Below are 121,044 nucleotides of genomic sequence, written 5' to 3' on the forward strand. Positions count from 1 at the left end.
GCATTTGGAAACATTATTGGACTATTGTTCAATATCTGTTCCCATAATAAGGAAAGCTGACCTTGATTCTACAACATTTGAGGAGAAAATATGATACCCTTTTAGATATCATTCTGCCTCTTCCTCATTTTTTCTTGATTTTCCTGCCTCTTTAAAAATTTTCTTTGTATTGAAAGTATATTCTTTACTCATACTATATATCATATATTTTCCACTTTCTCTAAATTCTCCTCCAAATTCTTCCCACCGCCCCTCCAATCTATATCTACTTTCTGTCTTTCATTAAAAAAATAACAGTTTTCTTAGAGAAAACAAACAAGAAACAAAATAAAATATAATAAGATGAAACAGAATGGATTCCCTGAGGAATAAACAAGAATCAGACCTACTTGTTCACATATACAAGACCCCATAAAAATAATAAATTAAAAGCTATACTTTTATTAATATTTTTTATTTTCTTTATTAATTTTTTTAGACCATTAGTATGTAGTTATGCCGTAGGCCTCTGGACTATCTAGTTCTTGGTTTTTGGTTCTTCCCACAAGCTTTGTGTCACCATCACCATAGCATATTTTGCAGGCAGGAGAGCAATTGTAGATGAAAGGTTTTGCATGTGAGTTGGGGTTTACATTTCTCTTGTGGCAGCCTACCGGGTACCTACTCACATCAAAAATACTAGAATGTAGAGGTGAAGGCTTTAGGTAGGTACCAGCTCAAACTCTTCATTTTTTTTTTCTTTCTTTCTTTCTTTCTTTCTTTCTTTCTTTCTTTCTTTCTTCCTTCCTTCCTTCCTTCCTTCCTTGCTTGCTTTCTCTTTCTTTCTTTCTTGGTGATATCTATCATTTTATTTTATTTATTTTATTTTTATTTTTCCATTCAAAAATGTATACTATACTTCCTCCCCTCCTCCCATTCCCCTCCTGTTCTACCACTCACCCTTCTCCCTCCAGAGGGCAGGGAACCCTGCCCTGTGGGAAGTCCAAGGCCCTCCCCCCTACATACAGGCCTAGGAAGCTGTGCATCCAAATAGATTAGGGTCCTCAAAAGCCAGTACATGCAGTAGAAGCAAGTCTCAGTGCCTTTATCAATGGCTTCTCAGTCAGCCCCCATTGTCAGCCACATTCAGAGTCCGGTTTGATCACATGCTCATTCAGTCCCGGTCCAGCTGGATTTGGTGAGCTCCCATTAGATCAGGCATGCTGTCTCAGTGGGTGAAGCCCCCCCCCCCCCGTGGTCCTGACTTCCTTGCTCGTCTTCTCCCTCCTGCTCTTCAACTGGACCTTGGGAGGGCAGTCCGTTGCTCTGATGAGGGTCTCTGTCTCTATCTCCATTCGTTGCTGGATGAAGATTCTGTGGTGATATTCGAGATAATCATCAGCGTGATAGTGGGGCAAGGACAGTTCAGGCACCCTCTTCTCTGCTGCCCAAGGACCTAGCTGGGGACATCCCCGTGGACACCTGGGATCCCCTCTAGAGCCAAGTCACTTGCCTACCCTAAAATGGCTCCCTAAATGGAGATGGAGGAAGGGCAGATATAGGAGCAGGGAAGAAAATATCTACATTAAGCAAACTCTCCATTTTCAATGTGTTGTGAAGGTATTATCTCCAGCAATGGGGCTTCACTGTCAGTATATGCAGAGCAACCAAATGTCCTGCCAACAGGTTGGATTGTTTGGGGATTTCCATGGAATCCTTTTGTCAATAACTCAATTTGATGCAACCCATTTGTAGTACTGGGAGCTTCATTTGGTGATGAGATGGCCAACTGGGACTCCATCTTTCCCGTTATTTGGAGATTAATTAGTATTACCTTCATAAACTTTAGGAAGTTTCCAATGCATTATGTTTCCATCTCACCCCTCATATGCCTATCACGTCTACCTGTCTTGTGTCTCATCCCCTCCACCCGCCCATTTCTCCTACTCCTTCCAACCACATCCTCACATCCCCATCCCTCTTGTTCCATCTCCACTCATAAAACATATTCTGTTTTCCCCTCCCAGGGAGATCCATGTATCCCATCTAGTCTCTTCCTCAATACTAACTCTACAATACCTATAGGTTGTAGTTTGGTTATCAATTATTTTATGACTAATATCCACATAGAAGCAGACTATATATTTACCTTTCTGGGTCTGGGGTACCTCACTCAGAATGATTTTATTCTAGATCCATATATTTGCCTAAAATTTTCACGATATCATTTCTTTTAGAGTTGAGTAATCCTTTATTTTGTAAATTTGCTATTGTGTAAATATTCTCTTTACCCATTCTTCTATTGAGGGCCATGTAGGTTGGATCTAATTTCTAGGTTATTACTCTATTATAAACAAAGTAGCAATGAACATGATGAGCAAGTGTTCTTTTTTATTTTTATTTTGCAAGTGTTCTTTTATAGAATGAAGCATTATTTGGTATATGCCCAAAAGTGGTATAGATGGATCACGAGGTAGATCAATACTCATCTTTCTGGAGAACTGCCACACTTATTTCCACAGTGATTGTACCTGTCTACACTCACACCATCACTGTAGAAAAAGTTCCTTTTGCTCCCCAGCCTCCCCATCATGAGATGTCACTTGTGTTTTTGATCATAGTCATCCTGACAAGGGTAGGATGGAATCTCAGAGTAGTTTTGATTTGCATTGCTCTGATGACTAAGGATGTTAAATATTTAAGTATTTCTCAGTCATTTGAGTTTCTTCTATTGAGAATTCTGTTTAGATCTGCATCCCATTTTTAAATTGGTTATTTAGGTTTTTATATATAAATTCTTGAAAAAATATATAGATGTTGAATAGTAGTATTAGATTAGAAATGTCCAATATTCTTTATATATAAGATTTATATATATATATGTATATACATGTGTGCATATGATATATATATATATATATATACATATATATATATATAGAGAGAGAGAGAGAGAATAGTATATATGCACACACACACACATATAGGATATTAGTCCTCTATCAGGTGTGAAATTCATGAAAATGTTTTCCCATTATGTAGGCTATACTTTGCCCTTATGACAGTTTCCTTTGCCTTACAGAGCTTTTCAGTTTCCTGGGACCCATTTATTAATTGTTGATCTTAGTTCCTATGTTATTGTTGTGCTGTTCAGAAAATCTCCTGTGCCAATTATTTCAAGACCGTTCCCCATTTTCTATTTTCAGGTTCATTGTACATGATTTTATGTTGATGTATTTGATCCTTTTGAACTTGAATTTTGTGCGGGGTGATAAGTATGATCTATTTGTATTCTTTGACAGGCAGACTAAAGTTTGACCAGCACTATTTGTTGAAGGCTCTAAATTTTTTCTAGCATCTATTTCTTTACAAAAAATGTCAGGTGTCCATAGGTATGTGGATTTCTGGATGGGTTTTAAATTTGAGCCCATTGATCAATGTGCTTGTTTTTATGCCAATATCATATTTTTCATTATTATAACTCTGTAATAAAACTAGTAGGAATGGTGATATATCCAGAAGTTCTATTATTGTTCAGGATTGTTAGTTCTCCTGGACTTTTTGTTTTTCCATATGAAACTGAGAATTGTCCTTTCAAGTTCTGTGAAGAATAGTGTTGGAATTTTGATAGGGATTGTATCAATTCTTTTGGTAGGACAGGGAACCTCCTTCAGCCAATGGCCTTTGAGAAGATAGTCCAGGTTGGGTGTGGCCTTGGTTACAAAAAAAGGTGCTGGTCTGCCTGCTCCCTCTTTTCACACCTGGATTCTGGATTCCATTCCTGTTCCCCGTTGTGATCTATGAGTTCCCTTTTAAATAAAAAACTCTTTATTATACCCTATTTGGAGCTAGTGTGGGATTACTTCATTTTGTGCATTCGCCTTCATCTGGCATATTCCACTTCTGGTACTGCCCAATGTGGTAACAAGTCCACAATTATCGGGACCCCCTTGGTTCCCACTCTGCTCATGGTTTGCCAGCCTGGGCATGTTTTCTTGTCTGCGACTACCTGCCACTGCCCAGGAAACTGAATTTCCCCATCATAGCCCACTGTTTAATTTAAACTACGAATTTCCATATTCTTACATCTGCCAGCTGCACACATCATGGCTCATGACTGATGGAAATTTTGGGTTTCTTCTCATTCTGGCCATCAAAAAACTCTCTTTGTGTATAGGATCGCTTTAATTGTCTTTAATAACTGCTCTTAATTTGTTAAACAATACATATTTGTCAGTATATAAGCAGACACCAACATGCCCACACTGTTCACTTCTGTCTGCCAAGCAGCTGCAACTGCAACACCTGCTGGTCAATAAATATTATTATGCCTACAACAATTCACTGAAATTTCCTAAAAGTGGTGAGTAGATTAATAAATTTGAAAGTTATATGATGACAGACAGTATTACTATTCATAAATTTAATAACCATTTTGCTTATACTATGGATGATATTCTGCAAGGCTTATGTGATTTTCCTTATACATTCATTTATTTGATTTTGGGAATTAGATTAGTTTTTCATATTATTTCCTTAACAAAACGGTTTGATAACAGAACCAAGAATGAGACACTTTTAGAAATGATACTGATTGCGGAGAGATCTGGTGCTTAATAAAAGGAATCCCACACTAGCTCAGAACTAAGGCATATACAGGTATTTATTAATAGATAAAACTTACAAATCAGGATTGTCTGCATGAACGATAAATAAAGATGAGATCCAAACAAACCAAACCAGCAAAAAAGGAGTCCAGGGGGAAGGCAGAGAGGAAGAGGGTTGGACATGCTTCTGCATCCAGGTAAATAGTCTATGAGGCCACGCCCCAGTAGGCGGGTTGTTGTTAGCTATACATCTTCCCAGAGCATGATACAGTCTTTACAGACTAATAATGAAAAGACAGCTGAAAAAATTAATACCATTGAAAAGAAAAACATTAATTATAGAAAAAATTCAATCCATGTTAAATGGTGCTGAGAAATAATCTCAAAGAATTCATACTGTTGAATTTAACTATCAAAATCTGTTAAAAAGTTTTGATAGGTTAACAGATATGGTATCCCTCCAGGAAAGCAATAAGTATGCCATCCAGATAATGTCCAAGAATGAGACATTATCTTTATTGGAAAAATTTCATACCTTGGAATCATATATGCAGACTAAAAACCAGAAGTTAAATGCATCAATGAGGACACTAGAACTTTTAACAGGACAGGAGATTCAGACTTTACAAAAGACAGTAGTAAAAAGATTTGAAACAATTGTGGAAATTATCAGAACAGATGAGCACGGAGAAAAGGTACAAGAACTGGATTTAGCCTCATCAGTATATGTCAAAGTCAGGGATGACTTGCTCAGGGTTCTAGGTATATACCCTGTAATTCCTCTGACAAGCCATCAAGTACTGAAAACCCTAAAGGATTCAAAGAATGTAAATGACAACCTATAGATATGAGTGATTTAAAGAAAATTAAACAAGCGAAAGTATCTTATGGCTGCATTCACCATTTGTTAGGGAAATGGTGAAAACATGGGCCTCAAGAAATAAGATAACTCCACATGATTGATTCTAATCAGTTTTAGTGGTTCTCAAATATGAACCAGAGCTGCTATGGAAGTGCTATTAGTGAGAAGAGATAAAAAATTTAGAACAACAGGGAAAAACAAAAGAATCTGAGGTTTCCCAAGATCAAATTCTTGGCAAGGGTTATTATGCAAATCCAAATGACCAGGTTTTATATGATGGACACATCTTGTCCCTATGCCACACAGCAGCCTTAAATGCTTAGTACAGGACTCAATGACCAGAAAAAAATTGAATCTTATACTATGGTTAAACAGGGCTAGAGAGAACTTTTAAATGACTTTTTACAGATATTAATTAAGGCTATATAAATAGAACTAACAGACCCAGAAGCTAGATGTGTATTTGTTGAATCTCTGGCTTTTAAAAATACCAACTTCTAATGCAAAAAGATACTTGGGCCTTTAAATGTTGGATCAACATCAATGGGTGAATGGATCCTGCATACAACAATGATGAGATATTAGACTATAATACTGGGGCTTAGGTATTAGGAGAAGCAATTTCCAATGGGATGAGAAGACACCAAAATACCAAATGTTTTAATTGTGGTAGAATAGGGTATTTGAAAAGTGATTGTAGGCAAGAAATTCCTAGAAATAATATCTCCTCTGGGATTGACAATAATAAAAGTTCTCAAACTTATGGACTATGTAAGATGTGTGGCAAAGGCTGACAATGGACCAATGAATATAGATCAACAAAAGAAGACCAAGGCAACCAGATACCATTGGGAAACTCTTTTTGGAACCTATCACATGCCCCCATGTCAAATGTGATCCAGTTCCCATTCACTGTGGAAAACATGACTCACTAGGAAAAATTTTAAAAATCCAGTGCCTACTGTTAAAAAAAACAAACAAACATATTCTTCTGGATGATGTAATAGACATGGAGAATGAATCAAAAGCTCCAGTTTGAAAAAGGAAGCATATATTATGGTGGACTTCTATAAATGATCAAAGCTAAGAGTACATACAAATAATGTAATTGGACACAGGTGTGAATGTGACTATCATTACTCAAGAATCTTGGCAGCCAAATTAGCCTCTTCAAGAGGCAGATGTTCAATTCCTAGGAATTAAAACCCTGTCTCAAGTGAAACAAAGCACAATATGGGTTGAATGCATAGGGCCAGAATGATAGAAAGGAAGGCTGTGGCTGTATGTAGCTAATATAGCAGTGAATTTATGGAATGATGAGATGCTGTAGCAATGGAACACCCAGATTAACATTCCTGCAGTCCAAAAACTCATGTTTCTGGATATTATAAGGTTCTATGAAAGAAGGTCAACAGTCATTCAGGCTATATAAGAACACAAAGTGACTAGCATATTTTCAGAGTTACTAACAGCCCTACCTTTAAAATGGTTAACTGAGAGACCAATGTAGATTAAACAATGGCCTTTAAGAGAAGAAAAAACTACAAGCTTTAGAACAACTGGCACAGGAGCAACTAAATACTCACCATATGGAAGAATTAATCAGTCCTTGGAATTCTCCTGTATTTGTTGTTGAAAAGAAATCTGTAAAGTGGAGAATGGTAACATATCCAAGAGCTGTCAATAAGGTAATTCAATTTATGTGCCTTCTACAATCTGGAATTCCTTTGCCTTCTCTATTACCTAAATGATGGCCTCTTATAGTTGTTGATTTAAAAAATTGTTCACTATAACTTTACAAGAAAAGAACAAAGAAAAATTTGCCTTCATAGTATCTACATATAATAATTCTCAGCCTACTAGAATATATCAGTGGACTGTCCTCTCATAGGGAATGCTCAATAACCCCACCCTGTGCCAATATTTTGTAAGTCAGTCAGTGAAATAATATGTAAACAATTTCCTAAATCTATAATTTACTATTACATGAATGACGTTTTTCTCTCTGAGTCAAACATACTCAATTATTCTGTCAATTATGTAGATTATAATACAGGTTTACAGAAAATTTGAATGCAAAAGGCACAAATTATGAGATACCAATTGTGGACTCTTACAGACTTTCAAATACTGTTAGGAGTCATTTCCAGTCTATGAATGGCTGTTGGGATAACATCTGATCTAATAAACAAAACCTTAGATGGTGACAAAGATTTAAATAATCCAAGGGAACTAACAGCTGAATCTGAGAAAGAATTAATTGTTAGAGAAATTGCAAGAGTCACCTGTGTATAGGGTGAATCCACATCTTAACTGCATTCTAGTCATATTGCCTTCCAGAAGTTCCCCTAAAGAAGTTTTAATTCAGAGGGAAAGTATTATCTTAGAATGGATCTCTTTACCACGTAAACCAAGTAAAAAGTTAAAAACTTATGTGGAAACGTTTTTGAATTAATTATAAAAAAACTGAGACTTTGTCAATTAGCAGGTGTAGATCCAGCTGAGATTACAGTGCCTTTTATGACTGATAAAATTAAAAAAAATTATGGGAAGATCATGAACCCTGGCAAGAGCTTGTGCTGATTTCTTAGGAAAGATTAATATCAATTATTCCAAAAATGATAGCATTATCCTTATAAAGGGAACTAACTGGATCCTTCCCCAAATTGTATGAGATGTACCAATAACATCAGCCTGAACATTTTATAATGATGCAAATAAATAAGGAAAGGCAGGTTACAAATTAGAAGATTTAAGTAAGATAGAACAAAGCCATTATAATTCTGTCCAAAAGGCAGAGTCATATGCTATTTTACAGTACTGAAAGATTTTAGAGAATCTCTCAAAATAGCTCCTGATATGCAATATGAAGAAAGTGTTGTCTTGCATATTGAAACTGCTGAATTTATACCAGATGATACAGAATTGACTTCATTATTTACTCAGGTTCAAGATATAGTCAGGGATAATCTTTGTCCCATATGCATAAAAGAAATCCAATTCCATCTGTGCCTGCCAGGTCTTCAGCAAAATATATTGCAGAAATTAATCAGTTATTGATTGAAAGTATACTGAATGTATCAGAATTTCATAAAAACCATCATGTTAACAGCAAAGGTTTAAAGAAAGAGTTTTCAATTACATGTAAACAAGCTAAGAATATTAAAAATAAATGTCTTACTTGCTCTTTTTATAACCAAATATGATTACCTGCATGGAGTAATCCAATGGGTACTCAAAGGAATAAAATCTGGCAGATGGATGTGTTCCTCTTTGTAGAATTTGGAAAATTTAATGTGTACATCACACCAATGACACTTATTCAGGTTTTCAATGGGCAACTACCTTGAACTCAGAAAAAGACTGATTCAGTAATCATATATTTATTAGAAATTATGGCCATTATTGGCATACCTGCACAAATAAAGATAGATAATGATACAGCATATGTCTCTAAGAAAATGAAACAGTTTTTTGCTTGCTATAATATAAAGCATATTACTGGTATACCAAACAATCCAGGCCAGTAAATTATAGAAAGATCAAATCCAACTATACAGGATATGTTAAACAAACAGAAAGGGGATGAAAAATACCCTCAGAAATAGATTGCTTTAGATTGTTTAATGCTTTATTAATCTTGAATTTTTTAATGCTAATGGAAAAGGAACAATGGCAGCAGAGAGATGTATAACAGAAAAATGTTCTGAATTAAATCAGCTGGTGTATTTCAAGGATGTGTTGACCTCAGAATGGAAACCAGAAGATGTGCTTCATTGGAAAAGAGATTTTGTTCTTATTTCCACAAGAGAAGAAAAGCTATGGATACCATCAAAATTAATAAAGATTCAATTTAAAAAGGATAAACCTGAGAAAGAGTATTGACAGCTCATGCACAGAGGTGACAACCATACTGATGGTATGAAAACCTCATAAGAGCAGGGGCAGGGTTCTGTTCTTGTCTTTGCAGGAAAATACTCATCTTCAAAAAGTCAAGAGACCCTGGATGTTTGGATGCCTAAAAAGGAAAGGATTACTATCCAGAAAGAATCAACAAGCAAAGAGAAATATAACTAATGTGTACAGGGAAAAATTTCATTCTTTGTAATATATATTTTTATCTATTAACCAATAGAATAATAAACTTACTTTAAAATCAAAACTGGCTTTGTAGTTAGGTTATACCTCTCTAAATACAAACATGTGGTTAAAAGAAAAATTTAGAGTTTCCATCTCATTTCAGGAACCATCTGGTATCGAACAGAAAGAAGAAATATCTTAGGAAAAATTTTACTTTTCTCTATATCTATTTTAATCTATATTGTACCTTTTATTAAATATATGTCTATGTGAATAATATTTAAGTCTTCCACAATAAAAAGAGATTTTCTGCAGCAATTTTGAAGTTTTCAAGGAGAAGATGGGGCCCACAATAATGACTCTACCTGGTGGATATGACATCATGATGCTGATAGTACTACTACAAGACTGGTTTTGGGTACCAGCTGCTCAAGATGGTTCCAACTTGGTTATTTGAAATGGTGCACCTTCTTACAAAATTCTGGCCAGAACTTTAATTAAGAATTTTAGAAAAGTCCAATTGAGTACTCAGAAACCAATTGCAATTTTATCAGACAGTAATCTGGAAAGTTAACCATCATTTTAGTTTTACAGGGTTCCATAGAAAGGATATCACAACCACGACAGCTGGAAGTAATTCTAGAAGACAACAGCCCTTTTCCAAACAAAGTTTGTCCTCAGGGTTTGTGAATTCAACTAGGGGTTGATTATAATTGGTATAGGGTTGGGGGTTTGGGTGGGAATTTTGTAGGCTCAGGGATCTCACTAAAGAAAACAAAGGAAATTGAGTGGGATAATAGGTAGATTAGTGTGAGCTTATTCACACTAATAGTAATAATGAGTAATAAAGTGAATACTTGTGAGTTATTATTTATAGGTAATTTACATTTGTATATATTCTTGTTTATTCATACAAATTCAAATTATATTTTTATATTGAATATGCTCCTATTTTTGTTTACAATATTTGTACACTTATGCAAAGTTATTTTGTCATATTGTATACATGCATGTTTCTACCTCTGTTTAAGACATTTTGTATATTGATACAATTTCAGAATGTATTTATCATATTGCATTGTAATATTCTGCCTCTGGCCAAAATACTTATACATTGTTTACATTTTGAGGTCATTGTCCTTATTTGCTACACAGTTGTTTAAACATTGTTTAATATTCTAAGATGAAGTCTTAGTCTTTTAGCTATACAGGTATTAAGTACTATAAGTCAATAACCATCCATGTTTGTCATAATTATATTTAGACTAATCAGGTGTTTTAGGTACATGGAGATTGCATTCTGCATAGATAGTAATTTTCAACCACTTCAATAAACTATAGAATATGGTATTGAAATATTTTAATTTCTAGATAACAAATAGAGACTCAAACCTGAAATTATGAAACCTTTTTCTAGAGTTAGTTAGTGCTCTATATAACCATTAATATCATCATAGAAAGTGTGTGTATATAAACTTCATAAATTTTGAGCAAATATTTATACCTTAAGAAAGAGTCAAAACATTTGGTCAAAATCAAAGCATTAAAAGATTAGTCACCTATGTATTTCCCAATGGCAAAGGGTACCTTATATGTTCCTTGTTGATCTGCATTCTTGGGTCCAATGTCACACTTTCTGCATATTCCAGAAGGTAAGAGCCTTCTGTTTGAGTTATTACTGGAATAAACATTGTTTGTAGGAATGGCCTGTCTACAATCCCCTTTTAACTGACCTTGTTTACCACAATTAAAATACCTAACATTTTATTTTTATTTCAAGTCTATGGAAATTACCTGTCCTATTATCATCCTGGTTATGACATTTACTATTGACTGTATGTTATCCATTTCTCTATGGGTACTGGTCTTGCCTTTAAATCTGGTATTATCCATTTTCATTTTGAATTAGCATTTTAAAAAATCAAAGATTCAATTAGTATTTGTGTAGCTTCTGAATTTGGTATCATTTTATTTACAGCTGAAGTCAATCTGTAAAAAGAACCCTTTGTACATCAGCATATTGTCCTTTCTGAGAAGTTTGTTTTGGGAATTCAATACCTCTAGCCATACTTCATTGTTCAATGGTCCTAGCTTCATCTTTCCACCAGGTCCTCTGTGACAATTGAGGATCAGGTTCCATTACTGCTATAATCAAGTATCTCCAGTCTTATGGGTAATTCTGCCACTAGTTAACCATTAATTTAACATATTCTTCACAAAAGGTGAATTCATACCACGACACTATCATTTCCTTAAATTTCCTCAAATCTAACATTTCCACAGGAATCCACTCAGCTCTTACACAGCCGTGGAGATATGTCATTTGGTAGTTGTTCCTGTAAGGTGACTGGATTAATTAAGGTTTGTTGTTTGGTAACTGTGAGATATTCCCCTCTAATTTTATAATATAAAAACCTTGATCCTTCTTTCAATTCCTCTTTCTTTGTCTGAATATCTCTTCAGGTTTGTAAATTATCAGTCAGAATATTTTATTTTCTCTAGCAACTTTTACTAAGGCTCGTATCTTGTCACTCATATCAATCAACACAGCATTCATATCAACTCTTTTAGGAACAAAACGATTACCAAATTAATGTTTATAATTGACATTGCATAAATACCAGTTAAGATCCTTATCTCCTCATTTAATTGTTTTATTTTTAAATCATTAATTGTGGAATAATACAGAGACCTTACTCTCTCCATTAGAATAGTGTTTTTCACTTGTTTTTTTTTGTTGTTGTTTTGTTTTTTGTTTTTCGAGACAGGGTTTCTCTGCAGCTTTAGAGCCTGTCCTGGAGCTAGCTCTTGTAGACCAGGCTGGTCTTGAACTCACAGAGATCCGCCTGCCTCTGCCTCCCGAGTGCTGGGATTAAAGGCGTGCGCCACCACCGCCCGGCCACTTTTTTTTAATATGGGAGAAATCTCTCCATTTAAAAAAACTAATTCCCTTCATTGAGAATTGCCAATTGTCTCAGCAAATCCACTGAGGATGGTGGTAAAGTGTGAAACTGACTGCCACTGTTAAGGACATCTGCACAGAGAATACAGGTGGTGCACAGCCTGGCTGATGACAACTGCAACTGCTAATCTATAGTGAGCTGAGAGTCTATGGCAGTGGCAACAACAGTAGAAGCATGAGTGGGTACCGTGGCAGCTACCTAGTGTGGCAGAAGCTTAAAGAAGAGGTCCAGAGAAAGCCCACAAACAATGAGAGAGAGAGAGAGAGAGAGAGAGAGAGAGAGAGAGAGAGAGAGAGAGAGAGAGAGAGAGAGAGAGAGAGAGAGAGAGATTCTGGCTGTCTGCAAAATGCACACAGGGGATTGTGCCAAAGGAACTGCCTGAAGGCAGAGCTGGACAGTGGTGAGGGGCTAACTGGCAGCATTTGGCATTTGGAGTCCAAGACCTGCTGGAGAAATCAATGGTGACACAGAACTTGTGGGTGTAGCCAACCAATATCTGGTTTAACAGGAGGGCCATACCACAAGAGGGAGCCCATGCTCTACACTACCTGGATGGCCAGGAACAAGAGACTGGATTTCCCAGAGACCTAGGGAAGAACCAAACACTGCTGTACCTCAGATTGGCCTGTCCAATCTGGTGCACTTCATAACAGAACTGAGGTTTCATATCTCTGGTTTTAGGTAAAAGTTAATATATATATATATAAAATGAGATGATCATATGGTTTCTTTCTTTCAGTTTATTTATATGGTGGATTAAAATGATAGATTTTTGTGTGTTGAACCATCTCCATATCTCTGGGATGAAACTGAATTGATCATGGTGGTGGATTATTTTGATGTGTTCTTGGGTTAGGTTTTCCTGTATTTTATGTTCATGAATGAGATTGGCCTGTAATTGTCTTTCTTGGTTGTGCCTTTGTCAAGATTTGGTATCAGTGTAACTGTAGCCTCATAAAGAGTTTGACAATTTTTTTTTCTGTTTCTATTATGTGGAACACTTTGAGGAGCATAGGTATTAACTCTTCTTTGAAGTTTTGGTAATATTCTGCACTGAAACCATCTGTCCCTGGGCAGCTTTCTTTCTTTCTTTCTTTCTTTCTTTCTTTCTTTCTTTCTTTCTTTCTTTCTTCCTTCCTTCCTTCCTTCCTTCCTTCCTTCCTTCCTTTCCTTCTTGTTGGGAGGCTTTTGACAACAGTTTCTATTTTCTTGCAGGTTATAGTTCTATTTCAATTGTTCACCTGGTCTTGATTTAATTTTGGTATGTGGTACCTATTCAGGAAATTGTTCACTTCTTTTAATTTTTAAAATTTTGTGGAGTATAGGTTTTTGACATATGACCTAGTAATTCTCTGGATTTCCTCAGTGTCTGTTGTTATGTCCCCCTTTTCATTTCTTATTTTGTTAATTTTTATATGGTTAATTTTAGAGTAGGTTCCATGTGGTGTTGAGAAGAAGGTATATTCCTTTTTGTTTGGATGAAATATTCTATAGATGTCTGTTAACTCCATTTGAGTAATGACGTCTGTTATTTCTCTGTTAAGTTTCTGTCTGGTTGACCTGGTTTGTCAGGTTTGATATTAAATATAACCTTTAGCAACATCTCTTTTACACTTCACCTGCTTATTTTTTGATGGTAGTTTGTGTTTTTTTCTTATTAGGGTTTTGTTGGTATGAGGTTATCTGTTGCCTGCATTCTTGTGGGGTTTTCCTTCTAGTAGTTTCTGTAGGGCTTTGTTTGAGGATATGCATTGTTTAAATCTGGTTTTGTAATGGAATATCCTGTTTTCTACATTGATGGTGATTAAAGCTTTGCTTAGTATAGTAGTCTGGGCTTGCATCATGGTCTATTATATCTGTAGCACATCTGTCCCAGACGTCAAAAGAAACAATGTGCACAGACATCATTGTGGTCAAGTTACTGGATATAATTGTTCATCAATGGCAAGTGGAGTGTTACTCTTCTGTTCTGAGGTAATCCTGTGCTTCTCAAAGCAAATACTCAATGTTGGCCATTTAGAAGTTTGGTTTATTAGAACATGGCTTCTCCCTGACTCCACCTACTCTATCTTTCTCTCTTCTCCTATCTGGCTATAATCTATTGAGCCATTGGCATAAAACAGCTTCTTTATTAACCAATGGCAATAAAACATATTTACAGTATACAGGAGGGAATTCCACATACCTCCCCATTTTTGTATGAATAAAAAGAAAAGTTTTAACTTTAATAGAATAAAATTACATATAACAAAACAGGTAAAAGGCAACATTTATATCTACTTTATCTTTTGTCACAACTAAGGAAAATTATGATTATAACTATCTATTCTTTGACTCTGTCAAAGACTCCAGAGGATATACATTCCCTAAGTGAACAGAAAGTGTATTGTAAATAACTTCCAAAACTCTAGAATTGACAGAGAGATCTTGCTACCTAGAAAGTTACCCAAAGATCTTCTGTACCATTGGGGCATCCACTCTTTAGCCCACAGACCCATAGTATCCATCACACTTTTCCAGGAAGCAGGAAATTTCAAAGAGAGTTCCACCTATATTGGCAGTTTTTCAGTCACTTTCATCTGTGTCCTGTGGAATGCCTGGCAGACTCTTTCATGAAGCAGAAACCCTGAAGAACCATCTCACCTTTAGGCAAGTTCAGCAGTCATTTTTCTGTGAGTCCTGCATGTCCAGCTCATACAGCACAATATCAAGCAATCCAGTCAGGAGCAGTTTCTTACTGAAATGGCTAACCAACTCCATAAGGAGCCTCTCTGATGCCCATCATCCTCTTAAAGTAGACTGGTGCTGCCAGGATCAGCTGTGTCTCATTGTCATGAAAAGTCTTAAGTTCTTAAAACATTTAAAAAGCCATATTCTGCTAGTCTTTGAAAGGTTTGAATAATACCTATCTAACTGAAATATATCTCTACATATCTAGAAAATATAAGCAACATGACTACAAGTTTTACTATTATACATGATTATTTATTAACATGTATTTCTTAATTATGGATTACATTTTTAAAGAGTTGCACAAATACAATAACTTAAAAAAGAGCAGAAATATACATATAACGAATTGACCTTAAATTTGTATCAATAAACAAAGATCTATACCAATACAAGGTATTCATCTTTATAGCATATCCTGTTTTAAATGCAAACAAACATTTATAAACAATATTTGGAAATTTGGGTATAGTTCTTTCCAAAATGGTTCCTGCTTTTGGTTGGGCAAAGTTTTTTGGGGGGCTCACAGTGACCTTTCGGGGTATCTTAGTCCATCAATACACATTAGTCTGGAAGAAATCCACAGGTTCTCATCTTCTGTGGAAATAAAAGCATAACCTCTTTTCCAAAGCAACATATTCTTAGACCCAAATTTTAAAGTCCATACACCATATCAGAGGTAGAAATGTATAATGCAATATGATAAATATATCCTAAAATTGTATCAATATATAAAATGTCTTAAACAGAGTTAAAACATGCATGAATACAATATGAATAAATAATTTTGCATAGGTGTACAAATATTTTATATAGAAATAAGAGTATATCCAATATAACAAATATAATTTGAATTTATATCAATATACAAGAATCTATACCAATGTAAATTGTCTAATAAATAATAGCTCACAAGTATTCACTCCATTACTCACTATTATCATTATTAGTGTGAGTAAGCTCACACAATATACCTATTATCTCATTCAATTTCCCTTTTTCCAGAGAGATCTCTTAGCCTACATAATTTTCACCACAACCCCATCCCTACACCAGTAATCATCGGCCCTTAAATGTTGTCTCCTAACTTTTTTTGGAGAAGGACCATTGCTGCTAAAATTACTCCCAGCTATTATGGAATCCTGTAAAGCTAAATAATGGTTAAGTTTCAAGATTACAGTTTGGCATAATTGCAGATCTTCTCTGAGTAGTCAATAGGGTTTTTCCAATGTTCTTATTTGGCGTTCTGGCCAGAAAGTTGTAAGAAGGTCCACCATTTCAGCTAAATGAGTTGGACCATCTTGAGCAACTGGTATTCAAAACTTGTCTTATAGTAGCACTATCAGCATCATGATGTAATATCAACCATGTGGGGTTATTGTTATGGGGCCCCATCTTCTTCCTGGAAACTTCACAGAGTACTGCAGGAAAATCTATTGTTCATTGTGAAAAACTTAAACATATTCATATAAACATATATTCAATGAAAGAGATGATATAGACAAAATTAATATAGAGAAATGTAAAATATTTCCTAAAATTTTTCTTCTTTCTGTCCCATACTAGATGGCTCCTGACTTGAGACAAAAACCCTGAATTTTCCTTTTAATAACATGCTTGGATTTAGAGAAGGATAGCCATTTTCTAACTCCAAAGTCAGCTTTAATTTTTAAGTGAGTTTATTACTCACTATATAAAATGAATTTTTACCCTCAGATAATCTGTCCCCATAAGTCATATTCCTTTTTGCTTGATGATCCTTTCTGGATAGTTATTTTTTCCTTTTTAGGCATCCATAAGTCCAGGGTCTCTTGACTTTTTGAAGATGAGTATTTTCCTGCAATGACAAGAACAGAACCCTGCCCCAACCTTTATGAGGTTTTCTTACCAACAGTGTGCTAGTCACCCCTCTGCATGAGCTGTCATTTCTCTTTCTCAAGAGGTTTATCATTTTCAAAAGGAATCTTTATTAATTTTGATGGTATCCATAGCTTTTCTTCTCCTGTGGAAGCAAGAGTAAAACCCCTTCCCCCACATCTCATGGTTTTTATTCTGAGGTCAACACATTCTTGAAATATACCAACTAATTTAATTCAGAAGTTTTTTTCTATTATTCAATGTGTTCCTGCTGCTGTTGTTCCTCTTTCATTAGCATTAAGAAAATTCAATGTTAATAAAGCCTCAGGCAATCTATTCCTTTAGGGTATTTTCTACCCCTTTCACTTTGTTTAAGATATCCTTGATAGTTTGGTTTGATCTTTCTGTAACTGTATGCCCTGTAGTTTTGTTTTGCATACCTGTAATATAGTTTATATTATAATAAGCGAAACATTGTTTCCTTTTCTTAGAGACATATGCTGGACCATTATCTGTCTTCACTTGTGCAGGTATACCCACGATGGCCATAACTTCTAGTAAATATGTGATTAATATATAAGCCTCTTATGAGCTCAAGACAGTTGCCCATTGAAAACTTGAAAAATTGTCAATGGTGTGGTGTACTTATTTTATTTCAACAAATTCTGTAAAGTGGAACACATCCGTCTGCCAGATTTCATTCCTTTGAGTACCCTTTGGGTTAATCCCTGAAGGTAGCAGTGTTTGGTTGTAGAATAAACAAGTAGGGCATCTCTTTATAATTGCCTTAACTCACTACCCTGTAATAGAAAACCTTTTCCTTTTTGTTCTTTTTTTGAGTAAAAACTTTCACCTCCTCCCATCCTCCCATTTTCCTCCCACTCCCCCTTCCCCTCCCCCTTGTTCTCCAGTCCTAAGAGAAGTCAGGGTGCCCTGCCCTGTGGAAAGTCCAAGACCCTCCTCCCTCCATCTAGGTCTAGAAAGGTGTGCATCCAAACAGATTAGGCTACCAAAAAGCCAGTACATGCAGTAGAATCCAAATCTGGTATCATTATCATTGGCTTCTCAGTCTGCCCTCATTGTCAGCCACATTCAGAGAGTCCGATTTGATCACATGCTCGTTCAGTCCCAGTCCAGCTGGCCTTGGTGAGCTCCCATTAGATCAGTCCCACCATCTCCGATGGTGGACGCACTCCTCGTGGGCCTGACTTCCTTGCTCATGTTCTCCCTCCTTCTGCTCTTCATCTGGGCCTTGGGAGCTCAGTTCAGTGCTCCATTGTGGGTCTCTGTCTCTATCTCCGTACCTCGCCAGATGAAGGTTCTTTATCAATGGCTTCTTAATCAGCCCCTCCCCCCATTTCAGCCACTTACAGAGAGTCCAGTTTGGTCGCATGCTCATTCAGTCCCCGTCATGGAGGGTGCCTGAATTGGCCTTGCCCTACTAACACACTGATTATCTCGAATATCACCATAGAATCTTCATCCAGCGATGGATGGAGATAGAGACAAAGTCCCTCATCAGAGCAACAGACTGAGCTCCCAAGGTCCAATTGAAGAGCAGAAGGAGGGATTAATTCAGAGACTTTTTTCACATAAGTTTTAAATTTTTTTACTTGGTTTATATGGTAAAAAGATCCGTTCTAAAATATTACCTTCTCTCTGCATTTAAGTTCCTGTAGGGGAAATTCTGGAAGGCATTATGACTAGAATGTAATCAAGATTTGGATCTACCCTATCAATATGAACCTCCTGTATTTTCTCTTTAAAAACAGTCAGTTCTTTCTCAGCTTCAGCTGTTAATTCCCTGAGACTATTTATTGTCACCATCTATGGTTTTGTTTAAATGAATTATTAGATCAGGTGCTATCCCAACATCTTGTCATAGACTGGAAATATCTCCTAACAATTTTTGAAAGTCATTAAGAGTCCGCATCAGTCTTTCCTAATTTGTGCCTTTTGTGTTCTAATTTTCTGTATATCTATTTAATAACAAGCAATTGACAGAATTTCCTCTCTGCATCTTTTCAGGAGCAAATTGTAATTTCCATTTAGACAAAACTTTCTTTACTTCTTCAAACATTTATTCTAAAATAATTGCATTTGAATGAGACAGCAAAATGTCATCCATATAATAGTAAATTATTTATTATGAAATTGTTTATGTATTATTTCAATGGCTAACTTACAAAGTATTGGCCCAAGGTAGGGTTATTGAGCATTGCTTATGGGACAATGGTCCAGTGATATCTCCTAGTAGGCTGATAACTATAAGTAGGCACTATGAAGGCAAATGTTTCTCTGTTCTTTTAAAAAACAATCTTTTAAATCAATAACTGTAAGAGGCCATAACTTAGGTAATAGAGAAGGCGAAGGATTTCCAGATTGTAGAGGTCCCATAAGTTCAATTACCTTGTTGATAGCTCTTAGATCTGCCACCATTCTCCATTTTACAGATTTCTTTTCAACAACAAATACAGGAGAATTCCAAGGGCTGCATGATTCTTCAATATGGTGAGCATCTAGTTGCTCATGTACCAGCTGTTCTAAAGCCTGTAGTTTTTCTTCTGTTAAAGGGCAGTGTTTAATCCATCTTGATTTCTCAGTTAACTATTTTAAAGGTAGGGCTGTTGGTAACTCTGAAAATGTTCTAATTGCTTTGTCTTCTTGTATAGCCTGAATGTCTGGTGACCTTTGTCACCAGAGAAGATTGTTGGATAAGCAGCTAAAACTCCGACTAAGTCATCCTTGACTTTGACTTGTCCTAGTAAGGCTAAATCCTGTTCTTGTACCTTTGCTCCCTGATCATTAGTTCCAATAATTACTTAAATTGTTTCAAATCATTTTTCCAATGTCTTTTGTAAAGTCTGAATCTCCAGTCCTGTGTGCTGCTCTAGTGCTCTCATTTGTTCATTTAGCTTTGGATCCTTTTTCTAGACATATGATTCCAATTTATGAAATTTGCCCCATAAATCCAATGTCTCATCCTTGGTCATTACTTGGATGGCATTCATATTGCCATCCTGGCAAGATACCTTATCTGTTAACCTATCATAACTTTTCAGCAATTTCTGATTGTTAAACTCAACAGTATGAATTCTTTCAGATAGTTTTTCAGTATCCTTTGACATGGACTGGATGTTTTCCACACTGGTTCTGTGCAGTGTACCAAACGGATTCTGCACACATTGTCACCTACTTAGACACTGATAAATATGCTTTGTTTAACAAAATAAGAGCAGTTGTTTTAGGACAATTAAAGTGATCCCATACACACAGAGAGTCTTTTTTGGCTTTCTGTCAGTCGCATACTATTTGCTCTGTGCGCTTCCCCCAGAGTAATGCCATGGGGATTGCAATGTTAAAAAAATAAAATGTGGGCTGCTGTGGGGAAAAGTTGGGGTCCTAGGCAGTGGCAGGTAGGCCACAGGTAGTTAAAAATGTGCCTAGGCTGATGTAAACTCAGCCCCATGTTGGCCAGCCAGATGAAGTGGAACATTTCAGATGGGAAGAATGCAGATCAAACAATCCCACACTTGCTCCGAGTAGGGTATAATAAGGATTTTTTTGTTTATTAAAAGGGAAACTCATGGATAAGAAGGAGGAAATGGACATAGGGTCTACAATCTAGGTGTGGCACATGGGAAGAAGAGTCTGAGTGGGCACTCCTGTGTGCTTTTTTTGTACCCAAAGGCCACACCTCATCTGGTCCAGTCTCCCAAAGGCCATTGGCTGAATGAGGTACCCCATAAAAAGGACTTTTACCTAGGAACGTCAGGAGAGGAAGGCAAGATTCAGCATTATTGTCATAATTTTATGCTAAAAGACTCAAACATTCTTAAAATAATTGAAAAGTATAAGTTCATCAAATTTTTGTTTCTTAGCAAATCAACATTCAAACCATAATCCAAATTTAGTAGATCTTAGAACTTTTTTACTGTAATTTGTTCATAACTATAATATTCATTACTTAGAAGGAGACTTTTTCTATATGTTGAAGTATTTGAGTCCATTTAGAAAAAAATCACAAAACTGTCTATCTCTGGACTCCTCCCACATAATATCTATGTAAGACCGGGCAGACAACATTCTGACCTCCAGAATTGTATTTGTATTTACTGAGGACCTATTTCTAGTTGAGGGTTGCTTAGGGGAGGGTAAAACACTTTAAAATATGGATGTGGCTACTTACTTGTTGATTCCTAGGTTCAAGTGGATGGCTTATATAGACATTACTGATTGGACTTAGTGTGTTATATATAAGAAAAAAGACATAAATTAGAAGAGTGACTTGTTAAGGTAGATAAAGAGGGGAGTTGTAGGGGGAAATAGTAGATAGATTTGCTCATATTTCATTGTACATATAAATAAGATTTTCAATAACAACAAAATATTAATAAATTATCATAGTAATATAATTATATTTGTATTAAAAGGAGACATGAATTTTATGTAATGATCCAGGAAAAATCTCTTATGTAAAATGGGTTATGTTTTACTTATAAATTAATTATACTGTATAAATATCATTACTGCCAATATTTAGTCCTTTCATGCAGAGTTAATGATTGCTTGAAAGAAAGTTAATTAATCTTACTGTCATGTGTCTGCTCAAGGCCCTGTTACTAGTCTAACTGCTTTAAAGTCCAGAAACTTTGACCTTTGACCATTTCTTTCAGATAAGGTCAGTGGCTGCCCCTGAACTGTTTGCATAAACAGTGTAATTTGTGTATACTTGCTGCTTACTTTCTATTGCAAAAGCAGAATTTAAGTGTGTCATTTCAAGCTCAAATAAAACTCTTAAAAATTATTTCGACAGCTTTTCTTGTTAAAAACAATACCCATATGTTTTAAAAATCAAATTTAAGGAGATGATAGTGTGTCCTGTGTGTCTTTCCTGGAGGAAATTTACGTAAGGATTTTCTTTCTCTTTCTCTTTTCTTTTCTATTTTTTTTAAAAAAATGTTTGAGATTACAAATACATTACTCAGTTTGTTTTACTCCCTTTGTATCAGTGTGTCTCAACCTAACGCCATGACTCTTACTACAGTTTATCATGTGTACTGACTGCAAACCATAAAATTATTTTTTCTACTTCATAACTGTAATTTTGCTACTATTATGAATTGTAATGTAACTATCTGCATTTTCTGATGGTCTTAGGTGACCCCTGTGAAAGGGTATTCAAACCCCAAAGGTGTCATGACCAACAGGTAAAGAATCACTGCTCTAAACTTTCCAATATGTCTCTCCCAATTCTCCTTTAAATTCATGGACCCTTTTTATTAATTTCTATTGTCACTGAGTAAACAGTTAGTGTATCTTTCCATGGGGAACACCAAGGTTCACTTTCCTAGCTTTTGTAAGGTACCTATAGATCTTTGGGTAGGGCTGAGGCCTCATGAGTTTTTCTCTATTCAGTTTAGAATGACTTTTGGTGTTATCCTTGTTCAGTCATGTTGGTAAAACCTTGTTGGTGTAGCTTTTGACATTGCTAGGAGATACAATCTCACAGTAAACTCCATAATCCTCTGACTTTTGAAGTCTTTCTCCCTCATCTTCTTCAATATTCCCTGAACCTTGGGTGCAAGTGTACTTTGAAGATATATCCATTGGGACTGGTATCCACAAATCTTAGTTTTGGGTGTAGTTTTCTATAGTGATATCTTTCTGTTTCTTTGAGAAGGGAATCAAAGACAGCAACACAAAGACAATATTTTTTTTATTAATATAATGTCCCTTTTGCTGAAGACAAATTATTCTTGTCATAACACATGGACAAATCAACCTACTGATACTGGAAAGTACTTTGCATGTTACCATAGGGAAAAGTAATCACCACTCTGAACCAGTGACAAACCAGTTATCTGACTGCAATATATATGGTTGCAACCATGGCTCAAATGTTATGGAAATAGCCAGTTACTTTTTCAAAATTGCATTTCAAGTCCACATTATGATATAGGGCCCATATTTGGCATTGTGAAAGTGGACAAGAACCTGCAAGTGCATAGGTCATAGGTTGTCAGAGAGAAAAAAAATCTGCTATTATTCTGGTAAATGAACATGGCAATAAAATGACTCCGAAAGTTATATTGCTGTACTCATAGATTAGTGTATCACTGAACCTTCATCAGAGAAGCTTATTCTTTCAATAGATGATAATTAACACAGAGACTGAGAACTGGACAACGCGCAGAAAGTAGGAGACATTGGAACACTCAGCACTAAATGGGATGTCTTTATAAACCCCTCCCCTCAAGGATTAGGTATCCATTTTAAGGATGAGGAAGAAAGATTATAACATCCACTGGTGACAGATGACTCCAAGAAAACAGTGTTTTCCTAAAATAACAGAGATTATGTACATGAAACTGGCAGTGACCATGAGAGCATGTACAAGGTCTATACAGGTTCAAAACCAGAAAAACTTCCAGCACTGAAAAGAGAAAGTAGAAAAACTTTCATCCCTAACCAAGAAGCTATTTGTAGTTGTTATCTCTTGGAAAAGAGAAAATCAGTTTTCTCCAATGGTGTGTCACTGTGTGCATAAACCACTCCAGGCCAGCAGACTCCATGCCCAGATATAGTAAATTAAACCAAAACAGATTCTAATTTTTTTTGTGTGTGTGTTCTTTCTTTTATTTGTGTTTGCTTTGGTTCTTTTCTCTTAATTTAGTTTAGTTAGCTTACTTGTTTTAATTTTTATTTTTTGACTTCTCTTTTCAGAAAGACACATACACAGAGAGACAGACAGAGAGAGAGGGGGGAGGGAGGGAGGGAGGGAGGGAGAGAGAGAGAGAGAGAGAGAGAGAGAGAGAGAGAGAGAGAGAGAATGAATGAAGTTGGGTGCGTAGATAGGTGGTTCTGGGAGGAGTTAAGGAGAGGAAATAATATTATTAAAATAAAATGTAGGAAAAATTTTAACTAAAATTCTCTTCTCGCTCCAGAAACTGGTAACTGTCCTTGTATCTTTGGGTAGCATGGAGCCTCCATAAATCTCTCCTGACCTCTGCACCTGGATACGAAAGGGCCAAATATTGTTCTGGTATTTTGCAATTGGTCACAGTTGCTGTGTTCAGGGGCATTAATCTTGTCATTCCCAGAGAACGAGGTCTAAAGTGTTTATTCACTTCAACCAGCAATATAGTAGCATTCTCTCTTCCCCATCTCCAAGTGAACATTTACTGTTATTTCTGTTATTCATGATGTTTTTCTGACTGGGATAAGAAGGAACCTTAAAGCAGTTTTATCTGCACTTCTCTGGCGCATAACAAAGTTGCGCATTTTAAAAATGTTTGTTAACCATTGTAGTTCTTCATTTGAGAACTTGCTGTTCAGTTCCATAAACCATTGAGCAGTTTATTTTCTTGGATTTTTTTTCTAGCCATATATTTAAGTACTACAGATTTTCTCCAATTCTAGGGGCTGTTGCTTTATTTTACAGCTTTGTTTGCTGTATGGAAGCCTTTTACTTTCGTGAGACTCCTTTTGTCAATTGCTGGTATTTTCCCTCAAACTAATAGAAGACCTCTTTGGAAAATTGTTCCTGTATCTCTAAGTTAAAATTTATTCCCTATTCTTTTTTCTAGTTGTTTCAAGTTATCATGGTCTACATTGGGTCTCTGCTCAATTTGGAATTGAGTTTTGCACAAGGTGAGAGGTAAGGATGTAGTTTCATTTTTATGAAGCTGAAATTCTGCTTTCTATGTAGCACTTATTGAAGAGGGTGTCTTTACTCCAATATATATTTTAGCATGTTTATCAAAGATAAGGTAATTGCAATTGCATGGAATTATATCTGGGGCCTCTATTCTATTTGTGTATTATCTGTCAGTATCATGGAATTTTTGTTAGTATGACTCTATAGCACAATTTTAAACCAAATCAGATATGTTGATATGCCTAACAATATTCTTTCTGTTCAAGATTGCTTTGTCTATTGTTGGTCACTTATACTACTATAAAGATTTGAAGATTGCTATGCTCTATGTCAATGAAGAAACATTCTGATATCTTAATTGGGATTGCATTTCATCTATTGGCCACTTTTGGTAAATAGGTATTTCATAATATTAATTTCTCCAATCCGTAGACATGGGTAGTCTTCCCATATTTGAGTGCCTCCATCAATTTTTTAGTATCTTAATGTTTTCATTGTAGAAACTTTTTACTTGGTTAGGTTTACTCTTAGGTGTCTGTATGAGCAAACATGCACACGCGCTCGTGCGCCTGTGCATGTGTGTTGTGAATGGGATTGCTTTCATGAATTGTTTTTCAATACGTTTGTCATTAGAAGATTATTGACTTTGAAAGTTATTTTATATTCTATCACTTTGCTCAAAGTATATCAGTTTTAAGGGTTTTCTTGGCACAACAAAATGAAATAATAAAATTTTCAGGTAAATGGATAGAACTGGAGAAAATTATATTAAATGGAAGTTACCCAGGGCACAAAAAATGTTTCATGCTCAGTATCTTAGGTGGGTCTACCTTTGTGGGTTAAAACCTAGAGTTCATGTGAAAATTAAAAAATTAGAAACGTCACTGTAAGCAGTATGTATTTAGGAAGGGAGAATGATAGAATATAGATGAAATTAGAGAGATCAAATACTTGGGACAGAAAGGTATGAGAATTTAGTACAGTAATGGGTAAGGGGAAATGAGAGACCAGGAGAAGAGTTGGCTAAAATAAACTATGCATGAAGAAGCTACTTGGGACTAACAAATCTTAAACACAAATATATAGTAACAGGATAGTGCGACAGATGTCACATAAAGAATGTAAGGATGATACTGGAAGTTAAATGTTTAGTTGAGAAAGTGAGGTGGCATCTGGATTACCTCACTCAATATTTACTGTATGTCAGATCCATTCTACTATGGGTGCTGAGGTTACCATTAAAGGCCATATTACTTTTTGCATTATGAATTAGCATTTTCAGAAATCAAATATTCAATTAACATTTGTCTAACTTTTGAATCTGATATTATTCTAATTACTATTGAAATCAATATTTGCAAAAGTTTGGTGAAGGCTTCTTTTGGGCCATATATAATTTTGTTAAATGGCTCAATCCTCCTTCCTGATTCTTGAAACTGTCCCAAGTATTCAAAGCTGAAGAACAGCAGCAGAATGGCCCACACCAAGGATTTGATCTTGGGAAATCTCATAACCTGTAACCCTAACTTGTTGTTTGATGGCCTAGCTTCATCTCTTCACCACATATTCCATTGTAACTGAGGAGCAGATCCCAATACTGCTGTAACTAAATCTTTCCAGTCTTTTGGAATAATTCTGCTTGGAGTGACCCATGAATTTAACATCTTCCTCACAAAAGGTGGATGCAAAACATATGAGACTATTGTTTCTTTAAATGTCTTCAAATCTAACATTTCTGTATGTTCCCAGTTAACATCTGCATAGCCTTGTGGATATCTTTCATCTATTGATGATTCTTGAATGGTAACTGGATAAATTAAGGTTGTTTTTTTAAAATAATCTTGGGCTGCTCCTCTGAAATTTCATAATGTAATTATGAGGTTGGTTCTCTAAATTCTTCCATCTGTGTCTAAATATATTTATTATCTGATTTAATAAATTGTTCTAAGGCTTGTAATTTATCAGTCAAAATGGTATCATTTTTCTGTAATCATTTGCAGGGTTTGCATATTATCAATAGTGGCCTTTTCTAAGACTTGTATCTTTTGAATCATGTTTTTCTAAGGTTTTCATATTATCATTATCCTTTTGTTCTCTTTATCAGTAAATATTCCTAAAGCTTTTATCTTATTGGTGAATATTGTATTGTGTTGGGGACCCTTCCCCAACCTCCTCGGTTATGGATGACCCTGGGTAATGCCGCAGAAATCAGGACACAGGGGATGCAGAGTAGGAGATACAACTGCATACTTTATTGCAAAGTCAGTGCTCTTTTATAATACTCAAGTCATGATTCAAACTAGGTTCCCATAATACATGAAAATAGTTTCATAGACTAGTCACTTGGTTGCAACTAATTTCAAGAGTTCTGTGCCCTAACTAATCTAAACAAAAAGCTCGGTGTTATGGGAAAAACTCTTGTTGTAATATAATATGTAAAAACACCTCATCAGAAGGTAAACCACAACGTAATCAGAGCCTTTGAACTACAGTGCACATCTGTGTTCTCAAGGACTGGCCACTGGCAAGGCACTCTACTGATGGGGGAGGTTTGCCTCCTCCCAACGTGGTTTGCCAAGCCTGTAAGTGAGAATGTTACCTCTAGTCACCCCTGCACAGAGTTTCTATGCAGTTCGAATTCGGTCCTCTACAGTATTGCTCTCCTTAGTAATTGTTTGCAAGGCCTCCGTATTATCAGTCAACGTCTTATATACTTATCAAACCAATTTTAATGATAAAATATGAAATACCAGCCCGATTTTCATTATGATTGACATTATATCAGTCCCAGCCAAGTTGTTTATCTCCTAATTTATTTTATTCACATCCCAACCATACTAGCAGTAAATTGAGTCATAATTGTTTGCATTGTGATATTTTCATTACTTAACATGGGAAAGGTTTTAAGACTGTCACCTACACAGCTTTCTTTTTTTAAAAAAAAATGTTTAATAGCCAAGTTTACTGCTTAACAGTTCCCAAGTATCTTACCAGTTCTCATCCTTGGAAGATGGGGTTATGTAGATGCATTGAAGGCGTTTGACCACCAGGGGGAGATGATTCTTGGAGGACCGGATTGTGTAAAGGTATTCAGATGTGTGGATCTTTGACCACCATGTGAAGCCAGCATGGCCCCAAGGTAGCTAAGGTTTAGCATGTTGGGCTAATGATCAAGGTGACTGGATCAGATGATGCCCCAGTGCCTGTGTAGAGTAGAACCCAAATTCTATTCCATAAGGCAGTGGGGGAGCAGCGGCACCCTGAGCAAATGTGCAAGGTAGCAGGAACAGATCCTGCTCCTGTGCATGTGCACACCAAGCAGAACCTGTATGGTGGCACAACTGAGGGTCTGGAGTCTACACCTGGGAAGGCAGAATACGTAAGGCAGGGAGGGTTACGCGCATTTGGTCCATAGAGTGGCTGTGTGGGAACGCAATGTGTAAGGGAATATTCATTCTCCACCAGACTGCAGAGCAGCCATGCTGGAAGGACAGACTCTAATTATTGGCCACGTTTGACATCAGACATTAAAGAATTCATTTTCCTGCTTATTAAAGTGTAAAATCTGTGTACAAATACTAAAGAGTAAATGGGGAGCCTGAACAGGGACTCAAGCAACAGCTTACACCTGCCGTCTCTTGTTTCTCCTCCAAAGCGTCCACCTTTTACTGGGTCATGTACATCCCCAATGAAAGAAAACTCTGTTTCTTGAACCAAAATGTTCTTCTCAGCTGGATAATGGGTGGGTGACAGAATTCCCATAACATAGTAGAAAATGATAGAAGCAAGGAAAATATTTACTTAGAACCCAAGAATACAGAGGAAAATAGAAGATAAAAAGAGGAGTAAAAAAACAATACCATAAGAAGTAAAATAGAAACAACAGTCATAAGTATTATTTCAATTATAGCCTAAAATAACTTCAAATATAAAATATATAAGCATAGCACTTAAGATGGATTACAGGATAGATTATAAAAAGACATGACTATCAATTGTTTTAAAGAGAAAATTAAATATATATAAAGATAAATATAAATAATGAATGAGGAAGAAAGAGACAAAGTTTAGATTTAAAATAAGATAAAGTAATGACTAGAAATGTGATAGTTAATCTTTTAAATCCAATAAAATATTTTAAATTATTTCTTTGTTAATTTCACACATGCATGCAATGTATTTTGATCATATTCATTCCTCATTTCTTCGCAGACCCCTCCCAGATCAACCCCACTCCTCTACTCCTCTCTAAACTCCAAGTCCTCTTATTTGTCTTTTCTTTATTTTTTCCTAAGTTAACAATTACTTTTTAAAAATACTTACATTTTTATTTTTGGATGTTCTTTGATGTTCTTACTATTTTTCCCTGTCATTGAAAATAGATTTTTTTTCTCATACAATATATCTGATTAGAGTTTTCTCTTCCTCTACTCCTCCCAGTTCCTTCTCTCCTCCATTCCCATCTGTATCCACCCCCTTTCTGTCTCTAATTAGAAAAAAGCAGGCTTCTAAAAGATAAAAAATAACAAAATAAAATATAAAACCAAACAAAACCCATCACATTGAAGTTGAACAAGGCAAACCCCAAGAGGAGGCACAAGAACCAGAGACCTACTTGTTCACATACTCAGGAGTCCCCAAAAATCAACCTGGAAGATGGATATATATATATGTAGAGGACCTGATGAAGTTGTCTGCTCCTTCAGTTTCTGTGAGATGGTATGAGCATTGCTCAGCGGATTTAGAGGGACTCTTTCTTCTCCATCCCTTCTGGCTCTTATATTCAGTCTCCACTTCCTCATGATTCCATGAGCTCAGAGAGGATGGATTTGATGGAGACATCCCATTTAGGGCTGTGTGTTCCAAGATCTCTTTCTCTCTGAGTATTGTCTAGGTACAGATCTCTGTATTTGTTCCCATCTGCTGTAGGAGGAAGTTCTTTTGATATTGGCTGAATTATGCAATGATCTATGAGTACAGCAGAATATCATTAGGAGTAATTTTATCACTACTTTTTACTTTTTAAACCCAGAGGTATTTGGTCTTATACTAAGTATCTGGGTTATCTGGTCTTTGTTTCGTGGTCACCCAAGCAGTGTTGGGTAGGAGTTCCATCTCATGGAGGTGGCCTTAAGTCAAATTAGATATTGGTTTGTTACCCCTACTGTGCTAGGTCAAAGATGCATCAATGATTTATTTATAAATTTAGATTTTGAGTCTGTAATGTATTATAATCAGTTCTCCCATCCATTTCCTTTGTCAAAATTAGTGTCATTTTCTTTTTCATTTTTTTTCTCTCATACAGTATATCCCAACCAAAACTTCTCTCCTCTCCTTCAAGATCCTGACTTCACCTATTCCTAATCCATTGCTCCTCTGTTTCCTTTCTGAAAAGAGCAGGCTTCCCAGTGATATCAATTGAACATCGCATAGCATGGTGCAATAAGACTAGTTATAAATCCTCATTTCAAAGCTGGATGGGACAACTCAGTAGGAGGAATAACCCCACTCCTACCATTAGGAGTCCAACAAAAACAACCATAGCCTGTATGAAGATAACCTAGTTCAGACTCTTGCACTTTGTGATTACTGATTCAGCCTCTGTTAGCCCCTATGAGCCCTGCTTTGTTGATTCCGTGGGTTATATTTTCCTGTTATTCCATACCCTCTGTCTCCTACAATCCTTCCTCCCTGTTTTCTGCCGAGTTCCCAACCTCTGCTTAATGTCTGCCTATGAATCTCTGTATCTACTCCCATAAGTTGCTGAGGAAGCCTCTCTGATGACATTTGGACCAGGCATAGCTCTATAAGTATAGCGAGATTTTAGAAATGGATTGATCAGTTTTTGTTGTTTTTTAGTTGTGTTTGGTTCAGTCCTATGTCTCTGAGCCATCCAGCTTCTGGACCCTGACCATTTAGGCAATGTTGGGCTTGGCATTCCTCTTGTTATTTGGGTCTAAGGTTTGACCAATCATTGATTGGCCATTCTCAAAAGGTCTCTGAACTTCCATTGCCCCAACATATCTTGCAGGAAAAATAAATTGTGAGTCATATTTTTTTGTGGCTGGGTTGATGTCCCAGTTCTTCTACTGGAAAACTTGTCTTGTTACACAAAATGGCCAGTAAAGATTTCATATATTGCATTGCTAGGAGTCATAGCTAGGTTCATCCTTGAAGATTCAAGGGAGTTTCTATTACACTATGCTTCTACCTCACCCCTGAAATGACCCACTTTTCCAGTCCTCTCTTTCAGTACTCTCTCTCCCCCCTCCCAATCACTTGACCACTTCTGTTCCCATCCCCACCCATTCCCAGTACAACGGAGAAAATATTTTATTTTCCTTTCATATTAGTTACTCATTACAAGATAGATGCGGCTGGGCGGAGCATTTATTTGCAATCCTATGAAGACAGAAGTAGTATCTTCTTTGTTTGAGGACAGAGAAGCATGAATTCTAAAGAGCAGATAGTGTGACTAAGTGATGGTCACTTTATTCCTGTACTGGGCTTTGGTACCTATGCACCTCAAGAGGTAATGGTAGTAGAAGGGGCTGAGGGTTCAACAAAAAAAGAGTGCTTGGCTTGGCTAAGTGGGATTGATATGGTATGTGCAGTCATTGAGTTCTGATATAATTCTGTGGGGCTAACCTGCTTCTTTGTTTTGCCTTGGTAGAACTATTCATTATGTGAGAACAAGGCAGAATACACTCAGCATTAGGACTGATACATGAGTTTTGCTGCAGAATTTGAGGGCAGTAGTTTGTCCTTCCATTTTCTTCTATCCTAATTAGGGAGATAGAATGAAATCAAGCCTTCAAGAGCACTGCATGAGGATCAATGGTACTGAGTTCTGAGCATGTTTTTTTTTATTTTAAATTTGTTTATTTAACATCCTGACTGCCATATCCTCTTTCTTCCCTCATTACATTCCCTTACAAAAACAACCCTCTGACCCACCCAGTTCACTCCTCCTCCATCTCTGTTCAGAAAAGAGTAAGATTCCCATGGCTATCAACAAATCATGGCATATCAAGTTGCAGTAAGACTAAGCACCTCTCCATGTCTTAAGACTGGGCAAGGGGACCCAATATGAGGAATAGGGTCCCAAATGACAGCCAAATAGTTAGAGACAGCCCCTGATTCGACTTTTAGGAGTCCCATAAGAAGACCAAGCTACAGAACTGTCACGTATATGCAGAGGGCCTAGGTCAGTCCCATGCAGCCCCCTGGTAGTTCACACAGTGTGAGCTCCTTTGTGACAAGGGCAGTTTATTCTGTGGGTTTTCTTGTGATGCCCTTGATCCCTTGTCTTTTACAATCTTTCTTCCCTTTCTTCAGCAGGATTCTCTCAGCTGGGCCTAATGTTTGGCAGTGGGTCTCTGCTTCTTCTCCTTACCAGTTGCAGAATGGAGCCTCTCTGATGACAATTAAAATTTTAAAAAGTGCTTGTTGGCCACTTCTGGTTCCTTTGTTGAGATGTGTGTTTATATATTTGTAGTTTAAAACTGTGCTGTTCTTGTTTATGTGCTGGATAGGTTTATGTCAACTTGACACCAGCTAAATTCATTTGAGAGAAGAGAACGTTAATTAGGAAAATGCCTCCATAAGATTTAACTTTAGAGAACTTTCTAAAGTAGTGATTGAGTGAGAGGGCCTAGCCTACTGTGGGTGGTGCCATCCTGGGTGGATAAGAAAGCAGGCTGAGCAAGTCAAAAGGAGCAAGCCAGCAAACAATAATCCTTCATGGCCTCTAAATTAGCTCCTGCCTCGAGACACCTTCCTAGCGTTTCTCCCTGACTTCCATGAGTGAGGAAGTGTGATCTGACAGTTAAAAGGTGAAAGAAACCTTTTCATCCACAAGTTGCTTTTGGTCATGGTGTTTTATCACAGAAATAGAAACTCTAACTAAGGCAATGAAATTGGGGAAAATATCTACTTTTTCCTGTTTTCCCCTCAATTTTACACAGCAATATACACTTTCTCAAATGTTTACTACATCAGTATTTCATTTTCTTCCTTTAATGCAGTTATAGATTTTCATAAAATTTAGCCAGTAAAACAAAAACTTGTTTTCCTTGAGCCACAATTCCCACACACAAAGAAATTGTAACTTAAATGAGGACATGCACCTGACTATTTTACTGTATGATGTCCTTTATTTCCTCGGCATGGATTTGTGCTTTTGAGTACACATCTTGATGATAGTTTTTAGTATTGTTATGCAAAGAAAATGCCTGTGTAAAAATAATGTATAACATACTTTTATCTCCTCAAATTTTTGTTGAGAAATTGAACCTTAGATGATCCCTGGGAATGTTGAAATCTTCCCATTTCATAACGGGAAAACTTTCCATGAACTGTCTATGTAAACAGTAGGACTCATGTGTGCATTCTTTCATCTGGGATGCACTAGGGGTGGTTTATCAAGCTACAAATTAACTGCCTAGTAATGGAGGCTAAATAGTTTCTATTTAAATGATTTTATTTTGTAAATTCAGTGTTAGAAATTTTGATGTATTCTTTTTCACTTCCCTGGGAGAAAACTCATAGAAGATTCTATAGTGTTTTTCCTTTATGTGGTTACTTGCCCTTTTTCTTGATAAATTTTATGGTGTCATAAACATAAGCATCCTTCTAGCACATATCAGTTCCTGAGGTGTCAGTAGGAACCCTAATGCCAAGTATATGTAATTGACTGGACAAATTGACTGGTTCCCAGGCTACCCTACTCTTGTGACTCAGTGGAAGAGGTCTAGACAGACTTGGTAGGATTCTTTACTACAAATGGACACCTCACTGAAGACATGTGGAAGCTTGATGCTGAAGATGTTTTGTTCTTGTGCCTTAAAAATACTAGGTCATATCTATCTCTAAATACTGCTTTCTGTTGATCTTATAGGTACCCAAAACTAAAGTTACAGAAGCCACCAAAATAGCTATAGATGCTGGTTTCCGGCATATTGATTCTGCTTCTATGTATCAAAATGAAGAAGAGGTAGGACTGGCTATCTGAAGCAAGATTGTAGAAGGCACTGTGAAGAGGGAAGATATATTTTACATACAAAGGTATTAATAAATGAATGAACTGTGATGTGCTGAAGTTATCATCATATGATTAAATAATAGTTGAATTTTAGTGAAATACCAAATTGGCCATTATTGCATAGAATGCTAAACATAGAGAAAGTTGTTAGCTTTAGATATCTCATCAATGTCTTCAAATTTGTCTGAGTCTGACAAATTTGTTCTGAGTCTCAGTCCACTAAAGTATGATTTAGAATGGATTGGAAAAATAGCTCTAGAATGGGTTGGAAAACTAGCTCTATTTTTTGGATTGCATGAGTGACTATAAAATGTCTCAGTGCCCTGAAAACTATATTTTAACAATAAAACTGTATTTTATTAATAAAATACAATATTATAAGAATACACTTTTGGTGTTAAAGAAGATGTGATTAATTACACAATATATGATATCATATTCTATAATCACATAGTAATCAAATATAGTATACATTATAAATTTTTATTATGTAAGTATATGTTATATATATATAATTCTATAATAAGTTACTTATCCTATAACTACAAAATAATTGGATTTTTGAGATATAAATACATAAATATATATAAATATATATAACTATATCTAAATAATAAATATATAAATAAATAGATATTTTTTATTCAGATATATAAATAGACATTAATTCTTCCACACTGAATTAATTGGTTAATCATATTATACTCTTACTTTCTTCAGTAAAGCTTTTGTTGTTATAAGTAGAACAGAAATCCTAAAAACAGCAAAAGTATATGAAAGAGCATCTATAAGTTGTTAGTAGTTATCATTATTTATTATAGGCTGTATATAGTTGCATCTATTATACTTCTCTGGAATTGGTACTATCACCACAGAAATCTGAGTAATATGTTGTGCTATGTAGTTATGGTGGCTAGGACGTCATTAGGCAACAGAAGTAGTTCAGTTCAATAATAGTCTTATGGAGCACCATAACATGTGTGGTTCAATCCTCACAAATATTGGATTATGTAGCACATGACTATATGCTCTATATTTGTATTTTGGTGTTTCTTTCATACATAGTTTCTTATAAAACAAAACTGCATGTGTTCTGCATTTTTAATAGCCTCATATTTCCAAATAAACCAGATTTATTAAGATTTTTGTCATTACAAAGATCATGATTTTGGGGCTGGAGAGATGGCTCAGAAATACTGGAAATTAACCTAAAATAATATTTTACAATCCTCCAAAATATTTGTTCTCCATCTAGTAAAACTGTCTAACAACTCAATTTATAGGCTATATGTTCTTCACCTATGTGTGACTTAAAAATATTTACTTATTGTATGTGTATTAGTGTCTATATTACGTGTATTTTGTATATAACCTGAGTGAGCTTTGTACCTACAGAGGCCAGAAGTGGGCATCAGATCCCTAAAACTAGAGATAAAGAATGTTGTGACCTGCCATATGAGTACTGGGAACAAAATCAGGGCTATCTACAAGTGCTGTCTTGCTAACACATCTCCCATGCTTTATTTTGAAGTTGTATACTTTTATTCAGTTTCTCATTACATAGACCCAGCAGCATTGCTTCCTCTTCCTGTGATGGATAGTGAAGATTGAAGGCACAAATGGCAATAATTATTCCTTCAACAGTCATTTAAGACCTGAGACCCCAACTAACAATTCAGAGTGAATAAATCCAGACCACCAAATTTTTCTGCAGATAACATAACAAATCATTCTGGAAGAATTTTATTTAATTAATTATTTTTGTAAAATAAAACAAGGTATCTTTTTTCATTATACATACCAATCCAAGCTCCTCTTCCCTCCTCTCCTCCCATTCCCTCCACATACTCTCTGATTCCACCTCCTTCCAGTCTTAAGAGAGGGTAAGGCACATTGCTTTGGGGAAGGTCCAAGGCCCTCCCCACTATATCTAGGCTGAGCAAGGTATCCATTCAAAGAGAATAGGTTTATAAATATCCAGTACAAGTATTAAGGATAAATCCTGGTGCCATTGCCAGTGGCCCTAAGTCTGCCCCAGCCATGCAACTGTCAACCAAATTCAGAGGGACTAGTTTGGTCCTATGCTTGTGCCTTCCCAGTCTAGCTGGTGTTGGTGAGCTCCCATTAGCTCAGGTAGACTGTTTCAGTGGGTGTACCCATCATATTCTTGATCTCTTTGCTCATAATCTCATTCCTCCCATTCTTCAACTGGACTTTGGAAGCTCAGTCCAGTACTCTGATGAGGGTCTCTGCCTCTGTTTCCATCAGTTGCTGGATGAAGGTTCTATAGTGATATTTAAGATATTAATCAGTCTGACTACAGGGCAAGGCCAGTTCAGGCACCCTCTTCTCTATTGTTTAGCGTTTTAGCTAGGATTATCCTTGTCGATTCCTGGGAATTTTTCTAGAGTCAGGTTTCTTGCTAACCCTATAATGACTTCCTCAATCAAGATATCTCTTTCCTTGCTCTCATCTCTGTCCTTCCTCCATCTCAATTATTCCATTCCCTCAAGTTCTCCTCACCACTCCCCTTCTCCAATTCTCTCCCCTTTGACCCTCCCCTCTTTCCCACCCCTAAGTTCCCATTTTTGTCAGGTGATCTTTTATATTTTGACTTTCCAGGTGGATCGGTATACATTTTTCTTAGGGTTCACCTTGTTACTAAGTTTCTCTAGGATCATGAACTGAAGGTTCAATATCCATTATTTATTGCTAGTATCCATTTATGAGTGAGTACATACCATATTCATCTTTTTTGGTCTGGGTTATCACACTCAGGATGCTGTTTTATAGTTCCATCCATTTGCATGTTTTATCACTTTAATATGTAAATATGCCATACTCTAATATGTAAATGTGCCATATTTTCTTTACCCATCTTCAGACATCCAGGAATGTTACTGGTAAACCACAAGCCTCATAGTAAATTATAGAATAATGCAAATGGGTTAATTTAAGACATAAGAGCTAGCTAGCAATATGCTTAAGTGACTGGCCAAGCAATGTTGCAATTAATATAGTTTCTGTGTGGTTATTCAATTCTAGTGGCTGGGAATGAACAAGCAGTCTCCTGCTACAGACTGGCATGCCAACTTGGGCTGACTACATCCATAAAAACCTGAGAGAACATGGAAAAGAATTCAATACAGAAAATAACAGAGTTTAGTGCAGCTTCTTGGTAGCTCCAAATTCTTTTTCAGATGGGCTCTGTTTGCTGGTGGTGAGCACAGTTGCTGTGGCTCCTTTCAGAGGGGGTTTTATTGACTCAGCATTGGCAAAAGGCTGCATGGCTTCTTTAGGAGAGGGCTTACTGGTTTGTGCTAGTTGCTTGAACAACTCTGGATTTTTAAGGAGGCTGAACACTTAAATGGAACCTGTGTGCAGTGTGTTACAATTGCTTAATGGTGACATAGATCCACTGTGACTCTGGAGCTGGGATATTGAACATAGCTCTCAAAGGCAGTGAACATTCCTCTGCCATGTTGGACTGAGCAGAGCCAACAGGCATGGTCACTGAGTTGGTCCTAGCCATGCCTGCTTAGAATTTTTTAAAAAGCACAACTGACAGAACATGCGATCAAACCAGACTCTCTGAATGTGGCTGACAGCGGAGGCTGACTGAGAAGCCAAGGACAATGGCAATAGGCTTTGATTCTATGGCATGGAGGGCTCTGTATGAGCCTTGTCAGTTTGGTGGCTCACCTTCCTGGACCTGGGGGGAGTTGGGAGGACCTTGGACTTAACATAGTGTAGGGAACCCTGATGGCTCTTTGGCCTGGAGAGGGAGGGAGTGGGGGTATGGGTGGAGAGGAGGGGAGGGAAGGGGGAGGAGATGGAAATTTTTAATAAAAAAATGAGAAAAATAAATAAATAAATAAATATAAAATAAAAAATAAAAAGCACTCCTGGTCAGAAAATAATTACAGATGCACATACAATAAAGACAAATTCTGATGAAAAAGGCCTCTAAATGGGGCACAGTGTTGGGTAAATGTACATAGGCTTAAGAGCGAGAGGAAAGAGTGATGTGGGATTCCACTCTGTATGCTGTAAATACCATTGGTTAATAAAGAAACTGTCTTGGGCCTGTGCATGGATTAGAGGTAGGTGGGGAAAACTAAACTGAACTGAATGGTGGGAAAAAGAAGGAGGAGTTAGGGAGAAAGCCATGGAGCTACCATTGGACACAGATGCTCTGATAATTTTCTGGTAGGCCACAACCTCGTGGTGATGCACAGATGAAGGAAAATGGGTTAAATTAATGTAAGAGTTAGTTAATAAGAAGCTAGAGCTAATGGGCCAGTGATTTAAAAAATACAGTTTCTGTGTAATTATTTCAGGGATGAGCAGTTGGGAACCAACAGCAGTCTCCCTACAACAAAAAAGATTTTACCTGGCGATCGTGTCTACTTCCAATATCCAGGAGGATTACTATATCTTTTTTGGGAGTTCACCTTCTTATTATCTTCTCAAGGATCCCAAACTTATAGGCTCGATGTCCTTTAATCATGGCTAGAAACCGAATATGAGTGAGTACATCCCATGTTCATCTTTATGGGTCTGGGTTACCTCACTCAGAATAGTGTTTTCTTCATGGACGGGCTCTGTGGGAGCCTTCTCAGCTTGGTCGATCACCTTCCTGGACCTGGGGGGAGTTGGGAGGACCTTGGTCTTAGCATAGAGTGGGGAACCCTGATGGCTCCTTGGCCTTGAGAGGGAGGGAGGGGAGGTATGGGTGGAGGGGAGGGGAGGGAAGGGGGAGAAGGAGGGGAGAGAAAGGGGAGAAGGAGGGGAGGGAGGGGGGGAGGAGGAGGGAAGGAGATGGAAATTTTTAAATATAAAAAAAAAACCATGAGGAAAAAAAAATAAACCATGAGAAAAAAAAAAAAAAAAAAAAAAAAAAAAAAAAAAAAAGATTTTAGACAGCTATTAAAAAAGTAAAGTCTTTAAAGAGATAGAATACAGACAATCACAAATAAAAGAAGTAAAGAAAAATAAGCCCATAAAGTTGGAAAATACACAGAGAGTGTGGGTTATGTATATTATTGTATTACCTTTAATACAATAATATACATAATTTAATTATGTATAATTTAATTTTATCTTCCATAATTTAATCTTCCATAATTTAATTTAATCTTCCATACAAATGGATGGAAATAGAAAACACTATTCTGAGTGAGGTAACCCAGACCCAAAAAGATGAACATGGGATGTACTCACTCATAATCGGTTTCTAGCCATAATTAAAGGACATCGAGCCTATAAATTTGGGATCCTTGAGAAGATAATAAGAAGAACCTCCACCTGACGATAGATGAAGAAAATGACAGAGCCCCACATTGGAGCACCGGACTGAGCTCCCAAGGTCCTGATGAGGAGCAGAAGGAGGGAGAACATGAGAAAGAAAGTCAGGACCGTGAGGGAACCTCCAGCTGGCGACAGATGGGGAAGGTGACTGAGCCCCACATTGGAGCACTGGACTGAGCTCCCAAGGTCCTGATGAGGAGCAGAAGGAGCGAGAACATGAGGGAGAAAGTCAGGAACGTGAGGGGTGCGTTCACTCATGGAGACGGTGGGACAGAACTAAAGGGAGATCACCAACTCCAGTTGGAATGGGACTGATGGATCATGCGACCAAACCCGTCTCTCTGAATGTGGCCAACAGCGGGGGCTGACTGAGAAGCAAAGGACATTGGCGCTGGGCTCTGATTCTTCTGCATGGACGGGCTCTGTGGGAGCCTTCTCAGCTTGGTCGATCACCTTCCTGGACCTGGGGGGAGTTGGGAGGACCTTGGACTTAGCATAGAGTGGGGAACCCTGATGGCTCCTTGGCCTTGAGAGGGAGGGAGGGGAGGTATGGGTGGAGGGGAGGGGAGGGAAGGGGGAGAAGGAGGGGCGGGAAGGGGGAGGAGGAGCGGAGGGAGGGGGAGGAGGAGGGAAGGAGATGGAAATTTTTAAATATAAAAAAAAAGTTGGAAAATACACAGAGAGTGTGGGTTATGTATATTATTGTATTATCTTTCATTTTTGACTATGAATGAGCTAATTACAGAGAGATATTTCATTGTATGGGCTGCTAAGTTAAACCAACATATATATATATATATATATATATATATATATATGTATGTATGTATGTATATGTATATATATAGGGTATTGTTCTCTCTATATATACCTATACATACATACATATATATATATTACATATATATATATATATTTTTTTTAAGCTAACTTGACTTCAAAATTTGGGTCTAAGGATATGTTGTTTTGGAAAGGAGGTTCTGCTTTTGTTTCCACAGAGGCTAGAAAGCTGTGGATTCCTTACTGGCTAATATGGTTTGATCAAACAAGAACCCCTAAAACAATGGCCCAGATGATCCAACATTCATGACAACTTCAGGACTGCTGACTGAGATGGACCTACCACACAAAATACCCCATGAAAGATGTGATTGACAGTGCCCCAATCATCATGAAGTAGTCTAGAGAACAACACCCAATTTCACTAAATGATTGTTTATAAGTGTTTATTTACATTTAAAGGGGATATGTAATAGAGACAAACACTTTGCATTGGTGTGAATCTTTGTTTATTGATGCAATTTTAAGATCAATTTTGTTATAGGTGTATTTCTGCTTTGGATTAAGGTATTGTGTTTATGCAGCTCACAGGACGGGAGGAGGTGGAAATTTTTAATAAATAAATAAATATCTTTTAAAATTCAAAAAATGCAATGTATAGGTAAAGAGTACAGATTAATAGATAGTCATGTTAGTTAGGTTTTCTAGATGTACAGAGATATATTTCAGAAGAATAGGTATCTCTTCAGTCCTATATGCACATGGTAAAATTAAATGAAAGGGCATTAAATTGGGAGAGAGCTGTGATGATATATGTTAGGAAAAGTTGGGGCATAGGAAGAAGATAGGTATACATATATAAAATTTTCAAATGATAAATAATATTTTAAAAGTATATAGGGAACCCTGGTAGCTCCTTGGCCTGGAGAGGGAGGGAGGGGGTATGGGTGGAGGGGAGGGGAGGGAAGGGGGAGGAGGATGGGAGGAGATGGAAATTTTTAAATATAAAAAAATAAACCATGAAAAAAGTATATGTGTATAACAATATTTCTTAGGAAATGGAAAAAATAGAAATAATCCAAATATTCATTTGTTGAGAGCTGTGAACTCTCCCAGATCCTGAATTTCTGGTAAACAACTTGTAATGCTTGCAGCTGCTCTTAGCACAAGACCCTCAGGAGTTCCTGATGGCAGGGGAGTAGTTTCTCGTGCATTTGGCTGGAGCATGGCTATCAGTTAAGGATCCCTATGTAAGCTGCCCCTGGACACAATAAAGGTGGCATTCCTGTTTCAAGGATGACCCATATCTCTGTCTGTGTGTCTTTGTGTGTTTCAATCTCCAGCCCCTTGCCTGGCTAACAAACTGTATAGGAGCACATATAGTGCAGATGGGCATCGGGCACTATATTCATTGTCAGAATTCATAATGGTACCACAAAGTATTACTGTAGTACTGCTGAGCTTGAGACTAGGTGAGACTTGAGAGATCCCAAAACCACAAAAGAATAGTTTTCTTTGGAGAAAACAATTACTAACTATGCATTTAACATCCTGCACTAGCTTACAGTAATTTATATAGTATAAGGAGAAATTTTACTAAAAGAAATTGCAGCTATATAAAGATTCACTACAGAATTATCTTTTACATATCTAAATGGAACCAAATGACTTGTGAAGTAGTGCTTTAAATTTCCTACTCCTCCCTTCTCTGTTGGTTAACTGTTAAACTGGTAATGTCACTGGTTAGCCATTAGACAGGCAGAAGTATTGTTAAATTACTAACCAGAGGGTACCACTGGCTAGCCATTAGATAGTGTGGGCTTCTGGTTATCCATTAGTCAGAAAGTTGAAATAAGGACTTCGCATTTTCACTGTTCCACAAAGGCTGCGGGAAAATCAGAACCTGCTTAGTCAGAAGAGTGCTAAGCAATGAGTTTCAATCAGCAGCACATGAAGCTAAATGATGGCCACTTCATTCCAGGACTGGATTTTGGTACATTCAATCCTGAATAGGTAAGAACAATGGTGTTGCGGTGGAGGGTTCAGGAGAAAATAGCCTAAGGGAGGATGGGGGAGATAAAGCTGTCAAGTCACCCATTACCATGGGACTCAGTGGGGCTCACACAGTTTTGTTTCTCTAGACTAGAGCTATACTACATATGAGAAAGAATATAGTTTGGCTTTGCCCTGTGTCAAGGTCTGATAATATAATCATTTTTTCAATTGCTTCAATGCATCTTGGCTTGGTAGAAGAAATCTAAGTCACCAGTCTGGAACACTGTTAGCTTTCTTGATTTGATGCTGAGTGGAAGGAGGGAGGGTTCCTGCTTTTACCTCTATATTCCAGGGTATTTCCCCATACCAAAAACATGCTGGACTTAAAAAAATCAGCATATGTCTATTTGGATGCACACCTTCCTAGGCCTGGATGAATGGGGGAGGGCCCTGGACTTCCCACAGGGCAGGGTATCCTGCCCTCTCTTAGGACTGCAGGGGAAGGAGAGGATAACAACAACAACAACAATAATAATTAATAATAATAAAGAAACCAGTATATGAATGTTTGTATAGATAAGAAACAAAATAAATGTCCAAGGATAGTTGCAGTTCTATTATTGTGAGTGGTCAGTATTTATAGCAAATGCTGCACCTGAGTTAAGCAAAACACCAAATGCACCACTGTGGGCACTGAGTGGACACTGCAAAATCATGATGGTGAAAATGGCGGGTGTGAAATGCTGATCTTTGCTAATGTACATTAGGTTTATAGCATAGTGGTCCAGAAGGTGCTCTGAAATGAAGTGACCACAGAGTGCAGTTTACAAACCTGGAAGGAATTTCCTGTTTTAAAATCTTCCTTAGATCATGCAATTCTAGGACAAATAAATTATTTTTTTAAACTTAGAATGCATATATTTCTTATCTGTAAGATTTAAAAAGATATGTATGATGTGCCAACTAAGCTTTTTGAAAATATCCAAAGAGTAAGAGTGAAGAAATATAATAGGATTTAATTATTTATGCTAAAGTGGTAAAAGGAAAGGAAGGCAATGGGGCTAGAGAGACGGTTCAGTGGTTTAAGAGCGTTTGTTGCTCTTGCAGGGACCAGAATTGTATTCTCAGCAAGTACATGGAGTTCACAACCACCAGTAACTCCAGTTCTAGAGACCTGACACCCTTTTCTGTACTCCATAGGCACTACATGCATGTGGTGTACTGACATACACGCAGCCAAAACATTCTCATATAAAATTAATCTAAAAATAGTTTAGAAAAAGGAAGAGAAGACAAGTGCAAAGATTACCACAGAAACCTCAGCCTGAGTTGCCCTGTAGCTCAAAAATCTGGGCAGGACTCAGGGCTCAATGCTGATAAGAGCTATTATTTCACTGACTATAACTTCATCATAAAAAGAGTTTCCTTTTCCTGTTTTTGTTTTTTAATTTTATTCTGAGACAGAATTGTACTTCCAGGCTATACTCTGAGTCACCCATTACCATGGGACTCAGTGGGGCTCACACAGTTTTGTTTCTCTAGACTAGAGCTATACTACATATGAGAAAGAATATAGTTTGGCTTTGCCCTGTGTCAAGGTCTGATAATATGATCATTTTTTCAATTGCTTCAATGCGTCTTGGCTTGGTAGAAGAAATCTAAGTCACCAGTCTGGAACACTGTTAGCTTTCTTGATTTGATGCTGAGTGGAAGGAGGGAGGGTTCCTGCTTTTACCTCTATATTCCAGGGTATTTCCCCATACCAAAAACATGCTGGACTTAAAAAATCAGCATATGTCTATTTGGATGCACACCTTCCTAGGCCTGGATGGATGGGGGAGGGCCCTGGACTTCCCACAGGGCAGGGCATCCAGGCCATAGGCCTGGAAGTTGCTATGTAGACCAGGAAGAACTTAAACTCAGAGATCCTCCTGCTTCTACTTCAGGAGTGCTGGGATTAAGGGTGTGAGCACCATGCCTGTCCCTGATGTTTTTAAAATAAATGCAAAATTAGTTTGATATGGCGTGATGTTTTATTCTTTAACTTATGGATGTTCTGGCAGAGTAGCCAATAACGTTAAATTTAAGTCTGGTTATATTTTCATTAAGCAAAGTAACTTTTGTTTTAAGTGCTGATAATCCAACATGAATAATGAATATATTAATACAAAACAAGTAACAAACAGTTTTCTATACCGATGAGATTTGCTGTGGGAACTCCTTCCGCTCTTTCAGCCAATAGCCTTTAAGATACCAGCCCACTTGGGCATGGTCTCTTTTGCTTTAAAAAGCAGCGATAGCCCTGCTCTCTCTCTCTCTTTCAGCTCCCCCTTCAGGGTGCTAGACTCTGTTTCTGTTTGCTCAGAAGGCTGTTGTCTAGGACAGTGATCTGTAAGTTTTCCCCTTAAATAAATAACTCTTTTATTAATTGTAATTCCAAACTGGTATGGGATTGTTTTGTGACTTACACCTTGAGATTTTTCCATGTATTTCCATGATTTGATGCAGAAAAGAACTCAGTATCTCCTAGGATTTTTCACTGGGGGAAGACTCGTAATGCTGCACTGAATTTGTATCTCTTCTCTGTTTCATTCCAAACACCTTAATCCTGTGTTCATTGTACTTGTGAACCCACTAAATTATAACAGGACTATTTCTGTATGCTCAGTTATGTAAGCATTTCCAGAATAATCACTGAATTTGAGATCTATTTGAGGTCCTCTGATGCAAATTATTGACTATTATTTTAAGTGTATGAAGAAGTTATGGGAAGTGAAATTCTCATTATTATCCAGGAATGACCCAGTGAAAGTAAGTTAAAACTTATTTCTTCAAAAGTCCAACTATCCTAAGATATAGGGGAAAGGCTCCTGAAATCACCTCTGTGTCTGTGATCTCCACAGTTACTGTTTGTGGATACTGTTAAGTTTTACAGGAGGTGAAATTTTAGCGGCTAGGAAACCAGTCTCTCGTTATGTAGTAAAATGACATGGGAATTAAATTCTGCTTTTGGTTCCTCTTTCAGTTCCTGAAAATAAGCAACTGGAGGCTATAAATTTAGCTATAGAAGCTGGGTTCTGCCACATTGATATTGCTTATGTGTATCAAACAGAAAAGGATGCAGGGAAGGCTATTCGAAGCTAGATAGCACTGGCATTGTGAAGAAAGAAGACATAGTCCTTGGGAGCTCAGTCTAGTGCTCCAGTGTGGGTCTCTGTCTCTAGCTTTGTCTATTGTCAGATGAAGGTTTTATGGTGATATGCAAGATATTCATCAGTATGGCTATAGGACAGGGCATTTCAGGCTCCCTCTCCTCAGCTGCCCACGGATCTAGCTGGGGACATCTCCATGGACACCTGGGAACCCCTCTAGACTCAAGACTCTTGCCAACCCTAAAATGGCTCCCTTAATTATGATACATACTTCCCTGCTCCCATATCCACCCTTTCTCTATGCCAACCATCCCATTTCCCCAATCTTTCCCCATCCTCCCCTTTACACTTTTTTCTCCCCACCTCAAGGTCCAAATGAGGAGCAGAAGGAGGGAGAACATGAGCAAGGAAGTCAGGACTATGAGGGGTGTACCCACCCACTGAGATGGTGGGGCTGATCTAATGGGAGCTCACCAAGGCTACCTAACCTGGGACTGATAAAGCATGTGATCAAACCCGACTTTCTGAATGTGGCTGACAAGGAGGGCTGACAGAGAAGCCAAGGACAATGGCTTTGATTCTACTGCATGTACTGGCTTTGTGGGAACCTAGTCTGTTTGGATGCACACCTTCCTAGGCCTGGATGGAGGGGGTGATGACCTTGGACTTCCCACAGGGAAGGGAACCTTGACTGCTCTTTGGACTGGAGAGGGAGGGAGAGGGGGAAGGGAAGGGGGAAGGAAATGGGAGGAGGGGAGGAGGTGGAAATATTTAATTAAAAATAAATAAATTTTAAAAAAAGAAAGAAAAAAAACAAAAAACCCAAAACAAAAAAAATAGCCAAGATCCTACAAAAAAAGAAGACATGGTCCTCACTGCAAAGGTATTGTGTGTGTAGTGCTCAGGTGTGCAGCCTAATTGAAGTGTGATATTAGCAAGTTAACACCTATGTGATTGGATGGTACAACTTTCATTTACATGTAATTCATAGAGGAGTTCATGAAAAACAGAAAAAGATTGTGATTTTCTATTGTCTTCAAATGTATCACTCTAAAGTCCTTTCCTTTTCTGAGCCTCAGTTCAAAGTGTATTTTAACATAATCTGTGAATTCAGATAAAACTATGAAATTGTGACTTTCCCTATCACTTTGATAGCATTGTAAAATCTATTGTATTCCAAATCCTAACTTTTACCTTTAAATATTGAAGAGTAGTAAAAGAGAACTTTGATATTAAAGATTAGTTAAAGTACATGTATTAGTGTCTGTCACACATTAAAATGTTATCTGTTGCTTCTGTTCAATGATGTAAACAGGGGATGTTAATTCTTTGTTATTTTTAAATATAATTAGATTAATAATTGTTTTTGATCTCTGTAAGATAAAATTCAGGCACTGAATATTTATTAGTTGTAGATATAAATTTTACATTTTGAGAAATTTTCTTTTATTTCTAAAAAAGGTTGAAAACAAACATAATCATGTTCATATGTGCAATTCAGATTAGTGGCACAAAACAAAGGGAGTTTTATGTCTCATGATTATAAGCCTCTACTTAGTACAAATATATCAGTATTAGGTAAAATAAAGCCTCTATATTTGGATTATTTACTAATCTAGGATTACTTCCATTCCTTCATGTAAATAGCTTTGGTGCACTTTCTTTAGTCCAGAACTGGCTCAATCTTACTTGGAAAATCATTGAAAAACCTTCAGCTGGACTATGTTAACCTCTATATTATTCATTAACCAGTGCCAAGGAAGGTAAACAATTTGAATGAGCAGAATTAATCAAGTTTGGCAAGGGCATAGCTATTTTTCTGGATGGGTCAGATAAAATTATTACCTCTTTATAGCATCATTTTGTTTTCCACCATCAAAATTAGCATTGCATATAACCTTGATAGGCCATCTTTAATGGATTTATTTTCCTTTTGCCCAGATATATTCAGGTAGAAAAAGACGGCTGATTGTTTGGCTTGAGTCAGAATTGAAACTATTATTACTGGAAGTCAAGGTTTTATATCTACTGAATTTCAAAGTGAAAGAGAAATATCTCACTAGAAGCATGAATAAGAAGTAACAAGGTAATGGACATAAGTTAAGAGCCAACAGGTAGATCTATGAGAATACTATAATAATATCAACAATAATAATTAATATGTATTAAAACTATATATATTTAGTTTATATAAGATACTAGTTCAAGCATCTAAGAATAATCCTTATAATTCCACACACAAATCACCTTGTAAAAATAAGTATGTAGAGTGATGCTCCACCTAGTACACATTTAGTGTTCTATTTCTTCTTTATTAATTTTTAATTGTTTTTATTGAGCTATATATTTTTCTCTGTTTTCTCCCTTTCTCCTCCCTCTCCTCCTACTCTCTCCCATGGTGCCTGTATTCCAAATTTTCTCAGATCTTGTCTTTTTCTACTTCCCATGTAGATTAGATCCATGTATGTCTCTCTGAGGGTCCTTATTGTTGTCTAGGTTCGCTAGTATTATGAACTGTAAGCATGTTTTTCTTTGTTTTATGTCTAAAAGTCACTTATGAATGAGCACATATTATATTTATCTTTTTGGGTCTGGGTTACCTCACTCATATGATGCTTTCTAGACTCATCTATTTGCCCTCAAATTGAAAGATGTCATTATTTTTTTCACTCTGTTGTACATCATTGATGGTTGGAGTGCAAAATGGTACAGCTGTTTTGGATCTCAGTATGGCAAAATCTCAGAAAATTAGGGGACAACCTACCTCAAGATCCAGCAATACCATGTTTGAGTATATACTCAAAGGATATTCAATCATATCACAAAGACATGTACTCAACCATGTTCATAGCAGTATTATTTGTCATAAACAGAACATGGAAAAAAACCTAAATGCCTTTCAGCTGAAGAATAGTTAAGAAAAATATGGTGTATTTACATAATGGAGTATTAGTGTTCCATTTCTAGCTATTACTATGATTATACTTGTGTTTAGTGAGATCATTGTGAAGACTGTTTATGCTCCAGGCAGGAGAGGATCTGTTTCCAGAAGATGAACATGGGAATGCATAATTGGACACAGTGGCTATCTGTGCCACGTGGGAGGTGAGCAGTTGGAAGAGGGACAGTGGAGGAGCTGAGAGAGGGAAATCAGGTCATGCTTGAAAAAATGGGGTATATGCCTCTGGGTGTATAAATTCACTCTGTGTTACCAGAGTGAAGGGGAGCCATGCATTACTACAGTGTAATGAAGGGCAATGAATAGGTTCTCAGTACAACAGGAATAAATGGGACTTGCCAGAATATGTTTTGTGAAAATTGCTGCTTCTTAGTAAGAACAAAGGAATTCCTTCCTGGCTGTCACTTTCTTCCTCTATTATCTTCACTCTTTTGATATTTTTCACATTCTGTTTCAGTGATCATCTGGGCAGTGTCTCCTTAGTGCCACCTTCTCAATGTTAGTGTGATAATGAACAAACCCAGGGTCTTTCACCGCTAGCAAGTGCTCTGCCACTGAGCTGTATGTCCAGAGCAAAATGGTGTACTCTTAACTGCTCCACCTTGTATTTATTTCAATGTAAATATGACTCTTCACAGCTCCTTCATTTCTAGGCCGTGCAGAAGTGTAAGGATGCAGGATTGGTCAAGTCCATTGGGGTGTCCATCTTTAATAGCAGACAGCTGGAGAAAATCTTAACAAGCCTGGTCTGAAGCACAAGCCTGTCTGCAACCAGGTGAGAAACTTCACACTCCCCTTAGTCTCATATGCATTTCCTTATCTCTGTTCTGATGCCTCAGGCCCATTTGCCACCTCCTCAATTCATCGTGAACTTTGCTGATATTAGCAGCCTTCCCCCCACAGAAAATACAGTTCTGGGTCATTAATTTTTTTCATAATAACGTGAAATTGTGACTTTCCAATAGAAATATTAAATATATATGTAGATTTCATATTAATTTTTTCAAAAAATTCTATCGTAATTTTCAGGAAACATCCTACATAATTGATAGACAAATGAAGAATATTTCTGTTTCCTAACCTATATCTCAAAATAGGGTCAGATTGTCACATGGACATATATAACCAGATAGTGTTTATCTCCACATATATTTTTCTTTATATTTTTCATTATTTTCTCCAATATTTTCTTTAATTTTTAAAATTAAATTTGTTTGTGTACATGTATTGTGTATGTGCATTAGTGTGTGTATACTTGTGTGTCTGTGTGTGTCTGTGTGTGTGTTATGCTGCATATGTGGAGGAGGACAGGAGATGACTTGTCAGTTTCACAGAAAAAACTCAGGTCTGGCTTGTCAGCAAGCCTCTTAACCCACTGAGCTGTCTCACTGGCCCTATTTCTGAAACTTTCTTATGAACTTCTTCAAAGTAGTTTCTCTAAGTGTTCACTTTCAGAGAGTTACGAAAATATCTCCCAAAAATGAAGATGTGATCAGATATTGTTATGTTAGACTTATATTGAGAGAAATTAACAATATTTTTTACATAATATGAACCTCTTTATATTTAAATTTCGCAATGATTTCTGGAAACATCTTCAAGTTGTAATGCAAAATGGAATTTGAACTTCAATATCTGGTTCATATCATATTAGATATATTTGTAAAATGTCTTGTATCATTACACCCCCTGCACACACATTTCTATGACAGTTCTTTGGAATCCAATTTAGAGTCCGCAATTGATAACCCCTTGATATGAAAATTTGGGGGTAGAACATTTTGTAAACCTGTCTTATATTTTAAGTAATTAATAGAGTCACCTCTTTGTATTTTTTTCAGTTCGATTACTATATTACGTCCCTGTAGATTCATTGTTATATTAGCCACATAAGGCTTTAATTTTCTCTTTGCCCATCTCCCATCTGGCCTATATATTTGACCTATCTCTTGTTTTGTTTTACCTGAGATATAATTCCAATCCTTAAAAGTCATACATTTGCCTCCTGAAGAGTTCAATTTGAATGCCAAGATTCTGGTGGCATTACTGTTCCATCTTCCCCTATGTCTAAAAGACCATTAATATTTATTCTTATTTTAAACTTTGCTCTTTGTTCCTTTATAGAAGCTTGCCAACATATTTGCTTTATGGCATTTTCTAAAATTTTGTTTCATCTTTTAAAGCATCCATAGCAGTATGTTTTTTCTATAATAGATATTATGTCATTTAGTTTTCTGTGAAGGAGATTCCCCCATGATGACATGGAATGACTGAACCAAATTTGACATGGTATCTGCAAAGGGTTAATTTGACTGTCCTTTGTTGATCTTCACTCATTGTATAATGTTTTACCTTCTGGATACTCCAGGGGTCAAGAGTCTTCATTTGGATAATTCCACAGAGAAATATTGTTCCTAGGAGTACCCTGTCTACAAGTTGACCTTGTTTGCAATAATTAAACACCAAACATTTTGATTTTGTTTTATGTCTCTGGAAATTATCCTACCCAATTATCATCATGGTTATGAGATTTACTATTAACTGTATGTTATATCCATTCCTCTATGGGTGGTAATCTTGCCTTTCAAGAATTAATTGTCCCTTTTCATTTTAAATTAACATTTTCAAAAACCAAAGATTCAGTTAGTATTGTCTAGCTTCTAAATTTGGTATCATTCTATTTACAGATGAAGTCAACTTTTGTAAAATATCAGTGACAGTTTTTTTTGAGTCCTGTATAGCATTAGTAAATATCTCTGTTCTCTTTACCATTCTTTTATTCTGTCCCAAACTTTCAAAGCTGCTGCATAGCATAGACTCAAGGTATGATCATCATGTATAGACAGCCTTTGTTCATCAATATAATCCCCTTCTCATAGAAGTTGATCTTGGGAAATTTCAATACCTCTAACCCTACTTCACTGTTCAATTGTCCTAGCTCCATCTTTCCACAAGATTGACTGCAAATGAGGACTATATTCTGATACTGCTGTAACCAATTCTTTCCAGTCGTATAGGATAATTCTGCTACAAGTTGACCTTTAATTTAACATCTGCTTCATAAAAGGTGAATTTGTACCATATGATATTATCACTTCCTTAGATTTCCTCAAATCTAACATCTCCACAAGAATCCAGTTAGTTCTTTTTTTTCTCATTTTTTTTATTAAAAATTTCCATCTCCTCCCCTCCTCCTCCCCATTCCCTCCCCTCCCTTCCACCCATACCACCACTCCTTCCCTCTCTAGGCCAAAGAGCCATCAGGGTTCCCTTCACTGTGTTAAGTCCGAGGTCCTCCCAACTCCCCTTAAGTCCAGGAAGGTGAGCAACCAAACTGAAAAGGCTCACAGTTAGCCCGTCCATGCTGTAGAGTCCAAGCTCATGGCCATTGTCCTTGGTTTCTCAGTCCTCCTCCACCGTCAGCCACATTCAGAGAGTCTGGTTTGGTCGCATGTTCAATCAGTCCCATTCCAACTGGACTTGGTGATCTCCCGTTAGTTCTGTCCCACCATCTCAATGGGTGAACACACCCCTCACGCTCCTGACTTCCTTGCTCATGACCTCCCTCCTTTTGCTCCTCATCGGGACCTTGGGAGCTCAGTCCTGTGCTCCTATGTGGGGCTTTGTCTTTATCTCCATCCATCGCCCGGTGAAGGTTCTATGGTGATATGCAAGATATTCATGAGTATGGCAATAGGATCTGGACATTACTGGCTCCCTCTCCTCAGCTGCCCAAGGAACTAGCTGGGGAGATCTTCCTGGACACCTGGGAACCCCTCTAGAGTCAAGACTCTGCCAACTCTAGAATGGCTCCCTTAATTAAGATATATAATTCCCTGTTCCCATATCCACCCTTCCTATATCCCAACCATCCTATTCCCCCAAGCTCTCCCCATCCTCCACTTCACACTTTTCTCTCCCCATCCCCCCATCCCACCCCACCCCAGAGTTCCCATTTTTTGTCCGGCAATCTTGTCTACTTCCAATATCCAAGAGGATAACTATATGTTTTTCTTTGGATTCACCTTCTTATTTAGCTTCTCTAGGATCACAAATTATAGGCTCGATGTCCTTTATTTTGGCTAGAAGCCAATTATGAGTGAGGACATCCCATGTTCATCTTTTTGGGCCTGGGTTACCTCACTCAGGATGGTATTTTCTATTTCCATCCATTTGCATGCAAAATTCAAGATGTCATTGTTTTTTTACTGCCGAGTAGTACTCTAATATGTATATATTCCACACTTTCTTCATCCATTCTTCCACTGAAGGGCATCTAGGTGGTTTCCAGGTTCTGGCTATTAAAAATAATGCTGCTATAAACATAGTTGAACAAATGCTTTTGTAATATGATTGGGCATCTCTTGGATAAATTCCCAAGAGGGGAATTGCTGGGTCCTGGGGTAGGTTGATCCCGAATTTCCTGAGAAACCTCCACACTGCTTTCCAAAGTGGTTGCACAAGTTTGCATTCCCACCAGCAATGGATGAGTGTACCCCTTACTCCACAACTTCTCCAGCAAAGGTTATCATTGGTGTTTTTGATTTTAGCCAATCTGACAGGTGTAAGATGGTATCTCAATGTTGTTTTGATTTGCATTTCCCTGATTGCTAAGGAGGTTGAGCATGCCCTTAAGTGTCTTTTGGCCATTTGAACTTCTGTTAAGAATTCTCTGTTCAGTTCAGTGCCCCATTTTTTAATTGGTTTAATTAACATTTTAAAGTCTAGTCTTTTGAGTTCCTTATATATTTTGGAGATCAGACCTTTGTCTGTTGCGGGGTTGGTGAAGATCTTTTCCCAGTCAGTAGGCTACCTTTTTGTCTTAGTGACAGTGTCCTTTGCTTTACAGAAGCTGCTCAGCTTCATGAGGTCCCATTTATTCAATGTTGCCCTTAATGTCTGTGCTGCAGGGGCTATACGTAGGAAGTGGTCTCCTGTGCCCAAATGTTGTAGAGTACTTCACACTTTCTCCTCTAACAGGTTCAGTGTGTTCAGATTGATATTGATGTCTTTAATCCATTTGGACTTGAGTTTTGTGCATTGTGATAGACACGGATCTACTTTCATTCTTCTACAGGTTGACATGCAGTTATGCCAGCACCATTTGTTGAAGATGCTTTCTTTCTTCCATTGTGTGCTTTTAGCTCCTTTATCGAAAATCAGGTGTTAATAGGTTTGTGGGTTAAGATCCGGGTCTTCTATTCAATTCCATTGGTCGACTTCTCTGTTTTTATGCCAGTATCAAGCTGTTTTCAATACTGTAGCTCTGTAATAGAGTTTGAAGTCAGGGATGGTAATGCCTGCAGAAGTTCCTTTATTGTATAAGATTGTTTTGGCTAATCAGGGTTTCTTGTTCTTCCATATAAAGTTGATTATTGTCCTCTCAAGATCTGTGAAGAATTTTGATGGGATCTTTAAGGGGATTGCTTTAAATCTAAAGATTGCCTTTGGTAGAATTGCCATTTTTACTGTGTTGATCCTCCCAATCCAAGAGCAAGGGAGATCCTTCCATTTTCTGGTATCCTCTTCAATTTCTTCCTTCAAAGACTTAAAGTTCTTGTCAAATAGGTCTTTCACTTCCTTGGTTAGAGTTACCCCAAGATATTTTATGCTATTTGTGGCTATCGTGAAAGGTGATGCTTCTCTGATTTCTTTCTCTGCTTCCTTATCCTTTGTATATAGGAGGGCAACTGATTTTTTGGAGTTGATCTTGTATCCGGCCATGATACTAAAGGAGTTTATCAGCTGTAGGAGTTCTTTGGTGGAGTTTTTCGGGTCGCTTATGTACACTATCATATCATCTGCAAATAACGAAAGTTTAACTTCTTCCTTTCGAATTCGAATCCCCTTGATCCCCTCATGTTGTCTTATTGCTATTGCTAGAACTTCAAGCACTATATTGAAGAGATAAGGAGAGAGTGGACAGCCTTGTCGTGTTCCTGAATTTAGTGGTATGGCCTTGAGTTTCTCTCCATTTAATTTGATGTTAGCTGTCGGCTTGCTGTAAATAGCCTTTATTATATTTAGGAATGACCCTTGTGTCCCTAATCTTTCCAAGACCTTTATCATAAAAGGGTGCTGAATTTTGTCAAATGCTTTTTCAGCATCTAATAAGTTCAAGTAACTTATAAAGGTAAACCTATCAGACTAACACCTGACTTCTCTATGGAAACCATGAAAGCCAGGAGGTCCTGGATAGATGTTTTGCAGAAATTAAGAGACCATGGATGCAAGCCCAGATTACTATACGCAGCCAAGCTTTCATTCACTATAAATGGAGAAAACAAAATGTTCCAAGATAAAAACAAATTTAAACAATACGTAGCCACAAATCCAGCCTTACAGAAAGTAATAGAAGGAAATTCACAAACAAAGGAGTCCAGCATTGTCCAAAATAACTCAGACATCTAGCGACCCTTCACCAGCTCATCTCAAAGAAAGGAAACACACAATCTCTACTACCAAATAAAAAATGACAACCGGAGTTAACAACCACTGGTCATTAATATCACTTAATATCAATGGACTCAGTTCACCTATAAAAAGGCACAGGCTAAGAGACTGGATACGAAAACAGGATCCAACATTCTGCTGTTTACAAGAAACACACCTCAACCACAAAGACAGACATCTACTCAGAGTAAAGGGTTGGGAAAAGGTTTATCAAGCAAATGGACCTAAGAAACAAGCGGGTGTGGCCATACTAATTTCTAACAAAGTTGACTTCAAACTAAAATCGATCAGAAAAGATGGAAAGGGACACTTTATACTCATTACAGGAAAAATCCTTCAGAATGAAGTCTCAATCCTGAATATCTATGCCCCTAATACAAAAGCACCCACTTATGTAAAAGAAACATTACTGGAACTCAAGGCAGCAATCAAACCAAACACACTGATAGTGGGAGACTTCAACACTCCTCTCTCACCAATGGACAAGTCAATCCAACAGAAACCTAACAGAGAATTAAGAGACTTAATGGAGGTAATGAACCAAATGGACTTAACAGACATCTATAGAACATTCCACCCAAACAGGAAAGAATATACCTTCTTCTCTGTGGCTCATGGAACCTTTTCGAAAATTGACCACATACTTCGTAACAAAGCAAACTTCCACAGTTACAAAATCATATTAGTAACCACCTCCATTTTATCGGATTACCATGGATTAAAATTAGAATTTAACAACAATGCTACCCCCAGAAAGCCTACAAACTCATGGAAACTGAACAGTCAACTACTGAACCACACCTGGGTCAAGGAAGAAATAAAGAAAGAAATTAAAGTTTTCCAGTTAGTTCTTATACAGCATTCTATGTAACTGTCATTTGATACTTGTTCCTGTAGAGTGTCTAGATAAATTAATGATGTTGTTTTATAGGCTTGACCATTACTCTCTAATTTTATAATATAATGGTAGGGTAGCTTATCCTATAAATTCTTCTCCCTGTATCTAAATATCTTTTAAGGCTTGTTACTTATTAGTCAAAATGGCATTATTTTCTCTAGTAATTTTTTCTAACACCTATATCTTGGCACTCATATCTATCAATTTAGCACTCATATCAACCAAATTTTTAGGAATTACCAAATCACTTTTTTTGAGAATTACCAAAGTGATAATGCTTATTATTGGCATTACATAAATGCCAGTTAAGTTGTGTATCCCCTTATTTAATTGCTCCATTTATTAAAATTTATGATTATGGAATCATACAGTAACCTAACTCCCTCCATTGTAATGCTGTTTCCCATTTTAGGCATAAGGGAATTCTCTCCTTTTTGTAAAACTAATTCCCTCCTAAAGTCTCATCAAATCTGCTGAGGATGATAGTAAAGTTTGAGACTGACTATTACTGTTTAGCACATCTGAGCAGAGAACAGAGGTGATGCACAACCTGACTGATTACAACTGCAACTGTTTGTATGCAGCTATGAGCTGAGAGTGTGTGGCCATTGCAACGACAGTAGAAGCTCAAACAGGTACCAAGGCAGCTACCTAGGTTGGCAGAAAATCGAGGAGTCCAGAGGAAGCCAACAAGCCATAGGTAATAGTGAGCTGGCTATATGAAAAATGCACACAAGGGATTGTGTAGAAGAAGCCCTTCTGGTGAGAGATGCTTGAAGGCAGAGCTGGCTGGTGGTAAGGGACTAACTCCAGGGTATTTGGAGTTCAAGAGTCTGTGGAGATTGATATATAATGGCAGCAACAGAAATATCCCAGACCCACTCAGAGGAGTTGGGGCAAGAGTGGAAAGCCAGCTGACTCTGTGGTTCTGGTTGCTGCTGTGGTCATTGCTCATAGCTGAGTTGCTGCAAAGCCAGCGATGAGCAGCTATCTCATGCTTTTGTGCCCCAAGTTGAATGCTAGGTATAGTGTAAGTCTAACTAATCTTATCTATAAAATCAGAAGTCAGATATCAAGGTAAAAACCTGAAAAATCAGAAAAGCTGAGGAGCAGCCAAAATAACTTCTTACCTTTTCCATTCTTCCATCCAAAAGGCCTGAGATCTTGTCCCTGCCCCACCTATTCACTCCCTGTCTCCTTTCTGCACATTCCTCCAGATATATAAAATTAACTAGTCACTAGCTCTACACTCTGAATCCAAGCAAGTTTTATTTTTCAGAACAAAAACAAAATATCACATAACACCCATCGTTTTACTCTAAGTAGTGTCTTAGGGTTTCTATTGCTGTGAAAAGTCTTTATGGTCAAGTATCACTTATAAAGGAAAACATTTAATTGAGGTGACAGCTCACAGTTCAGAGGTTCAGTCCATTATCATCATGGTGAGGAGTATGGTGGCAAGCAGGCAGACATGGTGTTGTCTATGTCTTGATCAGAAAACAACAGGAAGTGGACTGTAAAACTGGGTGGTATATTGAACATAGAAAAACTCAAAGCACACCCTCACAATGAAACATTAGCTTTAATGAGGCAATACCTACTCCAACAAAGTCATATCCCTTAGTGGTGACACTTCCTTTAGGAGCCATTTTCTTTCAAACCACTATATTCCATTTCCTGGTCCCCAAAATTCTAGCCATATCATAATGCAAAAAATGCTATCAGTCCAACTTTAAAATTCCCCATAGTCTATAGCAGTCTGAAGCTTGTTTCAAAATCCAAAATCTCTTCTGAGATTCATCTCAATCTCTTACCTATAATCACCTGTAAAATTATCTTGGATTTTTATGCTACTGTGTTTTGTCCTGAAACTTGTAATATTAGGAATTCAACCTTTGTGCTTTGTTTTTGTGGGGGTTTTTTGGTATTTTTTAAAAGTCTTCTTTGACAACAGGACCCTATTGCTAAGAACAACATCTATACAGCTCACTGAATGTAGAAAGATCGAGTTTGTACCCTCATGGAGCCTTTACTTTTAAATTCTAATCTCTATAGCATGAAACAATACTCTACATACTATAAATAAAATCATGGACTCCAGATTTATCATAAAACCCTTAACTTACAATCTCTCCTGCCTGTAAGAGGTGTTAGGGTATCAATGTTGGCACAGAACTTGTAGGAGTAGCCAACCAATGTCTGTTTTAAGAGGAGGTCCACATACAAGAGGGAGGCCATGCCCTACACTGCCTGGATAGAGACGCAGGGGAGAACCAAACACTATCGTACTCTAACCTCTCATTGGCTTGTCCAACTTGATTCACTTCATAACAAAGCTGTGGTTTCAGGTCTCTAGCTTTCGGTAGAAGTCTAAGTAAGAGAAAACAAAGGTTTCTGTGAGATACAGAAGATACTGTGTTGGGATCACAAGTCTCTCACCTCAGACAGAACTGGTTTGAGTTCATACAGGCTCAGATTTCAGTGAATTGCAATGGGTGCTGCAAGAGTCTGTTTATTTCCCTTGCTGATTCTTTCATTGCTTTGGACACAACTTCTTAAAAGAGCCTGAATAATGTTAATTAGCAAATATCAAATGGATTCTTGATGTGTCTGAGTTTGAATTTAGGCTAAGATTTTATTAATCTCATTCTGTAACTTTAATTTATAGTGGGCACATGAGATTCTACTCAACTATGATGTCATAAGTGTTACAAGTATTTTCAAACAGAAATATTCCACTACTCATTTTTAGGACTCAGTGAATTGATAGAAGGCCTTGTTGATTACTCTTCCTAGGAATGCCTTTTTGATCTAAAAAAAGTTTATTGTGTATAGTCTGCTTACTTGTTAACCTATGGGCTAGAAACACTGACTTTCTAGCACCATCTAAAGTCACTATCCTTGAGTTAGATGACCCTACTCTCTCCCATCCATCAATTTTCTATTAATTCAAAAATAGACTATTATTGCCTCTTCCTCTTGCCCACTGACTTTATCCAAATCAATTTTTATACAACATACAGTTAAGAAAGATGGTACCAGGAAAATTATTTAGGGAAAAGAACATTACATTTATTACAAGTGATTAAAACATTAGTGTCTTTCTTCCAGGTTGGTGAATGTGGCTTCAATAGCCTGTGAGTTGCTAAGTGGTAAGGATCAATGAGACGTGGTGTGTCTCATTAGCATCACCTCAATCATCATCAACAACATGATTATCCACACTTAGTAGCTTGATGTAGAAGTCATGACAAAGGCTATCATGCTAATATTCATCCAAAAATGGAAAATTGGGATGTCCAGCAGCACTAAAATATGAAAGAAAAATAACCACTGTGGTCTTAATGAATCTTGTTCAAACAAAATATATAATGACTGTTATTAAAATTTTTTTATTATTTCTTTCTGGTTCTGGAGCTAGAATGAATTTTAATTGTTTTATTTTCTGGTTGCAGAATGTGCCCTTCATACGTTCATAAATGTAGTTTCATAAAAATATTTTTAAAAAAAACATAAATAAATTATTTAGATTACATTCCCAGGTCTAGAACAGAAAACAAAGAAAAAAGTTTTCACATGTATACTTCTTAACTACATCTGTCAATCAACACAGCACAGAAAACTCCAGAATCTTCTGCAGTTTAAATTGCCTAAGGAAAATAGGTGCTGATTGTGCATATTTAGTACAAAGACAAGTCCCAATATTTACCAATACAAAAATTAAGAGTTCCTGACTTGCGATTCCTAATTTCAATTATGCTTAATATGCACTAGTTATTATATCATTCTGCATCTCACACAATTTATTGTATTTAAATCAGAGATATAATGTCTTTAAAAAGTATTTCATATCCATGGAACTTCCCATGTATGTTTGTGGATTTATTTATATAAATACAAACACAATTTATAAAGTTATAATAATTACTAATCATTTGATTGTTTCTCTCTTTTTGTAGCAATTCCATACTTTATCAATCATTTGCTCTATACTAACATAATTAGTAATAAGTCTACTAGTTTTTGAATTCAGACAATTGTGGGTTATCCAATGCCATTTCAAGCACTACCATACTTATTTTTATGAATATTATTTCATATAACAAAAGGATAATGATTTCCTTATCAACAAACAATACCATTAGAAAAAGAAATACAGGCAGCTATTGACTACAGAGAGAAAATTATTATCTTCTGAGGATGAGTCCCTTGATTGGTTATTCAATAAAATAGGGGTAAGTCGTGGAATCATCTACACATAAGCAACACTAAAGAGACTTTTAAGACTATATTTATATATGTGCACACACATGTGTCATACCACTAAAGATAAAGAGGCTATGAAATTGACAGAATGTAAGAGGAAGCACGGGGTGGTAAGAAAGCAGGAACTTGAGAGGGGCAAGAGAGAGTAAAAGAAAAGGAGTAAATAATATATTTTCAGTTTATACATAAAATTTTATATTTTAATTTAAGGTAATTTTAAAACAATGCTTATAGTTTCCTTATTTGCTCACATTTGTAAAATACAGTTAGGATCTTCTTCTAAAGAAGAGAATGAAAGAAGAGAATCTTTTTAAATGTTATAAAATCTCTTTAGTGACTGTACTTCTGTATAAATATTCTTTCTTTGCTTTTGAATTCCTCAGCAAAGCTTCTCTTAGCTTGTTCATGAAAACCTTTTTATATCTGAAACTCACCAAAATGTCCATTGTGGACTCCCAAACAAATTTGCACCAAAGAAAGTGAGATGTTTAAATAAATTTAGGCAAATTGATGCAACATGTGTGTTTTATACCCTTATAGCATTTTTGTTACTTACATAGTCGCAGGAAAATATCTAAAATTTCTGTGCAGGCCATCTATGACTTCCATATCCTCTGGAGGCAACTGGAATTCAAGTACCTATTACACAAGGAGAAAAGGTTTTCACAAATTTACTCTGTAAAATTGCCAGTCTTAAAAACCCAAGTTAATTAGATTGGTTCAGATACAATATTTAGAATATCTAATAAATTTGCAAAAAATAATTAACAGATCAAAAACTGCACAAGTTATCAGGGATTGTAAGTTAAATGAAAAGAAAACTTCTTTCTTGTGTGTGTTATTTAAGTTAATACTTTCAGAATGTTACATAATTTTAAATTACATAATATAGCATATCCATTCCACAGATCCTTCCCTTACCATTTTCTCTACTCTCTCATTCCTTCTCATCCAACTGTGAAATTGCTTTTTATTTTCATCATTCCAATTGAGTCCATTTTATGCTGCCAGCTTACTTTGGGTATTGTCATAGCAATAGTCTATGATTAGCTTTCAGTGGTGACATCTTTAAAGAAAAGTGACTCCTCTCAATAGCTGTCAAATATAGCAATAACTTCTCAGCTAAAGGTGTTAATACATGTACACCTTATCCCTTCTTGCTAGAATTTTGCATAGCTAAAGCTTGCAAATATTTTGGGCATACTGTCACAATTACTTTGAGTTCAAAAGTACAAATGCTTTGTTTTATCTGGAAAATTCTATTTCCTTCGTGTTATCAATAACTCCCAGATAATATTATCTTTCTTCCTCCTCTTCTACAAAGATACCTTAGCTTTAGGGTGAGATAAATTGAAACTGTATTACATGAGGATAATCAAACGTGACTGGAGAAGAAACAAAGATGGCATCACTGAATGACTACATTGCCATGTAATTAAAAGGTTCAGAAAAAATAAAAAAAAAATGTTTTAAGCATACAAATTAATCTACCAATTTTCATGGTGATAATTGAAAAATATACTTACAAATAAAACTTAATCCAGGAGTTGTCCGAATATTAATAATATCTTAGGACAAAAGAACTGGCTTGAAAAATGCCTCATTCTCTAAATATGTGACAGTTTTAAACCTTTAAAGTGACTTTTGAGAAAAGAACAAAAAAGTGTCATGTAAATGTACAAAGATGAGCCAGGCAGTGGTGGGACAAACCTTCAATCAAAATACTCAGGGAACCAGAGGCTAGTGTATCTTTATGAGTTCAAGAACAGACTGGCCTACAGAGTGAGTTTTAGGACAGCCAGAGATACACAAATAAACCTTTTCTCTAAAAACCAAAGAGAGAAAAAAATGAAAAATGAAAAAAAAGAATATTTGAAGATCATCAGTCAATTAAATTGACAAAGAATTAACTGGCATTCTTTCAAAATGAATAAGCACATGAGCACTAAATAATATGAAAATTTGAGGAACCATAAAGGATAACCATAATAATTTATAGAATAAAATTTTCTCAACAAGGATGCCCCATTTCAGAAGATAAAGATGTCATTTGTACAAGTCTGACTTAGTGATGAAAACTAAATCTCTATGTTTTATCAAATGATGCTTTTTCTATTATTTGGGAGGGGTTGGAGGAGGAAGAAGTATGCCAAAATATATTTCATAAAAATTAATAAAACTAATTTTTAAAAATAAGGATTATTCTATTAAAAATATAGAAAATTTCAAATTTACTATGAAGTATAAAGATCAATGCAATTATTGCCTTGCACCTAGATTTATGCCTGCTGAAAGTATTTTAGTATTTATTGGTATTTCTAGGAATTACCCAGGATGTAAGTATTCACTTTTGCATTATGCTAGTTATTCTTGATATCATAACATTTGAAATCTCATATGCACAGGAAATTCTACAGACAATGATTTGGTAAGAGATTTACTTGGAGGTTTCCAAAGAAATTAATGGGTGAAGAAGAATACATAAAGTTCCAAATACCCATAGCTCCCTACATCACCTGTATGTTCTCTTTCATCTCATTCTCTTCATAACTATGAGCCAGGGCAATGACCCCACGCTGCACTTGGTAGCAAAGGGCAATCTGAGCTGGACTTCGATTGTGTTTTTTGGCCATGGCACAAAGAACTGGATCATTCAAAAGAAATGGGGCATTCTGGTCTACCCTAAAAGGAAAAGTACAAATACTGAAACTCAGAAGCTGTGTGTTCGGTTTCTTAGGGTATTTACAAACACATTCAAGTATTGCTTTAGACAAGAATCATTATAATTATTTCCTAGACAAGAATATCAATACTCTGAGGAGCCTTTCTGATGTGGGAGGGTCTTCTGTTTGAGTTGATTTCATTGGTTCATTAATAAAGAAACTGCCTTGGCTCATTTAATAGGCCAGCCCTTAGGTGGGTGGAGTAGACAGAACAGGAAGAAGGAAGTGAGGTAGATGGCTCAGACAATTGCCCTGCCTCTCCTCTCTGGGACAGATGCAATGAAGCCAGCCACCAGGTCAGACATGCTGAATTTTTCCCAGTAAGACACCACTTTGTGGTGCTACACAGATTATTAGAAATAGGTTAAGCAAAATGTGAGAATTAGATAATAAGAGGCTGAAACTAATGGGCCATTAATGTTTAAATGAATACAGTTTGTGTGTTGTTATTTTGGGGGTAAAGCTAGCTGTGTGGGATCCGGGCAGGTTGAAAAGCAGGCCTGTCCACACCTCAACACTACACCTTTCTAAGATGCAAATTCCCTGTCTTACTGAATCAGTTCAGAGTGAAGTCCTTTAAGTGGAAGATTTTAGAAATAAAAATTTTTGCACTTATATGACACCTATAAACTGCGTCAATGACCATGGTGACACAGTAACCCTAAGGGTGCTTCAGTGGCACACATTCCTTGGTTATAATACAGAACTCTCTAATTAGACTTAAGATTCATCAAGTGTGAAACCATGCCTGGTACTTGAGACCTAACATATTATTCAGTGATAATGAGGTCATGGTGTTGGGGAAAGGGTCACTTGTTCATCCTGGCTGCCCAGAACCAAAATAATCACACAGAAACTGTAATAATCAAAACACTGCTTGGCCCATTAGCTCTAAGTTTTTATTGCCTAACTCTTACATATTAATATAACCCATTTCTATTAATCTGTTTATCACCATGAGGTTGAAACCTACCAGCAAAGTTTCAGCACATCTATATCCGATGGCAGCTCCATGACGTCTCTCTCTCTCCACCTTCCTTCTCCCAGCATTCAGTCCAGTTTTCCCCACCTATGTAAGTTCTGCCCTATTAACATACTAAGGCAGTTTCTTTATTAACCAATAAAAGCAACACGTAGGCAGAAGGACCTCCCACACCATCATGGAAGTTGGGGAATAACTTATAACTACTACTTAACTAAAACTGCATAGTCCTTAACAACACTCTAAACATTTGTCCTAATACCCACAGAATAGTGTAGTCTTCAGTTGGAGACCACTACAAAAAAACCACAGCCATAATCAAGAATTGTGGAGTGCAGTCTCTGTGGATACATCTGCAAAACACTTACTAATCTAAACCATGGGGAACATTACAGAAGAGGAGGCAGAATATTGTAAGAGCCAGGTCAGGAAATTTGTTGTGAAATTATGTCTCCTAAAAATCTCAGAAGTTACATCCATGAAGTCTGATGAACATGACTGCACCAACATAAACTAAATAAGGATAACACCAATGAATATGTCAAAGCAGTTGAAGAAAAGTCCATGAAGCCTCAATCCTATATAAAGAACTGCTGGAAAGGGTGTGGGGTAAGGGGAACACTCCTTTGTTGCTAGTGGGAGTGCAAACTGGTATAGACACTTTGGAAATCAGTATGGTGAGTTCTCAGAAACCTACCTCAAGACCCAGCAATACCATTTTTGGGTATATACCCAAAGAATGCTTAATCATACCACAAGGACATGTGGTCAACTATGTTCATAGCAGCATTGTTTGTCATAGCCAGAACCTGGAAACAACCTAAATGACTCTTCACCAAAGAAAGTATAAGGAAAATGTGGTACATTTATACAATGAAGTACTACAAGCAGAAAAAAATAATGACATCTTGTAATTTGCCAGCAAATGGATGGGTCTAGAAAACATTATATTGCATGAGGTAACCCAGACCCAGAAAGACAAGTATAATATGTACTCACTCATAAGTAGCTTTAGGACATAAAGCAAAGAAAACCAGCCTACAATTCACAATCCCAGAGATCCTAGACAACAAAGAGGACCCTAAGAGAGACATACTTGTATCTAATCTTCATGGCAAGTAGAAAAAGACAATATCTCCTGAGTAAATTGGGAGCATGGGGATCATGGGCGAGGGTAAAAGGGGAGGGGAGTGAAAGGGAAGGGAGTGGAGAAAATATATAGCTCAATCAAAACAATTTTAAAAAATTGAGGAAAACTGGGAATTGGAGAGGTTACCTTACCCAGGAAAGAGCACAGTAATTAGTTTTCCAGGGTCAAACACTCAGTTCTGAAAACATACAGTCAACATTATAGACTAATCACATTACAATTACATATATGTATATGAATGCACACAATAATGATTAGTGAAAAAATTGAAGAAAAGCAGGGTCAGGGATATATAGAAGGATTTGAAGGAAGAAAAATGAAAAATATTGAAGTATAATTATAATTACAAATACTGGGTTTATTACCAGGGTTTTGGACGTTGAGAACCTAGGGCCGCATAAGCAACCAGAACAATATCTCTTGACTTGCAGAAATCCAACAGCTTGCTCTGGTTCAGATAAGGATGGCATTCTACCTATAGATGGACAATACAGGAATACATTGTAGTATAAAAAGTCCACTTCATAAAATAACTTTTAATGTTTCAGTATGTTTGTATATGTACATGTATTGTATACATGTGTGTTTGTGTGTGCATGTGTGTATTGGTATCCTTTCAGAGGAGATGTTAGATACATCAAGGTTTTAGAAGAACAACAAGCACTTACAACAATGAGGACCCTAAGAGAGGCATACATGGATCTAATCTACATGGGAAGTAGACAAAGACAAGATCTCCTGAGTATATTGGGAACATGGGGACTATTGGAGAGGGTTGAAAGAGAGGGGAGAGAAAGAGAGGAGAGCAGAGCAAAGTGTATAGCTCAATAAAATCAATAAAAGAGAAGAACAACAATCACTCATGTTCCATCTTTGCAACCTCAAAAGTGTCAGTATTAATATTAGCAATACAAAATTAAACAAAACTTAAAAAGGAATGTATGTATATAAAAATAATGTACATACATACATTATATTGCAGTTAAAAAAAGTAACATGACCTATTTCTTTCATAAAGTGGTTTCATATCAGGGACCCTTATTCTATGATTTAAAGCCATTGAGAAATAATTAAAACAGAAGACAAAAGTGTTTAAAATGTTGATTTGATTGCAGAAGACACAAAAGGGATGATGACTAAGATGTGCTCAGGATCAAGATCAGCTAGTGTTCTGTGAGTGAACTTTATCTACCATTAAAAGTCATCAGGTAACTTGTCTGTCTAGCCTGGGTATTTTTATAATACTTCTCCAGTCAGGTACTATGCTATGGCTCTGAGGTCACATTCATATCCACAGATTTTTGTACTCATTGGGCATTAATATCACCTTGCCATCTTTACTAAGACACCATCAGGAGGAGATACAATTGAGAATTTGTGATGTATTCCAAGACAAGAAATGTCTGTGAGATACTTGTATTCTATAAATCTAAGATGAATGTGAAGTACAAAGGAAAGGTTACCCACTATATGACAGAAAGAAGGCAATGATGAACAGAAAAGAGGCTTGAGAGCTGTCACCTGATTGCACACAGGCTTGTACTTCAGCCCTGGCTTATTAAGAATCATCTCCAGCTGTCTGCGATTAAAGTTGGACACCCCAATTGATTTTACCAGTCCTGCATCCTTACACTTCTCCATGGCCTAGAGAAAGAGAAATTGTATAGGGTCATGTATACATTCATAAAATGTGTTGGCAAGTTTTATATTACATTAACACAAATTAGAGTAGTTTGGGAAGAAGGGCCCTCAATTGAGAAAAGGATTTGCATGTAGGTGAATGTGTAGGACATTTTCTTTCTTAGTGATTGATGTGGGAGTACTCAGCCAATGACGGGTGGTGTCATCCCTTGACAGGTATTCCTGGATGGTGCAAGAAGTCAAGCCAGCCAGTAAGCATCCCTCTTCCATGATCTCTGCTTCAGTTCCTGCCACTAGGTTCCTACCCTGTTTGAGTTTTCCTGATTTCACTCAGTGATTGACTGCGATGTGGAAGTGTAAGCTGAAATAAACCTTTCCACCTTCAAGTTGCTTTTGGCTACTGTGTTTTATCACAGTAGAAACCCTAACAAAGATATTCATGTTAATATGAATGAAAAACAGAACTTTTAAGAAAACTGTCTAGAAATTTGTAGAAATGCAAACAAAATAACAACAACAATAACAAACCAACAAAAACTATAAATATGAATTACTACAAAGTACTTGATAAAACTAAACTCAAAGAAAACAAACAATCCAATTTAAAAATATGTTATGGGATAAACCTATGTTCCCTCCTTATCTTGTCACCGAATCCTGGACCACATCACTGATGGAAGCCTCCCACTCTACCAGAAGCCCAGACAGCACCTTAACTCTGGGTAAGCCACCCCCACCCTGCCCATGCCTGCCTAACATAACCCAACCACCCCTCTAGTCCTTGCTGAAACATTCGTATTAACTGAATATATGGAAATATTTGCAAAAACTCACAGCCAAATATTAGACCCAGCTCATGGAATCCTGCTGAAGAAAGGGAGGAAGGATTGTAAGAACCAGAATGGTCAAGAACATCACAATAAAACTTACAGAATCAATAACCTGGCATCATAGGAGATCACAGAGATGGAATAGATAACCAGGGAGCCGTTATGTGACTGACCTAGGTCTTCTGCATATATGTTAAGTTATGTAACTTGATCTTCTTGTGAGACTCTTAACAGTGAGATTAGGGGCTGTCTCCGACTTCTGCTGACGTTTGGAACTTTATTCCTTATACTGGGTTTTTTTTGCTCAGCCTTAATATGATGGTAGGTGCTTAGCCTTACTGCAGCTTGATATGCCAGCCTTTGTTGATGTCTATGGGAGGCCTGCCATAGTGGATTGAGGAAGGTCAGAATGAGTTGGGGGTAGAAACTTGGTAGAGAAGAATGATGGGAAACTAGGTCAGAATGTAAATAAATAAATATGAAAAGATAAAAGAAAAATGTGTTATGGAACTGAAAAGGGAGTTGAGGGAGCCCATGTGTGACTCAGTTTCCATCTGGAGTCAACTCAGACTTAAAAGTCATTTGAATTCAAGATCTCCTGTTCTGCCTGCATCCTTGAGGGCTGTGAGAAAGTTCTAATTAAGCCCATAGGAAAAAGCATTTTAACCCTGAGAAGAGAACACATTATTTATGTAGTCACAGGCTAGAGAATTCCAGTTGAAGGCACATAAAGATAGAAAAAAAAAAACTGCTTGCTGCTAGCAGAATTGATATGAAAGATACAAACCTGCTTGCCCTTTCTCTCAAGGAAAATGTGTAGTGACATTTAATTTTATAATTGTATTTTAATAAATAAAGCTTTCCTGAAGTTCAGAGAGTAAAACAGATGCACCAATCAGCCCTACAGACCAGGTCGTGGTGTACGTCATTAATCCCAGCACTAGAGGGGAATATAAAATAGGAGGAGAAACCTCTCACACAGAGGTGGCTGTTTTGCTTTTCTGACCTACAGGTCAAACACCAACTTCTATCTTTGTGTATTTATTAATCGTGCTACATTTAATGAGCAATATTTGTGGTATGAATTCATGATAAAGGTCCTTTGCTTGAGGGTTTTCTTACCACTGGCACAGGCAAGATCTGGACCCAAACCTAGCCATCCACATTCTGGAGAAAAACTAGTGCTCCCAACTCCCATCTGCCCTTTAAAAAAAAGTGCTTCTAGACCCAGAAATAGGGGAGTCAATTGCAGGTTCCTGGTAACGGTCTTTTCTTCCAGTAGGCTCTGTTTGCTGGCAGCTAACAGAGGCATGGCACCTTTATGAGAGGCTTTCTGAGTCAGCATGAGCAGCAAAAACTTCACATCTCTTTTAAGAGGCTCTGCCATCAAGCACTTCAATGTTGTTCATTAACAGTCAACATCAGAATTCTTGGTGGTGGCATGGACTTTGAAACTCTACAGAGTTGTGGCAATAAATCTGACTCCTGTCAGTAACTCTGCCATAAAGCTAGACCTCAGGAAGCCAAGTAATGGGAGAGAACAAGCTGGCAAAGCCGCAGGTTTAATCCTACCTATGTCTTTAATTTTAGCAGATTAAAGACTCTTGTGCCCAGAAAAAAAGATAGAGATATATAGTAAAGGCATATTCAGATAAAAAAAAAACCCTCTAAATGTTTACAATGTGTTTAAAATATGTGTAGGTTTGGGAAAGAAAAGAAAAAGAATAGAGAAAGTCCTGAAAAAAAAAAGAAATAGGGTAGCCAGGTGTGGTGACACACACCTTTAATCCCAGCACTTGGGAGATAGAGACAGGTGGATCTCTATGAGTTCAAGGCCAACCTGGTCTACAGTGAGTTCCAGAATAGTCAATGATATACAGAGAAACCATGTCTCAAATAAATCAAAAATTAAAAAAATAAAAATAATAGAAATAGAGTTTTAAAAAGCATTGTAAAGATGGAAAATACACAAGAGAGTCTGGATACTGTATATGATTGTTTTGTCTTTGAATTGTTTGACTGCTGGGAAAGCAATAACAGCTCCTATAAAACACTTTATTATAAATACTGCTGGATTAACCCAATTTATATAGTTTGAAAATGTTTTGACTTCAAAACTTTAGCAAAAAGATATGTTATTTTGGAGATGAAGTTTTGCTTCTGTTTCCACAGAAAATGAGAGGTTGTGGATTCATTTTTGGTTAAGAAAAATAAAGTTTGATTGAAGAAGACTCCCTGAAAAATTTCCAGTGGGAATGGGTGGTCCATATGAGCCAACATTTGAGACCATTTCTCTTGCAGTGTCCTGAGTTCTACAAGCAGAACAGATTCAAGGCTGCTGGCTGAGATGATCCAACCTCACAGAATACTCCAGTCAGGACCTAACCATAATCCTAAATTTTCTCTGGGTCCCATAAGATTATTAGCACCCCCAACCAGCAGAAAGTAGCCTAGAAAACTGCACCCAAGTTCTCAAGAGGTTGGGGTGAGTGACTTTTTTGTCATTCAATGGATTATGGATATTTATCGTTGTGTAGGGGGGCTAGTTACAAATTATTATTGGTAATAGGAAAAAACTAAACCAAGAAAATTGAATTCAAGGTTCTTGCTTTGAAAAGAAAAGCGGGATATAGATATGATAGGGTAAAAGAGTAGATTATTTAATCTACTTTTTAAAAGCAACTGCTAGTTTTAAATGCTTTACATTGGATTGCTCTTTTGTATATTTTGTATATTGGTACAATTTTGTATATTAATTGAGAATAATTTGTTGGACTATACTGTATATGTCTATCATTGTTCAAGGCATTATACCTATATAATTTATTTAGCAATGTAATTCAAATTCCTAGCCCTTGAAAATTATTATTACTGAGTCATTAGGATAATAAGGAAATACAGGGTTAGTAATTAATTATATATTATAATTGAACTTGTAGTCACATTAGGCATGTTTTTAAGAAAAAGATATAGTTTAGATAGACAGGTCATCTTCAAACACTTCAGAGGTCTACATAGTATGGCATTAATGATGTTTTAATAACATAGGCTCTTTCCTATGACAAAGAGACATGTCTGCTCCTAGTAGCACCAATCTACTTCAGATAAGATAATGGGCACTGAAGAAACTCCATATGAAGTTTACGTTCTTTGTGGTAAAAGTAAGTTGGTGTGCAAGAAAATGTCTTTGCCTTGACTGTTGGGAGTATGTTGTCCTAATTGGACAAGCAGGACACAAAAGAAAGTGACTGCCAAAGATTTTCAAGACAAGGAGTAAAACCCCTTCAGAGTATAATATCCTGCTTCACAGAAAAGTTTATCAGATATTGTAGGCCTATAGGCCAAAGATAGATGCCCCAATGTTGCAGAGGAATTTTGGGTAACTCTCCAGGCACCCAGATACTTCTGTCATTTCTCATAATTTTTAGGAGTCACTTGCTAATATTTCTTGCTTACTCAGTTAATATTATTTCCTTCTTGGGTCTCTGAGGGAGTTGAAGATTGGATAGTAATAGCTTACTAGACAGAGAAAGCAAGTTGTGATTGAAAGTAAATTGTATGTAAGACTTTGGACTCACCAAGATAGCACAGATATAGAGTATTTTCTCTAAATTTGCCAATGCAAATGGACTACACATTGTTGATGTACTTATTGCCTGTATATATTTTATATAGCCTTGTACTTATCACATATAATTTTTCGTATATTAGTTACAGCCTTCCCCCTTTTTATTTTAGACAAAAGGGGAGATGCAGTGATATTTCATTTGTATTTGAATAAACAAAGCTTGCCTGAAGTTCAGAGAGTAAAACAGCTGAACTGAACAGCCTTACAGACCAGGTAATTGTACATGCCTTTAATCCCAGCAGTAGAGAGGAATATAAAAATGGGTAGAGACAGCTCTCAGACACAATCTCATTCTAAGTTTCCTGGAGGCAGGATCATGATGTTGGACTGAATTAGATGTAAAACCCAGTGGTTGGCTGTTTTTGCTTTTCTGATCATCAGGTTGAACCCCAATTTCTGTCTTTGGGTTTTTATGAGTCATGCATACTGCAGGGAAGTAGTTAGTTGACTGTACTGCTCTTTGTTCTGCCTTTTGTCTTTCATCTGTATAAAAGCAAGTTCTGAAATAAGCTCTTGTTGGATATTTGGCAGTTTTGACTTGACCAAACAGACCTCCCAAATCTATCTGTTCTTTCTGTCTCAGTTTATTTCATCTGACATTTCCTTAACCTTAACATCCCTCAAGCCAGGTACCCTGGCTGACTTTGTTGGAGCAGGCTCACACAGGGAGTTAACAAACAAAGAAATACAAATGATTAAGAAACATATTTTAGAATGTTCAACATCCACATCTATCAGAAAAATGTAAATTAAACCATTTTTGAGACTTAATCCTAATTCAGCCAAAATGCAAAAAGCATGAAAGGAAAACATACTAGACTAGATATGGGAAAAAAGAACATTTATTTACTGTTAGTACAAGTCAAAATTGGTGCTGAGGTGAATGAAATTGATTTGGAGGTTCGTTGTGTGAGTCGTCCTGCCCCACAGTCCATTGACCACCAGGCCACAGGGCAAAGGGGGCAGAAGTAGCAACTGGATCTGGTCCAGCTTGGGAGTATGACAAAGATAACGCTCTGATAGATAACATCAGGGAATTAGCTCAGCTTTATTTCAAAGCATAGGGAATATATAAAATCAAGGACATTAGGTAGGGAGTCACCTAATTTGCACGAAGCACTACTGCCCTATCATTCAACTTCTAGTACTATTCTTAGTTATCATCTGCGGAAGCATGGTCCTACTGTGTTATTTTAATGCTCCTAGCACAATGTCTAGTTACCATAAGAGCAACAGGGGGAAAGCTTCTGCATGGAACTGTAGCAAGGGTCATACTGGCAATAAGTCAGGCATTTGGGCCTAGAAACAGTATCCACATAAGTTCAAGAAGACAGCAGTGCTCATTCTTCCAGGGGGAGGGAGTCATTTATGTCGCTGACTTTAGTCAAGAGACTAGACTTTAAAATGCTAATTAACCCAATTACAAAATGGGGCACCGAACTGAACAGAGAATTCTCAACAGAAGAAGTTCGAATGGCCAAAAGACACTTAAGGGCATGCTCAACCTCCTTAGCAATCAGGGAAATGCAAATCAAAACAACTTTGAGATAACAACTTTGAGATACCATCTTACACCTGTCAGATTGGCTAAAATCAAAAACACCAATGATAATCTTTGCTGGAGAGGTTGTGGAGTAAGGGTACACTCATCCATTGCTGGTGGGAATGCAAACTTGTGCAACCACTTTGGAAAGCAGTGTGGAGGTTTCTCAGGAAGTTCGGAATCAACCTACCCCAGGACCCAGCAATCCCACTCTTGGGAATTTACCTAAGAGATGCCCAATCATATTACAAAAGCATTTGTTCAACTATGTTTATAGCAGCATTATTTTTAATAGCCAGAACCTGGAAACCACCTAGATTCCCTTCAGTGGAAGAATAGATGAAGAAAGTGTGGAATATATACATATTAGAGTTCTACTCGGCAGTAAAAAAACAATGACATCTTGAATTTTGCATGCAAATGGATGGAAATAGAAAACACCATCCTGAGTGAGGTAACCCAGGCCCAAAAAGATGAACATGGGATGTCCTCACTCATAATTGGCTTCTAGCCAAAATAAAGGACATCGAGCCTATAATTTGTGATCCTAGAGAAGCTAAATAAGAAGGTGAATCCAAAGAAAAACATATAGTTATCCTCTTGGATATTGGAAGTAGACAAGATTGCCGTACAAAAAATGGGAACTCTAGGGTGGGGTGGGATGGGGGGATGGGGAGAGAAAAGTGTGAAGTGGAGGATGGGGAGAGCTTGGGGGAATAGGATGGTTGGGATATAGGAAGGGTGGATATGGGAACAGGGAATTATATATCTTAATTAAGGGAGCCATTCTAGGGTTGGCAGAGTCTTGACTCTAGAGGGGTTCCCAGGTGTCCAGGAAGATCTCCCCAGCTAGTTCCTTGGGCAGCTGAGGAGAGGGAGCCAGTAATGTCCAGATCCTATTGCCATACTCATGAATATCTTGCATATCACCATAGAACCTTCACCGGGCGATGGATGGAGATAAAGACAAAGCCCCACATAGGAGCACAGGACTGAGCTCCCAAGGTCCCGATGAGGAGCAAAAGGAAGGAGGTCATGAGCAAGGAAGTCAGGACCGTGAGGGGTGTGTTCACCCATTGAGACGGTGGGACAGAACTAATGGGAGATCACCAAGTCCAGTTGGAATGGGACTGATTGAACATGCGACCAAACCAGACTCTCTGAATGTGGCTGACGGTGGAGAATGACTGAGAAACCAAGGACAATGGCAATGGGCTCAGACTCTGCAGCATGGATGGGCTCACTATGAGCTTTGTCAGTTTGGTTGCTCACCTTCCTGGACTTAGGGGTAGTTGGGAAGACCTTGGACTTAACATAGTGAAGGGAACCCTGATGGCTCTTTGGCCTGGAGAGGGAGGGAGTGGGGGTATGGGTGAAAGGGAGGGGAGGGAAGGGAAGGAGAAGGGGAGTAAATGGAAATTTTTAATAAAAAATGAGAGAAAGAAAATAAAAAAATTAAAGGAGGCAATAACACACACACAAAAAAAGCCAAATGGAAACACACTACTGTAAAAGCTTCTGTAACATATATATGGAGATGAGAAAAACTTAATGGAAAATATCTTTTCTAGATATCATAGACTATCAAATAAAAAGTCAGGTATTTGGGCTGGAGAGATGGCTCAGAGGTTAAGAGCACTGACTGCTCTTCCAGAGGTCCTGAGTTCAATTCCCAGCAACCACATGGTGGCTCACAGCCATCTATAATGAGATCTGGTTCCCTCTTCTAGCATGCAAGCATACATGCAAGGAATATTGTATACATAATAAATAAATAAATCTTTTTTAAAAAGCCAAGTATTGTGTTTGTTATCACTTCAAATCAAATTGTTTGTCCTTGGAGGATCATAGACCCTTAAAACAATACAAGTTATTTTCTTGGCTCTTTGCTACTCTCCATAAATTGATGGTAAGATATTTTTGATGCAGATACCAGATTCTTGACTCACAGGATATAAAGAAAGACATCTGCTAGTGGCCTGGAAGCTTTATCACTACTGAGTAGATTTTATAGTGCTTGAAGTTGCTGTGTACACTAAGGGATGAAAATAGTCAGCAGTCTTACTTAGCTATAAATTCTATGAGCTACAATAATGAGCAGCCTGGTAAGAAATGTCCATTGGTCCATGAAGACCACAACTGCTTATGGAGTTATCATCTACTTTATTATTAGATATACAGGTAAACCCACAGGATACAATTCATATTTGGTACTATTAACTGTGCCAACAATCTGCAACTAGCTGGGTCAAAGGTCCTCATGGAGAGCCTACTATTATTCTGATAAATGGGACCGCAAACTGCCCCCTAAATATTTATCTTTATTTTTACAGACTCCTTAACCTTACCAGAAAGCTTCTTTTTTGCAGTACATGGCAATTTATGCAGGCTTAGAACTGATCAAAGTGTAGTGCAATGAGAGACTGTGAATTGCTCAGCCCTAAATCAGGAATCCTTACCAAAGGTTATTCCCTAAGGCTTAGGGATCATCACAGTAAGGGGGTAGACAGATCAAAAGATCCCTCGGTAGTAGAGGATTGCCATGAGTCATTTTCACATATGTCAGGGTTTTGTACACATGACCACACAGCCACTACACCTGAATGAACAGTCCACACAAGTTTAAAGACAACCAAAGTCCCAGCATGGATCAGATGGGGCTCAAAGACTCCTGCCCCTAGCTGAGGAACTCTTCTCAACTGGTGGGTGCTTGAGGAAGGCAGAGTTAGTTTTCATCATTTTCTCCTTCTGATGGAGTACCTATCTTGCACTACATTACCCCTGCACATACAAGCAGTACTAAGTGAACTCACAGGGTTTAAAGGGGAGTATATGAATTGGGAGGAAAGTGGTGGTGAGGAGGAGTTGGAGGGTAGAGCACAGGGACAGACTTTATTCAAACACACCCATATGCGATATTTCAGAGAGTCCTCTCACAATTGTACTCCAGTCTTCATTTCTATTTCTCTCTATTTAGTCACATATTCTTTTCAATACTTCAGGAAAACAAAAGTAAACACACAGTGCTTTCTAGACGTAATGGTACATACTCCATTCTCATAACTGAAAGCATGGCCTGACTCTCTTTTGGGTTTCTCTGATGTCTCACCTTCATGTACTCACCTCCCATGTAGCACAGAGATCTACTGTCTCAAATAATATTTTTCCATTTTCATCTTTAGTATATATCTCTTCTGATGGCTGTAATGAAAGCACAGGTTATAGAAATCTCAGCAAATATATGCATCCTATCCATTGCAATGGTCTTATAAGTCAATGGGAAATAGAAAAGTAAACATCCATAAAATAAGTAGAATACAACACCATCTGTCATTTGTATAGAGAAATTTAATTAGGCTAAATAATGTAAATGACATACCTTAATTGAAATTGGGTAATGAATAAGATAGAGATCAACATAATCTAGCTGAAATTTTTTCAGTGACTTTTCTAAGCAAACTTGGACCAGTTCTGGTTGATGGAATGTAGACCATAGCTGTAGGGTTAAAGAATGGATGTTGTCTTAGGTTAAAAATAATCAGAATTGAAAATTTTTTGTAATGATTAGGAAATTATGACCATAGGGAATATAATTTCTTTCAGCTGGGCTATTTGATCTGATCTCTCTGTGTAAATTTTAGAATATTATTGGTTACAGTTAGTTATTCAATTAATATGGGAAAGGCACTACTAAAAAAGTAAAATTTACCAGGTTATAACTGCTCTCATTTCTGAATAATGTATGGATCTTAAAAACCTAAATTTCTATAAATATTCCACCCTCTCAGATCCCTGGAGATATGTTAGCAATTTTTATTAATATAAATCATGGGAAATGTGCTATAGACATTTGGTAACCACTGAGCACAAATTTCAACAATTGGACAGATTATGTTTACCATTCCATAAACTCTTATAGTTTGTTATTTTCAGTAGGAAATAAAAAATAATATTATAAATGTCCAGAATTTTCTATGCCACTGAAGTTATAGGGAAAACCCAAAATGGATCAAGGTTATTTCTAAGTTTACAGATCAGACTGAATCATGCTGTGTTGAGCCCATGGTCAGGAAAGAAAAGAATTTGAAAGACATACATTTGAAACAAAAAGAAGTCTATGGTTCTCTCTGATTAAAACTAAGTCTTACATGTAATATATATGTAAATAAATGTTATACCAACAAACACATTTCACCTGATGGTAAGCTATTATTTTAGATTGTTTTCATCACATTTCAATAAATCATAAGCTAACTTACTGTACAGACAATACCTTTGTAGTGAGGTATATGTCTTCTCTCTTCACAGCACCATCTGCAATCTTACTTCGAATAGCCTGTCCTATCTCCTCTTCATTTTCGTATGCATAAGCAGTATCAATATGGCGGAACCCAACATCTATTGCTATTTTAGTCGACTCCAATATCTTACTCTTAGAAACCTAGATTGAGAAACAACATTATGATTTGGATATAAATATCCTGAGAGATATGAAGTTGAACATCATCTTCCATCCTATTAATTACCTGGAATACTATTTCATGCTTCACTTTGCATAAGGCTTTACAGACCATCCAGTGATCAACGCTGAATACATAAGCAGAAGCAATCACTGTCCCATGAATGGACTTTAAACAGTTGTAGGGTATTCACCAGACTGTTCAGACATGGTTTTAAGCCAAGAGAAGCCCTTTATTAGCTTGCCAGTGACTACACGGGGCATTCAATATCCTAGTCTAGTGCTGAGCCCTCTTTAGGGTAAGCTTTCAAACACAAAAATCATTTTCTGAGTTGACTTCAGTTAGCAAGAACAGTTATCCAGAGCAGAACTACAGAAGCCAAAAAAGCAAGGTTAGTATATTTACTTTCCTAATGTTTATTTGGTGGATTAGGTCTTTGTTTTAACTTTGGCAGGTGGTGCTGTCTATGTGTTGAATTACACTTCCATCATGGGTCAGTTGTGATGAGGCCTGGGGTCCTGTTACATTACTGATTACATTCATTGCTTATGCATGTGGAGCAATAAACACATACAAATGTTTGTGTTGGTCTCTTTTTGTTAATAAGAATTTGTTGTCTTAAGAATTTCTTTATACATGGGCAATGTTGGTTCATAATTGACTACCTAAAACAATAAGATCATTGATTTCCTAGACCTGCCAGAAAACTGCACGTGGTTATGATCACATCTGATTTACACCCCCCCCTCTATCTATCTATATATTTTCTTCCAAGGAGTTTCTATGAGAATTCATGGAAGAAAGATATAAAATTTTCATTCCACTAGTCTTGAAATACGACAATGCACGAGAAATGTATCTACAAAAGTATTTTAAAACATGCCCTAAAATTTTTCCAAGCACTGATTACCTTCACACCTATTGTAGCATGCAAAATGTTGTACTTGTCCAAAGGAAATTAGACACACATATTCACTGCTAGTAGGAGTCAGTCAAGACAAAATTAATATTATCAGTAGTTCTAACATAGAAAACAAAAACAATGTTACTAAGAGTGAGTTTGATAAGAGTATTTGAACTTATACGGCTGTGATATTTTAAATTATGGAACTCAAAATTTTACTCTGTGTCATCAAACAAATTATAGGTGGGAAGTTTATAATCTATGAATTCATGTTTTAAAATATGAAATTACCCTCACCATGTCAGGGTTGTTACTGCTTCTATAATCACTTAAAGCACAAATTCATTTTTTACAGAGACATTTTTAAGGTAGAATTTTAAGTTTTTGCTTTTTATTTATATTTGGGTAATATCTTGCAAGTTTACTTCTTAGGGGCAAAGCAAAAACTGCCCATATAGTTTAATGATTTCAGAAATTTTCTTTTCTCATTAAAATTACAATGCAGAGATGGTGATTTATACATTCCTCTCCTGAGAGCAACCTGACTTTCTGAGCTTGATGAAGGATTCATTGAGGTGCAACATAGGAGAACACTTCATACTGTTCTGCCATTTGCACTATGACTTCTTCAAATAACTAAGCTCTACTATAATATTCATAATTATTATATATGACTATGGATACAAAATTCAGTTAATTTGTCCAACATTTCACAGTTGAGCAGTCTAAGGAATATTTTTGACTATTGATTTGCTTCTGGGCTACTAAATTCTATACTTCAAGTCATAGTATCATTTTTATCACCTCAAGAGCAAATAGTTCATAGACGCTTCCATAAGTTTAATGCTTCCCTAGTTTTTACGTTTTACACTCATGTAAATATCCCACAGTTGTCAGTATTACATGAAAAATTCTACTTATGTCAATGCCACCATTTCCTGAGAGTTGTTGAAGGCTTCCCGGTTTTATTATTATCAAGTCAAGGAGGCTGTGAGGAAGTTTGTAGACTAATGACTTTCATATTTAGAACTAAGCTGGCAAATGAACTAAAATAGGGAAAACACAGAACAGTCCATCATCAATAACAGAACAGTCCATCATCAATAGCATAATCAGACTCTGTTAAGCTACATTCCAGCTATTTTCAGTCTTAACATGAAATATCCCCATCTAGCAGAAACTGAAAACCAGGGATGAAAAATGAGAGTTAGGCTCTAACACATCATAGGTCAATTTTTTTTTAGATCCTCCATCCCTAACCCTATATCTTTTGTTACCTGTGGATTTTGAGCAGTGCCATAGCCCAGTAGAGGCATGATGTGGCCATCATTTAGTCCCACACACCACTGTTTGAAACTCATTATTCTTCACTTTTCTGCTAGTGCAGATGGTCTATAAATTTTTTTTTTCAGTCATACGCTGTTTATAGGAAGGGCAGAACCTAATTCCTAGTGTTTGTCCAATGTTTAACCAGTGGCCTGTGGGAGGAATGAGGTTGGCACAATGCAACTCATGGTTAGCATTCAGAATCAGTTTATCTATTTATATGATTGTGGTTTCGCCACTGAGGGACCCAGTCCTCGGCAGGCTCTCCCAGGTCAGAAAAGCTAGAGAGGACATATGGATAGGTAAACTATTGGACATACGTGCAATTACACATAGGAAACTTAATTGAGGGCCAAAGCTTCATTTTTTATTATTTTATATTTCCTTTTGCTGGTTGTTATTCCTCTGTTTTGTTCTCTTACCCTGTTGCTTTTGTTTGACTATTTCTATGCAGCTGTTTGCCTATGCTTTCTAATGTTATCCTTCTATTTTTCCCTAATGATTTCTTTCTTTTTGTTTCCTGATATTTTTCCTTCTACACCTTTTGTTCTTATCGTATCTGTTATAATTTTTACCCCCGTATGCCTCCTAATACAAAACTTTCTACACAAAAAATAACATTACCTCACAACCACAAGTTACTTATTTTCCAAAAACAAAATTTTTATGTAAGAATAAATCAAATTAAGATCACAAGTTACATGTGTTTCTTAGAAGCTCATAAGTAGTTTTCTTCATATTATTTTTCCCACCATTACATCATCATCCCAAAGTAATAATTCTTTTATAATTAACTAAGTTTTAAGCAAGCCAAGTATATTCAACCAGTTCCTTTTGCACTGGCAGGCAGCTGTTTGTGGCTTCATTATAGCAGATACCTAAAAAATTTTCATTTAATTGGTCTAACTAACCATCTATTTTTCTTTACAAACAATAGGGTTACTCTGTTTCTTTTCACAATTTTGTTTTTCAAGGTGCATGCCGGGATCTATGATTAATTCTCTAAACTACATGACAAAAGAACTCAGGCCTAAATATGGGTGTAGGACATAATTGTTTTCTGCAATCACCTGCCAGGCAGAATTCATGGGTCTATAATGCATGGAACCTCCTTGTTTTTATCTTTCTTCTTTTGTAAATTTCACATCTAACAAAGGGGAAGGTAACTTTTAGCCTATTCTTGCATTGTGTCTTTTATTAGAGTAATTGGCAAAATAACCAAAACCATTTTCCAAAATCGTCTTTACTAACTGTCCTACCCAACTGTATCTCTTAGGCTAATCCAGAAAGTACAGTTAATTCATAGATCCTCATTTCTCTTATAAAATCACCTTAACTATGATCTGCAAGTAAATTGGGCAGTGAGGCATGGGATTTCTTTCTAAGAACTAATGGCATTATACTAGGTAAAGTTGGAGCCTTTCACGTAGTAATCACACCACACAGAATATGGCAGGAACACAGCAGTAACAAACAAAAGGAAGCACAGCAGAAGCAAGGGGTATTCTGGAGATGATCAGGGTCTAGCTCTTATTTGTTAAAATGAAGTGCATAAGCTTCATTGTTGACTACAACTCCTCTGTCATGGCTACCAACATGGATTCGTCCATAAACTAGAACCACTGACACTGAGACTATTAGTTTTAAGTTCATGGTCTCCATATTACTATAGTTATCATAAAACTGAATATTTACCTGTTGTTAGAAACCAGATAGCTCTTAGCATTTCTCTCTGTCTCTGTCTGTCTGTCTGTCTGTCTGTCTGTCTGTCTGTCTCTCTCTCTCTCTCTTTCTCTCTCTGTCTCTCTCTCTCTCTCTGTCTCTCTGTCTCTCTCTCTCTCTCTCTCTCTCTCTCTCTCTCTCTCTCTCTCTCTCTCTCTGTGTGTGTGTGTGTGTGTGTGTGTGTGTGCCAGTGCATATGGCAGGGAGAAGGAGGCATCGTATCCCTTAGAACTGTAATATCAGATGTTTGTGAGCTGCCTGATATAGAAGACTGACCTGAACTCTAGTCCTCTGATAAAAAGAAAGCTCTCTTAACCAGAAACCATCTTGCCAGTACCAGAATTCTTTGTTTTTGGCATTTTTTTTTTTTGCATTTAGTGAAGCTGATTATTAGTTGTATATTCCATGAAAAAGTAAAATACTTTTTATAACATACACAAAAACTAATAAAGAATAAGAATTACTTACATTGTGACTCTTTGGGGTCAAAAAAGAAAACAGACAAATAATCTTTTAAACTGTGTCCTAGAGAAAACATTTTCAGTATTCTCTTTTTTTCTTGCTAAACAAACAAAAACCCTGAAATGTCCAAATACATGACCGAAAAACAATCAGTACAGAATGTATTCAGTGAATGGTAAATTATTAACTATGGTTGGAAATCCTTACCGATGCAAGCAGATTCCAGTTTTTCTTTAACTGGATTTCAAGGAATGATTATTCATTTAATCTGTAATAGAACTAGTTCAAAGTACTAGGAATAATGGTGTAAAAAAGCAGATGTGTTATTAGTTACTATGCTTGATTTTGTTCAAAATTATTCAGAAAAGTATAAATGAAAGTCTTATATGAATTTTGGAATAGTTGAAATTTGATACATTGATAAAATGTAAAACAACTCAAAAATTAACTCATGAGATTTATATCAGTGAGTCGTTTCTTTGAAAACTGGGGACTTCTTTCCCTTTATGTTTGAGAGAATAATGAATTACATTCTTCCATTTTCTATTTCCTTCCAACCCTTCCCATATACATACCTTGCTCTTTTTCAAATTCATGACCTCTTTTAAATTATTTATTATATGCATGTGCATATATAAATATATATTCTTAAATAGAATATGCTTAGTTTAAATACTGTTAGTCATATTACATTTTCCAAACTGACCATTTGATATTGGTTAACCAACTGGCGTGCTCTTCTGTTAATACTATTTCTGCTGTTCTCAGTATTCCTAAGTAACATGTAGTTCTTTGTGTGGGGTTATGGCCTCCTGGGCTTTCCTCATACACTTTGTTAAGCCTAATGGTGAGGTCCTTTTTCATCTTATTGTTGGCCAGTCACATTGGTCTGACCTTATAGGTGTAGCTTCTGATGTTACTAGGAAAACACAGTTTTGTGTCAACTTCTCTGTTACTCTGAATCTTATATCTTATAATCTTGCTGCTTCATTTTCCACAATGTTTCCTGAGCCTTAGATGTGGAAGCTGTTTTGTAGATGTATACATAACTCTATTTTGTTATTATATTTTAGTATTTTTAAAACAATCTTATTTTGCATATCAATCCCAGTTTCTTCTCCCGGCCCATCCTCCTGTCCTCTCCACCTTCTCCCCTCTCCACCCCCATCCACTCTTTAGGTATGGCCTCCCAAGCAGAGTAAAAAAGTTTGCCCCATCACTTGATGCAGGACCAAGACCCTTTACCATGTGACTAGTATGAGCAAAGTATCCATCAATAAGGAATGGGCTCTAAAAAGCCAGTTTAAGCACTAGGGATAAATATTGATTACACTGCTATTGGCCCCACAAACTGTCCATGCCATACAACTGTCACCCACATTCAGAGAACCTAGTTCAGGTTTATGCAGGTTTCCCAGCTGTCAAAAGAGTGTCAGTGAGCTCCCACTTGCTCAAGTCAGCTGTTTCTCTGGTGACCCCATCACAGTTTTGGCCCCTTTGCTCATAATATCACTCCTCCCTCTTTATGATCAGAATCTAGGAGTTCAGTTCAGTGCTTAGTTGTAGATCTCTGCATCTGTTTCCATCAGTTACTGGATGAAGGCTCACAACTGTATTTTGATTGGTTGTGGTTTTCTATCATGATCTGTCTGATGCAGTGAGAAGTTTCCTTGATAAGGGTGAAGTCTGTACTTATCTGTGGATATAAAGACACATGTTAGGACTGTTGGTAGAGACTATGCTGTTTCCCTAAATTAGTGGTTTTAAGTTCTCCTCCAATGACCATGACTTCACCATCACTGAGTAGTGGCTAGGTTTCCAGTACTAGCTATGTTTCCCCATTTTTTGAGCATGCTATAAGTTCAACTAAAGAGCTGTTGGTTACCAGTAGGGTATGCATGCCACTACTGCACCCTTAGGTTTATTGTAATATTCTGATCATTGTGTTTCACAGTCATCACAGCTGGGCAGGACTATTGGTTGGCTTCTTCTTCTTTTAGAAACTTATATGTTGCTTTCTGGTTCAATGAAAGCTAGCCCTTGGGAAGAGGTGCTCAGGTCAGTTTAGTTCAAAGGACTCTGGGCCCTGTTTTTGAAGTACATCATGTCTTTAGCAACAAGGACTTACCTTAGAACTCTTCTGGGTCAACCAAGGACAACAACAGTAGGCAGTATATTTTGAAGTCTCTTGGACAGCTCTGACCCACCATGGTTCCAACTCACACCACTGTCAGACCCAGCCATGATAAGCTTAATAGAGGCCTGAGTCTCAGTAATTTACCCTGAGTCAATACCTGATTCCAATAAAGATCACTCACTGGGACTGCCCGGGGAACCACCCAGGAACAGACCATCCAAAGGAAATTCCTAAAGTTCCAAGATCCTTGTAGATAGTACCACCTGCCAGCACACATTTACCAGGAGACCCCTAGACAAATGTCAACCAATTAGGAGTTCTGAGCCTTAGAAATCCCTCACTCCCACCTTTACAGTTACTATAGAAACCCAACTCTCACTGAGCTCGGGGCTTTCTGATCACTCCAATACTTGAACACATGGAGAGTCTGAGTTTTCAATCTCGTGTAGAATAAAGGCTTTTTACTTTTACATTCAGGGGGACTCAGTCTCCTTATTGGTTTTATGAGGACTTTTTAGATCTGGGCATAGCATTTGGGGGCTCATCCGGGATTCCCAAAACCCACTAGGACTACCACCCTTATAGTCTTCAACCACCAGTAAGTTTTCTGTGTTTTTTTTATGTCTCGTGTCATTCTGTGTCTTGTATCTTTCTGTCAGTGGACCCAGAAACTGTAAGAGTGTGTAGATGGTATATGTGAATGGATGAAAAGATCACGGGGTGGGGGAAAGTGAGGGGGGCAGTATCTGAGGAGATGTCCCCAGGGCCCTGCTGTATGAGTGGATCTCTCTGGTTTCTGTAGATAGATGTGCAGAATGCTCCCAGCATCTCATTTCAGTAGATAGACGTGTGGGTTGTGCTCTAGGCATTTCAGTTTCAACTCTGCCTCCAGGGTACCAGAAGGACTATTTATCTGCTCATTGTCCTGTGTGTCTGTGTATTGTTCTGTTTGTGTCCTGAATTAGACTGATGCTGATGATTTTGGACAGACTGAGATTACCCCCACTATCATAACTTTGATTCTGGACCATTTTCAGGACCTTAGAAATAGAGCAAGGAAAGAAAAATTGGAAACTAAAAAGGGTAAACTTACCATCTTTTGCAAAACCTAATGGCCAGCTTTTGGAACCACTTGACTGATAGAAAGAACCTTTGACAAAAAAACTTGATTTTTGGTGAATTTGGACACCCAGACCAGATTCCTTACCTAATCACTTGGGAGGACCTTGTAGCACACCCTCCCGCTTCATTAAAACCCTTAATTTCCAGGGGTCTGATAAACAAGACTATCTTTGCCTTACAGGAGGAAAAAGGTGAGGGGATCTTAAGCCCTCATTTGCCCCTGTGCTTTAAGGGGGTACAGAGGATGAACTCCATTTCTCACCTCCCTCATTACTGACCACCTCCCCAAACTGATCAGGCAGCCTGGGAGAGGGCCCAGGGAGCCTCAGGGAACTTGGGAAGCCCACACTTCACCAGAGGAAGGTCCCAATGAGAACTGCCCCTAGGTGGCCAACTCTGCTGCTCTTCCCTTGAGGGGTGTCAGCCCACAGAACAAGGAAGGCAATGAACAGATGCAGCATTGGCCCTTCACCTCTAGTGATCTCTATAACTGGAAAAACCAAAAGCCCAGTTTCTCAGACAATCCAAGGGCCCTTATTAACCTTTAAGATTTTGTTAGATTTACCCATCAATCAACCTGGGAAGACTACAATCAGTTGTTTACCATGCCATTTACCATGAAAGAAAGAGAGAGAATTCTGAGAGAGGCCCAGAAGTTGGTCCCAGGACCTGTTGAAAACCCAACTGTCAACCCTGCCCTAACAAAGCAAGCTTTCCCCCTGACCTTTCCTAATAGGAATTTCAACTTGGCAGAAGGTAAGAAGAGGCTCTGGGTCTACCAACAGGTTCTGATGAGAGGTCTTTGCATGGCCAGCTGAAAGCCCACCAATTTGGCCAAAGTCAGTAATATACTACAAGAAAAGACAAAATCTCTATCAGCCTTCTTAGAACAGATTGTGAAGACTTTTAGGGCATACTCTCCTATATATCCTAAGACTGAGGAGAATATATAAGCCATGGTTATTGTCTTTTTTAATCAGGCTGTGCCTGACATTAGGCACAAGTTACAGAAGATAGATGGGCATCTATAAGATAGACAAGAGCATCCGGGAGCTGTTCGCAGTAGCTCAGAGTGTACAACAACCCAGAAACCAAAGAGGACAAACAGCAGAGGGTCATTGCTGAAGAGAGTGAGAAGCAGACTCAAAATATGGAAAGAATCCTCCTAGCAGACCATGCAGGAGATCCAGATAAATAGAAGTGTCAACTGAGATGTCTAGCCAAAGGTCAAGTATATTGATGACCTCCTGATAGCAGCGGACACTGAAGAAGCTTGCAAGGAATCCTGAGCCATGTTCCTCAACTGAGAAAAGACCTACAAGACCAGCCTTTGCCAGATGCCGAGCTCACCTGGTACATAGACGGCAGTAACTTTATATGTGATGGCAAACGTATGTATAGATTCATTCTCTGGATGGTTTGATACTTTTCCAACTGAACGTGAAACTGCACAGATGTTCACCAAAACATTACTTGAAGACATAATTTTGAGGTATGGTACTCCTATTCTCTTAACTTCAGACAATAGACCAACTTTTATCTCTCAGGTAATGAAGCTCTTGTTAAGGGCACTGAGAGTGAATTGAAATTACATTGGGTTTCTAGGCCCCAGAGTTCAGGTCAGGTTGAGTGTATGAACAGGAACCTAAAAGGGACCCTCACCAAATTAACATTGGAAACTTGTAGTGACTGGGTGGCTCTTCTCCTTTTCTCCTTCTTATAGGGTTCCAAATTCACCCTATACCTTGGGATTAACCAAATTTGAAATCATGTTTAGGAGACCCCTCCTATTTTTTCCAACTTAAAATTGGAGCTTTTTGTTGAGTTTGATAATGTTAACCTGGCTGTTTCCCTCGAGGTTGTGGCTCTTATGCATAAGGCCATATGGTTTTGCCTGAGAACCATTTATGAGACAGCACCACCACCCATGCCTCACTAATTTCAGCCAGGATATTGGGTCTTCATAAAGAGACATCAAAGGGAAACCCTTCAGCTGCACTGGAAAGGACCATATACTGTGATCATGATAACTCCAACAGACCTGAAGGTAGATGGAATCACAACCTGGATTCATCACTCATGCCAGGTCAGCAGATCATATCGTCAACATCCTTTATGGGACTTGGTTTCTAAAACCTTCCAGGTGATAAATGCCTTAAAACCTAATTTGACTAAAGAATGCTGACTTTGTCTGAATGCACAACCCCTTTTGGATGTTGGCATTGCAATAGCTAGTGATCATACCTCAGTCTCCCCAAAATCCTACCCATGGGGAAAACAAGGAAAAATTTCACTACAGCAGGTGACAGGTATGAGAACTGGTGTAGTGCCCCCTGGAAGACAAGCCCCAGTGGGTCTATGTAGCCAGATCATCATCATACAAAATAACACTCTCTTTTTGGCATCTGCTGGATGGTGGGCTTGCAATTCAAGACTAACTCCCTGTATCCATGGGGCAGCCCTTAATACAGGACAAGGATTTTGTATGATGGTCCAATTGTTCCCCAACATAAAATACTATACAGAGGCCCAAATGGAACTGAACTTATCCCATTTTCTTGCCAAGGCAAAATTGGCAATGGGGCAATAGCTATCTTGCTCTTTTCTCTGTTTGGACTGGGCATAGCTGGAGCAATGTGAGTGAGCACATCAGCCTTAATCCTCCAAGAAAAAAACTACCAGGCCCTACAGTCAGCCCAGATCTCAAAAACAGAACAGTCCATACTCAAGTTAGAGGCCTCTTTAGATTCCCTGACTGAGGTTACCTTACAGAATCAAAGAGGTTTGGATATCCTCTTTATGCAACAAGGAGTCTTATATGCTTCCCTGGGGGAAGAATGTTGTTTCTATGTCAATCACTCTGGGGTAATAACAGATTCAATGGCCTTGTTACAAAAACAGATTAATGATAGGAAATAGAATACTCATGGGGAAGCTAATGGTATGAGAACTTGTTTAATTGGTCTCTTAGGTTAACCACTTTACTTTTAGCCAACAGGCCCCCCAATGATCTTGCTTTTACTACTTACTCTTGGTCCCTGCCTGTTGGAAGGAAGGTCTGCTTGTTCTCCCTGTCCGCCAAGCTAGCTTAGCCCTGAAATAACCATACAGAAATTGTATTAATTAAATCACTGTTTGTCCCATTAGCTCCAGCCTCTTATTGGCTAACTCTCACATCTTGATTTAACCCATTTCTACTAATCGGTATATTGCCACTTGGCAGTGTTTACCGTGTAAAATTCTAAGTGTCTGTCTCCAGCAATCCATGGCATCTCTCTCTGTCTGCTTCTTCCTCCCAGAACTCAGTTCCAACTTCTCCAACTATATAAGGTCTGCCCTAGCAACAGACCAGGGAAGTTTCTTTATTCATTAACCAATGAAAGCAACACATAGCCAGAATGACCTTCTACACCATTTCCCTTTTTCTGTTTAAACAAAAAGGAAGGCTTTAACTTTAGCATAACAAAACTACATATAACAACAGGTATCAACCAAGAACTACAGTTACAATATTTATATCTACTTTATCTTTTATCATAACTAAAAAAACTATAACTATAGCTATAAATTCTACAACTCCATCAAATACTCCAGAAGGAATCTTACCTAAATAAAACAGGAAGTGCATTATAAACAACTTCCAAAACTCTAGAATTGACAGAAACATTTCACTATCTGGAAAGTCACCCAAAGTCCCTCTGTACTGTTGGGGCATCTTTCTTCAGCCTAATGGCCCATATTATCCAGCAGGCTTTTCCATGGAGCAGGAAATTTCAAAGACACTTCAATCTATATTGGCAGTTTTCACTCACTTTCTTCTGTGCCTTGCAGAATACCTGGCAGACTTTTTCATGAAGCAGGATCCCCGAAGGATCATCTCACCTCTAGACAAGTTCAGCAGTCATTGCTCTGTGGGTCCTAGGCAAGAGCAGTTTCTTGTCCAAAAGGCTAACCAACTCCATAGGGAGCCTCTTCAGTGCCCATCTTCCTCTTGAAGTAGATTGGTACTGCCAGGAACAGATGTGTTTCATTGTCATGAAAAGTCCTAAGTTATTAAAACATTTTACATGCCATATTTTGAAGGTCTCTGAAAATTTGAAGAATACCTATCTAACTGAAATATATCTCTATACAATTAGAAAATCTAACATGACTACGAGCTTGACTTTTAAAGATGACTCTCTATTAACCTATATTTCTTAATTATACATTACATTTTTAAATGAGCTATGCAATCACAATATCTTAATCAAGAGCAGACATATACATATAACAGAATTGACCTTATATTTGTATCAATAAACAAAGATCTATACCAATGCAAATTGTTCATATCTATATCATATTCCCCTTTAAATGTAAAAGAACATTTATAAACAATATTTGGGAATATGAGCATAGTTTTGTCCATACTTCTTCCTGCTGTTTGGGGGCACTGTTAATCAGGTTTTTTATGGTATATCCTATGTGCTGGGTTCATCTCAGTCAGCAGTTAGGTGATGTAATTTTTTGAGAGTGCTTATGGCAACCTTTCAGGAGGCCTTGGTAATGAAACCATATTCACCTAGAAGCAATCCACAGGTTCTCATCTTCTGTGAAAACAAAAAAAAAGAACCTCTTTTCCCAAGCAACATGTCCTTAGACCCAAATTTTGAAGTCAAGATACCTTTACAATATACATGCTGGTTTAGCTTGGTATCCCATACAATGAAATGTTTTATGTGTCTTTAGTTGACCATGTGAGTGCCAATTGTTGGAAAAAGGGCCTGCTTGTTCATCCAACCTGCCTGGCTAGCTTAGCCCTAAACTAACCATACAGAAATTGTATTAATTAAATCACTGCTCATCCCATTCGCTCTAGCCACTTATTTGCTAACTCTCATATCTTGATTTAACCCATTTCTATTAATCAGTATATTGCCACACATGGCATTGGCTTACCAGGTAAAATTCTAAGCATCTATCTCTGGTGGATCCATGGCCTCTCTCTCTCTCTCTCTCTCTCTCTCTCTCTCTCTCTCTCTCTCTCTCTCTCTCTCTCTCTCTCTCTGTCTCTCTCTCTGTCTGTCTCTGCTTTCTTCTTCCCAGAATTCAGTTCCATCTTCCCTGCCTACCTAAGTTCTGCCCTATCAACAGGCCAGGGCAGTTTCTTTATTCATTAACCAATGAAAGCAACACATAGTCAGAAGGACCTCCTACACCACCAGCCTCATAAACAGACTGATGGCTTTTGTTCAAGAATGGATCAATAAGCCGGGCGGTGGTGGCGCACGCCTTTAATCCCAGCACTCGGGAGGCAGAGGCAGGCGGATCTCTGTGAGTTCGAGGCCAGCCTGGTCTACAAGAGCTAGTTCCAGGACAGGCTCTAAAAAAAAGCTGCAGAGAAACTCTGTCTCGAAAAACCAGAAAAAGAAAAAAGAAGAAGAAAAAAAAAAGAATGGATCAATACTATTTAACTGATGGTATTGATGTTCCAGTATCAGTCCTTGAGCCACTGATTGATTACTGTCATCAATACTTGTGAAAAGGGAAAATGTAGGGCACAAGGCAGTTTGCCTAGGGTAACTTGGTACACACCTACCAAGATGGGTTCTTTAGATTAAGCAGGAAAGTAGGCCCAAGTTTCAGTTTGTCCTAGGGCAATGCTAGCCCTTAGACTCCCTCCTGTTCTGTTCTCATTTCACTCTGGGAATTTTTTCTGCCTTCCCAGGAGACAGTATTAACAGCTGGATACAAACTTGTTCTGTTTTTACTCCCAGAATGACTAATTCATTTTCTTTATTAGTTTCAAATAAAAATCATTACAGAATGTAAAATTCTAGTCTTAGGAAAGCTGATAACTTATTATAGACTGTTAGAAAATACAAGTTAGTCAGTCATCCTTTAAGTACTGATATAATTAATTACAAGAATAATCCTTATTTAGTTCCCTATATATGTTTTCAAAATTAAACTTAAAACAAGTAACTAGAATCAAAATTTGTTAATCAGGTATACATAGACAGCCCTCATACTTCAGAGATCTGCAGAATATGGCATTTAAAATAAAGATTAAAAAGCTTATAGTAGACAGAGACTCTGAGATCCTAGCAGTGGTCAAAGGTCTCCAAAGAAGATTATGGGAGACCATGATGTTGCTACCTAGATTATGATGATGTTGTCCACTGGGAAAGATGCCCCAGTCTAACACCTGCTGCCAGGACTTGGTCCAGACTGTGGACAAACAGCAGTATATTGGAGAACTGATGGTACCTCTTTTGCCTAGATAAAATAAGGTCTGTCTTTTCTGAGCAGCAAGCACGTGTTAGAGAGGAGGCTGCTCACTAAAGGACAGGAATAGTCTTGTGGTTAAATACTGACTGACCATTTGTCCTGTGCTTTGTTTTGTCTTTGTATATAATCAAGCTATGAAATAAACTCTGGGCTGTTTGGCTGCTTTGGAGTGACCAGATAGACCTCCTGATTCTATCCTGTCTTCTGTTTCTTCTGACTTTTCTTTGGCTTCAAGGATCCCCTATCCAGGAACCCTCACTGACCTTATAGAATCTGGCTTCTATAGGTATAGTTCTGATAAGCTGATAGAGCAATGACTACTTATTGTTTGGATCACACTTGAGATTTTAGATTTATTCTGGTGGCCATCAAAATATAAACTTAAAGGTGTTTTTTATCAGGCCAAAGACATTTTTGTCCAATCCATACATGGCTCTCTGGACATTAGAAAAATATACATGCTTATAACCAAAATCTGTAGTTTTTGGTAGGACTCAAAGATATGAGTCTATGCCTGCTGTATAAAGGTATCCATTATCTGTACTTTTTCTGCAATATAGATTTCAAATGTTTTAAAAAGTTTCAAATGTATTAATTTTCAGTACATAAATTTTAACTTCTGTTCTTAGTTTAAACTTATCTCAACAGGTTTTCACTTGGCTGGCAGACATATCTAAGTATCAGTTGTTGACTACAATCTGCTCTGAATGACTGTGAGCTCTGGACTTTCTGAAAGCTGATGTTGACCAGTCCAGCTGATGTGAATGATCCCTGGCTCTTCAACAGTCTGTGAACCAGATGATTCTGATGAGTGTCCCATGGCCTGAGTTTCATCCTTACCTTTGGCTAACCTTTCAATCTACTTGAAACCTGATGACAATACCCTGATATTAGCTTGAAGAAGTGGCAGAAGGAGCACATCATCCCATGCTCTCTGCCCAGAATAGGCCAAAAGGCTGAGATAAGGGATGACTCCTTGGCATAGGGGACAAAATGACTACCTATAGTGCCTGTTGATATACCAGAGAAATAGGCACAGAGTTGTCAATTAAAGGATTTGTTAACTAAAATGGTCCTACAATAAAAAGGCATTTGGTTCTTTATGCAGAACCACAGAACCAAAGAGGATATTAAGGATTATAATTACAATTTTGTTGTACTGAAAAGAACAAAACTATAGGGCCTGGTAGACTGGCCACTGTCCTGGAAAAATCTGTTAACTAAAGGTATTTAGGTTCCAATATTATCTCCTTAAACCCATGGGCAAGCAGGACCCATGACTGTGTCCCGTAATTGGTACTTGTGAAGGAAGAAGTGTAGGGTCCAGCCATGATAAGCTTAATAGAGACCTGAGTCTCAGTAGTTTACCCTAAAGCAATACCTGGTTCCAATAAGGACCACACACTGAGCCTGCCCAGGCACAACCTAGGAACAGACCACCCAAAGGAAATTCCCAACATTCCAACCTTTGTAGATAGGATCTCCTGCCAGCACACATTCTTCAGGAGACTCCTAGACAAATGTCAGCCAATCAGGAGTCTTGAACCTTAGAAATTCCTTAGCCCCCACCTTTACTACTATAAAAACCCAATTCTAACTGAGCTCAGAGATCTCCTATTACTCCAAGTTTTCAAACTTGCGTATAATAAAGACTCTTTGCTTTTACATATGGGACTAGGTTTTGTTGGATTTTGGGGAGATTTCATGGACCTAGGAATAACAGCTATATTTTAACAACTGCTTTTAGATCATCCTGCTCTGAAGTCATCTTTTGCAATAAGCAATGTGCTTTAAGCAAATAAATTAAATTTTGCAATAAGCAGTGCTTTAAGCAAATAAATTTATAAATCATTATCAAATAATCTTTCTTTTCTTTTAATCTTCAATGATACAGTGTGCAGAAGAATTAACTTATCTGATCTTTGATCATTGCCTTCAAAAAATTTTTTCCATGGAATTGGTTATTTGACTAAATCATGATAAGGAGAAAGACTGAGTCCTTGACCAGGATTCTACAAAACAAAGTATTACAACAGGTGATTTTCATAATAAATTTTAAAAAAATAATTTGAAAAGAATTAATCCCATCTACCACATTCAGTATGGCTTGTTCCTAAAAATGTGTCTGGGGAGACAAGGGAATGAAGGAAAGGTAGGTATATATTCAGAAAAGAAAGATCAGGTGGGCTGTGTATAATCTATTGGAGTGGCAGCAACTAACCAATAATCTGAAAACTAAGTAAGTTTATTATGTACAGTTCAAAAAGTGAAGGTTACCTAGTCTCGTTGGGAGATTTCTGTAGGGTGCAGGCTTAGACTAGTAAATATCCTGGTAGAGGAAGCTGAGGTCATTGTTATGCCCAATTCTATGAAGTCTCAACAAAAGTCAACAAGGAAACTGAGTCCTGAAAACATACACAGGGAATTAAATAAGGATTGTTATTAAAACTAATTATATCAGTACTTTAAAGATGATTGACTAACTTGTATTTTTTAACAGTCTATAATAAGTTAGCAGTTTTTACAAGACTAGAACTCCACACTGTAATGATTTTGAATTGAAGCTAATAAAGAACCTGAATTAGTCATTCTGATGGTAGACACATAACAAGTTTATATCTATCTGTTAATGCTGTCTCCTGCAAAGGCAAGGAACAGGTCCCAAGGTGAAATGAAAACAGGAGGGAGTCTAAGAGCATTGCTCTAGGGCAAACTGAGACTCAGGTCTACCTGCTGATCTATATAGAACCCATCTTGGCAGTTGTGGGCCAAGTTGACCTGAGAAAACTGCCATGCCCCAACATTTTCTCCCTTCACAAGAACTAATGACAGGACTCTATCATGGGTCCTGTTCATCCAGGGGCTCAAATCTGTTGATAAGAAGAAGCAAGATCATTAGGGGCCTGTTAGAGCTGAAAGTAAGGTTGTTAACCAAAGAAACCAGTTGAACAAGTTTTTATCCAGCTTTAGTGTGAGTTCATTAGCAAGGTCATCGATTCTCTAATTACCCCAGAGTGATTGACATAGGAACAACATTATTTCCCCAGAAGAGGAGGTTTAAACTTCTTAGTATCAATACAAAAATTTATGACTCAGTTTATCCAATAGCTTAAACCCTAACAATATAAAACATAATATAAAACATTTTATAGCACAGATATCTCACAGCCTTATAAATTTGTTTAAAACATTAAAATTTTTAAATTTTTTTTGCAATATTAAAGATATTAAAAATAAAGTACTTCTTTTTGGGTCCCATACTTGGCAGCATCTACACACCCTGTGTTTTAGATCTCAGCCTGCTGCATTTTACTGTAGCTGGTACTTTTGGTGACTATTACCTGGTTCTGGCATTTTAAAAAATTTTCTCAATCCAAATTATCTTGGAGATTTGGTAGGCCCACTCAATATGGTCATCTTTAATTGAGATGTGGCATTCATTGTTTAACTCTAGCAAAATGGCAATTTAAAATTTAAAATGGAATTATGCCTTATGGTTTCTTTAAAATTACCCATGCATAGATTTTAAGTAAATAAAACATGGGTCTAACAAAGGAAGATCCATAATATAATTTTTAAAAACAGCATATAGCAGTTTTATCATTATCTATACCAAAAAGTCATCTGAATTTTTGCTAACCCAATTTAGCAATCAGAGCTCAGTGATAAATTTCTGAAGTCAGGCCCATAACAGCAAAAATAGAACATTTTTGTCTCAGCTCCATGTTTGCAAAAAAAGTTATATAGACCAACTTTTTAACAAAACAAGCATATTCAGTATTTGCATGTATGAGAAACCATAACAAACATAGTTTACAGCCTCTTTTGACCTTTTATAATTTCTTATATACCTTTTTTTTACATTTACCTTAACCAGAATTAACCCAAATCTTCAACAACACACCAAAATCTCTCTCGCTTTTTAGACAACATAAAAATTTTTACTGTAGTCTTTTTTGTGGTTTTTCTCAGTGGTGTATGGCTATAATATTTTAAGCAAGAACAGAAACATGCATATATTATAACAAAAAATGTTAAATTAACATCACATAAAATCCTGTCCCAGTGTGAAACATTTGAGACCTACAGTAGTTTTTTTATTAACCAATAATAATTTGTAACTAGACCCTATAAATAATGACAGATATTAATAACACATTGGTTCAGAATGATCAAAGCAGCTCTGATAAAGAGAAGTCAAATGGTGCAGGAGAATTGTCTATATTCTCTCAATTATATTTTAAATAAACCCTGATAGGCCAGTAGTCAGGCAGGAAGTAGAGGCAGGGTAATGAGAACATAAGTATTCTAGGAAGCAGGAAGCTCTCTCCTGAGTCCTGTTCAGACACCGAAGAAGCAGGATGTGACCTGCCTGCTGAAAAAGGTACCAAGCCATGTGGCTAACATATACTAGAATAATGGGCTAATATAAGTTATAAGTAAATAAGAAGCCTGAGCTAATGAATCAATCAGTTTATGCCTTATTGAGACCTCTGTGTGATTTTCTTTGGGAACTGGTGGGAGGATAGAAACCAGGCAGGACAGAAACCTCAGTCAACAGAATGGCACAAATATGTGGACAACTGCATCCGTGTAAAGCCTGACACAGCTTGGGAAGTAATTCTAGAACAAAATAACAGCTTTACACATGGTTTTTTGGTAGCAGCAATTTCTCTGGACTGCTCTGCTAGCTAGAGGCAAGCAAGCAGTCTCATCTATGAGAGGCTTCCTGACTCAGCTTTAACTGTAAAGCTTTGCAGCTCCTTTAAGAGGTCCTGCCAAGAAACACTTAAATAGTGTTGATAAAAAGATGACCACATGCTTTTCAGTTTTCAGCTGTAGCAAAAAAAAAAAAAAAAAAAAAAAGCTATGCTGTTTTAAAATGCCAGCTTTCTGGGCCATCCTGCCAGGGCAAACTCTGTCTCTTTCAGGCAGGCGGCTCAACTATGGAGCATTTGAGTGTGGTTTGTAAGTACATTGCTGCAGCTTGCTTGCTGGAAAGGATCTTGAAATGCCATAGAGTTGTGGCAATAAACATGGCTCTAGCTGGTAGCTCAGCCATGATGCTGCAATCTCATAAAGCTAAAATGGGCTGGATCTAGCCGTCAAAGCCACAGCTTTAATCCTCAATATTGCTTACAAAATTAAAGATTTATGAGGCCAGAAAAAGAGAGAGAGAGATATAGTAATGATAGATTCGAAGATGAAAAATCCTCTAAATGGTTTACTGTGGTTAAAATTTTTTATATTTACTTGGGAGAGTGACTAAAATGTTAAAGTCTTCAAAACAACAAAAAAAAAGAGAGTATGTGGGTGTGATGGTACACATCTTTAATCCCAAAGCCTGGGAGGCAGAGGCAGACAGATCTCTGTGAGTTCAAGGTGTGGTAGCATGCACCTTTAATCCCAGCACTGGGGAGGCAGGGACAGGTGGATCTCTGTGAGTTCAAGGACAGCCTGGTCTACAGAGTGAGTTTCAGGACAAAGATACACAGAAACCCTATATCAAAAAGTAAAAGAAATAGAGGTTAAAGATGAAAAACACACAGAGAATCTGGATACTGTATGTTATTATGCTTTCTTTGAATTGTTTAAATGCTAAGGAAAGAGAAACAACTGCTAAAAGATATTTGCTTATAAATGCTGCTGATTCATTCTGAGTTAAGAAAAATCAGGTTTTATCCAGGAATACCACCTGAGAAATCTCAGGTAGGAACAGATGGCCCAGATGTCTGAGATCTACATCCAGAACAGATTCAAGATGCTGCCTGAGATGATCAAGCCTCACAGGATACTCCAGTCAGGACTTGATCATAATTCTAAATTTTCTTTAGGTCGCCATAATTATCAGCATCCCCAATCAGCAGGAAGTAGCCTGCAATACTATGCCTGCATTCCCCCAAAATGGACTATGGATATTTTCCTTTTTTAAAAAAAGGGGGGGAAAGTAGTGCAGGAGAATTGTCTATATTCTGTCAATTATGTTTTAAATAAACCCTGATTGGCCATTAGCCAAGCAGAAAGTATAAGCAGGACAACCAGACAGGAAGTAGAGGCAGGGCAATGAGAACAGGAGTATTCTGGGAAGCAGGAATCTTTCTCCTTAGTCCTGTTCAGACACTGAAGAAGCAGGATGTGACCTGCCCTGATGAAAAAGATACTGAGCCATGTGGCTGACATATACTAGAGTAATGGGCTGATATAAGTTATAAGAGTTAATAAGAAGCCTGAGCTAATGGACCACTCAGTTTATACATTATGGAGACCTCTGTGTGATATTCTTTGGGGCTTACCAGTGGTGGGAACTGGGCAAGACAGAAACGCCAACAAGCAGGCCCTCATGTTCCAGTCAAACCTTGGTCGTTTAACCAGAAGTTGAGGCACACCACACCCAGGGTAGGTAGAGGGAACTCATCCACCAGCATGGGAGGGGCAGGGTTGTATGTAGTATGGGGGGAAAGATTGCTATCCTCTCCAAGCCATAGCAATTAACCCCAGATTCTCTGTTCAGTGTTTGAAATCCTATTGGGATACATCTGCCCCCTACACCTGTGGCTGGCACCCTTTCTACATTGCAACAACAAGGCTACATAGCCCAGCCACCCATCCATACAAGCACAGTGCCCTGCTGCTAGGAGTCTTGTGCTTGGGGCCAAGGCTGACTCCTTTATATGAAATGTTTAAGGTGTCGAGGAAAATATATCTCAATGCTTATGGCCCTATCTCTAAAGTCCTGTAAGTGGTCACAATATCAAAGTCAAAGGAGTCTGATTTGAGTCCGTTCCATATCATCATCAACAGTCTAAGTCAGTACAAAAACATAGCACACAGACATACAGCACAATGAATGAACAGGACAATGGCATGAAACCAAGGCAAAGACATAGCTTCTAGCTGTTTCATGGGCGTGACCCGCCCCTCTATTGAAATTAGACTGCTACCCATGTGTCTTTACTGAAAATGCTACTCATGTGTCTTAAAACACAGAACTGACAATGCTACCCACGTGTCTCACCAGAGGAAACCACGCTCTGCTGAAGGGTACTGGGAACGTCTTCTCCAGGAACCAAGCCTGTAATCTTTTTGCAGATCATCTTCAGGCACTTCTGGTTCCCGAACCTGCTCACAGAAAGACATAAGACACAGACATAGACATAAGACATAAAACACAACATAGAAAACTTACTGACATGAAACAAAACACAGAAAACTTACCAGCCAGTTGAAGGCTCTATGGGTGGTAGTCTATGGGCTTAGGGGTTCTAGGATGAGCCCCCAAATGATATGCCTAAATACACGAAGTTCCTGAAAAGGCCAACAAGGAGACCAAGTCCTGTATATAAAAGCAAAGAGCCTTTATTTTAATCAAGTTTGCAAACTCGATCTCTCCGCATGTCCAACATATTAGAATATACAGAGAGCCCCGAGCTCAATTAGAATAGGATTTTATAGTAGTGAAGGTGGGGGTGGGGGTTTCTGAGGATTTAGGACCCCTGATTAGCTGACATTTATTTAGGGGTGTACTGGTGAGTGTGTTCTGGCAGGTAGTCCTTTCTACAGCAGTTGGAATGTTAGGCATTTCCTTTGAATGGTCTGTTCTTGGGTGGAGGTTGGGTAATCTCAGCATGTGTTTTTTCCTGCAACTCTGCTTCAAGGTGAACTACTGAGATGAAGGCCTCTTATTAAATTTATTGATGGCTGAGTTCTACTCTGGCAGGTGATAATGGTTGGAAGTAAAGAACTTCCTTTGGGTGACCTGCCCATACTTGGCTTATCATTGCTGGCTCCCACAATCATGCTTTCTCTATTCTCTGTCAACATTTGCATACTGATCAGAGGAAGACTGAAATTTTGAGCCTACACTACGAAAGTCTTTTCTACTTTTCATAGCTCTGAGACAGCGATCCTTGTCAATAATAGATATTTATATGTTAGGGAACATAAGGAGTCCAAAAAAAACTACCTGTGTCAATGAAATCAGCAAGAGCATTTATTATGCCACATACATGTGGAATCACACACCTGTACAAAAAGGCAAAATCCCCAAGAGGAATGTGTAAGCTCCTTTTAAGCACAGTTATGGGAATTTTAACAGAGTGAAATTTAAGCAGCATGACCATCCTGCTTAGGATTGGCTTATTCAGGTGGCAATCATATATAGTGGTATATTATTAGTTTTTTGATAAGTAAATCTCGACTGAAGACCAGAGGCAAATCTTACGCCACAGAGGTCAAGCAATAGTGAAACAAACATTTAATCCCAGGATTTAAGAGATGGAATCAGATGGATCTCTGTGATTTCAATGCCACCTTGGATTACACAAGATCAATACAAAAAAAAATCCAGGTGGTGGTGGTCTAAACTTTAATCCCTGTTCTTTGGGAGTCATATGCTCTTAATCTCAGCACTAGAGAAAATACAAAATTAGAGGAGAGAGAGGCTGTCTGCTTAGTCAGTTCTCAGTTGTCCAGCCTTGGTAGAAGTAAGATTTCTCCAGTAAAGACTTTCTGGTTTTTAGTTTGAACCTCAATTTCTGCCTCTGGGTTTTTATTGATACTGCAATCATATTAGTACATTTCTAATTAGCTAGGGCTATGAGGGGTGGGACAAGATTATAGCTTTTTGATTTTTTGGTAAGTCTTAGACAAGTCCCAGGCTTTGTCCTTATATAGTAATCACCTGTGTGGAGTGGGTGTTGGCTCAGGATTTATGCTTAATTAAGTAATTAGAGGCCTGTCACGATTTTTGCCTGGCCCTCTCATATGCATGACTTTATTGACTCTTTACACACTCATTCAATGCTTCTTCAGCTATTCACACAGAAAATGTGTAAAACTGTTCCAGTGAAGGATAGCAAATGAAAGTAATTTCTACTCCATCCTACAAAAAAAAAAAAAAAAAAAAAAAAAAAAACCAGGATTAACTTGGTATTGCAACCAGATATAGACTTTGTAAGAAATAGAATTGTAGTGTTATGGGTCTGAGGTCACTCAGAGATTCAACATGACAATGAAAAAATTTAACAAATAAGAGACTTTATTAAATACTGACACTGGATACCTAAAAACACTCTTAAGATTACATTATTAATGAATTTATAAAGGCAAAACTCACAAGGCTATGCATTTCTTGCTATTTTGCAATTAGGGTCAAGCATATATCTTGTGATCAAGCAGATATCCTACCAGCAATGGTCTGTTCTGTCCCTTTAAGAAACAAGCCACACCCACTCCTTCCCCTGTCTGCCAAGGCAGGCAGATCTTACTTCCTGCTTGAAGCGTGAGTCTACCCCTTTTTTATTTCTCTCTCAAAGAGGCAGCTTCCACCTCTCCCTTCTCTTTCTGTCTGTCCCTTCTCTCTCTCTCTCTGTCTCTTTCTCTCTGTCTCTCTCTCTCTCTGCCCCTCTCTCTGCTCTTCTTCTTTCCCCCCTTTCTTTCCATAACCCATTTAATAAATATCCAACCTCACTCTGCATGGTGTGCCTATCCACCTGTCCTTTGCTTACCACCACATGGCTCACCACGTGGGACCAGGCGCCTTCAGAGACTTGTGATATGGTCTTGTATGTTATCCCTGACTGGGACCAGCTGCTCTGGGGCCTGCTGCCTGCCCCTACTCAGGAACCTGCAGCATTTCTGCCACTGCAGTCACCAGGGATTCTGCAGCATTTTATTTTTTACCTTAACACTACCTACAAAGAATTAAGAACACATCCTGCTAATGTGCAGTCAGGAGCAAGCAAGTTTGTTTACTGAAGTGAAAACACAGGCAATTACAAGAATAATCCCCAACATTCCAGGAATTACAAATTAGGCATTTTTGTTTTATAGTTCTCTTAAACAGTAATTATTATGTACACTATTGCAATAGAATGATGTTTCTCATGAATACTCTTTGGCAATCCTCAGTGGAAAACCAACACTACTAAATACTAAAATACTTTTGTATACAATGAAGTGAAATTTTCTATTCCAATTCAAATATCCTTCAATGTGAGATATCTACTAATGAAAATATACCACATTGAAAAGAAAAAAAAAAACAAGAGAAAAAACAAATAAGATCTCAACCACTAGATAAAATTAATTATTTTCTGTTGTCTGCTGTTTCTGTCCTGCCTGGTTCCCACAGTTGTTAAGTCCAAAACAAATCACACAGAGTTCTACATTAGTTATAAACTGATTGGCCCATTAGCTCAGACTTTTTATTAACTCTTATAAAATATATTAGCCCATTATTCCTGTCTACGTTATTCATGTGGCTTGGTACCTTATTCGGCAAGGCAGTCACATCTTGCTTCTTCTGTGGCTGGATCACGACTGCAGAGGAATGGCCTTTCCTCTTCCCAGAATGTTCCTGTTCTCATTGCCCCACCTCTACTTCCTGCCTGGCTGTCCCGCCTATACTTCCTGCCTGGTTATGAGCCAATCAGTGTTTTATTAAAATACAATTTCCAGGGTACAAACCATTATCCCATAACATTTTTTTTATAATAGAAAATATTCAGAAAGTAGGAGTAACAAGATCTTATCTCTCAGGGGCCAGCCTCAACAAAAATACCTTTCTTTCAGAATGGAGGCATGGGAATTTTAGAAATATCATAAAGAATAAAAATATGTGAACAAAAATAATAAAACAGAAACCATAGGATAGATAGTATTTGGAGGGAATCTCAGTGATATTGAAAATTCACCCATTTTTAATTTCCATCAGCTTAATATACCCCTGATTTCAAAAGGTAGTAGTAGAACAAAAGGACTGCATTATCATACAAATTGAAAATCATGAGGCACATTCAGTCACTCATGGCCTTGACTCAAGCTCTAGACCAAACACTCTGTAGGCAAACCACTCCCTGGGTGGAATCCCAAGTTATTTCCATAAAGGGAACTAGAACTTAGTTGGATCCTTAGATTTTTGTTTTAGGTAGGATCCAACTACTTTCATATTTCAGTAGCATAGGGGTCTGGCAACTAGTCACACTTGTTTACAATAGCTTTGAGAGAGCTAGATTGGATGTTTGTTTGAGTTAGAAACACAATAATCTCAAACTAAAAATAACTCCCAAACTCTCTGACCTTTGGCCTCTTGGGCCTCCACACTTCGCTCAATATGTCAATCAGTGCTAATGAAAAACCCCAGGTGACATTATGCACAATGACTTCATTCCTGACATTTTTGCAACTGGTCAACATGATATGGTGAGTTCTATGCAGAGTTCTCTGATAATAAAAAATAAACTAAAAGTGTCCACTAGAGAAGATCACTCAGACACACAATCGACCATCTGGCTCTATACTCAGGTATTTTAGACACAAGTATAGCAGAGAGCATTTAGGATTAAGGGTTTTTTTTTTTTTGGCAAAATCCACATCATGGAATCTTACCTTCTTGACTGGCAGTTGAAGCAGAGGTTTTACAAAGCAAGAAAGCAGTTAAACTAAAGCTAAGATAATCATTTAGCTGGAACAGGTGGTTTGCATAAGCAGGCAATTTAACAGAAACTTAACTGAGACATTTTGACCTCAAGTTCCTAGAATAGGATTGCATAGTTTTTCATGGGATTTTCCATCAAGGAGATCAAATTCTAGTTAAACTGAGATGGCCTTAGCAAGAATATGAAATGGAGGAACCTCCTGCACTTTCTTGTCTTGTCTTATCAAAAAAAAAAAAAAACCCAGTAAATAGTGGAGAAAGAAAATTATGTTTCATTATTAGCAGCATGATTGTATATGTAAAAATCCTTGCAAATTACACAAACAAAATTGAGCATCAAGAATTATCTTTGAAAATTTAAAGAACAAAACCAAACAGATTTCTGTAAAATCTGTACAGAAAAATAATCACAACCAGCTATTTATTCCTTAGAGCCGCAGAAACAAGAAAAGGGCAGTGCAATACAATGCAGGTCATCCAGACCTTTGGTGCCACTCTACTTGTCAGCATAGAAAGAGGCCAGCATGGAAAGAGGCCAGCAGGAATCCAGAATAGAGTACCTAGACATAAACAGCAATCCACAAAGCTGTGGAGTCAGGAAATGGACCAATAATGACCCGAATTACATTTGATCCAAATCATCAACTTCATTTCCTATAGTAATATTTTCTTGGTTACTTTCCCAATCATTCTTAAACACTGAGGTTAGGTGTATAAGATGGTTCCTCTCTCCCTCCCTCCCTCCCTCCCTCCCTTCCTTCCTTCTTTCTTTCTTTCCTTTTCTTTTCAGATTTCAATGTATAGCTCTGGCTGTACTGAAACTCTACATAGGCCAGGCTGGCCTGAAGGTTACAGAGATTTCCCTGCCTCTTCCTCTTGAATAATGGGTGTAGTCAATGTATTGACAGTCACATACCTGTGTGATTCTGGAGGCCTTGCTTGGTTCTGCTATTCTGCAGGCTACAGCCATTCCATATTAAGAAAGAAGATGTTTATACCATCCCTTGCTGAATACTCTGGGCAGTGTACTTCCTTTATTTGAGACTGCTAACTAAGAAGGCAAAGAAATGGAAGTGGGCAGGATATTCAAGAACATTGTCAATCCTGTGTGAATGATACTTGAACTGGGATGTCTTCTCTGCTTTGAAAATTCAAGAATTATTTCTTTTTCTTTGTTTATTTTATTATTTTTTATTTTCTGTTTCTTTGAGACAGGGTTTGTTTGTGTAGCCCTGGATGTCCCAGAACTCACTCTGTAGGCCAGTCTGGCTTCAATCTCAAAGAGATCCATCTGCCTCAGCCTCCTAAGTACTGGGATTAAAAACATTTGTCACAATTGCCTGATCCCTTTCTTACCTCTAAAGAGACAAGGTGCACAGACATCATTGTGGCCATAGTTACTGGAAATTAGTCTTCATCAATGACTAGTGGGGTGTTTTTATTCTGCTCTGAGGTAACCCTCTGTATCTCAAAGTGAATACTCAATGTGGGTCATTTAGAAGTTTTTAAAGGTATCACCACTTTCATCTGTTGGGAATTTTCATGAATATATACCATCATGATACATAAATGGAACTTGATATATATTTATATATATGACATATATTTAAATGAGCAATATATATTAAATGAGTAATATATATATATATATATATATATATATATATATATATATATATATATATATACTAGTTCTCCAAGAGAATTCAGTAGATTGGAAGTAAATTTCTTTTAATATCATCTGCAGTCACCGAGCTAGTCAAGGGTCTAGTTTCTATTCATCACTTCTTTAAGACTTAAGAAAATATACAAAGAACTTTTCCTAAAGATACAGGACAGAATGTCAATACTGGGAAAATAGTGTCAAGTCATGTTCAGATTTAGTTCAGCAATATAGCCTCAACTGTGGTGATCCACCAAAGGACTGTTAGCTAGGAAGATGGAATTCAGGGTTATAGTCATGATTTCATGTAAAAAAAGATTCTAACATTCTAAAATAACTGAAAAGCATGGGTTAATTTTACATTTTTGTTCCTTATCAAATCAACAGACTTTCAAAACAGTATCCAAATTTAGTAGATCTCAGAACTTTAAATTTTACTGAAATTAGTTCATGGTTGTAATAGGCATAACTTAAAAGGAAACTGTATCTCTATGTTGAAGTTTTTTAGTCCATTTAGAAAAAAAAAATCACAGAACTTGTCTGTCTCTGGAATCCTATCACATAATCTCTACATAAGACAAAGCAGATGGTGTTCTGGCATAGATGGGATACTGGTCCTCCAGTCCCTCCTTTTACTGATGAGCTATTTCTAGTTGAAGGTTATTGGGGGAGAGAAAATTAGTTTTCAAAAAGTGGATGTGGCCACTTGTTGATTCCAAGCCCAAGCAGATGGCTTATATGAACAGCACTATTTGGACTTCGTAGGTTTTCTATATAAGAAAAACAAAAAGCATAAGCTTAGATGGGTGGCTTGTTAAGGGAGATATAGGGAGGAGTAGTATGGGAAATGGTAGGTAAATTTGCCCCTATTTTATTGTATGTATGTACAAAATTTTCAAGAATGAAGAAATATTAATAAATTACTGTAGTAGTATAATTATATTTGTATTAAAAGAGGGATGCCTGACTTTAATGTGATGACCAATAAAAAAATCTCTTACATAAAAATGGTGATTTTTTTTACTTACATGTGAGTTATACTGTATATACATCTTTACTGCCAACATTTAGTCCTTTCATACAAAGTTAATAATTAATTGGAAGAGAGTTAATTGACCTCAGTGTCATCTGTCTGCCCAAGGCCCTGTTATTTATCTAACTGATTTAAAATCCAGAAACACTGACCTTTAACCACTTCTTTTACGTAAGGTCCGTGGCTGCCCCTGAACTGTTTGCATAAACAGTGTAGTTTGTGTATAGTTGCTTCTATTGCAAGAACAAAATTTAAGTGTATTCTTATAAGCTCAAATGAAAATCTTAGAAAAATATTTTTATAGCTTTTCTTGTAGAAAACAATTTCCTTATGTTTAAAAAAATCAAATGCATGAAGATGTTACCATGTCCTGTGTGTCTTTCCCAGAAAAAAAATATCATGGAAGCATTCTCTTTCATTTTTTTCTTTTCTTACCCATTTAAAAAAATTGAGATTATGAATCCCACATTACTCCTTTCCTTTTCTCCCTTTAGACCACTCAACATTCCTAATGCTTTAACCCTTATTACACTTCTTCATGTGTAGTGACTCCCAACCATAAAATTATTGTTTTGCTACTTCATAACTGTAACTTTGCTACTGTTTTCAATTGTAATGTAAGTATCACAAGAATAACCTTGGAAAAGTGCTATTCAACCCTCAAAGGTGTCATGACCAACAGGTGAAGAATCACTGTTCTAAACCTTCCAATATATCTCTCCCAACCCTCCTTTAAGTTCAGGCTTTCTTTTTAAATTGCTTTTGCATACATATATGTATATACACATACTCTTAAATGTAACTTCTGTCCTTATAATGTTACCTTATACATGTATATATGTATGTGTGTGTTGTCACTGAGTAAACAATTAGTATGCCCTTCCATGGGGAACACTAACTTTCACTTTCCTAGCTTTCCGAAGGTACCTATAGATCTTTGTGTAGGGTTAAGTTCTCATAAGCTTTTCTTTGTCCAGTTTAGCATGTGTATTGGTATCAACTGTGTTCTGCTCTTATTCAGGCAGTCATGTTGGTGAGACTTTGTAAGTGTAGTTTCTGATGTTACTAAGAGATACAGTCTCACAGTAACCTCCATGATCCTCTGGTTTTTGAAATCTTTCCACCTCACCTTCTTCAGTGTTCCCAGTATCTTAGGTACAAGTGTACTTTGTAGATGTATCCATTAGGACTGGTATCCACAATCCTTAGATTTGGTTGTAGTGTTCTGTAATGGCATCTAATGGTGTAAAGAGAAATTTTTTTGAGAAGGGAATCAAAGACAGATACACAAAAAGATAATATTTTCTTCTATTTAAAAAATATCCCTTTTGCTGAAGACATAAATTATTTTTGTTGTTACACATAAACAAATCAAGCTGGTCCCACCCAGAAATTTCACTTCTTGGCAGAGGCTGCTCATTTATTTCTCAGTCACCCAGATCCCAAATAATCACACAGAAATTATACTAATTACAGTGGTGTTGGCCAATTGCTTAAGTGTGTGTTTAGCTAGCTCTTACATCTTCAATTAATCCATTTCTATTATTTTATATTTTATCACAGCAGTCGTAGTTTACCATCAATTTCTGGCACATAGATCTCTTTTAGAAGCTACATGGTGGATCCCTGGCTCCATCTTCTTTCTCCTAGCATTCATCTTAGTTTTCCCACTAGCTCTAGTATGCTCTGCCATAAGCCAAAGAAGGTTTTTAATCATTAACCAATGGAAAAAAAATATACAGAAGGACTTCCCACATCATTTCCCCTTTTTCTGTTTAAATAAAAGAGGTTTTAGCTTTAACATAGAAAATTATATATGCAAGACATTAATCAAGAATGAATCGCAGTTATAATATTTATATCTACTTTATCTTTTATCATAACAAAGGAAAAGTATAATTATAACTATCTATTTGTTGTTTGAGGTTTTCTGTCCTATCTGGTTTCCCTAGTCATTAGGTCCTAAAGAAATCACACAGAGGTCTACATTAAGTATAAACTGATTGGCTCATTAGTTCCGGCTTCTTATTAACTCTTATAACTTATATTAGCCCATTATTCTTATCCGTCATAGCCACATGGATAGGTATATCTTGCTTCTTCTGTGGCAGGCTCACAACTGCAGAAAGAGCTTCCTTCTTCCCAGAATTCTCCTGTTCTCATTGACCTGCCTCTATTTCCTGTCTTGTTGTCCTGCCTATGCTTCCTGCCTGGCTACTGGCCAATCAGCATTTATTTGAAATATAATTGACAGAATATAGACAATTGTTCCATACCACTCCCCCCTCTTTTTTTTAAAAAAAAAAAAACAAGAACTCTGAATCTAATATCCTTTGTTTAGCTTTTCTTCTGACCATTATCCATAACAACTTGTAACCAAAATCCTAAACAAAAGAAAATATCCATAGTCCATTATTTGGGAATGTGTACGTTGTATTCCAGGCTACTTTCTGCTGGTTGGGGGTGCTGATAATCTTATGGGGACCTAAAGAAAATTTAGAGTTATAATCAAGCCCTGACTGGAGTATCCTGTGGGGCTTGATCATTTAAGGCAGCAGTCTTGAATCTGTTCTGGATAAAGGACTCAGACATCTGGGCCATCTGTTCCTACTGGAGATTTCTCAGGAGGTCTTCCTTGATCAAACCTGATTTTTCTTAACTGAGAATAAATCCATAGCTTCTCATTTTCTGTGGAAACAAAAGCAAATCTTCTTTTCCAAAGTAACATACCTTTTGACTTCCATTTTAAAGTCAAGGCATTTACAAATATTTATGTTTTATTAATCCAGCAGCATTTATATTTAAATGTCTTTTAGTACCTGTTGCTCCTTCCTCAGCATTCAAACAATTCAAACATAACATAATAGCATACAGTATCCATACTCTTTGTGTGTTTTACATCTTTTATGGGGTTTTATTTTAACCTATGTTTCTTTTATTTTTTATTTTTAATTTTTGGCTTTTTGAGACAGGGTTTCTCTGTGTATCTTTGTCCTGGAATTCACTGACCTGTCCCACAGCTGTTCAGTCCCAAAGAAACACACAGAGGCCTACACTAATTATAAACTATTTGGCCTGTTAGCTCAGAATTATTAGTAACTAAGTCTTAAAGTTAAATCAACCCACACATCTTATCTACATTTAGCCACATGGCTTTGTACTTTTCTCAGTGAGGCATTCTAATCATGTTTCCTTTGCTTCTGGCTTGTGACTTTCTTCTTCCCAAAATTCTCTTAGTAGTGTAGTCCTGAATATATGTCCTGTCTGGGTATTGACCAATCAGTGTTTTAATAAACCAATATGAGTGACAAATCTTTACAGTGTGCAAAAATCATTATCCAACAACAAGCTTGCTTCTTTTGTTGTTGCTGCTTCTTTATTTCTATGTTCTACACACCCACTCCCCATCATATGTCTAACTACTGTACATTTTCTCCAATTCAATTATGTGAGCTGTTGCTTCATTTGACAGTTTTATTTGCTGTATAGAAGCCTTTTACTTTTATGAGATTCCATTTGTCAGCTGTTGGCCTTTTCCCTCAAACTAATTGGAGCTCTACTTGGAAAATTGTTACCTGTGTCTATAAGTTAAAATTTATCCCCTCCTCCTTTTCTCTAGTCATTTCAGGTCTCAAGTTTTATGTTGGGGTCTATGTTCAATTTGAAATTGAGTTTTGTCAAGAAGAAACATTTTTCTTTGGGGATGTAGCTAGTAGAAGGATGTAACCTATTTAACAGTGGATGGACCCATAGCCATACACATACATAAAAATAATTAATTTTATGTGAATGGGTGTTTTCTCAGCATGTATGTCTGTGCACCACATATGAACTGGTATCAGTGGAAGAAAGAAGAGGACACTGGATTGGAATTTTAGGTAATTGTGAAACAAAATATGGGAGATAGAAATCAAATGTAGGTCCTCCGGAAGAGCCGCCAGTGCTCTTAACCACTGAGTCATCTTTATCAGCCCTACATGTAAATGTTAAAATTGAATGAAAGAGCATTAAATTGTAACTGTATTCTAGTCACATTGCCCTCTAGAATTTCTCCAATAGGAATTTTAATGCAGAGGGATGATATTATCTTAGAACAGATCTTGTTACCCCATAAACAATGTAAAAGTGAAAAACTTATGTGGAAAAGGTCTCTGAATTAATTATAAAAGGTAAATTGAAACTTTGTCAATTAGCGGGTATTGACTCTGCAGAGATTGTAGTGCCTTTTACTACTGATGAAATATAGAAAAGGTTATGGCAAGACAATGAACCTTGGTAAAGAGCTTGTGCTATTCTTTTTTGGAGAAATTCAATTATCCCAAAAGTGAAAGATTTAACCTTATAAAGAGAACTTCTTGGATTCTTTCCCAAATTGTATGTAATGCTCCAATAACTGGAGCCTGTACATTTTATACTGATGCAAATAAATCTGGAATAGCAGGTTAAAAATCATAAAAATTAAATAAGGTGGAACAAAGTCCTTATAATTCTGTCTAGATGGCAGAACAGTATGCTATTCTCATGGTGCTAAGTGTTTTTTTTCTGAGTCTAATATCCTTTGTTTATCTTTTCTCCTGACCATTATCCATGGAATTTCATAAAAAAAAAATCATGTCAATAGCAAATGTTGAAAGAAAGAGATTTCTATTACACAGAAATGAGCTAAGTAGATTATAATTAGATATCCTACTTGCTTTTCCTATAACCAAACATCTTTGCCTTCAGGAAGTAACCCAAAGGGTACTCAAAGGAATGAGATCTAGCAGATGGATGTGTTCCACTTTACGGAATTTGGTAAATTTAAATATGTGCACCATACCATAGACACCTATTCAGGTTTTCAATGAACAACTGCCTTGAACTCATAAAAGGCTGATTAAGTAATTACATATTTATTAGAATTTATGGCCATTATGGGTATACTTGCACAGATAAAGACAGATAATGATCCAGCATATGTCTTTAAGAAAATGGAACAGTTTTTGATTGTAGTGAGGAGCTGCGGGCAGGCCTGCTTTTCATCCCGCCCAGCTCCCGGCCGCCTGGCTAGCTTATGCCCCAAAATAACAACACACAATATACATTCATTTAAACACTGCCTGGCCCATTAGTTCCAGCCTCTTACTCACATATTAATTAACCCATATCTAATAATCTGTGTAGCACCATGAAGTGGCGCCTTACCGGGAAGATTCTAGCCTACATCCATCTTGGGCTGGAGCTTCATCGCATCTGGCTCAGAGAGGAGAGGTGGGGCAATTGACTGAGCCATCTACCTCACTTCCTTCTTCCTGTTCTGTCTACTCCACCCACCTAAGGGCTGGCCTATTAAATGGGCCAAGGCAGTTTCTTTATTAACGAATGAAATCAATACAAACAGAAGACTCTCCCACATCATTTAACCCTTTTCTTTTAAAACACAAAAAGAAGGCTTTAACTTTAACATAGCAAAATTACATATAACAAAACAGTTATCAAGAATTACAGTTACAATATTTATATCTACTTTACCCTTTATCATAAGAAAGGAAAATAACTATAACTATCTATTCTTCAACTCCATCAAAGACTTCAGAAGGATATAATATTACCTAAGTAAATGAGAAGTAAGCAACTTACAAAACTCTAGAAATCAGAGAAACATCTTGCTGCCTGGACAGTCACCCAAAGTTCCTCTGTACCGTTGGGGCATCCATCTTTGGCCTTCAGGCCCATAATATCCAGAGACATTTCCATGAAGCAGGAAATTTCGAAGGCAGTTCAGTCATTATCTGCTGTGTCCTTCAGAATGTCTCGCAGACTGTTTCATGAATCAGGAACCCCGAAAGACCATCTCACCCTTAGGCAAGTTCAGCAGTCCTCTCTCTGAGGGTTCTCTGTGTCCAGTTTATGCAACAGTCCAGGCAAGAGCAGTTTCTTACCCAAATGGCTATCAAACTCCATAAGTAGCCTATTCTATGCCCATCTTCCTTTTGAAGTAGCTGGTGCTTCCAGGAGCAGATGTGTCTCATTGTCATGAAAACCCTAAGTTATACTTCCTGCTCTTCCTGCAGGGGTTGTTCTCCCCAGATACTGCCTCTCTCTTCCTGTCCCTTCCCAGCTTGCACCCAGAACCCTCCCCACGCTTCATCCTCCGGTCTTTGGGGCCACAAAATCCCACAGCCCAGCCTGTTTGGGTGCCTGGACCAGGAATTGAGTGCACCCAGGCCGGTGGGAGATCCCCTGCTTCATTAGCCTGCCTGCAGCAAGGTAGGCCCTTTGTCAGCGAGCTGCTTGGCCTGCAAGGAGACCTGACTGTTTGCAAGGAGACACCCAATGAATGATCCATCATTCATTGGGGTGAGTTAGTGCCTGAACCAGGGCAGCTGCCTGGAGAGGGACCACGGACATTCCCCAACCCCCCCCCCCCCCACACACACACTTCCTGCTCTTCCTGCAGGGGTTATTCTCCCCAGATACTGCCTCTCTCTTCCTGTCCCTTCCCAGCTTGCACCCAGAACCCCCCTGCTTCATCCTCCCATCTTTGGGGCCACAAAATCCCACAGCCCAGCCTGTTTGGGTGCCTGGACCGGGAATTGAGTGAACCTAGGCCGGTGGGAGGTCCCCTGCTTCATTAGCCTGCCTGCAGCAAGGTAGGCCCTTTGTCAGCGAGCTGCTTGGCCTGCAAGGAGACCTGACTGTTTGCCAGAGGATCCATCATTCATTGGGGTGAGTTAGTGCCTGAACCGTGGCAGCTGCGCGGAGAGGGACCACCGACATTCCCCAACCCCCACCCCCTCCACACACTTCCTGCTCTTCCTGCAGGGGTTATTCTCCCCGATACTGCCTCTCTCTTCCTGTCCCTTCCCAGCTTGCACCCAGAACCTCCCCCCCACTTCATCCTCCCGTCTTTGGGGCCACAAAATCCCACAGCTCAGCCTGTTTGGGCACTGGGACCTGGAATTGAGTGCACCCAGGCTGGTGGGAGGTCCCCTGTTTCAATAGCCTGCCTGCAGCAAGGTAGGCCCTTTGTCAGTGAGCCGCTTGGCCAGCAAGGAGACCTGACTGTCTACCAGAAGATCCATCATTCATTGGGGTGAGTGAATTGAATTCATTGGGGTGAATTGAACTTCTAAAAGAAGACCCAAAGGGGATTATTCAGAGGAAGAAATGGGCAGGCGCCAATGCAAGAATTCCTCCAACAATTTGAAAAACAACATGAAAGCACCAGAACCCAGCAAACTTATAACAGGAGGACTTGAACACACTAATCAAGAAGAAGTAGAAAAAATTGACTTTATGAAAGTAATAGAGTCCCTTAAACAGGAGATGAAAAACTCCCTTAAGGAAATGGACGAGAAGAATAACAAAAAGTTTGAAGAATTGAGTAAATCTGTAAATGATATCCTAGGAAACCAAGAAAAAACAATCAAACAGATAATGGAAAAAGTGCAAGACTTGAAAACTGAAATGGAGGCAAGGCAGAAAACACAACCCGAGGGCCAGCTGGATATGGAAAATCTATGTAAACAAACAGAGACTACAGAAACAAGCATAACCAACAGAATACAAGAGATAGAAGAAAGAATCTCAGATTCTGAAGATACCATAGAGAAAATAAACGCACTGATCCAAGAAAACAGCAAATCCAACAAATTCTTATCACAAAACATTCAGGAAATCTGGGACACAATAAAAAGACCAAACCTAAGAATAATAGGCGTAGAAGAAGGAGAAGAATTACAGCTCAATGGTCCAGAAAATATATTTAATAAAATTATAGAAGAAAAGTTCCCAAACCTAAAGAAAGATATTCCTATTAAGGTTCAAGAAACTTACAGAATACCAAATAGACTGGATCAAAAAAATCATCCCCTTGCCATATTATAATCAAAACACAAAACATACAGAATAAAGAAAGAATATTAAGAGCTGCAAAGGAAAAAGGTCAAGTAACATATAAAGGTAAACCTATCAGAATTACACCTGATTTCTCAATGGAAACCATGAAAGCCAGAAGGTCCTGGATAGATGTTTTGCAGAAACTAAGAGACCATGGATGCAAGCCCAGATTACTATACCCAGCCAAGCTTTCATTCACTATAAATGGAGAAAACAAAATATTCCAGGATAAAAACAAATTTAAACAATACAAGTCACAAATCCAGCCTTACAGAAAGTAATAGAAGGAAATTCACAAACAAAGGAGTCCAGCATTGCCTAAAATAACTCAGACATCTAGCGACCCTTCACCAGCACATCTCAAAGAAAGGAAACACACAATCTCTACTACCAAATAAAAAATGACAACCGGAGTTAACATCCACTGGTCATTAATAGCACTTAATATCAATGGACTCAATTCACCTATAAAAAGGCACAGGCTAAGAGCTTGGATACGAAAACAGGATCCAACATTCTGCTGTTTACAAGAAACACACCTCAACCACAAAGACAGAAATCTACTCAGAGTAAAGGGTTGGGAAAAGGTTTATCAAGCAAATGGACGTAAGAAACAAGCGAGTGTGGCCATACTAATTTCTAATAAAGTTGACTTCAAACTAAAATCAATCAGAAGAGATGGAAAGGGACACTTTATACTCATTACAGGAAAAATCTATCAGAATGAAGTCTCAATCCTGAATATCTATGCCCCTAATACAAAAGCACCCACTTATGTAAAAGAAATATTACTAGAACTCAAGGCAGCAATCAAACCAAACACACTGATAGTGGGAGACTTCAACACTCCTCTCTCACCAATGGACAGGTCAATCCGACAGAAACCTAACAGAGAATTAAGAGACTTAATAGAGGTAATGAACCAAATGGACTTAACAGACATCTATAGAACATTCCACCCAAACAGGAAAGAATATACCTTCTTCTCTGCGGCTCATGGAACCTTTTCGAAAATTGACCACATACTTCGTAACAAAGCAAACTTCCACAGTTACAAAATCATATTAGTAACCACCTCCATCTTATCGGATCACCATGGATTAAAATTAGAATTCAACAACAACGCTACCCCCAGAAAGCCTACAAACTCATGAAAAACTGAACAGTCAACTACTGAACCACACCTGGGTCAAGGAAAAAATAAAGAAAGATATTAAAGTTTTCCTTGAATTTAATGAAAATAAAGACACAACATACTGAAACTTATGGGACACTATGAAAGCAGTGCTAAGCGGGAAATTCATAGCACTAAGTGCCCACTTAAAAAAACAGAGAGGGCACACATTGGAGACTTAACAGCACACCTGAAAGCTCTAGAAAAGAAAGAAGCAGACTCACCTAGGAGGAGTAGAAGACTGGAAATTATCAAACTTAGGGCAGAAATCAACAAAATAGAAACACAGAAAACAATCCAAAGAATCAATGAAACAAAAAGCTGGTTCTTGGAGAAAATCAACAAGATTGACAAACCCCTAGCCAAACTAATCAAACGGCAGAGAGAGAACACACAAATTAATAAGATCAGAAATGAAAAAGGGGACATAACCACAGACACAGAGGAAATTCAGAGAATCATTAGATCTTTCTACAAAATCCTGTATGCCACAAAATTCGAAAATGTAAAAGAAATGGACACTTTTTTAGATAAGTACCATATACCAAAGTTAAACCAGGACCAGGTGAACAATCTAAATAGTCCTGTTAGTAGCGAAGAATTAGAAACTGTTATCAGAAACCTCCCTACCAAAAAAAGCCCAGGACCAGATGGTTTCAATACAGAATTCTACCAGAACTTCCAAGACCACCTAATACCTATACTCCTTAATGTATTTCATAATATAGAAACAGAACAGTCATTGCCAAATTCCTTTTATGAAGCTACAATTACCTTGATACCTAAACCACACAAAGACTCAACCAAGAAAGAGAATTACAGGCCAATCTCACTCATGAACATCGACGCAAAAATTCTCAATAAAATACTGGCAAACCGAATCCAAGAACACATTAGAAAAATTATCCACTATGATCAAGTAGGCTTCATCCCAGAGATGCAGGGCTGGTTCAACATACGGAAATCTATCAATGTAATCCATCATATAAACAAATTGAAGGATAAAAACCATATGATCATCTCATTAGATGCAGAAAAAGCATTTGACAAAATTCAACACCCTTTTATGATAAAGGTCTTGGAGAGATTAGGGATACAGGGGTCATTCTTAAATATAATAAAGGCTATTTAAAGCAAGCCGACAGCTAACATCAAATTAAATGGAGAGAAACTCAAGGCCATCCCACTAAATTCAGGAACACAACAAGGCTGTCCACTCTCTCCTTATCTCTTCAATATAGTGCTTGAAGTTCTAGCAATAACAATAAGACAACACAAGGAATCAAGGGGAATCGAATTGGAAAGGAAGAAGTTAAACTTTCGTTATTTGCAGATGATATAATATGATAGATACCTGAAAAACTCCACCAAAGAACTCCTACAGCTGATAAACTCCTTTAGTATCTTGGCGGGATACAAGATAAACTCCACAAAATCAGTTGCCCTCCTATATACAAAGGATAAGGAAGCAGAGAAAGAAATCAGAGAAGTGTCACCTTTCACGATAGCCACAAATTGCATAAAATATCTTGGGGTAACTCTAACCAAGGGAGTGAAAGACCTATTTGACAAGAACTTTAAGTCTTTGAAGAAAGAAATTGAAGAGGATACCAGAAAATTGAAGCATCTCCCTTGCTCTTGGATTGGGAGGATCAACATAGTAAAAATGGCAATACTACCAAAGGCAATCTATAGATTTAATGCAATCCCTTTAAAGATCTCATCAAAATTCTTCACAGATCTTGAGAGGACAATAATCAACTTTATATGGAAGAACAAGAAACCTAGGTTAGCCAAAACAATCTTATACAATAAAGGAACTTCTGGAGGCATTACCATCCCTGACTTCAAACTCTATTACAGAGCTATAGTATTGAAAACAGCTTGGTATTGGCATAAAAATAGAGAAGTCGACCAATGGAATCAAATAGACGACCCAGATTTTAACCCACAAACCTATGAACACCTGATTTTTGATAAAGGAGCTAAAAGCACACAATGGAAGAAAGAAAGCATCTTCAACAAATGGTGCTAACATAACTGGATGTCAACCTGTAGAAGAATGAAAGTAGATCCGTGTCTATCACCATGCACAAAACTCAAGTCCAAATGGATTAAAGACCTCGATATCAATCTGAACACACTGAACCTGTTAGAGGAGAAAGTGGAAAGTGATCTACAACATTTGGGCACAGGAGACCACTTCCTACGTATAGACCCAGCAGCACAGACATTAAGGGCAACATTGAATAAATGGGACCTCTTGAAGCTGAGTAGCTTATGTAAAGCAAAGGACACTGTCACTAAGACAAAAAAGCAGCCTACTGATTGGAAAAAGATCTTCACCAACCCCGCAACAGACAAAGGTCTGATCTTGAAAATATATAAGGAACTCAAGAGACTAGACTTTAAAATGCTAATTAACCCAATTAAAAAATGGGGCACTGAACTGAACAGAGAATTCTCAACAGAAGAAGTTCGAATGGCCAAAAGACACTTAAGGGCATGCTCAACCTCCTTAGCAATCAGGGAAATGCAAATCAAAACAACATTGAGATACCATCTTACACCTGTCAGATTGGCTAAAATCAAAAACACCAATGATAACCTTTGCTGGAGAGGATGTGGAGTACGGGGTACACTCATCCATTGCTGGTGGAAATGCACACTTGTGCAACCGCTTTGGAATGCAGTGTGGAGGTTCCTCAGGAAATTCGGGATCAACCTACCCCAGGACCCAGCAATCCCTCTGTTGGGAATTTACCTAAGAGATGCCCAATCATATTACAAAAGCATTTGTTCAACTATGTTTATAGCAGCATTATTTGTAATAGCCAGAACCTGGAAACAACCTAGATGCCCTTCAGTGGAAGAATGGATGAAGAAAGTGTGGAATATATACATATTAGAGTACTACTCGGTGGTAAAAAACAATGACATCTTGAATTTTGCTCAATTTTGCAATTTTTGAGTTTTGCAAATGGATGAAAATAGAAAACACCATCCTGAGTGAGGTAACCCAGGCCCAAAAAGATGAACATGGGATGTACTCACTCATAATTGGTTTCTAGCCATAAATAAAGGACATCAAGCCTATAATTCGTAAAAACAATCCTAGAGAAGATATATAAGAAGGTGAATATAAAGAAAAACATATAGTTATCCTCCTGGATATTGGAAGTAGACAAGATTGCCGGACAAAAAATGAGAACTTGGGGGTGGGGTGGGATGGCGGGATGGGGAGAGAAAAGTTTGAAGTGGAGGTTGGCAAGAGCTTGGGGTAATAGGATGGTTGGGATATAGGGAGGGTGGATATGGGAACAAGGAATTATATATCTTAATTAAGGGAGCCATTCTAGGGTTGGCAGAGACTTGACTCTAGAGGGGTTCCCAGGTGTCCGGGAATATGCCCCCAGCTAGTTCCTTGGGCAGCTGAGGAGAGGGTGCCAGAAATATCCAGATCCTTTTGCCATACTCATGAATATCTTGCATATCACCATAGAACCTTTACCTGGCATTGGATGGAGAAAATGACAGAGCCCCACATAGAAGCACCGGATTGATCTCCCAAGGTCCTGATGAGGAACAAAAGGAGGGAGATCATGAGCAAGGAAGTCAGGACCATGAGGAGTGCATGTACCCATTGAGTCGGTGGGACAGATCTAACGGAGACCACCAAGTCCAGTTGGAATGGGTCTGATGGAACAGGGAACCAAACCAGACTCTCTGAATGTGGCTGACGGTGGAGGAGGACTGAGAAACCAAGGACAAAGGTGATGAGCATGAAATCTACAGCATGGATGGGCTCACTGTGAGCCTTGTCAGTTTGGTTGCTCACCTTCCTGGACTTAGGGGGAGCTGGGAGGACCTTGGACTTAACATAGTGAAGGGAACCCTGATGGCTCTTTGGCTTGGAGAGGGGCAGAGTGGTGGTATGGGTGGAAGGGAAGGGAGGGTAGGGGGAGTAGGAGGGGAGGAGATGGAAATTTTTAGTAAAAAAATGAGAAAAAACTCTAAGTTATTAAAACTTTTAAAATGCCATATTCTATAGTCTTTGAAAGATATTAGGAATGCCTATCGTACTGAAATATATCTCTATATATCTAGAAAATCTAACATGATTACAAGCTTTACTATTATCGATGATTATCCATTAGCAACCTATATTTCCTAATTATACATTACATTCTTAAATCACAATACCTTAATCAAGATCAGAAATACATATAACAAGATTGACCTTAAAGTAATATCATTAACCAAGATTCACAACAATCCAACCTATTTATATCTATATCATTTGATCATTATAATATTAAGCATATTATAGGTATAGCACACAATCCTGCAGGTCAGGCAGTTAGTTTTAGAAAGATCAAATAAAACTATGAAAGATATGTTAAACAAACAGAAAGGATGGAAAATACCCCTAGGAATAGATTACATAATGCTTTATTAACCTTGAATTTTCTTCACACTAATGAGAAAGGGAAAATAGCAGCAGAGAGACATTGGATAATAGAAAAGTCTTCTGAATTCAATCAGCCGATATATTTCAAGGATGTGTTGACCTCACAATGGAAGCCAGAAGATGTGCTATGTTGGGTAAATGGTTTTGCTCTTGTTTCCACAGGAGAGGAAAAACTAAGGATACCATAAAAATAATAAAGATTTGCTTTGAAAATGAGAAATCTCTTGAAAAAAAGAAATGACAGCTCATCCACAATGGTGACAACCATACAGGTGGCAAGGAAGTCTTATAAGGGTTGCGGAAGGGCTCTATTTTTTGTATATATTCTTTATTTATGCAATGAATCATAGGTATGGGAGATGAATCTGTTATCATTCAAAACAAAAATGTAGAAATTTTAAGACAAAGAATAATTATTTAAAAGTTACCTAGGATGGGAAAAAATAAATACCAAATGCACGAATGAAGGTTAGTCCCTTCTTTCTGACAGTTATAATTATTCTACTACAAAGACTCCATCTGCATAAAATTATTGTTTTATATCATGAACAGAAGAGAGCAAGCATATTTCAAATAATCAGTTTTAGAAAAATGAAAGTGAGCATGCTGGTTACCTTTAACTATTAGTTTGCAGAAGTCTAGAATCATCTGATAACAAATCATCTATTGAGGTGTTCCATGAATCAGACTGACCCATGAACATGTCTGTGGAGCATTATCTTGATTATCAATGGACATTCAACTCTTGGCATCCCTGGGGTGTATAGAACATGAGGGGACTGGCTGAATCTAAGCAAGCCAAGATGGAACACATACTCATTCATTCTCCTCCTGCTTGTGGACATGACATAAGCTGTGAGCAGTGGTCTCAAGCTCCAGCCTCTGTGGCTTTGCTGCAATGATGGACTGCACTCATTCCTTCACTGTTCACATTTTGCTTAATTTATAGAACATTTGTGGCTTTCTTTCTGCTTGAGAATGCCATAAAGGGGTCCTAAATATGCCTCAGCATTGCCTCTGGCTCTTTTCAAACTTCACCATCTCAAATTCATGGTTTAATTCTCATTTTTGCATTTGCAGTAGGAAGAGATTTTTAAAATATCCACTACTGGCCACATGGAGAGAACAGGTGTTGACAGAGTGCCCAGTTCCACTTGATATACATGTAAAAGGCAACTTCTTCTTCTACGGCTAAGGCAAACTTGTAGAAGAGAAGTGACAGGCCAGAACGCCAGAAAGCCCCCTGCTAGCATAGTCTAGCTATATTACAAGGTAAGTGCACCCATGAGCTATCAACAATATGACTGCCTGAGTAAGAGGAGCTTGATGGCACCACAAGTTGACATGCCAGTCTGGGCGATGGGAAATTCCACAAGGTTTCATGCCTTGATGAAGAGTTATAATTATACTTGCTGAAATAGGGAGAATTAGTTTCCTTCAGGGATGAGCTCCCATATAGATCTTGCAAAGCCAAGTGAACAGACTTGGACATGTATACCTACAAACAAAATTAAATGGATTCAGTAGATTTTATGCACAGACACATCTAGAGAGAGAGAGAGAGAGAGAGAGAGAGAGAGAGAGAGAGAGAGAGAGAGACAGTGACAGAGAGACAGAGACAGACAGAGAGAGAGACAAAGAGAGAGAGCTGACACACTAAACCTCTATCCATATAGTCACAGATAGTGTAGGTATCTCCTTCACATTACATTTTTAGGATGCTTTATCACAGCAACAGAAGTGTTTCACAGGGAGGTGTGTCTTTTTCAACACTGATCAAGGAGAGACAGCTTTGATATTTTTCTTAGCAAGTTCAGGGGGTTGTGAAGTAATAGAGGATTTCTTTGTAGGTTTAGCCACAGAATAGTAAATAGAAGTTGAGTGTTATTTACACAATTACTGAATACAAAGGATTTTTTCTTTCTTTGTTTTTGTTTTTTTCAAGACAAGGTTTCTCTGTGCCTTTGGAGCCTGTGTTGGAACTAGCTCTTGTAGACAAGGCTGGCCTCTAACTCACAGAGATCTGCCTGCCTCTGCCTCCCAAGTGCTGGGATTAAAGGCCAAAGGATTTTTTTCTATGATTCAAGGATTATCTGCAAAATTCAAGCAAGCAATCAAATTTAGTATTTACTTGTAGATCATTTTGTACATTGCATGAGTTATAAAGATATCCATGAACACTATGTTGTATAAGATTTTTTAAAAATTTTATTATTATTATTAAAAATTTCTGCCTCCTCCCCACCTCCCATTTCCCTCCCCTTCCCATAACTCCCCTCCCCCTCCAGTCCAAGGAGCAGTAAGGGTTCCCTGCCCTGCAGGAAGTTCAAGATCCAACCCACTCCATCCAGGTCCAGGAAGGTGCACATCTAAACAGACTAGGCTCCCCCAAAGTCAGTACATGCGGTAGGATCAAAACCCAGTGCCATTGTTCTTGGCTTCTCAGTCGGAAGGGCTCTATTCTTGTCTTTGAAGGAAAATACTAATCTTCAAAAGGCCAAGAGACCCTGGACATCTAGATGTCTCAAGAGAAAAAGAGAATTATCCTGATAGGATCACTAAGTGAAGAGAATTATGACTTATGAGGACATGTAATCTAAGGCTAAGAATCTCAAAACAAACTAAAAATAATAATTATGATTCACTTAAAAATCAAAGCTGACTTTGGAATTTGACACTGGCTCTGTTCTTCTCTAAATCCAAGCATGTTCTTAAAATAAAAATTCAGAGATTCTGTCTCATGTCAGGAGCCATGATCTGGGAAAGAAAGAAAAAAGAATCCAGGAAAAATTTTTACTTTTCTTCATACCTATTTTGTCTCTATTATACCTTTCATTGGATATATATGTCTGTATAAATAATGCTTAAGTTTTCCTCAATGAACAATC

The 121,044-nt window shown here is 37.5% G+C and overlaps 1 protein-coding gene and 4 long non-coding RNA genes across 18 annotated transcripts; 1 reads left to right on the forward strand and 4 right to left on the reverse strand.

Moving 5' to 3' along the window:
* Nucleotides 1–6,705: 6,705 nt before the first annotated feature.
* Nucleotides 6,706–8,867, reverse strand: LOC119817895. The gene is made up of 3 exons (XR_005285957.1): nucleotides 8,659–8,867; nucleotides 7,734–7,796; nucleotides 6,706–7,092 (listed from the first exon to the last, which is right to left on the reverse strand). It is a non-coding gene; the product is annotated as an uncharacterized LOC119817895 (long non-coding RNA).
* A 32,770-nt stretch (nucleotides 8,868–41,637) lies between these two features.
* Nucleotides 41,638–71,057, forward strand: LOC119816996. Of its 4 annotated transcripts, none has more exons than XR_005285865.1 (4): nucleotides 41,638–41,884; nucleotides 48,616–48,752; nucleotides 66,307–66,812; nucleotides 69,222–71,057. It is a non-coding gene; the product is annotated as an uncharacterized LOC119816996 (long non-coding RNA). The 4 variants fall into 4 exon arrangements; XR_005285864.1 differs by lacking the exon at nucleotides 69,222–71,057 and adding an exon at nucleotides 65,565–65,622 and having other exon boundaries at nucleotides 41,641–41,884; nucleotides 66,307–66,476; XR_005285866.1 differs by lacking the exon at nucleotides 69,222–71,057 and adding an exon at nucleotides 65,565–65,622 and having other exon boundaries at nucleotides 41,642–41,884; nucleotides 48,631–48,752; nucleotides 66,307–66,476.
* On the reverse strand, nucleotides 56,892–87,561 carry LOC119816994 (aldo-keto reductase family 1 member C1-like). 3 transcript variants are annotated; one of them, XM_038334111.1, is made up of 9 exons: nucleotides 87,455–87,561; nucleotides 76,365–76,532; nucleotides 75,471–75,587; nucleotides 75,215–75,292; nucleotides 65,971–66,093; nucleotides 64,815–64,924; nucleotides 62,111–62,276; nucleotides 60,151–60,233; nucleotides 56,892–58,636 (listed from the first exon to the last, which is right to left on the reverse strand). In XM_038334111.1, the coding sequence occupies exons 1-9, from the start codon at nucleotides 87,494–87,496 to the stop codon at nucleotides 58,594–58,596; spliced, it is 930 nt and encodes a 309-aa protein (XP_038190039.1). In that variant the 5' UTR covers nucleotides 87,497–87,561; the 3' UTR covers nucleotides 56,892–58,593. The 3 variants fall into 3 exon arrangements, with proteins under 3 accessions (XP_038190039.1, XP_038190038.1, XP_038190041.1); XM_038334110.1 differs by lacking the exon at nucleotides 87,455–87,561 and adding an exon at nucleotides 78,733–78,888; XM_038334113.1 differs by lacking the exons at nucleotides 62,111–62,276; nucleotides 87,455–87,561 and adding an exon at nucleotides 78,733–78,888.
* Nucleotides 87,562–88,171: 610 nt separating this feature from the next.
* On the reverse strand, nucleotides 88,172–100,831 carry LOC119816995. 9 transcript variants are annotated; one of them, XR_005285859.1, is made up of 6 exons: nucleotides 100,768–100,831; nucleotides 97,713–97,830; nucleotides 97,513–97,616; nucleotides 92,775–92,902; nucleotides 91,964–92,009; nucleotides 88,217–88,231 (listed from the first exon to the last, which is right to left on the reverse strand). It is a non-coding gene; the product is annotated as an uncharacterized LOC119816995 (long non-coding RNA). The 9 variants fall into 9 exon arrangements; XR_005285858.1 differs by lacking the exon at nucleotides 88,217–88,231 and adding an exon at nucleotides 88,255–88,269; XR_005285856.1 differs by lacking the exon at nucleotides 91,964–92,009 and having other exon boundaries at nucleotides 88,172–88,231.
* A 2,019-nt stretch (nucleotides 100,832–102,850) lies between these two features.
* Nucleotides 102,851–109,871, reverse strand: LOC119817842. Its single transcript, XR_005285954.1, has 3 exons — nucleotides 109,815–109,871; nucleotides 105,760–105,867; nucleotides 102,851–102,985 (listed from the first exon to the last, which is right to left on the reverse strand). It is a non-coding gene; the product is annotated as an uncharacterized LOC119817842 (long non-coding RNA).
* Between the last annotated feature and the right edge of the window lie 11,173 nt (nucleotides 109,872–121,044).

The sequence above is a fragment of the Arvicola amphibius genome, chromosome 6 (assembly GCF_903992535.2).
Source record: "Arvicola amphibius chromosome 6, mArvAmp1.2, whole genome shotgun sequence".
Classification (NCBI taxonomy): Eukaryota; Metazoa; Chordata; class Mammalia; order Rodentia; family Cricetidae; genus Arvicola; species Arvicola amphibius.

What these genes read in the sequence shown, in the direction of transcription:
- LOC119816994 (XM_038334110.1), bottom strand. Translation starts at nt 78,816, where the DNA reads ATGAGTTTCAAACAGTGGTGTGTGGGACTAAATGATGGCCACATCATG. An exon ending in ACATATACCTCACTACAAAG is followed by an intron (nt 75,588 to 76,364) that starts GTATTGTCTGTA and finishes TTAACCCTACAG; the next exon opens with CTATGGTCTACATTCCATCA. An exon ending in AGATGAAAGAGAACATACAG is followed by an intron (nt 60,234 to 62,110) that starts GTGATGTAGGGA and finishes CTTGTGTAATAG; the next exon opens with GTACTTGAATTCCAGTTGCC.